Source organism: Salvelinus sp. IW2-2015, linkage group LG9, assembly GCF_002910315.2.
Source record: "Salvelinus sp. IW2-2015 linkage group LG9, ASM291031v2, whole genome shotgun sequence".
Lineage (NCBI taxonomy): Eukaryota > Metazoa > Chordata > Actinopteri > Salmoniformes > Salmonidae > Salvelinus > Salvelinus sp. IW2-2015.
The window spans coordinates 12,754,064-12,898,242 of NC_036849.1; the positions used below are offsets into that span (position 1 = coordinate 12,754,064).

Consider the following 144,179-nt stretch of genomic DNA (forward strand, 5'->3'; position numbering starts at 1 on the left):
TTTTCTCTCACTCCTTTTCCCATCTCTCTCACTCGCTCTCTCTGCTCTCTCTTTCTCTCCCTGCTCTCCCTCCGTTCTGCAGTATCCGGACTGAGACAGGAGGTGAGCAAAGCATTTCTCTAAGCTGTCAGAAGAAGCCCAGTGTTCAGCGTTCTGCTCTCTGGCCTCATCTCACTCATGACAACAGAGAAACACTTTCAACTCTTAAACAGCCAGGCCTGCCTGACAAGACAAGACCTATAGTAAGTAGCAACCCTTTCAACTATATATCAAACTTGTTTAGCTGTTCATTGTTTTAGCTGCATTGCAGTCGTCCCGTGCAGTAGCCATATCACTGAGGAAATTAAGATCGAAGAAGAGGAAACTGAGGACGGCGTCAGGGCCAAGAAGAACACTAAAAAGAAAGATCAATTAGACCACATTACCAATCAGCCCTGGACACAATGAAACACCTCAGGACTTCTTAGATCTCATTCTAAGTCCAACTGCATTTCAAGGAAAGGTATAGTTACTTCTCTGATTGCCTCAGGACGTCATTCTACAGCTGGACATGGGGAGGCAATTTAGATCAGATTAACCCGTCGATGTCTGGGGGTTGAACTATACATCTACAAGTGGGCTGCGGGTGGGCAAGGGAGTAAGAAGAGAAACTAGCGGGAGCCAGGCAGGAAAAGAGAAAGACACAGACAGAGACAGGGAGAGAGTGATCGACAAAACAAAAGAAAGCTAGAAATATATAGGGATCAATAGGAGAAAAGAGAAAGACTGATAAAATACAGGAGATTAAACACAAGATATGAGATATATCGTTGTGCCCGTCTCTCCAGCTGTCAGGCAGGGCAAACTCTATCAAGCGGTGAGGTCTGACAACAGGTTGTCCCCCTGGCCCATTTTTTTTTAGCCAGGATCCCCTGAGAGAGGCCAATGTGACAGGCAGTCGGGTGTATTGCCCTAATCCGCTTACTGACACCATTCCTGTTCCTGCCCTGCCACACGCAAATTAGATTTTCCTTTCAATACATGACAGGTTAAAGGGGAACTGCGATCAGAGATTATCTCTCATGCCATGGTATTCCACGCTTTCCATTGTTTTGCCCCAGCACAGAGCTTTTAAGTGAAGTGTTAGAGAAAGAGAGAGAGACAGAGAGAGACAGACAGAGAGAGTGTCACGAGAATTTTCAATCCCAATGATAATAACTATCAATCAATAGCTTTGACCAATCCCCGAGGTTTGTAAGACCATTGGGTATAATAATAATTAGGCAAAGACTCAGTTTATGCAAAAGCCTAGTACAGTTTATTCAGAGAACGTTCTAAAGTCAAGAATACAAAGACATCCATTTTATACCATGCACCTTAATTACGCACATACTTTCACACAAACAGTAGATATCCTACGCACATACATACACACAAACAGTAGGTGAGTTGTATCCTTCTCCATAGTTCTCACCACTGTGTATCACTACCCAGCCGACAGTTCCATTCCCCCGAGATTAGAGAAACCGTGAGAAGTACTCCCTGTCCTCATAAGTTTCTCAGAGTCCTAGCCAGGTCGGTTCAAACACAGTTTAATTGTTCTCGGTATTTTCTTAGGCACACACACATTTCTCTCTCTCCCAGTCCAACCTAATTGGACTTATGTTTAATACTTTAATTATTCCTTATACATGCTACATAAACTATACTCCCTAATGGTTACGTTTCAGGGTAGAATTATTTAATCATTATCTTTAAACATATAAATTATTTTATCAGAGAGACAGAAAGAGAGAGAGAGAGACAGAGAGAGCGACAGAGAGAGAGAGAGAGAGAGACAGACAGAGAGAGAGAGAGACAGAGAGAGAGCGAGAGACAGAGAGAGTGAATAACAAAAGAAAAAACTGAATTTGTGACGCTGTAAAATCATTGTTGAAAATGTACCATAAGAAAGAAGTGAGGAATACACAGGGCTATGCTGCGTTTAGACGCTGTCATACCAGTCGGCATAGCGGGACAAGAAAGAGGGTGATGGCAAAAGCAAGCCAGGACGACGGTATATGTTGCTATGGTGACTTTAGTAAACAATCAGTGCAAATCAACATCCGGTAGAAAACAACGCTACGCCAAAAGCTGAATTACTTGAACTTTAGAGCCAAGTCCCGTCTACCGTGGCGGCTGACGGCATTCACCGACAGCCTCAACGGCATTACCGTCGCTCTCTCATCGAAAACAATGACTTCCGGTATGCCGTCTACCTCGTACCATCTAAACTTGACATTATCTGTGAATGTGATTACAGCAACAGTGGCAAATGTGATGTTTAACCTACATAGTGTATCTTTACCAATCCCTCTGATCTGTATAATAGAGCTCAATAACCCCACAAGATGCATGTAACTGGATGGCTTCAGCTGAATACAGAATGATTTGTTAGAAACCTTCCCTCAGCTTTACTCAGACTAGCCCCCACACTGTTACTCACGGGTTGAACATAGGTTTTTGATTAGTTTTTCCAAAGGTTCAAAATTGGTTTAAACAAAGCATCAATTCATAAACTCAACACCTACACCTGTCAATGACCTTCTCCTCCACCCACACGCTGTTGCTGTTAATCAATGTAGGAGATTGACAGACTCAAAAGGTGCTATCTTGAACCTAAAAGGGTTCTTCGGCTGTCCCCGTAGGAGAACCCTTTGAAGAACACTTTTTGATTCCAGGTAGATCTGTTTTGGTTTCAGATATAACTTTGTGGGGTTCCATGTAGAACCCTTTCTACAGAGGGTTCTACATGGAACTAAGAAGGGTTCTACCTGGAATCAAAAAGGGTTCTCCTCTGGAAGTGGTTCCCAAACTTTTTATAGTCCCGTACCCTTTCAAAACATTCAACCTCCAGCTGCGTACCCCCTCTAGCACCAGGGTCAGCACACTCTCAAATGTTGTTTTTTTACCATCATTGTAAGACTGCCACACACACACTATACGATACATTAATTAAACATAAGAATGAGTGTGCGTTTTTGTCACAACCTGGCTCGTGGGAAGAGACAAAGAGCTCTTATAGGACCAGGGCACAAATAATAATAATCAATCATTTTGCTCTTTATTTAACCATCTTACATATAAAACCTTATTTGTTCATCAAAAATTGTGAATAACTCACCACAGGTTAATGAGAAGGGTGTGCTAGAAAGGATGCACATAACTCTGCAATGTTGGGTTGTATTGGAGAGAGTCTCAGTCTTAAATCATTTTCCAAACAGTCTGTGCCTGTATTTAGTTTTCATGTTAGTGAGGGCCGAGAATCCGCTCTCACATAGGTACGTGGTTGCAAAGGGCATCAGTGTCTTAACAGCGCGATTTGCCAAGGCAGGATACTCTGAGCGCAGCCCAATCGAGAAATCTGGCAGTGGCTTCTCATTAAATTCAACTTTCACAGAACCGCTTGTTGCAATTTTGATGAGGCTCTCTTGTTCAGATATCAGTAAGTGGACTGGAGGCAGGTCATGAAAGGGATAAGATCCGTGGGGCGACGCACAATTGGCATAGCGTCGTCCGGGTTAGGGAGGGTTTGGCCGGTAGGGAGGGTTTAGCCGGTAGGGATATCCTTGTCTCAGTATGTAAAAATGTAATAAAATGTATGCACTCTACTGTAAGTCGCTCTGGATAAGAGCGTCTGCTAAATGACTAAAATGTAAAATGTAAAATGGATAACAAATCCAGTTGTTTATGTCATCCGTTGCGGGGAAGTACCTGCGTAATTGCGCACCCAAATCACTCCGGTGCTTCGCTATATCACATTTTACATTGTCCGGTAGGTTGAATTCATTTGCACACAAAAAAATCCTACAATGATGGAAAGACCTGTGTGTTGTCCTTGTTAATGCAGACAGAGTAGAGCCCCAACTTCTTAATCATAGCCTCAATTTTGTCCCGCACATTGAATATAGTTGCGGAGAGTCCCTGTAATCCGAGATTCAGATAATTCAGGTGAGAAAAACCATCACCCAGATAGGCCAGTCTTGTGAGAAACTCATCATCATGCAAGCAGTCAGACAAGTGAAAATTATGGTCAGTAAAGAAAACTATAAGCTCATCTCTCAATTAATAAAAACGTGTCAATACTTTGCCCCTTGCTAATCAGCACACTTCTGTATGTTGTAAAAGCATTACATGGTCGCTGCCCATATCATTGCATAGTGCAGAAAATATATGAGAGTTCAGGGGCCTTGCTTTAACAAAGTTAACCATTTTCACTGTAGTGTCCAAAACGTCTTTCAAGCTGTCAGGCATTCCCTTGGCAGCAAGAGCCTCTCGGTGGATGCTGCAGTGTACCCAAGTGGCGTCGGGAGCAACTGATGCATGCGCATTACCACTCCACTATGTCTCCCTGTCATGGCTTTTGCTCCCTCAGTACAGATACCAACATGAGCAGTAGCTACGTTTGGCTCCATACGGACAGTTAGTGGAATTCCCGCGAGAGAGTAACGGTTAATGTGATACTACTCTGGCGAGAAAAAAACCTCACCCAAATGTATAGCCCTGTTGGAAAATATAAATGTGAATGACATTTTTATTTGGCGTACCGCCGGCGGCATTGTGTGTACCCCAGTTTGGGAATACCTGTCTTATGGGGACAGCCGAAATACCCTTTTGGAACCCTTAGAGAGAGAGAGATATGTTGAGAGGGGGTTTGGGTGGAAAAGTCAAACTGCAGTGGATTGAAGAAGAGACAGCTGAGCAGATCTGGCTACTTTTACATGCTGGAACCGAAGTGAGCAGCTGACGCTGTCGCCTGTCCGATAGTTCAAGTGCCAGGGGTTGAGCGGCAGCGCCTCCCGGTGGCGGCTGGTGGAAGTGCTACCTCTTCCACACGGCCACTGTCGTACTAGTAGTCCCTATGTGGAGGGGTAAAGGAGGAGAGGAGGAGGGATGGAGTCCTGCTGCAGCAAAAGGCACGTGTATAAGGGTATACAGAAGCAGGCTTGTTAGTTCCTTATTGCAGGTTGTTCAAGTAGTGTTGAAGCTGGAACAAAAGCTACAGTCTGAAGACTCAGAAGACCACGCTGGTCATTCATGAATACAGGACATCTTCACCATGGCCTGTAGGACAGAGAGGTGAGAGGAGGCAATTAACACCCTATTAATGAGATTTAGCCCAAGATCAATCGATGTATCACAGGTAGAGAGGCAGAGAGCAAGAAAGAGAAGAAGAACCGAGGAACAGAGCACTAGCTAGGAGAGAGAGATGGGTCTAAATCAATGTGATTCATCCGTGTTAATTGTTGCCTATGAGCAGCAGTGACACAGCTACCATTAGTTGCTGAAACACTGGGTTTGTCCAAAACCGCTCTGCCCCACAGATACATCTCCATTGTCATTACGAAGACAAACCCTGCTACTGCAGACCCGGGTTCAGCCCTCTCTCCCATTTCTCAATCCTCCAGTGATATTTGGGAATAGTAAAAAGGCTGTGGTTGAAGTATCAAAGACAAATGGCAAGTGACCGATTTTGTCATGAATTCTCCCTCTGCATATTCCAGCTCAATTTAGTCTGTTCACGCTGCCTGCACTGCAAAACTGTGGGGTGTGTACTGAATACCAAATATCCAGGCAGCTCATACTCAGCATCGATAGTTTGAATATCCTTCACAAAGTAACAAGGGTATCAAAGACACTGTCTGAGCACACTGTCAGGAACACACACTTGCATGAACACACACATTGCACTTTGAAAGCTACAAGGTTGATGAGGCACACGCACACAACCGACACACGGCTGGGCGGCCGGCCGAATTCAATCAGTGCTCTCACCCTGTGGATCAATGTAAACAGAGGCTGACTGAGACAGGCTGATCTATGTAAGGACGACTAATGACCAGCCATCCGTCACACACCACTATTGAGAAGTGTGTGTGTGTGTGTGTGTGTGTGTGTGTGTGTGTGTGTGTGTGTGTGTGTGTGTGTGTGTGTGTGTGTATAGGCAGGGCGCTAAGCAGTATTTGTTTGTCCATATTGCAGGTATCAGTTATAGGGTTATCGGGACTGTAATTTCAACTGATTTCTTATGGCCAAGTGACTATGGACACACAGTACATGACCTAGTGATTTTGTATGGACAACTACTATATAGCCAATGCAGCAGAGCTCATCATTTATTACAGTACTACAGCTACAGTGGAACAGGTCAGGGAGGTGTGTTACGGTGTGTGAACCACTTCACATGCATCCAGGGACCACAGGCCACAGCTCAATCTACACCAGCACTAACGGTCTGCAGTAACGTCCTATCTGACATGTGGCAATGGAAAAGTCCACTGGTTCATGTAATGAGGTCGTGACTGGGACCTGGATTGTAGGTTCCACTGCTCTGCGATGAGGGATTGGCCGTCTTAGCTTGTTTGGAGGCAATCTGTATCTTTCCCTGCAAGTTAATAAAGAGCGCTGGCACCAACTGCATTCCCTGGAACAAAGTGCAGGGAATATGATATTAAATCATAGCTAGAGTGTGTTGGAAAGGGGGAGCTGGGATGGGATATGGTGATCTTAGTGAGGGAAATGTGAAGCATACAGGAGCATGCTTACACACACACACACACACACACACACACACACACACACCACACACACACACACACACCACACCCACACACACACACACACACACACACACACACACACCACACACACACCACACAACACACCACACACACACACACAGGAAGACAAATGCTCCCACTCCAAAACACTTCCTCATACACACACTATACACACCCCCAAGGGTCTGTAAGGAGTAGAAGTGGGTCAGTGCAGCTCTTATCCCCCCCCCCCCCGTCTTCATCCCCTCTCTCTCTGCTTAAAGCACTCTGATCTCCACCAGGGACCTCAAGCTGGGGATTTACACTCAGTCAAATGAGTGACTTACCACCCCACACATTTACCCACCGGCTCCTAAATTACCCACACCACTTATTTATAAACACAGAACCGCCTACTTTGTGTTGCTACTCCCCGTCCTGTCTGGTTGTGTACAGTATAACACCACACGCATTGGCCACTCCCACACACAGGTGCAGACATACATGTGCACAGATGCAAACACAGACCATTCTGTTCTTTTCGACCTTCTGTAGGTGCAATGGGAAGACGGGAATAGGTAGAGAGAGGGATGGATGGGGAACTATAGAAAGAGAGCGAAAGAGAGAGAGCGAGGTAGAGGGATGCTGGATGAGGCTGTGGATAATGAATGATTACTCCAGCGTGGCTGACATTGCACTCCACGGGAACGCAAAGGCAGAGAGGGGAGGATGGGAGAAGGATGGGCGGCCCAATTTAGAGTTGAGCAGCTGTTCCACACCTCACATCTGCCAAGTCACTATGGGCAGGTCGCCGAGGTGATTTCTAAACTACACCTCCTCAATCACACATATACTGTAAGCACACACATAGTACGCACACTTACGCATTCACGTACGCACACACTGGTGACACCCACCAATAATTCATCAGAAAAGTCATGGCGTTTAAGCCTAACAGTTAAAGTTCTTCTTAGCTTGTGTTTTTAGGCATCACAAAACTACTACATTACCATGAAACTTGACTGTAAAATACTACATTTAGTTATAGCATAGGTTGTACAGCCTGTTCACCACTGAGTAATGATGTTAATGTTATACAGAGTGCACAGACAGACAAATAAAAAAGGGGGCAAAAGTGGTTCCCAGACAAGATGCATTAGGGAAATTATTTTCTGAAACACCTGTGAGGCAGATGCAGGTAATATCCTGTTGAAGTTATGAACAAATCTGTATTTGGGACTCCCAGTCCCTGCCGCTGATAAACATCCCCACATCATGATGCTGCCACCACCATGCCCCACCGTAGGAATGGTGCCAGGTTTTCTCTAGACGTGACGCTTGGCATTCAGGCCAAAGAGTTCAATCTTGGTTTCATCAGACCAGAGAATCTTGTTTCTTATGGTCTGACAGTCCTTTAGGGGCTTCGACACAATCCTGTTTCGGAAATCTACGGACAATTCCTTCGATCTCATGGATGGGTTTTTGCTCTGACATGCACTGTCAACTGTGGGACCTTACATAGACAGGTGTGTGCCTTTCCAAATCATGTCCAATCAATTGAATTTACCACAGGTGGACTCCAATCAAGTTGTAGAAACATCTCAAGGATGATCAATGAAAACAGGATGCACCTGAGCTCAATTGCGAGTCTCACAGCAAAGTGTCTGAATACTTACACTAAAAGTTTGGGGTCACTTAGAAATGTCCTTGTTTTTTAAAGAAAAGCACATTATTTTGTCTATTAAAATAACATCAAATTGATCAGAAATACAGTGTAGACATTAGTCATTTACAACATTAGCATTGTAGCTGGAAACAGCAGATTTTTTATGGAATATCTACATCGGCGTACAGAAGCCCATTATCAGCAACCATTACTCTTGTGTTCCAATGGCACGTTGTGTTAGCTAATCCAAGTTTATCATTTTAAAAGGCTAATTGATCATTAGAAAACCCTTTTGCAATTATGTTAGGACAGCTGAAAACTGTGGTGCTGATTAAAGAAGCAATAAAACTGGCCTTCTTTAGACTAGTTGAGTATCTGGAGCATCAGCATTTGTGGGTTCGATTACGGGCTCAAAACGGACAGAAATAAAGACTTTTCTGAAACTCGTCAGTCTATTCTTGTTCTGGAGTGCTGCAGAGATGGTTGTCCTTCTGGAAGGGTCTCCCATCTCCACAGAGGAACTCTGGAGCTCTGTCAGAGAGACAATTGGGTTCTTGGTCACCTCACTGACCAAGGCCCTTCTCCTCCGATTGCTCAGTTTGACCGGGCGGCCAGCTCTTGGAAGTCTTGGTGGTTCCAAACTTCTTCCATTTAAGAATGATGGAGGCCACTGTGTTATTGGGGACCTTCAATGCTGCAGAAATGTTTTGGTACCCTTCCCCAGATCTGTGCCTCGACACAATCCTGTCTCGGAGCTCTACGGAGAATTCCTTCGACCTCACGGCTTGGTTTTTGCTCTGACAACTGTGGGACCGTATACAGTTGAAGTCGGAAGTTTACATACACTTATGTTGGAGTCATTAAATCTCGTTTTTCAACCACTCCACAAATGTCTTGTTAACAAACTATAGTTTTGGCAATTCGGTTAGGGCATCTACTTTGTGCATGACACAAGTAATTTTTCCAACAGTTGTTTACAGATTATTTCACTTCTAATTCACTGTCTCACAATTCCAGTGGGTCAGATGTTTACATACGCTAAGTTGACTGTGCCTTTAAACAGCTTGGAAAATTCCAGAAAATGATGTCATGGCTTTAGAAGCTTCTCATAGATTAATTGACATCATTTGAGTCAATTGGAGGTGTACCTGTGGATGTATTTCAAGGCCTACCATCAAACTCAGTACCTCTTTGCTTGACATCATGGGAAAATCAAAAGAAATCAGCCAAGACCTCAGAAAATAAATTGTAGACCTCCACAAGTCTGGTTCATCCTTGGGAGCAATTTCCAAACGCCTGAAGGTACCACGTTCATCTGTACAAACAATAGAACGCAAGTAAAAACAACATGGGACCACGCAGCCATCATACCACTCAGGAAGGAGACGCGTTCTGTCTCCTAGAGTTGAACGTACTTTGGTGCGAAAAGTGCATATCAATCCCAGAAGAACAGTAAAGGACCTTGTGAAGATGCTGGAGGAAACAGGCGCAAAAGTATCTATATCCACAGTAAAACAAGTCCTATATCGACATAACCTGAAAGGCCGCACAGCATGGAAGAAGCCACTTCTCCAAAACCGCCATAAAAAAGCCAGGCTACGGTTTGCAACTGCACATGGGGACAAAGATCGTACTTTTTGGAGAAATGTCCTCTGGTCTGATGAAACAAAAATAGAACTGTTTGGCCATAATGACCATCATTATGTTTGGAGGAGGGGGAGGCTTGCAAGCCGAAGAACACCATCCCAACCGTGAAGCATGGGGATGGCAGCATCATGTTGTGGGGGTGCTTTGCTGCAGGAGGGACTGGTGCACTTCACAAAATAGATGGCATCATGAGGGAGGGAAATTATGTGGATATATTGAAGCAACATCTCAAGACATCAGTCAGGAAGTTAAAGCTTGGTCGCAAATGGATCTTCCAAATGGACAATGACCCCAAGCAAACTTCCAAAGTTGTGGCAAAATGGCTTAAGGACAACAAAGTCAAGGTATTGGAGTGGCCATCACAAAGCCCTGAACTCAATCCTATAGAACATTTGTGGGCAGAACTGAAAAAGTGTGTGCGAGCAAGGAGGCCTACAAACCTGACTCAGTTACACCAGTTCTGTCAGGAGGAATGGGGCACAATTCACCCATCTTATTGTGGGAAGCTTGTGGAAGGCTACCCGAAACGTTTGAACCAAGTTAAACAATTTAAAGGCAATGCTACCAAATAGTAATTTAATGTATGTAAACTTCTGACCCACTGGGAATGTGATTAAAGAAATAAAAGCTGAAATAAATAATTCTCTCTACTATTATTCTGACATTTCACATTCTTAAAATAAAGTGGTGATCCTAACTGACCTAAAACAGGGAATTTTTACTAGGATTAAATGTCAGGAATTGTGAAAAACTGAGTTTAAATGTATTTGGCTAAGGTGTATGTAAACTTCCGACTTCAACTGTATAGACAGGTATGTGCCATTCCAAATCATGTCCAATCAGTTGAATTTACCACAGGTGGACTATAATCAAGTTGTAGAAACAGATCAGCTCAATTTCGAGTCTCATAGCAAAAGGTCTGAATACCTATCAAAATAAGTGATCTGTTTTTGATTTTTAATACATGTGCAAACATTTCTAAAACCCTGTTTTCGCTTCGTCATTATGGGGTATTGTGTGTAGATTGATGATGATGATGATTATTTTTAGTCAATTTTAGGATAAGGCTGTAATGTAACAAAATGTGGAAAAAGTCACGGGGTCTGAATACTTTCCAAATGCACTGTATATTTCCCTAATCTAGTCCAAATAGAACAATAGGTTTTTCTCTGGGTCTAAATGGGACAATGCCAGTCTACATACATCCTCTCAGGACAGACCTACTGCTACACCTGCAGCTCAGTAGATTCACTGGAGTATGCTAGTTTTCCAGACGCTGGGAGACTTTTCTCCTCAATGTCTTCACTGACACAATTATTAAGTTATCGAACTTCCCTCAATCAGCCAGTGGTTCACGCCTCTCCACTACAGTCAATGTATCCACCAAGACCAAATCACACACAAATAAGTACACTTGGTGATCAATTGGCAATAAAATAAAGAGCTACAGCGTACTACAGGGTTCCTCAACTGGAGGCCCGCGGAGGATTTTATTTGGCCCCCCAAGTTTTCTGAGCAATTTTTTGATTAATTTTGGAAATCTGTTCCAAAGTATTCTCACGCATAATATAGATATACGCTTAGTGTACAAAACATTAGGAACACCTGCTCTTTCCATGAAATAGACTGACCAGGTGAATCCAGGTGAAAGCTATGATCCCTTATTGATGTCACTTGTTAAATCTACTTCAATCAGTGTAGATGAAGAGGAGGAGACAGGTTAAAGAAGGATTTTTAAGCTTTGAGACAATTTAGACATGAATTGGGTATATGTGCCATTCAGAGGGTGAATGTGCAAGACAAAAGATTTAAGTGCCTTTGAACAGGGTATGGTAGTAGGTGACAGACGGAACGGTTTGTGTGTGTCAGGAACTGCAAGGCTGCTGTGTTTGTCACCTTCAACAGATTCAGTTTGTGTGTATCAAGAATGGTCCACCACCCAAAGGACATCCAGCCAACTTGACACGGGAAACTATGGGAAGCATTGGAGTCAACATTGGCCAGCATCCCTGTGGAACGCATTCGACACCTTGTAAATGCCACGCCCCGACGAATTGAGGCTGTTCTGTAGGTGGGGGGAGCAACTCAATATTAGGAAGGTGTTCCTAATGTTTTTTACACTCAGTATATGTGGTTGTATGCAAATGTAAGCAAGGTAAAAAATGATTGTGTTTACTAAAATATATCTGTTTGGGCTTCTTGCGGTCAATTTGCAATCTCCAAATGTTTTATAATTATGTTCCGGTCCCCTGACCAGCCGCTCAAGGAAAAAAAATCTGGGGAAAATCTACATAGTTGATGATCCCTGGCATACTGTATGGCTGGGTAGTGGAACATTTCTGACAGGGCTTTACTACCCCTAGTGGTAAAACATGAAAGTTCAGTACCACCACTCCTCCAGCCCTGCTGCATTATAACAAATAATCCCCCAAGGACCTGTCTCACTGAACTGATTTTTCTAGAGTTGCTTTTTATTGGAGATGAATTTAGATCTGGGGAAACCAGGTACAGATGGGTGGCCAATTCCAAATAGATGCCAAGTTAGGCTTAGCTAAAGCAGAACACTGACACCAGTTAGGACAGGGTCAGGTTTAGCTTGAGCATCGCTGTGAACTACCTGTAGCTAACTTTCTGTCTTCTGACCATTAACAGCTGTGCTGGTGTGCATTGGGACAGGAGAGGCTGCAGCAGTCCTATTAGCCTTGGAACAGGCCCAGGCCCCTTTATGACAGGGCAGGTGGGCTATTGGGAGGTTTTTAGGAGGAAGGGAGGAGAGGATGATTCAGTGCCTGTTTGGGGAGCGAGTCATGACAGCAAAGCCCGGCTCCAGAGCATTTTTATGGGGTACTTAGTTACCCTCCCGGGCAGTAAAGATAGATCATGTATTTCTACATCATTACTGTACCCCACTCCCCTGCTTGTCAAAGTGACAGGATCATTAATTATGCTATTAAAACACTATTAGTGGGTGGGTGAGAACAGGAGCATAATATAGATGCTTTGACAAGATTCAATTCTGCTCGCTTGTGCCTGCCATCCAAATGTAAGTCTTCATCTGGGAGTGGATTTGAGTCCCGCCTGCTGTGCTATTGTTGAAGGATATAATTACCGTATACTTCTCCAGATCTGGTCTGTGGAATAACATGGATAATTGAATAAAATTGAATAGCGTCATTAGCAACTTCCTAAAAAATCTGAGTATTATTGTAAGAAAGTAACACAAATCACATTGCTGATAGGGCTTCCTACACTGAAACGTGCAACCGACTATTTGATTATATCAACAGACATTCTACAAACCGGTGGTCATGAATGTCAGTTCACTCCATTCCTAGTCCACCAGAATGAAGTCATCCAATTAATACCAGTACAAAGAGCTCCACACAATCAATAATGTTTAATAAGGACCTACTACTGGCAGATGGAAGTCCCACTCTAGACAAGTCTCACAGCAGAAAAGACACACAGTACTGTACACGGAATGTCTGGCTAAACAGTGCCACTGTCATAGTGTGTCTAAGGTATGGAGGGACTTTAGGGTATAGGTAGCTGGGTTTCTCAATTCCACGATACGTACAGTGCCTAGAGAAAGTATTCACACCCTTTTACTTTTTCATATTTGGTTGTGTTAGAGCATACATCTAAAATGGATTAATTGAGATTTTGTGTCGGTGGAATTATGTATTTAGAAATACTTACAAATTACACTGAACAAAAATATAAATGCAACATGTAAAGTGTAAAGTCCCATGTTCCATGAGCTGAAATAAAAAGATCCCAGAAATGCTCCATATGCATGAAAAGCTTATTTCTCTCAAATTATATGCTTTTCTCTTTTCCCAAGATAATCCATCTACCTGACAGGTATGGCATATGAAGAAGCTGATGAAACAGCATGATCATTACACAGGTGCATGTTGTGCTGGGGACAATAAAAGGCCAAATGTGCAGTTCTCTCACACAACACAATGCCACAGATGTCTCAACTTTTTAGGGAGTGTGCAATTAGCATGCTGACTGCAAGAATGTCAACCAAAGCTGTAGCTACAGGATTGAATGTTCATTTCTCTACCATAAGCCTCCTCCAACGTTGTTTTAGAGAATTTGGCAGTACGTCCAACCGACCTCACAAACGCAGACCATTTCTAACGCGCCTGCCCAGGACCTCCACCCCCGGCTTCTTCACCTGCGACCAGCCACCCGGACAGCTGATGAAACTGTGGGTTGCACAATCAAACATTTCTGCACAAACTGTCAGAAACAGTCTCAGGGAAGCTCATCTGCATGCTCATCGTTCTCACCAGGGTCTTAACCTGACTGCAGTTCGGCATCATAACCAACTTCAGTGGGCAAATGCTCACCTTCGATGGCCACTGGCACGTTGGAGAATTCTGCTCTTCACGGATTAATCCCGGTTTCAACTGTCCCGGGTAGATGGCAGATAGCGTGTATGGCGGCGTGTGGGCGAGCAGTTTGCTGAAGTCAACGTTGTGAACAGAGTGCCCCATGTTGGCGGTGGGGTTATAGTATGAGCAGGCATAAGCTACAGACAACAGACATAATTGCATTTTATCGATGGCAATTAGGATGCACAGAGATACTGTGACAAGATCCTGAGACCCATTGTAGTGCAATTCATCCGCCGCCATCACCTCATGCTTCAGCATGATAATTCATGGCCCCATGTCACAAGGATCTGTACACTATTCCATGAAGCTGAAAATGTTCTTCATTGGCCTGCATACTCACCAGACATGTCACCCATTGAGCATGTTTGGGATGCTCTGGATTTACGTTTACAACAGCGTGTTCCAGTTTCAGGCAATATCCAGCAATTTCGCACAGCCATTGAAGAGGAGTGGGACAACATTTCACAGGCCGCAATCAAAGTCCTAATCAACTCTGTGCGAAGAAGATGTGTCACGCTGCATGAGGCAAATGGTGGTCACGCCAGATACTGACTGGTTTTCTGATCCACTTTTTTTTAGGTATCTGTGACCAACAGATGCATATCTGTATTACCAGTCATGTGAAATCCATAGATTACGACCTAATGCATTTATTTCAATTCCTTATATAAACTGTAACTCAGCAAAACCTTTGAAATTGTTGCATGTTGAGTTTATATTTTTGTTCAGTGTAATAAAACATTTAAAAGCTGAAATGTCTTAAGTCAATAAGTATTCAACCCGTTTGTTATGGCAAGCTCACAACTTGCATGGACTCACTCTGTGTGCAATACTAGTGTTTTAACATTGCTTTTTGAATGACTCCCTAATTTCTGTACCTCACACATACAATTATCTGTAAGGTCCCTCAGTCGAGCAGTGAATTTCAAACACAGATTTCACCACAAAGACCAGGGAGGTTTTCCAATGCCCTGCAAAGAAAGGCACCATTGGTAGATGGGTAAAAATAAAAAAGCAGACACTGAATATCCATTTGAGCACAGTGACGTTATTAATAACACTTTGGATGGTGTATTAACACACCCAGTCACTACAACGATACAGGCGTCCTTACTAACTCAGTTGCCGGAGAGGAAGGAAACAACTCAGGGATATCAACATGAAGCCAACGGTGACTTTAAAACAGTTACAGAGTTTAATGGCAGTGATAGGAGAACACTGAGGATGGATCAACAACATTGTCATTTAGGTTAGTTTTGTGGAGTACCTACAGAGTGGAAAGAATGAAGTCTGTACAGAATCAAAAATATTCCAAAACATGCACCATGTTTGCAATGAGGCACTAAAGTAAAACTGCATAACATGTGGCAAAGAAGTTAACTTTATGTCCTGAATACAAAGCATTATGTTTGTGGCAAATCGAACACATCACGGAGTACCACTCTTCATATTGCCAAGCATGATGGTGGCTGCATCATGTTCTGGGTATGCTTGTCATCTGCAAGGACTGGGGAGTTTTTTTAGGATAAAAAGAAACAGAATAGAGCTCAGCACAGGCAAAATCCTAGATGAAAACCTGGTTCAGTCTGCGTTCCAACAGACGCTGGGAGACAAATCCCCTTTCAGCAGGACTATAACCTAAAACACAAGGCCAGATATACATTGGAGTTGCTTAGCAAGAAGATTTTGAATGTTCCCGAGTGGCCTTGTTCCAGTTTTGGAAGAAATTTGCTTGAAAATGTATGGCAAGACTTGAAAATGGCAGGCTAGCAATAATTAACAGCCAACTTGACAGAGCTTGAAGAATTCTTTAAAGACTAATGCAAATATTGTACAATCCATGTGTACATAGCTCTTAAGAGATTTACCAAGAAAGATACACAGCTGTAATTGCAGCCAAAGATAATTATAACATGCAGGGGCGCAACTTTCACTGGAGTCATGACCGCCCTTAGTCCCTTCCAGTTTTATTATTGCACTGTCTTACAAAATATGGCACCGGTGTTTTAGGACCATGCTGACGATTGGGTAGGCTGTTTTCCAGTTTCAGCCAGCTGGATTTAGGACCGCACAGACACCACAGAGCATGCGGACAAGCTGTGTGAAGGCAATGCTTATGAAAGGCTGGCATATAGGACCAACACAGGAAAGATGAACAGAGGCAGCTGCTGTCCGGGTTGCAATTTCTCTCAGAGTTGTAAAAACAAGCAGAGCAGAAACGGGCTACTCTTTAGTTTAATTCCCTACTTTTCCTACTAACATGGTATAAACAGCTCTACAGGCTTCACTGTCATGGTGCAGTCAGTACACAACACTATGCTGATCATCTTAGCAGGATCAGATGGTGACAGGGGTCCGTGCAGGGTCAGACAGCCAGAGAAGACCACTCCACAGAGCTCATATGACATTCGCAGTATATTATAACAATCAGTGAACAGATACAAAGTTCCATCTTGAGTTGATGGGTAGGCTACAGTCTGGGATCTGGGAATTATGGTCATTTCAACGGATTCTATTCATGGGTAAATCAAATCAAAGTTTATTTGTCACGTGTGCCGAATACAACAGGTGTAGACCTTACAGTGAAATGCTTACTTACAGGCTCTAACCAATAGTGCAAAAAAGGTGTTAGGTGAACAATAGGTAGGTAAAAAAATAAAACAACAGTAAAAAGACAGGCTATATACAGTAGCGAGGCTATAAAAGTAGCGAGGCTACATACAGACACCGGTTAGTTCAGCTGATTGAGGTAGTATGTACATGTAGATATGGTTAAAGTGACTATGCATATACACTGCTCAAAAAAATAAAGGGAACACTTAAACAACACAATGTAACTCCAAGTCAATCACACTTCTGTGAAATCAAACTGTTCACTTAGGAAGCAACACTGATTGACAATAAATTTCACATGCTGTTGTGCAAATGGAATAGACAAAAGATGGAAATTATAGGCAATTAGCAAGACACCCCCAATAAAGGAGTGGTTCTGCAGGTGGTGACCACAGACCACTTCTCAGTTCCTATGCTTCCTGGCTGATGTTTTGGTCACTTTTGAATGCTGGCGGTGCTTTCACTCTAGTGGTTGCATGAGACGGAGTCTACAACCCACACAAGTGGCTCAGGTAGTGCAGCTCATCCAGGATGGCACATCAATGCGAGCTGTGGCAAGAAGGTTTGCTMTGTCTGTCAGCGTAGTGTCCAGAGCATGGAGGCGCTACCAGGAGACAGGCCAGTACATCAGGAGACGTGGAGGAGGCCGTAGGAGGGCAACAACCCAGCAGCAGGACCGCTACCTCCGCCTTTGTGCAAGGAGGAGCACTGCCAGAGCCCTGCAAAATGACCTCCAGCAGGCCACAAATGTGCATGTGTCTGCTCAAACGGTCAGAAACAGACTCCATGAGGGTGGTATGAGGGCCCGACGTCCACAGGTGGGGGTTGTACTTACAGCCCAACACCGTGCAGGAGAACACCGACATTGGCAAATTTGCCACTGGCGCCCTGTGCTCTTCACAGATGAAAGCAGGTTCACACTGAGCACACAGCATGATGCTGCCACCACCATGCTTCACCCTAGAGATGGTGCCAGGTTTACTCCAGACGTGACACTTGGCATTCAGGCCAGAGTTCATTCTTCATTTCATCAGACCAGGGAATTGCCTTTTGGCAAACTCCAATCGGGCTGTCATGTACCTTTTACTGAGGAGTGGCTTCCATCTGGCCACTCTATTATAAACACCTGATTGATGGGAGTGCTGCAGAGATGGTTGTCCTTCTGGAATGTTCTCCAATCTCCACAGAAGAACTCCGGAGCTCTGTCAGAGTGACTATCGTGTTCTTGGTCACCTCCCTGACCAAGGCCCTTCTCCCCCGATTGCTCAGTTTTCTCTAGGAAGAGACTTGGTGGTTCCAAACTTCTTCCATATAAGAATGATGGAGGCCACTGTGTTCTTGAGGACCTTCAATCATGCAGACATTTTTTGGTACCCTTCCCCAGATCTGTGCCTCAACACAATCCTGTCTCGGAGCTCTAGGGACAATTCCTTCAACCTCATGGCTTGGTTTTTGCTCTGACGTGCACTGTCAACTGTGGGACCTTAAATAGACATGTGCCTTTCCAAATCATGTCCAATCAATATAATCAATTTTGAATTCCGGCTGTAACACAAAATGATGAATAAGTCAAATCGTTATGAATACCTTCTGAAGGCACTGTACATCTTGGTTAAGTTGGGTTATGATGACTGGGCGGCGTGTACCTCCGACTACCTCCGAGTCGCCGTCAGTCGATATGAGGAAACAGTTTGTGGTTGTATTTGACAAAAGTTTTATTAAAAAGTATGGATTTCAGCAAACAAAGAAAGGCACGCAGCTACAGAGGACAAACATAGGTGAAGGGTTAAGAATTGACATTCTTAAAAGTATCAACTGACAGCGACTCAATGGAGTCGGAGGTTCAGTCCGCCCACCATCATCTCCCCTCAACTCCATTGAAAAAACTTTGGAGAACTTTGATATAGGGATAAGGGCTAGACAAGAAAACATCTGTTGGCCTAGTGGTGCAGCTTTAAAGAACCGGACACCTATTTGACAGTATTTTGCAAAAAAAGATCTGCAAGTTGTAGCAACAGAAAGAATAGTTTGGCATGTTATGGTTCACTGTACACACCTGCAGTCCCTACAGTACGCCTATAACTGGTGAACTTGAAATGGCACAAATACAATACAAACATTAAGATAACTTAAAACTTGAACTTCACAAGAACATCCATATATGTATTTGGGATGAATATATGATGAACTCAAATGTATTGAGGGTTCACAAAAGACATACTTGTTTGCAGTTGCGTCACCATCTGTTGGGGAATTTGAGAAAAGCAGTACCTGTGATATGTCAAATATATACTGAACAAAAATATAAAACATGCAACAATCTCAAAGATTTTTCTGAGTTACCGTTCATATAAGGAAATCAGCCAATTGAAATAACTTAATTAGGCCTTTATCTATGGATTTCACATGACTGGGCAGGAGCGCAGCCAGGGGTGTGCCTGGGAGGGAGGGCATAGGCAAGCCCACCCACTTGGGAGCCAGGTTGACCCACTGGGGAGCCAGGCCCAGCCAATTAGAATGAGTTTTTCCTCACAAACGGCTTTATTATAGACTGAAATATTTCCGACGTTGGAGGCGGCTTATGGTAGAGAAATTAACATAAAATTATCTGGCAACAGCTCTTGTGGATATTCCCGCAGTCAGCATGCCAACACTTGAGACATCTGTGGCATTGTGTCAAAACTGCATATTCTAGTGGCCTTTTATTGTCCCCAGCACAAGGTGCACCTGTGTAATGACCATGCTGTTTAATCAGCTTCTTGATATGCCACATCTGTCAGGTGGATGGATTATCTTGACAAAGGAGAAATGATCACTAACAGGGATGTAAATGAATTTGTGCACAACATTGAGAAATAAGCTTTGGAATTTCTGGAATCTTTTATTTCAATTCATGAAACATGGGACCAACACTTTACATGTTGCGTTTATATTTTTGTTCAGTGTAATGTTTAGACATAAGCCTGCACACATGCTGTGTCATTTTGATAATGTTAGCTCTTACAAAAAGGGACCCCAGTAAAGCAGTGGATTACAGGGTATGACCTACAGTATATAGCATTGGAGAAGTAATTATACCAAGCACTTCACACTGGGAGAAGCTAAGGTACACTAAAGCTACCCTTAATACAAATATAGTTTAGTTAACTAAAGAAAGTGACTTTGACAAAGTAGTTCAATACATTCAAACTACTTTGTGATAAATTGACTATCTAAATCTGAAATTTCAGACTATAAAATGCAAGTTCACTCTGCAGTCAGGTGTTCACTGAATGTGTCATTTAGCCTATTAAACACAAAAAGCATGTTTCCAGTGAATTTGGGCAGGTCTGATGACGAAAAAGAAACAAAATGTTTTAACTATATTTTATTTTTTGCAAAAAAAAGTTTTGTCTAGTTCCATTAGTTAATTAACTACATCACTATATGGCAAACAAGTAATGAAAACACTACCAAGATTTGAATTTAGTTCAACTACCACCAAGCTACTGCAAAATGTAGTTAAATTACTAGTTGAACTACATGTAATTCACTACTCCTTACCACTACCTAAACACATCTTGCCTCTTCCATGACTTTTTCTAGTTCCCTACAAAATCTATTGGCCTTATTGTCAAATTCACCCCCCACACAAAAAAACATTGTCAACAATTTAAAGAGAGACTTGAGACAATTTCTGTTTATTTAGATGGTATGCAATCTGATATAGACAACGAGACAGATGTTTTGAAATAACTCAATATGTTACATTCAAACTAAAACGATTTGGTCTGTTTATGTTGGTCGATTTGGTCTGTTCATGTTTAAATGAAAATAATGGTGTTTGTCTGTATTAGATTTGACTAGTATTGAGACCTTCTGTAACAACCCCCTAGTCATTCTGTAACAACCCCCTAGTCATTCTGTAATAACCCCCTAGTCATTCTGTAATAACCCCCTAGTCATTCTTAATAACCCCCTAGCATCCTGTAATAACCCCCTATCATTCGTAACAACCCCTAGTCATTTCTGTAAAACCCCCTAAGTTCATTCTGTAAACAACCCACCTGAGTCATCTGTAACAACCCCCTAGTCATTCTTGTAACAACCCCCTAGTCATTCAGTAATCAACCCCTACATTCTGTAACAACCCCTAGTCATTCGGTAACAACCCCCTAGTCATTCTTAATAACCCCCTAGTCACTTCTGTAACACCCCCTAGTCATTTCATATGAATCAGCCCCTAGTCTTCTTATACCCTATCATGTTAACAACCCCTATCATTCAAAACTCTGGTCACAACCTCTAGTACACTCAACGGCCCTAGATCATCGTCTGTAATAATCCCCTAATCATTTGTAACAACCCCTAGGTCATTCTGTACAACCCCCTAAGTCATTTCGACAACCCCCTAGCAATTCTGCAAATACACCCCCTAGTTCATCCTGTAATTAACCCCCTATCATTCTGTAACAAACCCACCTATCATCTGCAATACCCCTATCATCTTGCAATAACCCCCTATCATCTGTAAACAAACCTTCTCTATCTATCTTATATAAACCCCCTAGTCATTCTATATCTAATACCTCTAGTCATTTCTATATCATATCCCCTCTATTCATCTAATCTATATCCGTCTCCTATTGTCTGCTAAGTCATAGCCCCCTGTATTTCGATTCTGTAACAAGTCCCCCTATCCATTCTGTAACAACCCCCCAGTCATTCTTGTAACAACCCCCCTATCATTCTGCGATCAACCCCCTAGTCATTCTGCAAATAACCCCCTAGTCATCTGTAAATAACCCCTACATTTCTGTAATAACCCCCTAGTCTTTCTGTAATAACCCCCTAGTCTTTCTGTAATAACCCCCTAGTCTTTCTGTAATAACCCCCTAGTCTTTCTGTAATAACCCCCTAGTCATTCTGTAATAACCCCCTAGACATTCTGTAATAACCCCCTAGTCATTCTGTTATAACTACCTACTCAGCCTTTTCTACATACTATGGCCTTCTGTATTCCTCACACAATTCAATTCCAACAAGCACCATACATCTTAAGCAACACCCTCTTTCAAACCTGGTACAAAACATACTTTACTTTCTCCCTTCAGTTATCAATATAGCAAGGCACTGTTCGCCTGGGTTACCATGAGTGTTGTCATAACACAATCGGACTGCTCAAGTAAAACCACATGCTGTTGAAGTACTAATGAAAGACTATGTTTAAAAAGGCACCAATATAGAACCATTGCACTTTGTTTAGAGACCTCATCTGGTCCTATGAAAAGTGAAGGATAATAACTTATTCAGAGACCAACTAAGGGGCTTCCACTACCAAAAAAATAAATAAATAACTTTCATAACCATAATACATATTAGTTTCAATATTTTTATTAAAAACAATGAATATCCAAAATGTTAGGACTAAAGCAGACTAGAAGTTGAGGCAACGAGAATTGAATTAAGAACTTAAGTGCTCTGCAAGGTAAGGTTGTCAGTGCACTGTAACAGCAAGACATATAGAATCTAAAATCTAAAAGTAATAAACATACCCACACTGTGGGTGGTTACTTGTTTGTGATGAAGCCACGGTTACACAGTCAGTGAATGGACACCAATACTGTACAATGCCGCTAGTGAAGACGTGTCAGTCAGCTGTTTTACAGAAAACATTTAATAAACCCCAATTAACCAATAATTACAAGATGTGACCAAGTTTGGAATCGAAAGGGTTAGAATGAAAATATTATTTTCAGAGATTGTGGTAGAATGAATTTACAGGTTTATAAGCTTGTTAACAACAGTTGAAGCTAATTTACAATGGTACTGTAGTCTTTCACCTTACAATAAACAGTCGGATCTTGTCCTTACAACCAAGTGCTTCAATAACCCTTTGAAATGTTGCCAAAAGTAAAGCCTAAATGCTCGTTTTTACTCTGTAGGTTTCATTCAACCTTTTGACAGACCATGCACCTGAACACTTGGTCACTCAGACCTTTTTTTGTTGCAAAACAGCACATTTCATACCGTCTTAGTTGAAATATAGTCTTCCAGCAGGAGTTTTTTGAAGCAACATGTCCTTCACACATTTGGCTAATATTATGTCTGCAATGAATGAATGCACCAATGAGCCTTTACAACAGTATGATGCCAAATAGTCAAATGGCAAAAGAGATCTAATATTTTTTAACAAGTTAATGTTCACATACAGGGATGTACATTGTTGTCGCCAAGTACAGGAAATAGCCATCATGTGATACGAATGTGTCACGTCATCCAATCTCTTAAATTCTCCTCTTCCAGCACTGTATATATAAAGTTACTTCTTTGAGAGAGACAGCGGAGTCGAAGAGTTGCTCCTTTTGGGGGGAGATCTGGACAGTGTGTGTGTGTGTGTGTGTGTCTAGGTTGGGGATGGCAGTGACCATTTCCATGGTTTGCCAGGGTAAAGTCATGGAGTACTTTGGGGGCAATGGAGGCAGTGAAAGAGGAGTTAGCTGTGAAACTTTTGCTCTTAACTGTCTGAGCTCTCCCCCCTCCACGTCATCATATATTCTTCATTAGAAACAAGGTAGCTACACAATAACACAAAATGTAAATGTTATCGTTGTTAACAAGAGTAATCATGTTAAAAGTTGTAAGAATAAAATCAGAAATCCGTCCTTAATGGCATCTGGCGCTCTTGGCGGACCCCTACTCCCGAAGGCGTAGCAATGGTTTAACACTTGTGCTTCATGGCCAGCTGTGGAGAGGGGAGGGAGAGAGAGAGGGGACAAAAAGTAGGCTACATGTCAACAATAGTAAGCTGTGGGGATATATAAAACATACAGTGACTAAACCAAACGAGAAAGCTATTTAACTAAACATTTCTTCAACAGTCCCTCTGAATAGATGTCTTGGGGTTGCCACAAATCATTCAAAAATCTGCCTAAAAAAGTATCAAAACAAAGTGAGACGCAAAATCTATTAATCCGTCAATTAACCAGTCAATTCTTAAGTTAGCTAGCACATTAAAAACCAACCACCAACTAAGTAAAATAATCTAATTGATGCTGCTTTGTTTTCCCAACTGGCGGAAGCTAACATGGTTGGCATGGTGAGTAATAGAACAGGGAGAGAAGCAGGGTCTATTCTCTAGGCAGAGAGGAATGATAGCTATTAGAGTGATGCCAATCCTCAGGCTTGGTAAGAGGCCCAGGCCCCAGTGTTTTCATCACCCTGGCTCATTAACAAGGGTTCTAATAGGCCTGGCTGGAGGTTCATTAGAGAAAAGGCCAGGGCCACCAATCTAATTCACACACAGAGACGTGCGCACACACACTTTACTTGCCTACAGTTAAAAATAGAGGCGGGTTGAAATCTCCAGAGCTAACAAGTGGGGGCAGCAGAGCTGCAGCACAGACCAGACAGTCGTGCTGAGGGGATGGTGAGAGCACAACAGTGCTGCTATTGGGACTGTCACAGAGCCTAAGCAGGTGGCAGACACTGCAGAGACGGACTAACAGAACCTGCAGTGCGGTTTCTTGCTCCAGGTCACCTTGACACAGAACTTCTTCCTTGTTACGAAGTCCAGCACAAGATACCGTATGCTCCCAGCTTCAACCAATAAATACTGGATCACAGGTAGAAATGATATCTTGTTCAATGGCATGACAAGGGGGAAAGTTTACAAGATTCTAACCACAAACCTGCCTTCTTACTGTACAATAGTTGGCAGATATACAATGTTCCCAACTAACATCAAGACTCAAGAGGGGGAAAGATGATTTACTTCATGTTTTGAACGATTTTAGTTTAATGTTATCCCCAGGCAGAAAAGACATTGCAGAATGCATTTAGTGTAGCTAGCTAAAACCAAATGACACAGTGGTTATCCACATATAGGGCTGCAGCTTTTAACAAAGTCACATACTGTACATGCTTAAGTGAGTCTTAACTTTTCAAAAAGTGGAAGACACCCAACTATTTAAATAGCCCGTACAATGAAGCATCTAATAGCTGGAGCCCAATAGGGAAGTGGATGACTGGGCCTGTATGGCATGGGGAGTTAAAGGGTCATTCTCTGAGTTAAAGAGTTTTCCCATGAGCTTGATTAATTTCACACCACAGGGTCTTTATCTGTTAACAGTGAGGGGCCGACCATGTCCCATCAAATGGCTTTCAATTAGACCGCAATTGCAGTAATGCATTATTCATTTGTGTGTTCAAAATTAATGCAATGTGAACCGTTTTATAAACGAATGAATTGGCGTTCCGGTCCAGAGTGGATGGAAAGTGGGTCAACCGAAGTGGGGAGATCCCGTTTTTACAGGAGATGACAGAAGCAGGCTCGGAAAAAATGCTAGCTACTTAAAAAGTTATTGGAATTGATCACAGTCGTGGGCGCGGGCTAGAAGCGGAGAACGATTCATTTATCATTATATTTCTTCCTCCCGTTTTTGCAGCAAAACCATATTATGCTAATGACATCGTTAAGCAGCAGGTGATTCGTTTTACTTGTGTGAGGGATACAGTTGGATGGAGAGGATGAGAGCAGCCCATGGAGAAGAGCTGGGATGGACAGAATAAAGGAACGCACTGTGGAGAGGGGGACTCCTAACAAGAACATCTAGCTAGTGAACCAGAAGCAACAAACTAACCACTTCAACTGAATCACCTGAAGAAGTAGAACACTGGGATCTTTCTCCTACTGAGTTGACATTTTCACGATAGATGGGATGAATTGTTAGTCAAATACAATTGGGAAATGGGGGTTACATGGTATCACTATGCGGTAGTGTGATTATGTTTTAGCAATGTTATAGCCTATACCTACCGTAGGGCCTACATTTGATCTGTTCAGTTCATGTGGTGAGGAACAACTCCCCAAGCCCTTGTAATGATCTGATATGTGACACGTGCCTATGTGTGTGTGTGTGTGTGTGTGTGTGTGTGTCTCACCTTGTGTGCGGTGACTGAGAACTGCTCAGCACTGTTCTTCATCTCCCCTGTTTTCTCCTCAGCCCTGCCTAAGCGCTCCCCTCGCTCGTTCAGCGCCTGGCTGGCCTTCTGTACAGCGCTGGTCACACTGTCTGCTGCCGAGTGGAGTATACTGTTACCTGGAGAGGAGAGAGAAATGGGGAGCAGGGGGGAGAAGGGGGGGTAGACAGAGGGGAAAAGAGATGGGATAAATATAATAAATTATACAGTGCCTTGGTGGAGAAGAGGGTGAGGTGCTGCAGTTGCAAGAGTATGAATCACTATCAACAAAATAACTCAATGCAGCAGTGACATGAGCCTTACAGAAATGCTCTGCTTTAGAAGTTAATGTTGATGTTTCATTCAGCATCCCTGGCCGGACTTTGATTATTGATAAGGAACAGGTGAAAAAACAGGGCTACTCCAATCAGGGACGTCCTAGGAAGCCAGCTAATGAGTTTTTCTACAGAGGTTGGTTTCTAGTAAGAAATGAGCCATTGAAATAAACATGTCACACTCCTCGTTTACAAAGCTTAGATCTGTCTATCACGCCATTTCTCTCAAATGAAATGAAACAACCAACTCGCGAACTAAAAGCCTTCCAAATAGCTCCAGGTGTTTCTAAGGGTTATTATTCTTCTTCTTATTCTTTGTGGCAGCTCCTTCTCTTTTCCTCCTCTCAGACAGTGTGATAATAGCAGAGCGGGAACGAGTGTGTTCGACTTTGAACCCCCTGCGCTGGTGGCACAGCTGTGTGGATGAGAGGAAATAACAGAACATGGTCTTCCTCCGATAGCACCGACCCTGCGGATGTTTCAAACGGCCAAGCTATTAATCTACGGCTTTGGGGAGCGCTGCCTGCCGTCGACTAGCACTACACTAACAATCCTTGCTTTTGGTTGGGGACCGCCGTGTGCTCAAAACTTTCACTTCAGAGCCATTACCCTGGCGCAGTGCCAGTACTTTATAATCATCTCTTTATGTGGCGATATATCCAAGGGCAGCGCGCCCCTTTGAATAGTTTTGATCATTGCTTTTCCTTTGAAGTGTCTTCTATTGTTGACCTGGCTGTGGTTCTTTGGTTGCCTGGGAAAGAAGACAATGGGGATGTTTTTTGATCGGTTGTTCCAAAGTTGTGAACAAGCCGTTCTTTCAACGAAACTGGGGACTGGTACTGCAATTTTCTGTCTGAACAATGGACAAAAAGAAACGCCACCAGAAAAAGAGGCCAGAGTTGATAATGTGCTCCTCTCAACTGGCTAGTTGTGGAAGGAATAGGAAATACAGCGGAACTCAATGTAAATGAGGCCTTCAGTGTTAGATGACCTTAGGAGAAATATGGGGTTAGAGTTCAGTTCTAAACAGCCCATGAGATCAAAACCAAATCATAAACAATCACAGAGCCAATTCTATAACGGGGCTTTGACAATATAACAAATCATCCAATATGTCATCCCCATTTCTCTGAAAGGTCTGTAGTTAGAAGATAAGACAATATTGCTTCCATTTCTGCGTTTAAAAAATAATTGAATAGGAAGATCAAGGACATCCAGGTTCTGCTGCAGGAGAGGGAAGCCACTAAAGATATTGAACACAGCCAGTCATTTTAGCATGTCCTCCCAAAGGGAACCCATACTGTAGAGTGTAGGCTATGCAGTGCTGTCCTGTGGCGCCCAGGCAGGTATGCTGACTGATACATAATTGGAGTTGTGGCGCAGCGGGTTAAATGACAGCCCAAAGCAGACGGGATGCCAGCTGGTGTTCCTCTTCTCTCCTCTGCTTTCCTTCAAAGGAAGTTAACTTGATAAAGTAAAATCCGTTTCATGCAAAGCTAGCTAATGCTAAAGCAACCCATTGGATTCCACAACACTTCCGGTAGACACTCACCCCAAAGCTAGATGTCACATTTTCATGGATAATGGAATAAATTAGGAGTACAGAGACACTACACATTTTCGAGCCAAACCCAGCACCATCACCGCGGTTCCAACATTTTTCCATGGCAGCGTTTTGACTTGTAGAAGATCTCCAAGTCGAAAGGTTTTGGCTAGGCTCTGTGTTTAATTATAGTGTAGGGAAGGAGACGTGTGTTTATCTAGCTTTGCTGTGGCCTCCATCTTCTTCACAGTATTGAAATAAGGACTTGTCACTTGTGTCCCAATACATGTCTCCCTCTACGTCACCCTTCCCATCCTTTAATAAATAAAACCCTCTCCTTCCCCTGAGAGCAGAGACGGGATGAGACCTCTTCACCTCCATCCACATCCCTTTAATCCACTCTCTCCGCTGAGAGAGGGCCCAGAGATTAACACTCCCCTCATCCCTCCATCCCACACACTCTTCCCACTTTCCCGACTCTCACTCCATTCCCTGGGCTGGGCAATTCCAGCCAGCTGCTGGTTGAGTCCCCTCCTATGGTGAATGTAATTTAAAAGAGTAGCAGGGAGGCAGGTTGTGTGGTGACTAATGCCCTGGGTCTTTACTCTGTAGAGTTGATTAAGGTGCAGTCATTCTGTAAGGGGGATTTGGAAGGAGGAACAGAGCGCATGGTGATTCAACTCTCTGTCCTCTGATTCTATTGAGGTTTCTCTTTACAAGAACATGGGGGAGTGATGTCTTGCTTTTAAACAAGCACCTCTGGGTTGGTTTTTTGGGAAACAAAAGTAATCTCTGCTCAGAGAATTTTTTTTTAAAAAGGGTTGAGAGCTGGCACATTTTTGGGGGGAGAAATTTGTTACGATAACGTATTTGTGTTTGTCTGGTGTGTTTTTCCTGAAATGGCTCGCTGACTATCCCTGTAAAGGAATCTAACCTTCCTGAAGCTGTGTCCTATGACCAGGGAACTCCTGCTTCAACAATGGAGGGGGAATGCGTTTCTACATCCCCATGATATCAATATAATCAGGGCGCGCCTGTAAAACAAAAAGGCAAAACCTTTTTTCTGCAACAAAAGTTCAAGAAAAGTGAAATGCCCCACAATGAACCCAGTAGAAGAGAGAAAGATGATCCAAAAACACGATTCCAGGGCGATTCCATTCCTTGAGCCTTTGACCTCTATAATCAAGTGACCACAAGTCTGGCCGACACAATGTAATGTTGTGGTTGTGAAAATGTTTAATGTGCAGAAACATGATGACTGTCAATCGCCACTTTCTCTCAAAGCCTGCTTGATTGGTTATGCCATTCAGAGTTTCCCAAACTCGGTCCTAGCCCCCATCGTCTCACCTCAGGCGCACGTTTTGGTTTTTGCTTTAACACTACACAGCTGATTCAAATAATCAAAGCTTGAGGAGTTAGTTATTTGAATCAGCTGTGTAGTGCTAGGGCAAAAAACTAAACGTGCACCCAGGTGGGGGGGCAGGACAGAGTTTGGGAAAACCGGACTGTAAATCACCCAGTTAATACATCTACACTCAGACCAATGCAAGCATACACTCAGGCATACATTCTTAGAGGCACACACATGCTTGCTAGCACAAACACACCCTTGCATAGGCCAACTATCTTAAAGAGGTAAGCTCAAGCAGAGTCAATTACCATCCAGTATGAATAGTGTACCAGTATGCTGCCCTGAGACAGTCTCTGTGTGGGTGTGGTAGGACAGGGGGTACAGACCAGAGATGGGTTCTATATCTATGGTAGAGACTCTCCTGTAGAGTACAGCCCCATCTACTAATCTGTACATTACACATGTCATCAAAAGCTTTCCATATTAGTTATATTGCCGTTGTTCCCCTTAAAGCAGAGCTACTGGAAAATGGAACAGCTGTAACATTGTGTAGCTACAGTAACTCACTCCCCTGTCATCCTTAGTTTGTCAGTAAGAATTTCACACCCTGCAGCTCAACATGGTGCTGCACATGCTGTGCACAGCGACAGGGACGGGGAGAGGAGGAGAGACGAGAGTGATGTAGAGCTGAAGAGAAGGCAAAACAGATAGTGAGAAAGGGAGAGTGAGAAGGATACACAGTCGTCAATAGAGACTGACGTAGCCAACACAGGATGAACTCAACATGTCACCCACCCTGTAAAGCAGAGCTCCCCAACAGGATGGCATCACACTGGCACACTGCTGTACCCACCGAACCCCCCCCCCGCGGAGAAACCAAGGAGACAAATCCATTGAACGTTCCCTAACTCCCCCCTCCACTTTTCTGCTGTCTAATTCATGCAAATCTTGACATTAACTTCTAACCTAAGCCGCCCGTTTTCTTCTTAATACAGTGTTAATCCACTTTTTTTAAAAGTCATTAGGAGAAAGGGGAAGATTCTTCTGACATTCTCAGCATGGTTACAGTAGAGTTGCCCATTCATTTTGGCACTGCTCTGCTAATAGGGTTGCAGCAGTCAGGGAGTGGGGATGCTAATGGAAACAAACATGGAACATTCTGTCCCTGAACCGAAGAGACACTGTCGGTCTAATGGAGCAAATTGCTACTAGGTATTCAAGTACCGTAACCCTCATGAAAGTTTAAAGAGATAAACGTCAGGGTTGCATATTATACTGAAAAACCATAACCCTGTTCATAATTGCCTTGTTTATATCAGTTCAAGGAGAGTTTGAGGATGAATTGGTATTGAGGTGACTATCGTAGGTAATGCTCATTTTGTCATTTACTGTCCTTGTGCTTGAGGTGGAGAGAACATAAGACTTAAGTTGATGACATGGTTCCTCGGAGTGAATTAGCTTGTTTAATCTGAAAGGCTGTCAGTGAGGTGATCGTCGATCTACATAACTCACATAAGCTGTGCATCTAAAAGGGGAGCCCTTTCTGTACACCCGTCCCGCAAAATGACAGTATCACACTTGGAAGTCGTATACTCTGTGTGCATACAGATATTCTAGAACACACACTGTACATTCTGTAAGCCATCAAATGTTATATAATTAATTGAAGATCGAAGATTGAGGCGCTTAACTGCCTTGTTAGTAAAATGATGAATTATTTTAGTTGAATGTAAGATTTGTTTCCTGCTTACCTTCTAAGAGTAGCCGCCGACCTTGGCGTCGACTGTTTAAAACAACTTCTTTCCTCATTCTGTTCAAAAAGACCTTGCAACGGAAAACGACTGAATCTACAGTTTCCTCGTCTGTGACAAGAAAATGGAAAAGGAATGTCTTCATTTGGGTTTGTTTTTGTTATTTTATCTGTTAGACCGAAGAAGTTACTGTATGTTGGATAATACTTATTACAACACAGTACAGTTTGTTCTAATATGGTCATTTTTGTTAACTTTGGTTAAATAATGTAACAGACTTACTGTATTACGTCATTAAAAGGGTTTCGTTCAAACAGTGAAGTAGGAAAGAAATCAAATATGTTAATTTGAGGTAACTGGAATAGATGAGGGAAGTTAGGGGATCGTTTAAGTAGAAATGAAGCATGGTTTGTTATTAACTTGATGAAAGGTAGCCTATATTCTAACACGTTTTCACTTGAGCTGTATTTGACTGCATAATCTATCAGCACGGTTTCCCATAAGAAATCTCACAACAGTTTAAAATGGTGTAAAGAAGTCTGCTTGAAGTGCCCTCCTGACAGTAAGCATTTGCATGATAGTTTCCATAATGATCCAATAGCTAATAAAAGGTGTATATTAGCATTTAGCATCCTAGAATTCAAAAACGGATGAAAGCAGCAGCCAATATTTTAAACTCCCTCTCACTATTCTAAGACACGCTCTGCCACTTAAGCAGAGGTCCATGAGAGTCTGTGGGGAAGAGCGCGTGCAGCAGCCTCAGTCGATCCTGATAACGTGGTTTTAACAAAATGAGTCCAGCAACGCTGCTTTAATTCAGGCCCTATTACACGGCCCATCAGGTATCACTACACAAGTCCCTGGCTGCACATCTCCTCCACACGGCTCTAAAGGGAGTTTACAGCGGTCTCTGGATGAGGGAGGCTTTTCGTGCATCACCTACACATAACTAGTGAGGTGACAACCAAAAGACGTGACCAAGATGGAAGTCTTTGATGAGAAAATAATGCTTGTCATTATTTAACCACATGCATTAAAAAAACAGGTGTCCTATTTATGAGTATTGCACAACCTTTTGGTCTAAACCTCCATTATGTGGAATTCATACTGTTACCACAAGGGGAAGTACAGCAATGGAGAGTGCCTTCACCCTCACCTTAAAGCCCACCTCTGTATTATAATTCTAGACCTTTCTTCAGATGAAGTAGATCTGCCAGAGTGAACCAGCAGGCCATTTCAATAAAGGATGAATAAAGTTTGTCATAAGCTAACAGAATCCACAGTAAGGCTGACGACCTTGTCCTGTCAAACCTTTACAATCTCTCAACGCATAAGAGCAACCGTCCCTGAGTCCGGCCTGCCAATTAATATCATGTTCACTAACACATAACTCTGCCTCACTAAAACGGTGGCAAAGTGACAAGCCATTTCTTTGTGTTTGCCCAGCTAACAAAGACGAGCTCTTGTGTAGAATAGATAATTGCCTGTCAGAGTGACCCAGTGTAGAGTAAGCGCCTCTGTTCTGTGTTAAAGGCAAATCTAACCAGCAAGAAAGGGCAATATCCCAGAATCCTCCAGTGGCTCATTAGGCCCTGTGTGTTCTAGCAGTGTAATAATAAGTATGTTATCGAAGGCCCCTCAGTTACGACAACAACTAGTCTATTAAAGCCTTCAACACACACACAACCACCATTATAGTGATCGTGTCAACCCCAACAAGGTAGTGTGTAAACAACATGTTCCTGACCATTTGACTCAATGTGTTCTTCGTGACAGTTCAACGGGACGAACCTTGTTTATTGTTACATTGACAGCAGGATGTTATTTTTTATCTGGGAAGTTAACGAGTCCAGTAAAGCAATACAATACATTGTGGTTACACTAAAGACGTTCAAGCTATATCTATACCAAACTATCTAATCTAGTAGTGTATGTGAATTTTGAATAGGGTCCTATACTCCAGAGGTAGTTGCTTTGTCATCCCTATTCCCCATGCTGGTCAGTCAGAAGAGGGGCGTCCCACACAGTTATTGTCCCACACCGGAGCAGCGTCATGATATTTGTTTTGCACTGGTGTGAGACTTAAACTGGAGGGGACAGTGGTGGCAGCACTCTGACATCCTCTTCTTTCTACTGTCACTAGGTCTCTGGCTGTGCGGTCACCTCCGTTGGCAGTCACGCTACTCATTGTGCTTCCTGGGAGCTGAGAGTTGGCTTTGATGTGATTGAACAGGCATGGCGTTGCCAGGTCAATGTCTTTCTATGGTCTATATCCAATCTAAGTCTATTAGATTGAAAGCATTAGCAGATTTGGGGATTGGATATTGATAGTAAAACTAATATTTTGAGTCAATTACTGGTTGAGCTGGTGGTTACATAAATAAACTAAAAACCGTTGCCAAAATACTGGCATAAAGTGTGCTTTGTGTTAGTGTTTTAAGTATGTATGTGTGTTGTTGCATAAGTGAGACACTACACGACATCCCATTACACCCAGTATGCAGATGACCATTTAACTGGAGATGTCTGACAGAGTGAATGAGAGTTAGGCCACAGATGTTATCTCTATGTTTTGTCATATTCTTCAGCCCCCCGGAGGACAATACAATAACCTCTACCCACAGTATAACTACAGCCCAGCCAGCTATACACTACTGTACTTGTCAGGGGTTACACTGTACAAGCTAAATAAGGAAGAAAAACATACAAGCTGTGGTTTATGATGTAGGAGGGAGAAGATCAGGGCAGAGGCATAATACAGCTTTTTCTATAGTGGGAATGATCTATTTTTAAATGCATTGTTACAATAATGATCAAGCAGTACTACGTCTATAAAGAATAAATGATCAGAGTGCAATATTCCTCTCAAAATAACTGTTTATTAATGTTAATACAAATAGCTTTTCTGGAGTACGCCCATTGAATCACATTTCATTACATTTGATCAAACACATCATATCTCTCTACTATAGCTCCCCTCTCAGGTCTCAAGAACAGGTTTACAGCTGATTAAGAACAGGGTCTTCCACAACCCCCCCTCTGGCTCAGGAACACCGAAGAAGCCTTCCCTCTCTACCAGTAGGCTACCTTCTACCTCCCCTGTAAGGATAACATGCTACAACATGGAAATTACTTCATATTGCTTAGCTAGGTGGCCAATTCATATAGGAATTGGTTGTGTTGTGAACGTATGTTATTTTTTTTTATAAGCTTGTGTATATTTTTTAGTTATTAGAGTGTGGGAGTGAGTTAATATTCCTTGTGACTAAAGGTTAGTTCTCAGTGGACTGGTTTTTCCATCATCTCAGGAGTAACTGGATTTAATCATGATAATGTATCATAGTACAGTTAAAGATCATTAGGTAGATTTAATGATGATGTATCATTGTACAGTTAAATATCATTAGGTAGATTTAATAATGATGTATCATTGTACAGTTAAATATCATTAGGTAGATGTAATGATGATGATGATGATGTATCATAGTACAGTTAAATATCATTAGGTAGATTTAATGATGTATTTAGGAAAAGGCAATCCTCAAAGTAAATGGGAATAATAACTCAGTGTCATTATACAACAAATCAGATCTGAACATGTAAGTGGCATGAAGGACTTTTCAGTTGAAAGACAAAACAGACCTTGGAGTGAGAACACTAGATCTGACTAAGAGCTTTTTCTGGATCAAAATGGGGCTTAGGTGGTGGGCTTGGCGTCACTGGCTAATTTCCTGCAATTCTATACATTTTGCCATGTGGCAGAGATGCAATTTTGCAGTTTTAATGCAAATATCCTGAAATTCTACACATTATCTTTCCTATTTTCACCCCTTTTTCGTGGTAACCAATTGGTAGTTAGAGTCTTGTCTCATCGCCGCAAGTCCCGTACGGACTCGGGAGAGGCGAAGGTCGAGAGCCATGCGTCCTCCGAAACACAACCCAACCAAGCCACACTGCTTCTTAACACAATGCCCGCTTAACCCAGAAGCCAGATGCACCAACCAACGCGTCGGAGGAAACGCCGTACACCTGGCAACCGTGTCAGCGTGCATTGTGCCTGGCCCGCCACAGGAGTTGCTAGTGCGTGATGGGACAACATCCCTGCCGGCCAAACCCTCCCCCAATTGGGCCAATTGTGCGCCGCCCCATGGGTCTCGCGGCCGGCAGAGCCTGTACTCGAACCAGGATCTCTAGTGGCACAGCTAGCACTGTGATGCAGAGTCTTAGACCACTGCACCACTCGGGAGGCCCCCACATTATCTTTTCTACATACTTAATATCTGGTTTTAGTCGTATTGTTTGGACATAGGCGGCCTGAAAAAACTGAAAAGGCAGAAAAAACACTGACTTTCATACAGTTAGTGAGAGCGAGAGAGAGAGAGAGATGGTGTGTCTTGTCACTGTGTCTCTTACCTCCCAGCAGTTTGGACTGACAGTTGACAAATTCTGGCTTGCTCTGAGAGCTGTAGCGCTGGCAGGTGTGGTGGAGGATCTGGATAAAGGTGCACTTTTCGCCGGCCGAGCCAGCCACCCACTGGTCAAAGGCATTGTCAAATGCCAAGTCAAACTCTGGACAGTCCTTATAGAGATACAGAAACAGAGCAAGAGAGATAGAGAACAAGCATGACCCAGGCAGTAGGTGTTGATATGAGATTTGCCCTAATGAAATGGGTCAGGTCATGTAGTCAGGAAAAACTCAGCCCTCGGCAGGGAGGTTCAGTGAACTGTAAACTCACTTTGTTGGGGTCACAGCCGTTGACCTGTCTCAGCTGGTCGATGGTCCACATTGACCTCTTGGCGAAGGACGATGAGCCTGGGAACTGCTTCACCTTGGTGATGGACACATGGGAAGGCTTCTTATTCGTCACTGGGGAGAAGAAATTAAGTAACAATTAGTTCAAACTAAACAAATGATCTGTTAACAATAGTAAGGGATTCAACTTAAATTGAACAAAGTTAGATGCCAAATGTTCATATAACGAAGGTGCTGTTTTGAACAGAGTGAATGTGAGAACACACTACGGTCACCACAAGCAATGAGAGTGACAAGCTTCCTCCATAGCAACTGTGTTCAGGAATAGAGGGGTCATTGGTGCCAAAAACAACATAAGCTTATCAGCAAAAGCAACAGAAAATAAAAAGCTATTTTTTCCTGAGGGACAGCCTGGCCTAATGTTGACCGGACCTCCCCGTGGCCGGGCCTTGGACATAATAGTTATCGAGTCAAAATATTCCTACTAATCTTTCATTTACTTCCAATGGGAGCTATCGTCTTTAACCCAACCACACAGTGTCTGACAGTTTGATAAGGCGCAGTGTGACAAAGAAAATAAAGTTGACTTTGTTGGTCTTGTCAGAGTCTGCGGTTATAGCACCTTTTACACTTCACCAGATGCAACTCGCACAAAAGAAAAACACCCGTTTGTATTGATAAAAATGATGTATTGCTTCTAGTCCTCTGTCGACTAAATCTAAGTGGATATCAAGAACGGCTAAAGCCTTGTGGTAGATAATCTACTCTCAGTATCTGGAGAAAGAGGGAAAGTATAAATCAACACGTGTGGTTGAGCCAAAGAGGAGCACTCATATTAGTGAGTATGGCCTGAGGCCTACTGTAGTATCTAGTATCCACATCCTGCCCTGTGACATCACCAGAATATCACCACACCTCCCTGCAGCCCAGACTCTTTCCATGGATCAAAGCTCTGTGTTTACAGATCATCCTGTTCAATGTTCCGTCATGTGTCAGAACCACTGCATGCCTGCACAGATGGATCCAGGCACGCCAATATCTGTTTGGAAGGGCCAACATGCTCCTGTGTTGTTTTTGCTGGCCCAAATACCAGGCCACTGTTTCCGCTTTCCCCTTCTGCCATTGTGTCTTTCTGGATAGACAGATAGGCCTAGTGTAGGTCACTCCTCTTCTGTTCCGAGTTCGGTTTCCAAAACACAGTCCCATCTGGGCAGGTTGTTATCAGTTACAGACATGTTTTTGAGGCCTAGTGTCAGACCAAGCCCTTCTCCTGTTTTTCACATTGTCTTTTTAATAACATAGGTAGGGCTAGATCCCTGTCTTTTTTTGCATCATCCTGTTTGTTGTGATAGTATCTCCTTGGTGAGATGTTTGGATATATTGTACATGTCCATTTATACAGCTGTATCTAACAGCGGAAGTTGTGGACTTTGATCTCAGGGTTCGACAGTCAGGGGCTTGGTGTGAAGAGTCCCGTTTTCTACCTGAGCTGCGTGGTGCTTCTGGTAAGATCTACTCTGTTCATTTTGATATTACAGGCTTCCAGGGAGCACTGGAAGCACCTTCTGTTTAACCAGTAAAAGTATGCTTCTACAAAGTGGAACTGGTTTCTTTAAATGGTTCTTCTCGACTAGCACGCCTACAGAGCACAGCGAGAACTAGTAAGTCAGCCATGACAGGAGAGGCATGAAGGGATCCGATCCTATATTACACTGGTCAATTCCGAAAAGGGAAGCAATGAATCAAGTCAGAAAGGTCAGAGGGTAAAGAGAGGTTATCATATACCAGCAAGGATCTTATATTTCTATTGAGCTCAAACAATTTTTTATTTTATTTCACCTTTGTTTAACGAGGTAGGCCAGTTGAGAACAAGTTCTCATTTACAACTGCGACCTGACCAAGATAAAGCAAAGCAGTGCGACAAACAACAGTTACACATGGGATACACAAATGTACAGTCAATAACACAATAGAAAAGTATATATACAGTGTGTGCAAATGTGGTAGGATTAGGGAGGTAAGGCAATACATAGGCCATAGTGGCGAAATAATTACAATTTAGCAATTAAACACTGGAGTGATAGATGGGCAGAAGATGAATGTGCAAGTAGAGATACTGGAGTGCAAAGAAGCAAAACATTTAAAATAACATGGGGATGTGGTAGTTGGATGGGCTATTTACAGATGGGTTATGTACAGGTGCAATGATCGGTAAGCTGCTATGACAGCTGATGCTTAAAGTTAGAGAGGGAGATATGTCTCCAGCTTCAGTGATTTTTGCAATTCGTTCCAGTCATTGGCAGCAGAGAACTGGAAGGAAATGCGGCCAAAGGAGGAGTTGGCTTTGGGGATGACTAGTGAAATATACCTGCTGGAGCGCGTGCTGCGGGTGGGTGCTGCTATGGTGACCAGTGAACTGAGATAAGGCGGGGCTTTACCTAGCCAAGACTTATAGATGACCTGGAGCCAGTGGGTTTGGCGACGAATATGAAGCGAGGGCCAGCCAACAAGAGCATGCAGGTCGCAGTGGTGGGTAGTATATGTGGCTTTGGTGACAAAACGGATGGCACTGTGATAGACTGCATCCAATTTACTGAGTAGTGTTAGAGGCTATTTTGTAAATGACATTGCCGAAGTCAAGGATCTGTAGGACAGTCAGTTTTATGGAGGGTATGTTTGGCAGTATAAGTGAAGGATTCTGTGTTGCGAAATAGGAAGCCGATTCTAGATTGAATTTTGGATTGGAGATGCTTAATGTAAGTCTGGAAGGAGAGTTTACAGTGTAAGCAGACACCCTCTCACAGAAACAGAAACGTCCGCTCACTGTCAACTGCGTTTATTTTGAGCAAACTAAACATGTGTAATTATTTGTATGAACATAACATGATTCAACAACTGAAACAAACTGAACAAGTTCCACAGACATGTGACTAACAGAAATGGAATAATGTGTCCGTGAACAAATGGGGGGTCAAAATCTAAAGTAACAGTCAGTATCTGGTGTGGCCACCAGCTGCATTAAGTACTGCAATGCATCTCCTCCTCATGGACTGCACCAGATTTGCCAGTTATTGCTGTGAGATGTTACCCCACTCTTCCACCAAGGCACCTGCAAGTTCCCGGACATTTCTGGGGGGAATGGCCCTAGCCCTGACCCACCAATCCAACAGGTCCCAGACGTGCTCAATGGGATTGAGATCCGTGCTCTTTGCTGGCCATGGCAGAACATTGACATTCCTGGCTTGCAGGAAATCACGCACAGAAAGGGCAGTATGGCTGGTGGTATTGTCATGCCTGAGCCTGCATGAAGGGTACCACATGAGGGAGGAGGATGTCTTCCCTGTAACGCACAGCGTTCAGATTGCCTGCAATGACAACAAGCTCAATCCGATGATGCTGTGACACACCGCCCCAGACCATCACGGACCCTCCACCTCCAAATCAATCCCGCTCCAGAGTACAGGCCTCGGTGTAACGCTCATTCCGTCAACGACAAACGCGAATCCGACCATCACCCCCAGTGAGACAAAACCGCGACTCGTCAGTGAAGAGCACTTTTTGCCAGTCCTGTCTGGTCCAGTGACAGTGGATTTGTGCCCATAGGCGACGTTGTTGCCGGTGATGTCTGGTGAGGACCTGCCTTATGACAGGCCTACAAGCCCTCAGTCCAGCCTCTCTCAGCCTATTGCGGACAGTCTGAGCACTGATGGAGGGATTGTGCATTCCTGGTGTAACTCGGGCAGTTGTTGCCATCCTGTACCTGTCCCGCAGGTGTGATGTTCAGATGTACCGATCCTGTGCAGGTGTTGTTACACGTGGTCTGCAACTGCGAGGACGATCAGCTGTCCGTCCTGTCTCCCCATAGCGCTGTCTTAGGCGTCTCACAGTACGGAGATTGCAATTTATTGCCCTGGACACATCTGCAGTCCTCATACCTCCTTGCAGCATGCCTAAGGCACGTTCACGCAGATGAGCAGGGACCTTGGGCATCTTTATTTTTGAGTTTTTCAGAGTCAGTAGAAAGGCCTCATTAGCGTCCTAAGTTTTCATAACTGTGACCTTAATTGCCTACAGTCTGTAAGGTGTTAGTGTCTTTACGACCATTCCACAGGTGCATGTTCATTAATTGTTTATGGTTCATTGAACAAGCATGGGAAACAGTGTTAAAACCCTTTGCAATGAAGATCTGTGAAGTTATTAGGATTTTAACAAATTATCTTTGAAAGACAGGGTCCTGAAAAAGGGCCGTTTCTTTTTCCCCCTGAGTTTAGGTATTTGTAGTTGTCCACATATTCTAAATCATAACCGTCCAGAGTAGTGATGCTAGACGGGCGGGCGGGCAGCGATCGGTTGAAGAGCATGCATTTAGCTTTGCTTGCATTTAAGAACAGTTGGAGGCCACGGAAGGAGTGTTGTATGGCATTGAAGCTCGTCTGGAGGTTTGTTAACACAGTGTCCAAAGATGGCCAGAAGTATACAGAATGGTGTCGTCTGCGTAGATGTGAATCAGAGAATAACCAGCAGCAAGAGCGACATCATTGATGTATACAGAGAAAAGAGTTGGTCCGAGAATTTAATCCTGTGGCACCCCCATAGAGACTGCCAGAGATCCACACAACAGGCCCTCCGATTTGACACGCTGAACTCTGTCTGAGAAATAGTTGGTGAACCAGGCGGGGCAGTCATTTGAGAAACCAAGGCTGTTTAGTCTGCTGATAAGAATGCAGTGATTGACAGTCGAAAGCCTTGGCCAGGTCGATGAATACGGCTGCACAGTATTGTCTTTTATCAATGGCGGTTATAATATCGTTTAGGACATTGAGTGTGGCTGAGGTGCACCGATGACCAGCTCGGAAACCAGATTGCATAGCGGAGAAGGTACAGTGGGATTCTAAAATGGTAGGTGATCTGTTTATTTAACTTGGCTTTCGAAGACTTTAGAAAGGCAGGGCAGAATAGATATGTCTAACATACAGTATCGACCGCAAAGCAATTCTCCCAAAATGGATTAAACAGCCAAATGGTTCTACTGTACAGTGGTTCTACTGCAAGTTGGGAGAGGCGGTGGAGGGGGAGTGTCGTCTACAAAATATCCGAGAGCGAGAGAGCAGACTACTCTGCTGAGACCATAATATTGAATTGCCATCATCCCAACCCTATCCTCCCCATCCCTTTGACACCGATGCCAAATGAAAAGTGTGAGCTGCCTGCTGATCAGAAGACAATACCAAACTGTATACAGAAATTAAGAGGCAGAAATAAATGGACCTGAAAGTAAAGTAAGAGCTCTATAGAATGAAGTACTGTAGACCTGGTTTTAAAGAATCACTTAGGAAGAGAGGCTGCGGTAAGACGAAAAGTCAGACTTATGTCATCGCTCAAAATAACGGTGCGTGAAAATCAATAAAGTCATGGAGATTGACAACAAGAAGTGTTATGATTCTTCCCCTTTGGGACCGAACAGCCTTGACTAACAGATCCATCATTAGCATATTCCTCTGCTCAATGGCAAGGCAGCAAATTACAGGCTTCGTGGCGAGCTCGCTTTCAAAACAATCTGCTTGATGCCAGGATGGTGAATAGCGGTTATGTAACGCTTGGGAAACCAACATCATGAAACAACGGGAGAAATGCATCTGAAATGATCCGTTACAGAAGTGAAGTAAAAATATATTTTTTACAAAGACTGTTGTTTGGGGAAGACATGTTTGTTTTGCTCTTCTTTGGAGAGATATGAGTGGCATTGTCTCAAGAAATAGGATGGGTTTCTCTGTTAAAGGACAAGGCTCATCAGTTAATGAGTGCTGAAATCTCAGGGCCACTCGGCTGTACTGTCAACACTCTGAATTAAACAAGCAGACACCTCTGAGCCGATCCAATCAGTTTCTTGTGCTGCTGTTGACTCCTACCTTGTCTGAGTTTGTCTCCATGTTATCAGACAATTACTACATCCCATCAGAGACCTTGGCTCCAATATCAGAGAAAGGATTGTAAGAAAACAAAAGGTGTCCCTCAAAGGAAGTTCACACTGTAAATCATGATGCTGTTTTCACTCGAGACTAGGGTGTTCCAGTAGATAATGAACATTTGAGATAATGTTTTTTATAAAACCATTCAGGATAACATTATATGCAGTAAATGCCCGTTTCAGAGTAGAATTAAGAAGAAGCAACTCAGACATTCGTGTAAATCATTACTTGAAGTTAATGGCAGACTCTCAAAGACCTGTCTGTACCATGAAGGAATGTGCACAAGTACGCATGCACACAGCCACGCCAGGAGGTTCTGAAACATGATTACCCCTATGATTACCCCCAGAACTTAATAGCACTTCACATTATAGGTGTGGACACACTTCTGTAGCTCCGCATTTGTCCACCCTCTTTCCATAAAGCACTAAGGTGGATGGGAAAATAAAGCACTCATCAAGCTTGGAAGACGTAAGAGCTTTTTGACGTGCACCGTTTGACTCTCTCTCTCTCTTCCTCTATATGATCAATTTCAAAGCTTTCTCCAGACCAGGTGGGTGAAACCCTGTTGAGAATTAAAATCCTTCAGTCAGATCTGTTCGGCCAGAGTGGCACCGTGGAGAGAGGGAGGGTTTCCATGGCAATCTAATCTGCATGGTACAAAAACAACTGATTTCACAGGAGGGGTGCCATCTGTAGCTGGTTAATTTAGGGCAGCGGTGTCACTCATTAGGCCCTGGGGGCCGCATTGGGTCCGGAGGGCCGGCCTTAAAATGTGTTATATTGCCTCCTGAGTGGCGCAGCGGTCTAAGGCACTGCATCGCAGTGCTAAAGGTGTCACTACAGAGTGAGCCAAGGTCCTCCGACAATAGACACTGATATCAATGCCATCCCTGTAGAGATTGCATGTTAAGGTAAATTCTGCAGAGTTTGGACTCATTCACTTGGCACGGACCCACGTTCTTGTAGGCTAGTTAACATGGTCCACTGTGATGTTTAAACAGAATGAAAAAGTGAAAGTTCAGAAACAGTGTGGTGAGTGTGGTCAAATGATTTTCAAAAAGCTCTATGGCCAATCACAGCTTAAAAAGTAGGCTAATGTTTCAAGACTCAAACAGCTCTCTTGCTTCCCTGGAAACCATGTATACAGACGGATAAACAAACAAGCGAGCTGACTGGATTCTGAGTCCGTGAAGAGGAGATGCCTTCACCATGCTCTAACTTGTTATTATAGTGCTGGAACGACCCATCTAACGCGGCTCTCTGTCTGGGCCTACTGCATCATTACTGGTCTATTTAAACCTGCCCCACTCAAGCTGAACTGGAACACATTGTTACACTCCAACAGAGCCTGTCACTGTGACACGCGCTAGGCTAATACTGGCTAGACAGACCACAGCAGCCCACAACAATCCCGTCCACAGTCAATTCATGGGCTCAGGGACAAGGACCTGCTGTGTGGCCCATGTTAGTGCAGGGTGGAGGCCATGCCATGGCCAGACACCGTGGTAGTGTGGAGAGGACACACCATGGTACCTAACAACTGAGCAATGGAGCGCTGCTTGGTTCAATGCTATGTGAGACTCAGTTAATCAATCACCCAGCAGATGCAGAAGACATCATTTATTCACACGTGGGAGAAACAGTAGAGAAGTGTTTGTCTGTGTTCGAGAGGAATCATGTGCATTCTCTTAAACAGTGAAATCTTTATCATACCAAAGACAATGTTGAAGTGGTTATTGTGCAAGCTCTGTCGGCTCAAATCAAATAAAGTTGTGTGTCATATGCTTTGTACACAGGTGTAGACTAACAGTGAAATGCTTACTTAAAGGCCCTTCCCAACAATGAAGAGAAAAAATGAGAAGTAATAGAAAAATAATAACAAGGAACAAACACACATTGAGTAACGATAACATGGGTATATACACGGGGTACCAGTACCGAGTCGATGTGCAGTGGTACGAGGTAATTGAGGTAGATATGTACATATAGGTAGGGATAAAGTAACTAGGCAACAGGGTAGATAATATACAGTAGCAGCAGCATATGTGATGACTCAAAAGAATTTGTGCAAAAAACGGTCCATGCAGATAGTTAAAGGGATAATCCACCCCAAACCACTAATTCCTATTATTAACAATGTTAAGTAACACTAAAAGTGAAAACATTTTGTTGTAATAACAAGATTGGTATAAACATGGGAAAACCATTTCGGGAAATCCATTGTATCTCAAGTCTACTACAAAACCCACAATGCAATGTTCTCCATCTCCCTGGGCGGGCTGGTTAGCTAAGTAGCTAGCTACAAAACATAGCTACACACAATCATACCAAACTCAATATCAGCATGTGAAGTAGCTAGCTGTAAAATCGCCTAAACATACTGCGCTGTCAATTTAGGAGTCTCTCACAGAGTTCAACGTGCAGCTTGTCTCTGCCACTGAGCTATAAATGGCGTCCCTGCCCAGAGCAGCATTATGTTGCTTTCCCACAGAGCTAATTTTGAGATGGGAAACGTCATTAGAATCGGATTGTGTGACGATTAGCTTAGCAACCGCGTGACGCAGCATGACACGTGAATGCGATTGGTCGACAGTCAGTTGGGTGGGGCGTTTTTCCATTAATTGCCCAATGGGATTCCCATCTCTTTCTTTCTGTAATATATCTGTTTCCTACAGACACGGTGCATTACAACATGGTACTTGAAGGAGAAACGGTCGTTAATAATTTGGTAGACTGTTTAGACTGAGCACATCTATGCGAAATCTGTACTTTGTCATGACGATATAAACAGATGGATGTGTTATAGACAAGTATGGCCATACCATCTATTGGCTGATTTTGGTGATCTAGTGTATGTCATTGTTTTAAAAGCGTTATGAAATGTGATAGGGGCTTACACTAATCTCCAGTAACAGGAATTGTATACCAATGACGCGTTCCTACACAATTTCCTATTTTACCCACTGATAGAACATTGGCTTTCACCAAATTGACAGGTTCATGATTTTTTATTTCTGGGGGTGGATTATACCTTTAAATCAAATAGCTACCTGGACTAACTATTTAGCACTTTTATGGTTTGGGGATAGAAGCTGTTCAAAGTCCTGTTAGTTCCAGAGTTGGTGCATCGGTACCGCTTGCCGTGTGGTAACAGAGAGAACCGCCTATGACTTGCGTGGCTGGAGTCTTTGAAAATGTTTATGGCCTTCCTCTGACACCGCCTGGTATAGAGGTCCTGGATGGCAGGGAGCTCGGCCCCAGTGATGAACTGGGCCGTACTCACTATCCTCTGTAGCATCTTGCAGTCGGATAGTACGCGGTGATGCAGCCAGTCAAGATGTTGTCAATGGTCCAGCTGTATAACTTTGAGGATCCAAGGGCCATATCTGTTCAGCCTCCTGAGGGGGAAGAGGCATTGTTGTGCCTCCTCACAACTGTGTGGTGTGTGGGGACCATAATTCCTTAGTGATGTGGACACCGAGGAACTTGTTCACGACCCGCTCCACTACAGCCCCCTCAGTTCCCTGTAGTTCATCAGCTTCTTTGTCTTGCTGACGTTGAGGGAGAGGTTGTTGTCCTGTCACACAGTTTATGGACAGAGTTTGAATACATGAAACTCCTGTTCTTTGAGAGTTTACACCCTTCCATTTTTATATCTCAATGACTGGGACAAATCCCAGGCAGGGTTATTTTAAATGGATTTTAGATATTTTTAATCTCCCTTTAATCCCATATTCAGAGAGTATTTTCATAATATGAAAGGGTCTTTGCTGTGGAGGGGAAAAGAACAGTCTGATCCATGAAAAATGGAGATTAACTGACAGAAGCCGACCAAAATGATTTACTCATCTGCCGACAGTAACACTTCCCTTTGTAATTTAAATCAGGGGCACATCACTACCCAGAACACGGTATCTGTGCATTCTGAAAAGAGATACAATTATTCTCTGTTTCAATATTTGAACAGCTCCAACTATCTGGGTGGACAAGGATGAAATAAAACCCTTTGAAACAGGACACTGGAGAGAGAGAAAGTTATTCATGTCAGTTTGACAGTTGGATGGAGAAATAGGGATAAAATTTTCTTTCCAGTCAGTTTTTCCAGGTGTTTTTAGCTATGTTTGAATATATTTTGAATTTAACGTCTCATTACCTTCAAGCACAACATCAATTCCGCTGTGATGCAAATGGTTCTGAGTGTGTAGCATATGCATGGGGTAACCTAATGATCATTACTATGACAACACCACAAAATTAGGATGGATTGTCAGGGCATGTTTACTAGAACTGTGTGAGAAGTTACAGATACGTTGAATTACTAACATCAGCCTATTTTAAAGACTACTTACTACACAAGAGACTTGCATTTTTTTATGAGCATTAAATGGTCAGAGAGGTTTTTGGATAATGAAAACATGATATGTTCTACCTAGTGCTGGGGGGGGGGCACTAGGTAGAATTACTTCAATTATTTTTAGTTCTTTTTTTTGTGAGCCCAATGAGGCATTTCTTTAGCTCCGCAACATCCTTATGCAGACTAGCCTAGCTAAATAGGATGACTAAAGTCATAAAATAAAAAAGTAGTAATACACAACTGAAATATTTTATTCTTTCATAGTAATTTCCTATTGATGTCTACCCAATGTGGACCTAACAGAGACAACGGAATATTGGCAGTTGAATGTTCACTATTTTTGGCTTTGGAATTTGCATAAAAAATAATTTAATGTCGTTATTTCCTAATGCATTTCATATAAAAAATAATTGAAACCGAAATCACAAAAAAAATCATGATTATTTTTTAAATAATCAAACCGAAGCGACCTCAAAAGCACTCATCGCTCAGCCCTAGTTCTACCTTATCAATGGGAGGACTATCTCCTAGCCAAATTATTGCCAAACTTCAAGCTAGCCTTTAGTTTATATATTTTTTATTTAACCTTTATGTAACTAGGCTAATCAGTCAATAACAAATTCTACTAACAATGACGACCTACCCCGGTCAAACCCAGACGACGCTGGGCCAATTGTGCGCCGCCCTATGGGACTCCCAATCACGGCCGGATGTGATACTGCCTGGATTCGAACCAGAGACTGTAGTGACACCTCTTGCGCTGAGATGCAGTGCCTTAGACCGCTGCGCCACTCGGGAGCCAGCCCATTACTCTTCCATGTTCTGAAGGTAATTTATTCAATTCTTCTGTCCTTGTGATGCTGAATGTTTTACACCCTAATGAGCTGTTTAAAATAAAGCTCCTCTTGCCTTCAGTCACTTCTGTAATACATTCCATCTAAAACACTCCGCAATAGACCGCACATTAAAGCGATTTAGAGGGCTTGGAAAATCATGAGTGTCAACCATGAAAAACCAATGGGGGAGCCGCTAAATCGGGCGGTAGAATGTAGGATGCCTTATTAAAACAGGAATGTCCCTACATGCATTACTGGGAGTACAGCAATTTATTGAAAGATGTGGAAGTTAATTTGTCTGGATTCTGCTGACAGGTTGTAATAGTGCCAGGGAGATGTTGCTGATTAGTGGTTAAATGAGAGATGAAGAGGATGGGAGTCAGTACGCTGTTCCCCACAGACACATGAGTGATGAGAAGATTTAACAACAGACATAACGGCTATAATGAGGGTCGTTTGGAAGATCAAAGTTATTGTGAGAGAGAGAGTGAGAGACAGTGAGAGAGAGAGAGTGAGTGAATGAGTGAAAGTAAGAGTGAGTAAGAGAGAGAGTGAGAGATCTTTTCTTATGACGACATATCAGGTCAAAGATATGTCGAACACTATTCTGAATGGTAAACCTGCGTAGAGTACAAGAAGAGTTTCAGAGTTGGAGCCGGTTAGAGAGGAAAGGGACATTCAGAAGAAGTGGGACAAAGTCACAATCTCTCTGGTAGAGAGCGAGTCATGTTTCTGAAAATAAAGACGAAACAATGACAAGCCATAAAATGTTTTGATGCAAATACACACACACAGCTCAGGATTTATGACCGACGTGTGGCCAGACAACAGGTCATACAGCAATAATGGAGATGTTTGGAAAAGGAAACCAGGAACACATTCATCACCAAATACAGGGGAAATAAAATACTTCCAGCCTCCATATAGTGGCAGCTCATTCCTTCCCTTCTCATTTCTCCTACCGGTTAAGGGGAAATGGAGAGGGTGTGCTGTGAGGCCCTGACTACACACTCTGAGCCCCACCGCTCGTTTACCACACTGGGCTCTGTTAATAACACAGGGCATTCTCCAGACCATTCAGCCTGGGCCCTGCTGTGCACATACTAAGAATTCCTCAGGAGCCGGGGCTGGAGGAGTAAAATAACCCTTTAAATTACACAGGGGCAGAGACCTGGTACCTGCCAAGGGGCTTCTCTCCTATTGACTCTGTGGTGGAGTGGGCCTGGCCTGCTATCTGATGTCCTCAATGGGGTTTTCTACAGTTGAAGTCGGAAGTTTACATACACCTTAGCCAAATACATTTGAACTCAGTTTTTCACAATTCCTGACATTTAATCCTCGTAAAAACTCCCTGTCTTAGGTCAGTTAGGATCACCACTTGATTTTAATGTGAAATGTAATAAAAAAAAAGGAGAGAGATTGATTTATTTCAGCTTTTATTTCTTTCATCACATTCGCAGTGGGTCAGGAGTTTACATACACTCAATTAGTATTTGGTAGCATTGCCTTTAAATTGATTAACTTGGGTCAAACGTTTTAGATAGCCTTCCACAAGCTTCCCACAATAAGTTGGGTGAATTTTGGCCCATTTCCCCTGACAGAGCTGGTGTAACTGAGTCAGGTTTGTAGGCCTCCTTGCTCACACGCTTTTTCAGTTCTGCCCACAAATTTTCTATAGGATTGAGGTTAAGGCTTTGTGATGGCCACTCCAATACCTTGACTTTGTTGTCCTTAAGCCATTTTGCCACAACTTTGGAAGTATGCTTGGAGTCAATGTCCATTTGGAAGACCCATTCGCGACCAAGCTTCAACTTCCTGACTGATGTCTTGAGATGTTGCGTCAATATATCCATATAATTTTCCTCCCTCATGATGCCATCTATTTTGTAAAGTGCACCAGTTCCTCCTGCAGCAAAGCACCCCCACAACATGATGCTGCCACCCCCGTGCTTCACGGTTGGGATGGTGTTCTTCGGCTTGCAAGCATCCCCCTTTTTCCTCCAAACATAACGATGGTCATATTGGCCAAACAGTTCTATTTTTGTTTCATCAGACCGGAGGACATTTCTCCAAAAAGTATGATTTTTGTCCCCATGTGCAGTTGCAAACCGTAGTCTGGCTTTTTTATGGCGGCTTTGGAGCAGTGGATTCTTCCTTGCTGAGCGGCCTTTCAGGTTATGTCGATATAGGACTCGTTTTATTGTGTAAATAGATACTTCTGTACCTGTTTCCTCCAGCATCTTCACAAGGTCCTTTGCTGTTGTTCTGGGATTGATTTGCACTTTTCGCACCAAACTACGTTCATCTCTAGGAGACAGAACGCGTCTTCTTCCTGAGCGGTATGACGGCTGCGTGGTCCCATGGTGTTTATACTTGCGTACTATTGTTTGTGCAGAAGAACGTGGTACCTTCAGGCATTTGGAAATTGCTTTCAACGATGAACCAGACTTGCAGAGGTCTACATTTTTTTCTGAGGTCTTGGGTGATTTCTTTTGATTTTCCCATGATGTCAAGCAAAGAGGAACTGAGTTTGAAGGTAGGCCTTGAAATACATCCACAGGTACACTTCCAATTGACTCAAATAATGTCAATTAGCCTAACAGAAGCTTCTAAAGCCATGACATCATTTTCCTGAATTTTCCAAGCTGTTTAAAGGCAGTCAACTTAGTGTATGTAAACTTCTGACCCACTGGAATTGTGATACAGTGAATTACAAGTGAAATAATCTGTCTGTAAACAATTGTTGGAAAAATGACTTGTGTCATGCACAAAGTAGATGTCTTAACCGACTTGCCAAAACTATAGTTTGTTAACAAGAAATTTGTGGAGTGGTTGAAAAACGAGTTTTAATGACTCCAACCTAAGTGTATGTAAACTTCCGACTTCAACTGTATGTGAGCACAGCTGAAAACTGTTGTACTGATTAAAGTTCTGACTTCAACTGTAATTGCAGAAGGGTTTTCTAATGATTAATTAGCCTTTTAAAATGATAAACTTGCCATTGGAACACAGGAGTGATAACATGCCATTGGAACACAACATGCCATTGGAACACAGGAGTGATGGTTGCTGATTATGGGCCTCTGTACGCCGATGTAGGTATTCCATTTATATATAAAAAAAATTATCAGCCGTTTCCAGCTACAATAGTCATTTACAACATTAACAATGTCTACACTGTATTTCTGATCAATTGAATGTTATTTTAATAGCCCAAAAATGTATTTTTCTTTAAAAAACAAGGACATTTCTAAAGTGACCCCAAACTTTTGAAGGGTGGTGTACATTTAGGAAAATTGCACATTAATAAATTGGCAACAGCCTCTATACCCTCCCACCTATCCATTTCCTGTCTCAGGTAGCCCACAAAAGCCAGCATGGATAGAATGCAAGAATTGACTAATAATTAACATATTTAATATTTAATATTCTAATAAATTTAATGTGCCAACACATGGCCACAGTCCGTGCCAGGGTGAAATCATTTACTCCTGTAGATCTGGGAATGGATTACTACCACTACCTCATTCCAACCAAGGTGCATGAATTGAGGAGGAAACAGATTCAGAAACACTTGAAGGACAAATGGAATTAAATAAAAAAAGCTTCTTTATTGCAAAGCGTAGAAACGCCGCGTTTTGGCATTTGGCCTTCAGGGTCTTCTAAAATAATTGGATGGAGAGTAATTGGATCTGAAATAATTGGATGGTGAAGCTTGCATCCAGCCAAGGTGGCCAACCAGAAAAGCAAGGAGAAGAAAACATTATTTAGCTGAAAAATAGATGTAGCGAGAAGTAGGCATTTAGAATTAAATGTGGAGTCGAGCTTTATGGTTACGTGATGACATCACATGCCGCATACAGTACCTTCAAATGTATTCTGCAATTATCATTTATTTGAAAAACACAATTTCCATAATTTGGTCGCAATAAAGTTCGACAAGATAAAATGTTAATCTTCAGAACATTTCTCCTATAGCTGCTATTTCCATTACACATGTTGTATTGTTTTTTTCCCTGCATTGCTTTGTCAAATAATCCTGGGTCAATGGAAACCTGCCTACTATAGCCAGTTAAACTCAGATACTGCCTGTCTAAGAAAAATCTGATAAATCTCACCAATTCAATCTTTGGCAAAGTTCTCAGTATGAAAACATCTCTGTGATCACCCTGTTTCATTAGTATTCTGTCAGGGACTCCATTCCACTCAGTCTGGAGACATTATCTACACTTTCCCTAAAATATAGAACGAGTACTTTGTCATTAGCAGTCTTGTGTCATTGTTGTTTTCTCTATGATGGGGACAAGGATAACTTGACTTTTGTCTTGGAGGATAACGTTTGTTTTCTGTTGTCGTCACATCTACTTTTGAGAATGCGGGGCATGACAAGTGTGATCCTCCCTCATGCTAAGGCATTGTTTTCCATGTCCAGACAGGATAAGAGCCCAATCTGAAATAACGTCAGCATTTCAAGGAGGAAGGTAGACATTTCAGGTGAGGATAATACAACTCAGACAACAGAAAAACAACAACTGCATGGGGAATTGAGTGCATGGTTAGGTAACTTGATAAGGTTGAATTTTAACATACTCCTCCAATATTCCACATCTAACAGGTCTAGTAAACAGAGTGTGTTGAGATTTTCAACTTAAACATTTAGGTACCAATCACTCAATCATTCAGGCGTCACTGTATCTTGCATCACACAACATAATCACTCATTCAAGTCAGGTTGACTCGCATGTTTGTAAACTAACGTCAACTTTCGTCCATGAAGAATTCATCACATTTCAGGTGCATGGCATCTTAAACTCATCAACCTTTGACCATTCCTCCCTTCCTACAGAGTAAATGATGGATGGTCTCTCTGTTAAATAGCAGCAATGCATCTCCCCTCCTCACATCTAGTCAATAAGAAAGGTACCGGGGTTGGTCGGTGGCATTGTGTGGAATCCGTCTTTAGAAAGGACAGATAGAGCATTTTTTTAAACAATATCTCAGATGGTTCTCCTACACCAGGGACAAAGCGAACTATAATTAGAACCCAATGGGAAGTCATTTCAGAGGATATCCTGCATGAAATCCATCTATCAGAATCAAAGCCCGTTTCACAGTTTGGATCAGTGTTCACGAGGAGAGCTTATACAAAATCGTTACTAGTTAATACATTAAATTATGTGAGCGAAGTGATGATACAAACCAATCAAACAATGCTACAAAAGTGTAATCCATTTTGTTATGATAGCTTTATAATTTATTTTCGTCATTAAAAGAATGGGTCTGGGATCACTCAATGACACAGACTCATAAACAGGGATCTATAAATATTGAACACATTTGTAAAGTGATATATACACACACTGAACAAAAATATAAACGCAACATGCAACAATTAAAAATATTTTACTAAATTACAGTTCATAAGGAAATCAATCAATTGAAATACATTCATTATGCCCTAATCTATGAATTTCACACAACAGAAATATAGATATGCATCTGCTGGCCACAGAAGGTCAGTATCTGGTGTGACCTCCATTTGCCTCATGCATCGTGACAAAACTCCTTAGCATAGAGTTGATCAGGCTGTTGATTGTGGAATGTTGTCCCACTCCTCTTCAATGGCTGTGCAAAGTTGCTGGATATTGGCGGGAACTGGAACACGCTGTCGAACACGTCGACCCAGAACATCCCAAATGTGCTCAATGGGTGACATGTCTGGTGAGTATGCAGGACATGGAAGAACTTGGACATTTTCAGCTTCCAGGAATTGTGTACAGATCCTTGCGACATGGGGCCGTGCATTATCATTTTTGATTTAACCACTGTTTTACCAGGTAAGTTGACTGAGAACACATTCTCATTTAAAGCAATGACCTGGAGAATAGTTATAGGGGAGAAGTGTGGGGATGAATGAGCCAATGAGAAGCTGGGGATGATTAGGTGGCCATGATGGTATGAAGCCAGATTGGGAATTTAGCCAGGACATTGGGATTAAAACCCCTACTCTTACAATAAGTGCCATGGGATCTTAAGTGACCATAGAGAATCAGGTCAACCATTTAACATCCCATGCTGAAACATGAGATGATGGCGCGGAGGAATGGCAGGGCAATGGGCCTCAGGATCTCGTCATGGTATCTCTGTGGATTCAAATAGCAAATCAATGAAATGCAAGTGTGTACGTTGTCCGTAGCTTATGCCTGCCCATACCATAACCCCACCGCCACAATGGTGCACTCTGTTCACAACGTTGACATCAGCAAACCGGTCGCCCACACAACACCATACATGCTGTCTGTCATCTGCCCGGTATAGTTGAAACAGGGATTCACCTGTGAAGAGCACACTTCTCCAGCGTACCAGTGGCCAGCGAAGGTGAGCATTTGCACACTGAAGTCGGTTACGACGTCAAACTGCAGTCAGGTCAAGATCCTGGTGAGGACGACTAGAAAGCAGATTATCTTCCCTGAGACAGTTTCTGACAGAAATTCTTTGTTTGTGCAAACACACAGTTTCAGCTGTCTCAGACAATCCCGCAAATGAAGACGCCAAATGTGGAGGTCCTAGGCTGGCATGGTTACAAGCATGGTTACAAATAAAGTACATTACAATTATATATTTGACTTTATGGGGACTGAATGCTGAGTTAACTTCTCTGGGATATGTGGGACGCTAATGTCCCACTTGGCCAAAAGCCAGTAAAAATGCAGAGCGCCAAATTCAAATAAATTACTATAAAAATCTAACTTTCATGAAATCACACATGAAAGATACCAAATTAAAGCTACACTCGTTGTGAATCCAGCCAACATGTCAGAATTCAAATAGCACACCAAACGATTATGTTAGGTCAGAGCCAAGTCACAGAAGAACACAGCCATTTTTCCAGCCTTTGATGATCTTCATCAGATGACACTCATAGGACTTCATGTTACACAATACATGTATGTTTTGTTCGGTAAAGTTCATATTTATATCCAAAAATCTGAGTTTAGGCGGGACGCTACTGTCTCACTTGGCCAAAAGCCAGAGAAAATGCAGCACGCCAAATTCAAATTAATTACTATAAAAATCAAACTTTCATTAAATTACACATGAAAGATACCACATTAAAGCTACACTTGTTGTGAATCCAGCCAACATATCAGAAATCAAATAGGCTTTTCGGCGAAAGCAAACGATGCTATTATCTGAGGATAGCAACAGAGTAAACAAAGAGAGAAAAATATTTCAACCCTGCAGCGCGACACAACACACAGAAATAAAAATATAATTCATGCCTTACCTTTGACGAGCTTCTGTTGTTGGCACTCCAATATGTCCCATAAACATCACAAATGGTCCTTTTGTTCGATTAATTCCGTCAATATATATCCAAAATGTCCATTTATTTGGCGCGTTTGATCCAGAAAAAAAACGGTTCCAACTTGTGAAACGTGACTACAAAATATCTCAAAAGTTATCTGTAAACTTTGCCAAAACATTTCAAACTACTTTTGTAATACAACTTTAGGTAATTTTAAACGTAAATAATCGATAAAATTTAAGGGATGATCTGTGTTCAATACAGGATTAAACCAAACTGTAGCTAGCTTTCTGGTCATGCGCCTCTAACTAACAGTACATCTCAAGTGACCCTCGTTCAAGATGGCCGTACTTCTTAATTACACAAAGGAAAAAACCTCAACCAATTTCTGACTGTTGACATCCAGTGGAAGCGGTAGGAACTGCAAGAAGGTCAATTAGAAATATGTATTCCCAATGAAAACCCATTGAAAAGAGAGTGACCTCAAAAAAAATCTGAATGGTTTGTCCTCGGGGTTTTGCCTGCAAAATAAAGTTCTGTTATACTCACAGACATGATTCAAACTGTTTTAGAAACTTCAGAGTGTTTTCTATCCAAGCCTACTAATAATAATATGCATATCTTATCTTCTGGGGATGAGTAGCTGGCAGTTGAATTTGGGTATGCTTTTCATCCAAATGTGAAAATGCTGCCCCCTATCCTAGAGAAGTTAAGGCTCCCAGGCTTGCAAGGACAGACCAGAAACAAATTCAATTCGCACTAATGTGAGAAGTAAAAGCTGTCGAGGCGTTTGGGCCAAACAAGTTGCAGGAGTCTTTGAAGTGTCCTCTGAAGCCCCCTCCTGCTGTTCACTGGCATTTTCTACAAGAAATCTGCTTCCAGAAATAAAAGCACACACGCACTGTTGGGGCGAGTGACTCCGAACTTACAATGGCCAGCCACAAGTTGTTATATATATATATATTTTTTTTTATAAATCTTGTGCATTTTGCCTCATGACTCCTGCATACTTTGTTGACTACAAACATTCTTTACCCAAACGTGGGACAAACTGTTTGTTCCCACACTCGGGACTCTGACTATATTGGTTACACAGACTTTGGCCTCCCATCCTATTCCAACTACCTCGTCGGCTTTGTATTCATGTTACCTGATGAAATTGCTGTACAATATGATCTTGTTGCCATCTGATGAGCACATTCCGATGTCATAAATCAGCACTGCAGAGCTCTCCCTGTCCTCTGCTGTGCCTTGATTGTATTACTGCTGATGATATCTGGAAATGTGCCTGTACACCCTGGCCCATCTACTATTGCTAGCCCAAATTCTGACTTGTGCTCTGATATCTCCTACACTGATTTCTGCTCACGTAAAAGCCTGGGTTTTCTGCACGTTAACACTAGAAGCTTATTACCTAAAATGGATCAATTGAAAGTGTGGGTTCACAGCTCCAATCGAGATGTGTTGGTCATTCCTGAGACGTGGTTAAGGAAGAGTGTTTTGAATACTGATGTTAACCTTTCTGGTTATAACCTTTTTTGGCAAGACAGATCTTCCAAAGGTGGTGGAACAGCAATCTTTAGCAAGGAACACCTTCAGTGCTCGGTTGTCTCCACCAAGTCTGTCCCCAAACAATTTGACTTGCTGGTTTTAAGCATTAAACTTTCAAATAGCTCTTTGTTGAATGTTGGTGGGTGCTATCGTCCTCCATCAGCACCAGCCTGTATCCTACCTGCCTTAAGCTCTGTCCTGGCCGCTTACACTAAGTCTGAATTTGTACTGCTAGGTGACCTAAACTGGGACATGCTTAAACCATCTGACCAAGTCCTAAAGCAATGGGACTCCCTAAATCTTACTCAGATTATTACCAATCCCACAAGGTATCACTCCAAATACCCAGAAAAGGCTACTCTCCTTGATGTTATCCTCACAAATAATCCTGATAGGTAACAGTCTGACATTTTCTGTAATGACCTTAAGCTGTAAAACAGTGATCACTATGTTTGTATTGGCTAGTCAGTGAAACAACCTGTCCTGATTTGTCATAGATGCTTGCTAAAAAAAAACTTTCATGAGCAAGCCTTCCTTCATGAACTGGCCTCTGTAGAATGGTATAGAATCAGCTTCTTCTTCTTGGACCTACTTTTTTAAATATTTTCAGTGGTATTCTTAACACACCCCCATAAACAAAATGAGAATTATAAAACAGGTTCAGCCCCTGGTTCGACCGTGATCTTGCAGAGTTACTCCACCTCAAGAATTGCATTTGGCGAAAGGCTCGGCACACGCATACTAAGGCTGACTGGCTATCGTTCAGGCAAATGAGAAATAAGTGCACTCAGGCTATCCGGAAGGCCAAAGTAGGTTACTTTAAGGAGCAGTTCTCTCTGTGGGTCTAACGCCAAGAAGTTCTGGAAAAAAGTTAAAGACCTGGAGAATAAACCCTCCTGCTAACAGCTGCCCATGTCCCTTAATGTTGATGATGTGGTTGTTACTGTAAAGGAGCACATGGCTGACCTCTTTAAATCACCACTTCATTAAGTCAGGATTCCTATTTGACTCAGCCATGCCTCAATGCCCGTCCAACATTTCCTCATCTCCCACCCCTTCTAATGCGACTATGCCCTTCTAATGCTTCTCCCTCTTTTTCCCTGCCCCGCTACAAATTTTCTCCCTGCAGGCAGTCACTGAGTCCGAGGTGCTAAAGGAGCTCCTTAAACTTGTCCCCAAAAAACATCTGGGTCAGATGGTTTATACCCTTTCTTCTTTAAGGTTTCTGCCCCTATCATCGCCAAGACTCTCTCTCCTTTCTGGAGAGGTTCCCATTGCTTGGAAGGCAGCCACAGTTGGTCCTTTATTTAAAGGGTGAGATCAAGCTGATCCTAACTGTTACAGGTCTTTTTCTATTTTACCCTGCTTAGAAAAACTTGTCAATAATCAACTGACTGGCTTTCTTGATGTCTATAGTAATCTCTCAGGTATGCAACCTGGTTTCCACTCAGGTTATGGATGTGTCACTGCAACCTTAAAAGTCCTAAATTATGTCACCATTGCCTTTGATTCTAAGCAATATTGTGCTGCTATTTTTATTGACTTGGCCAAAGCTTTTGATACGGTAGACCATTCCATTATTGTGGGCCGGCTAAGGAGAATTGGTGTCTGAGGGGTCTTTGGCCTGGTTTGCTAACTACCTCACTCAAAGAGTGCAGTGTATAAAGAAAATCTGCTGTCTCAGCCACTGCCTGTCACCAAGGGAGTACCGCAAGGTGCGATCCAAGGCCCCACGCTCTTCTCAATTTACATCAACAACATAGCTCAGGCAGTAGGAAGCTCTCTCATCCATTTATATGCAGATGATACAGTCTTATACTCAGCTGGCCCCTCCACGGATTATGTGTTAAATGCTCTACAGCAAAGCTTTCTTAGTGTCCAACAAGCTTTCTCTACCCTTAACCTTGTTCTGAACACCTCCAAAACAAAGGTCATGTGGTTTGGTAAGAAGAATGCCCCTCATCCCACAGGTGTAATTACTACCTCTGAGGGTTTAGAGCTTGAGGTAGTCACCTCATACAAGTACTCGGGAATATGGCTAGACGGTGCACTGTCCTTCTCTCAGCACATATCAAAGCTGCAGGCTAAAATTAAATCTAGACTTGGTTTCAATCATCGTAATCGCTCCTCTTTTTAGTTCGCTGCAGCTAGCGACTGGAACGAGCTGAAACAAACACTCAAACTGGACAGTTTTATCTCAATCTCTTCATTCAAAGACTCAATCATGGACAGTCTAACTGACAGTTGTGGCTGCTTTGTGTGATGTATTGTTGTCTCTACCTTCTTGCCTTTTGTGCTGTTGTCTGTGCCCAAAAATGTTTGTACCATGTTGTTGTTATGTTGTCTTGCTGCCATGCTATGTTGTCATGTGTTGCTGCCATGCTATGTTGTCGTCTTAGGTCTCTATGTAGTGTTGTGGCGTCTCTCTTGTTGTGATGTGTGTTTTGTCCTATATTTATATTTTATTTATTTATATATTTTTTAATCCCAGGCCCCTGTCCCCACAGGAGGCCTTTTGGTAGGCCATCATTGTGAATAAGAATTTGTTCTTAACTGACTTTCCTAGTTAAATAAAGGTTAAATAAAAAATAATTCAACATGTGGTCTGCGATTGTGAGGTCAGTTGGAAAGTATTCAGACCCTTTTCCCCCCACGTTGTTACATTACAGCCTTATTCTCAAAATGGATTGATTCATTTTTTCCCCCTCGATCTACACATAGTACTCCATAATGACCAAGCTAAAACATGTTTTTAGAAATGTTTGCAAATGTATTAAAACTAAATATCAAATTTACATAAGTATTCAGACATTTAATCAGTACTTTGTTGAAGTACCTTGGCAGCGATTACAGCCTCGAGTCTTCTTGGGTATTACACTACAAGCTTGGCACACCTGTGGGAGAAACTACCCAAAACATTCTCTGCAGATCCTCTCAAGCTCTGCCAGCATGGATGAGGAGCATTGCAGCACAGCTATTTTCAGGTCTCTCCAGCGATGTTCTGTCGGGTTCAAGTTCGGGTTCTTTCTGGGCCACTCAAGGAAATTCAGAGACTTGTCCCGAAGTCACTCCTGCACTGTCTTGGCTGTGTGCTTAGGGATGTTGTCCTGTTGGAAGGTGAACCTTCGCCCCAGTCTGGAGCAGTTTTCATCAAGGATCTCTCTGTACTTTGCTCCGTTCACCTTTCCCTCGATCCTGACTAGTCTCCCAGTCCCTGCCACTGAAAAACATTCTTACAGCATGATGCTGCCACCACCATGCTTCACCGTATGGTGATTCCTCCAGATGTGACGCTTGGCATTCAGGCCAATGAGCTCAATCTTGGATTCATCAGACCAGAGAATCTTGTTTCTCATTGTCAAAGTCCTTTAAGTGCCTTTTGGCAAACTTCAAGCGGGCTGTCATGTGCCTTTAACTGAGGAGTGGCTTCCGTCTGGCCAGTTTACAATAAAGGCCTGATTGGTGGTGTGCTGCAGAGATGGTTGTCCTTCTGGAAGGTTCTCCCATCTCCACAGAGGAACTCTGGAGCTCTGTCAGTGACCATCGGGTTCTTGGTCACCTCCCTGACCAAGGCCCTTCTCCTCCGATTGCTCAGTTTTAACAGGCGGCCAGCTCTAGGAAGAGTCTTGGTGGTTCCAAACTTCTTCCATTTAAGATGGAGGCCACTGTGTTCTTGGGGACCTTCAATGCTGCAGAAATATTTTGGCACCCTTCCAGGGATCTGTGCCTCGACACATTCTTGTCGTCTTGGAGCTCTACGGACAATTCCTTCGACCTCATGGCTTGGTTTTTGCTCTCACAACTGTGGGACCTTATATAGACAGGTGTATGCCATTCCAAATCATATCAAATCAGTTGAATTTACCACAGGTGAACTATAATCAAGTTGTAGAAACAGGAAACAGGATGTAGATCAGCTCAATTTCGAGTCGCATAGCAAAAGGTCTGAATACCTATCAAAAAGTACTGTTTTTGATTTTTAATAAATGTGCAAACATTTCTAAAAACCTGTTTTTGCTTTGTCATTATGGGGTATTGCATGTAGATTGATGATTACTATTTTTTAATCAATTTTAGAATAAGGCTGTAACGTAACAAAATTTGGAAAAAGTCAAGGAGTCTGAATAATTTCCGAATGCACTGTACCGCCAAATTCTCCAAAACGAAGTTGGAGGCGGCTTATGGTAGAGAATTAACATTCAATTATTTGGCAACAGCTCTGGTGGACATTCCTGCAGTCAGCATGTCAATTGCACGCTCCCTCAAAACATTAGACATCTGTGGCATTGTGTTGTGGGACAAAAATGCACATTACAGTTGCCTTTTACGATCCCCAGCACATGGTGCACCTGTGTAATGATCATGCAAGTCAGTTAAGAAAAAATTCTTATTTACAATGACAGCCTAGGAACAAAGGGTTAATAACTGCCTTGTTCAGGGGCAGAACGACAGACTTTTACCTTGTCAGCTCGGGGATTCGTTCTAGCAACCTTTCGGTTACTGGCCCAACGCTCTAACCACTAGGCTACCTGCCGCCCCATGTAAACATATTTGTGCACAAAATTTTTGAAAAATAAGCTTTTTGTGCATATAGAACATTTCTGGGAGCTTTAATTTCAGCTCATGGAACACGGGACTAACTTTATGTTGCGTTTATATTTGTGTTAGGTATAAAAACCATGGCGTGGTGACGTGTGGCTCTCTATACCACCCCAGGCCTGCATCAGGGACTTTATGACTAGTGTCACAGCACACCCAGTCTGATGAATGAAAGCATGCGGTGCATCAGCGGCTAGCTACAGTACCACTAAAACAAATAAAACTTGTAAATAAGGTGTCCCGTCGGATTTGGCCAATATTTCATACCAGTTTTTTTTGTTATTTGACGTTTAATATTGAAATGCTATTTCAGCTTCGTTGGATTGGGGTGTTTTTTTTAAACCATGAAGAGAGTGACAATTCAAGAAAAGTCACTTAGATAGGAGGAGTAGAGGGGAAGGAGGGAGAGTAATCATCCTAGAGTGCTGAAATATCGGCAAAACTCACTCATCCAAAATGCTGATAAAACCCAGAACCTGTCAAGTCTCCAATTAGGGCGCCTGGCTCACTCACTTGGTATTTATCCTAGGGCTGTGTGATTTTGAGTTATTTTGATTAATTCGAAATCATGTTTTTGCGTGATATTCCAAAATGTATGTATCGTAGAATCAAGTTTTTTTTTTTTGTGTGTTTTTGAGCGTTAGTGTCCGATTGGTCTCATGTTGTCTTTTTGGTCTCGTCCGCAACAAGCTTAGGTTCAAAGTAAGTGCATAGAAACGCATTGGGCTTATTTTGGACAAATTTTGGAGAGTGAAACCTCTCGCTTTGACTCTCTCATTGCCCCTCCCCCTACAAACAAAGATGAGAGATCACTTCTTCCTCTCTGACAAACAGTTTCAATTCGCTATCTTCATTTGAGGTTTTGTTTAACAGAATCGGTCATATGAACACCGAAACACGGAGACATTATTTTACTGTAACTTTTCAAACCGTACCATTTGTTTCTAGTCCTAAAATTCCGAGCAGAGCAGACACTACTAAAATGGTAAATACCAATAAACATTCATTCTGGAAAATGAATGCTCAGTTTGTTGCGCGCGCATTACGGTACCACGTATCGCTAGCAACATTTTAGTCAAAGACTGTTATACTGGCTGTTTGGATGACTGTTTTACAGTTGAAGTTTGAAGTTTACATACACTTAGGTTGGAGTCATTTAACTTCTCTAGGATAGGGGGCAGCATTTTCACGTTTGGATGAAAAGCGTGCCCAGAGTAAACTGCCTCCTACTCAGTCCCAGATTGTTATTAGTATTGGATAGAAAACACTCTGAAGTTTCTAAAACTGTTTGAATCATGTCTGTGACTATAACATAACTTATTTGGCAGGCAAAACCCCGAGGACAAACCATTCAGATTCTTTTTGTTGTTGTTGTGGTCACTCTTTTCAATGGGTTTTCATTGGGAATACAGATTTCTAAGGGACCTTCCTGCAGTTTCTATCGCTTCCACTGGATGTCAACAGTCTTTAGAAATTGGTTGAGGTTTTTCCTTTTAGAAATGAAGAAGTAGCCATGTTCAGAATGAGGCTCCAGTGAAGTGTACTGTTTGTTAGAGGCGCGTGACCAGAAAGCATGCTACACATTGTTTTCCTCCGGTATTGAACACAGATCATCCCGTCTTCAATTTAATCGATTATTTACATAAAAAAAATACCTAAAGTTGTATTACAAAAGTAGTTTGAAATGTTTGGACAAAGCTTACAGGTAACTTTTGAGATAATTTGTAGTCACGTTGTGCAAGTTGGAACCGGTGTTTTTCTGGATCAAACGCGCCAAATAAATGGAAATTTTGGATATATATAGACGGAATTAATCGAACAAAAGGACCATTTGTGATGTTTATGGGACATATTGGAGTGCCAACAACAGAAGCTCGTCAAAGGTAAGGCATGAATTATATCTTTATTTCTGCGTTTTGTGTCGTAACGGGAGGGTTGAAATATGATGGTCTGATTTTTAGCTGGGGTGCTATCCTCAGATAGCATTGTTTGCTTTCGTCATAAACATTTGTGAAATCTGACACGTTGGCTGGATTCACAACAAGTGTAGCTTTCATTTGGTGTATTGAATGCGTGATTTCATGAAAGTTTAATTTTTATAGTAATTTATTTGAATTTGGCGCTCTGCATTTTCACTGGATGTTGGCCAGGTGGGATGCTACCGTCCCACATATCCCAGAGAGGTTAAACAAGTTTTTCAACCACTCCAAACATTTCTTGTTAACATAATATAGTTTTGGGAAGTCGGTTAGGATATCTACTTTGTGCATGACACAAGTAATTTTTCCGACAATTGTTAATGCAACCGCTGTGTTAGATTTAAAAAATAACTTTAGTAAAAAGCACAGCATGCAATAATCTGAGACAGCGCTCAGCCATTCTCCGCCATGTTGGAGTCAACAGAAATACGAAATTACATCATAAATATTCCCTTACCTTTGATGATCTTTCATCAGAATGCAGTGCCAGGAATCCTAGTTCCACAATAAATTGTTTTTTTGTATTATAATGTCCATTACTTCTGTCGAATTAGCAAGTTTGGCTAGCATGTGTAGTTCACGTGTCCATAGAACTTTACGCTAATGAACGAAAACTTCAAAAAGTGATATTACAAATCGAATAAACTGGTCAAACTCAGTTGAGAATCAATCTTCAGGATGTTTTCTTATATATATCCAATAACGTCCCAGACGGTGCATTTCTTCATATCTATATAACCGATAGCAAGGAAGGACATCACATGCGTAGTGTGCGTGGCCAAGAACTGGCAATATGCCTGACCAGTCACTCTAATGGCTCTCATCCGGTCCCACATCAAGCTATACGCTTCATTCCACGTTCTACTGCCTGTTGACATCTAGTGGAAGGCGTATGAAGTGCATACCGATCCATAAATATAGGAGAATTGAATAGGCGATGCCTTTCACAGGGACCCATTTCAGAATTTTCACTTCCTGTTTGGAAGTTTGCCTGCCATATGAGTTCTGTTTTACTCACAGATATAATTCAAACCGTTTTAGAAACGTCAGTGTGTTTTCTATCCAATAGTAATAATAATATGCATATCATATGATCTAGGACAGAGTACGAGGCCGTTTAATATGGGCACCAATTCATCCAAAAGTGAAAATGTCGCCCCCTATCACTAAGAAGTTAACAGACAGATTATTTAACTTATAATTCACTGTATCACAATTCCAGTGGATTAGACGTTTACATACAATAAATTGACTGTGCTTTTAAACAGCTTGGAAAATTCCAGAAAATGATGTCATGGCTTTAGAAGCTTCTGATAGATTAATTGACATCATTTGAGTCAATTGGAGGTGTACCTGTGGATGTATTTCAAGGCCTACCTTCAAACTCAGTGCCTCTTTGCTTGACATGAGAAAATCAAAAGAAATCAGCCAAGGCCTCAGAAAGAAAATGTAGACCTCCACAAGTCTGGTTCACCCTTGGGAGCAATTTTCAAATGCCTGAAGGTACCACGTTCATCTGTACAAACAATAGTACGCAAGTATAAACACCATGGGACCGCGCAACAGTCATACCGCTCAGGAAGGAGACGCGTTCTGTCTCCTAGAGATGAACGTACATTGGTGCGAAAAGTGCAAATCAATCCCAGAACAACAGCAAAGGACCTTGTGAAGATGCTGGAGGAAACAGGTACAAAAGTATCTATACCCACAGTAAAACAAGTCCTTTTTGGAGAAATGTCCTCTGGTCTGACGAAACAAAAATAGAACTGTTTGGCCATAATGACCATCGTTATGTTTGGAGGAAAAACAGGGATGCTTGCAAGCCGAAGAACACCATCCCAACTATAGAAAACGGGCAGAACTGAAAAAGCATGTGCGAGCAAGGAGGCCTACAAACCTGACTCTGTTACACCAGCTCTGTCAGGATGAATGGGCCAAAATTCACCCAACTTATTGTGGGAAGCTTGTGGAAGGCTACCCAAAACATTTGACACAAGTTAAACAATTTAAAAGCAATGCTACCAAATACTAATTGAGTGTATGTAAACGTCTGACCCACAGGGAATGTGATGAAAGAAATAAAAGCTGAAAGATTTTTTTATTTTTTTTTCACCTTTATTTAACCAGGTAGGCTAGTTGAGAACAAGTTCTCATTTGCAACTGTGACCTGGCCAAGATAAAGCATAGCAATTCAAAACATGGAATAAACAAAACATACAGTCAATAATACAGTAAAAAAAAAATACAAAAAGTCTATATACAGTGTGTGCAAATGAGGTATGATAAGGGAGTTAAGTCAATAAATATAGCAATTAAACACTGGAATGGTAGATGTGCAGAAGATGAATGTGCAAGTAGAGCTACTGGGGTGCAAAGGAGCATGAACCAGACTTGGAATTGGAGCCAGACCAGAATTTCTTTTGAGGTCTTGGCTGATTTCTTTTGATTTTCCCATGATGTCAAGCAAAGAGGCACTGACTTTGAAGATAGGCCTTGAAATACATCCCCAGGTACACCTCCAATTGACTCAAATGATGTCAATTAGCCTATCAGAAGCTTCTAAAGCCATGACATCATTTCTGGAATTTTCCAAGCTGTTTAAAGGCACAGTCAACTTAGTGTATTTAAACTTCTGACCCACTGGAATTGTGATAGTGATTTATAAATGAAATAATCTGTCTGTAAACAAATGGTTAGAAAAAATGACTTGTGTCATGCACAAAGTAGATGTCCTAACCGACTTCCCAAAACTATAGTTTGTTAACAAGATATTTGTGGAGCGGTTGAAAAACTAGTTTTATTGACTCCAACCTAAGTGTATGTAAACCACCGACTTCAATTAAAGCACACCCGACTACCTCATCCCCATATTATTACTTACCCTCTTGCTCTTTTGCACCCCAGTATCTCTACTTGCACATCATCATCTGCACATCTATCCCTCCAGTATTAATGCTAAATTGTCATCAAAATATTCTTATTAAACACTTTTTTCTTTACATAGTTGAATGTGCTGACAACAAAATCACACAAATATTATCAATGGAAATCAAATTTATCAACCCATGGAGGTCTGGATTTGGAGTCACACTAAAAATTTAAGTGGAAAACCACACTACAGGCTGATCCAACTTTGATGTAAATTCCTTAAAACAAGTCAAAATGAGGCTCAGTAGTGTGTGTGGCCTCCACGTGCCTGTATGACCTCCCTACAACGCCTGTGCATGCTCCTGATGAGGTGGCGGATGGTCTCCTGAGGGATCTCCTCCCAGACCTGGACTAAAGCATCCGCCAACTCCTGGACAGTCTGTAGTGCAACGTGGCGTTGGTGGATGGAGCGAGACATGATGTCCCAGATGTGCTCAATTGGATTCAGGTCTGGGGAACGGGCGGGCCCATCCATAGCATCAATGCCTTCCTCTTGCAGGAACTGCTGACACACTCCAGCCACATGAGGTCTAGCACTTTGTCTTGCATTTGGAGACCCAGGGCAACCGCACCCAGCATATGGTCTCACAAGGGGTCTAGGATCTCATCTCGGTACCTAATGGCAGTCAGGCTACCTCTGGCGAGCACATGGAGGCTGTGCGGCCCCCCAAAGAAATGCCACCCCACACTATGACTGACCCCGCCAAACCGGTCATGCTGGAGGATGTTGTCAGGCAGCAAAACATTTCTAACCACGGACCGTCTCCCAGACTGTCACGTCTGTCACACGTGCTCAGTGTGAACCTGCTTTCATCTGTGAAGAGCACAGGGCGCCAGTGGCGAATTTGCCAATCTTGGTGTTCTCTGGCAAATGCCAAACGTCCTGCACGGTGTTGGGCTGTAAGCACAACCCCCACCTGTGGACGTRGGGCCCTCATACCACCCTCATGGAGTCTGGTAGCGCCTCCATGCTCTGGACACTACGCTGACAGACACAGCAAACCTTCTTGCCACAACTCGCATTGATGTGCCATCCTGGATGAGCTGCACTACCTGAGCCACTTGTGTGGGTTGTAGACTCCGTCTCATGCTACCACTAGAGTGAAAGCACCACCAGCATTCAAAAGTGACCAAAACATCAGCCAGGAAGCATAGGAACTGAGAAGTGGTCTGTGGTCACCACAGAACCACTCCTTTATTGGGGGTGTCTTGCTAATTGCCTATAATTTCCACCTGTTGTCTATTCCATTTGCACAACAGCATGTGAAATGTATTGTCAATCAGTGTTGCTTCCTAAGTGGACAGTTTGATTTTCACAGAAGTGTGATTGACTTGGAGTTACATTGTGTTGTTTAAGTGTTCCCTTTATTTTTTGTGTAGATTTTTCTATTTTTCTTTTCTGTTATTGACTGTATGTTTGTGTGTAACTCTGTTGTTTTTGTCGCAATGCTTTGCTTTATCTTGACCAGGTCGCAGTTGTAAATGAGAACTTGTTTCTCAACTGGCCTACCTGGTTAAATAAAGGTTAAATAAAAAAATTACATATATATTTTTTAACTCTAGTGCAAATAATGATCCACCGTGTATGGTTGACTTTCGCTGTAAACTGAGCATCACTCTAAGATTAGTAAATGCTATAGTGCACACGCTATAGGCCTAGGTTCTCCTGTATTCAGCGTTAGGTTCAGGGTTGCTGTAATGCAGTGTGGGTGGCGTAATGGTGCGGGTGATTGAGGGGTGGGGTCATTCCATCTGCATTCCATTCTGCCCCACCACTGACTTCAACCTTTCCTTCACCCAAAATGAAGGCTGTGTGCCCTGCAGTTTCATAACAAACCCATGTGCTTTGTGTGAAAGGTCTTTGTTCTCATATCAATGTATCATAATAGAATGCTTGTTTGAATCTCAATGATTCAGGCAGTGGAAAAAAAACAACAAGAGTATCTATTTAGAGGTGAATAATGTTGTTTTCAAGAGTTCTAAATACTTGCAGAGCTATGGTAATGAGTATGCAGTAGAAACAAACTAATCCTTGTAGTTTTGTGTTGGAGTGTTTTCTATGAGCACGGGGTGTACCACAGGACGGGGTGTTCACTCCTCTCACTCCTAGAGCCTCAGAGCCTGGATGGCTTTTCAAAGTAGCGGTATTGTGAAAGGAGTTAGGTGATGGGTGGGGAGCATTTGGTGGTTTGCAGGGTCCTGGTGTGACCCATACAGCAGGTCCGTACTCCTGCAGTGTGTGTTGTGGGAACAGAGGGAGGGACTCCAGCTGCTCCTCGGGGTGACCTTCATCAGCATGTGTGTCACTCAGACTGACTGTGCTGGGTATGATACTGTACTGCAGCCTTGCAGGGGAAGATCCGTGCTGGGTAATGGGTATGACACAGCAGCGCCATAGTAGAGAATAAACCCCTGTCATGAATGACGATTTTGATATAGGCTGAATGTGCTGGCCTTTGGAATTTCCCTGACCATATAAGTGTGTATAGACAATTGACTGTCGTATTGCCCTGCTGCAGAGGCAGTGCAGGTGAGACCACTCTTCAGGTTATAAATGCATACCAACTACTCTGAAGGACAAATGGTTATTTAGTTGACCTGGCTGACTGGTATGATTAAAGAGATTACAGAGAAATCACTCTACCACCCAGAAAAGTGTGAATAAGCATAACACAGCACTAACACAGCAGATTCAGCTAATCAAAGTCATGATAATTAGTTGATTAAATTGGAATTCTGCATAGAAAATGGGCAATTTCCCATTTGTGAATTAAATCCAATCCCACCTCTTAAAATACTGAGCTGAGACAGAATGGACACCAACCCAATGTCTGAATAGAGCAGTCCTCAATCTTCTTCCAGTAACCTCCTCCCACACCAGTAACCCCTGATAGGAAAACTATCCCACTCTGGATCACATTACAGCTAATGAGCACTTTATTCAGTCCCTTTGGTTGGAGATTAGTCTGGGGGCTAATCGATTCCTCTCCATGCTTAGAAAGAAAAACCAAGAGGCCAGGCAAGGTGAGCAAGGCTGAGACCATCGTCTCCCTGCTCTAATCTGGTCTAGTAGAACACAATCTGTGTCTTCTGCATCTAAAACAGGTCACTGGGGAGGGAGCAGGAACACACAAAAACAGGGCAGCCTAACTGGGCAGTGAAAGGGTCCGGATCTGTAACGCCAGAACAGAGCAGAGAGGTATTGGCCGTAGTGTTGTCACGATATCAACACTTTTACTTCAATACCAATACCAGGTTTAGTATCACGATACTCTATAGCAAAACGATACCACAACAAAAAAGGCGTATTAGCCAGTCACAGAATGGCACTTAATTCAGACAGATCTTTTGAGGTCAATAGTATTACATTTTAAATGTACACTTTTTGAATGTATTCATTCATTAATCAATACAATAATTTAAATCAATTTGACTAAGTTTTTACCAACCTAACTACACAACAAAATAATGGTAATCATTTAAATATCTATTGATAAACTGGGTAAATCAAGATGTAGTCTAGGCCTATTCACAATACATGTGAATGCATATTCAATAGGAGTGCATCGAGTAATGAAGCTTGTTTAGGCTGATTTCATAAGACTATAGACGAAAAACAATCCTTCACTTTGATTTGAGACTAATTTCATTGTACTGATCAACAAGATTAACAGAAGAAGCAATCTCTTTTATAAAAGTAAGCGCTGTCTAAGACTCATAACATCATTCACACAGTCAGTTCGAGACTCGAGCAAAGATGATCTCGACTGGGAGAGACATGAGGCAGCGGAGACGAAGTAAATTAATAACGTTTTTGGTGACAATCAGCTTTGAAATAAGCAATAGTTACCATTGTGATTTGCAAATTATCACAAACAAGGTACTAGGGTAGTGAATTGATGTTGGCTTCGCCTTCAGCCGTAAGCTAGCGAGGAAAGTTAGCATTCCAAGCTGAAAGCTACCAGTATCTTCTTGCATTGTAAAGTGTTTTAGTCTTTAATAATGGACATTGTTTTGTTAACAGTAATTAACAGTTTCAACCTTTCTACATGCCGTGTTGCATTATTGATGTGTGTTAACTTCTGTGCAGCTTAAGTGGTGAAGCAGCCCAGACTCCCAGTGAGGGCAGTGGCTCCTCAGGACAGCCCAGACTCCCAGTGAGGGCAGTGGCTCCTCAGGACAGCCCAGACTCCCAGTGAGGGCAGTGGCTCCTCAGGACAGCCCAGACTCCAGTGAGGGCAGTGGCTCCTCAGGACAGCCCAGACTCCCAGTGAGGGCAGTGGCTCCTCAGGACAGCCCAGACTCCCAGTGAGGGCAGTGGCTCTCAGGACAGCCCAGACTCCAGTGAGGGCAGTGGCTCCTCAGGACAGCCCAGACTCCCAGTGAGGGCAGTGGCTCCTCAGGACAGCCCAGACTCCCAGTGAGGGCAGTGGCTCCTCAGGACAGCCCAGACTCCCAGTGAGGGCAGTGGCTCCTCAGGACAGCCAGACTCCCAGTGAGGGCAGTGGCTCCTCAGGACAGCCCAGACTCCCAGTGAGGGCAGTGGCTCCTCAGGACAGCCCAGACTCCCAGTGAGGGCAGTGGCTCCTCAGGACAGCCCAGACTCCCAGTGAGGGCAGTGGCTCCTCAGGACAGCCAGACTCCCAGTGAGGGCAGTGGTCCTCAGGACAGCCCAGACTCCCAGTGAGGCAGTGGCTCCTCAGGACAGGCCCAGACTCCAGTGTGGGAGTGGCCTCTTCAGGAGCAGCCAGACTCCCAGTGAGGGCAGTGGCTCCTCAGGACAGCCCAGACTCCCAGTGAGGGCAGTGGCTCCTCAGGACAGGCCAGAGCTGGCAATGAGTAAGTGGAGCAGACACTGAGACACGGAGGAGACTTGGGCTGCACTGATAGATGATCCTCTATCGACCAGTAGATGATGTGACTCATTTGACAGAAGTACCGGAAGTTTAAAAAAAAAAAAAAAAATATATTAAACCGTTTTTCATGTTCTAGTATCAAAACAAATACCGGAGTTTTGGTTTACTGTGGAACACTAATTGGCCAAGGGTTGTTTAGCCAACAGAAGGAAGGCATTATATGCAAAGACATCGTGCATTTAAGATAAGGCCATTGCAAATAACTGCAAGCATCAGGTCTTTGGTCTCCTGTGTTTGTATTTTATGCAAATGACAATAGACTTCTCAGTGGAGTAAATTATCCAAATGGTTTGCCACAAGGTCAGACAATACACTGTTTCCACATAGCGTACAGTGTTCGTATTCCACAAATTCTTGACCTGCACTGAGCTCTATTGACATGCACTTGGCTGCGGAGCCAGAGCACTGCAGAACTGTTTGTTACTGTAGAGAGTAGCTTGACATCCTGACAAGCAGAGCACTTAAAAGCATTTTGTGGAAGGCTTAATTCTGCCTGGCTTTCAGAGAGCTAAGGAAAATGCACTGATGGCTCAGGTTGAATATTCATAGAAAGTGAATTCCATAATCAGTAGGTATGCAATTATAAAATGACAAAGTGAGTAATATGAAGAGTACTGAAGCAGTAACACTGTAGCATGGCGAGGTGAAAAAGCAGATTGTGTCATTTCTAATCATTCTCGCTTTCCAAAATATTTGGCAAGTATATTTGATAAATAATTGAGAGATGTTTCAATGTGCATTGCAACCTGTAGTGTAGAATTCCTTTCCCCAAAGTCATAGAAAAGAAGCCATGATCAGAGAGATCGGAAGCATTTCATAACTTCTACTCAGCCTATGTCAGCTTGATAATCTTCACACCCACATCAATACACAGACACCACTAGATTCCCACAAACCCACTTTCACTCCCCCATAAATTCACACAGAGTCCTTCACTGCACCCCTTATCCAGGGCTGCACTTCCTGTAATGGAAGTAGCATTTATCTTCCTCACCCCTGCTACTCATCATTCTAGAGCAGCCTGGCACTGAGGAGGAAGAGTGAAGAAAATAGTTTTTTCCTCGTCTGTTTCCTCATGTGTCCCACTTATAGCAGAGGACCATTCACATTGAGTCTTTTGAAAATCAGTTCATATCAGTGCAATGGCAAAATACATGATTAGAACATGTTCTTCACATCATCTCTCTCTCAATCCAATGCACAGGACATTGTTTTCATATAACAGTGTGATGAGAGAATGTCCTGTACAGGAAAACAACACATACATCCAGGCCACTATTTTTGATACAGCCCTGCTGAACAATATTGCCAATGTATGTCAATTATTTTGAGAGGTTATATTGTTTTCTACTGTATCAAACGCCTCAAGAGGACATGACTCAAGGGAGATTGTTGTTTGAGTCTGAATCATGCCTGAATATTACTCCTTTTAGCAATAACCAGATCGTCCAGGTACCAGGGGGAGTAGTGATGGACGGTTTGACTGTATATTCTCAGAATCGCCTTTCACTGATCTGCAGTCAGCTAATAATCACATTCTCTACAGTGGAGACGCTAGGGGCAAGAGAGGTCACTGTCAGGTAAACATATTACAAAGATGGCCTATGTCTGCACCAGGGTTTCCATTAGCTGGTAATAGCTGGCTTTAAGCCAATATATATATATATATATATATTTTTAAAGCCAATGAATAAAATTGCCAGTTGTCCGGGAGAAGAAGAAAAAGTTCCATTGCGAAATAATGCTTTTTAGCCTAGCCATTGATGGAAATACCAGTCCATGTAAATACATTTGACTGGTCATGCTTATCGGTCTATGGGTTAATTTGCATATGTGTGTACAGTATATTCGTTATGTAGGCTCTTATTTATCACATCGTACAGCATACAGATACAGGAGCCTTTGAGTGGGAAATCTATCAAACAGCGCGAGAGCTGCTGCTGCTACAGCATCTCAAACAGCAAATGCACAGCCAACTGAAGGCAGGCTTAATCAGCGCGTCACACACCACTTTGCAATGAGCTGGAGGAAGTATGCATTTTGAAAACATACACTTCATTGTTTGAGCGCTGAATGTTTTACTACATATTATGAGGGATGTCTTACCTTGCCAAAATCCGACCATATCAGTGCAGGCAATTATTTTATTATATAAATTATATCGCCCCTTTTTCAAAATTTCTAACGGATATTTTCATCTGTTAAATAAAACCGCTGGCATGTGCGGACAGTGTTTTTCCGCTAATTGCATTATGGAACAAACATCCCCGCGTAGCCTACTACCTTGCACGCATTGCTGCGCTTATAATGTGAATAGTTTGCTTTTTAACGTATTTAAAAATATATATATATAATTAAGTAGCCTAGGCCTACTGGTTGTATGAATTGTGGATCTATCGTGCCACAACTGTCCCAGAGTCTATTTGGAACAGGCCATTTCTTTCTCGACAAGCTGACCAATAGAATAGGTCAACTTCTCTACTATGGGGGATAGTAGATTGACAGGCTAGTGATGTTGCTGTTCGTTACTCGTCTTGTTGGATGAGGAATAGTACATTTGGACAGTTATTCTAACATCTTCAAAGTACGCATCAGAATTAGGTAAGAAGCACCGCACATCATTGCATCCTCGTTCTGTTAATATGAATAACCATAATCTATAGTGAACAAAAATATAAACGCAACAATTTCAACGATTTTACTGAGTCAATTTAAATAAATGTATTAGGCCCTAACCTATGGATTTCACATGACTGGGCAGGGGCGCAGCCATGGGAGGGCATAGGCCCACCCACTGGGGAGTCAGGCCCAGTCAATCAGAATGAGTTTTTCCACACAAAGGGGCTTTATTACAGGCAGAAATACTCCTCAGTTTCATCAGCTGTCCGGGTGGCTGGTCTCAGACGATCCTGCAGGTGAAGAAGCTGGATATGGAGGTCCTGGGCTAGCATAGTTACACGTGGTCTGTGGTTGAGGCCGGTTAGACATACTGCCAAAATATCTGAAACGACGTTGAGGCGGCTGGCTTATGGTAGAGAATTAACATTCAATTATTTGGCAACAGCTCTGGTGGACATTCCTGCAGTCAGCAGGCGAATTGCACGCTCCCTCAACTTGAGACATCAGTGTCATTGTGTTGACAAAACTGCACAATTTAGACTGGCCTTTTATTGTCCCCAGCACAAAGTGCACCTGTGTAATGATCATGCTGTTTAATCAGCTTCTTGATATGCCACACCTGTCAGGTGGATGGGTTATCTTGGCAAAGGAGAAATACTCACTAACAGGGATGTAAACAAATTGTGCACAACATTTGAGAGAAATATGCTTTTTGTGCATGTGGAAAAACTCAGGGAACTTTATTTCAGCTCATGAAACATGAGACAACACTTTACAGTGAAGTTAATATTTTTGTTCAGTATAAATGCGATTTCTGTCATTCTGAGCACCGTGGGTGGACGCCCTAATCAGGTTACGCACCAATTAATGGGTCTGATACATTTCTCAAATGTTTGGAAAATTAAAATGCTGCCAGTCAAATGTCAGGCGCTATATTTTCCTAAAGGGAACCCTGATCTGGTAGACAGACATGCGCACGCACACATACGCAGAACATATTCTCTAAATAGTAGGGTCAAAAAATTATGATACGATGGAGTCAGTCAACAGAGGAGGCCTTCTCTAAACACACACACACATACTGTAGTAGCCTAAAAGTCCACAAGACATTGAGAGTGACATACAGCCATAACACTTACTGTATGTGTCATTCTCTTGACTTCAGGTGCTCTGATCCATGTTACAATTGATGTGATCATGAATAAGAAACTTCTGTTCTAATTAGGTATTCTCAAACGCTTACTCATCACTTGGGCTTTGTTCTCTCTTTATGTGATCAGCTGCTAGAAAATGGCACAGAGGTTCAGAAAGGAAACCACGTAGAAATATGTTTAACCATTTATAATCTTTAAGAGTCCAAGCAGTTGGCGGGATCATTAGCTATTTGATTTGGAATTTTAGGACACCTTAAGTGTGTATGTGTACACACACACTATCAGTCCAAATTGACCACTCAGTCAAGGGTTTTTTCTTTACTTACAATTTTAGTAAAAATATACTCTTAGATTCTTCAAAGTAAGAACCACACAAGCACGAGATCATCCGTTCACGTACTCTGCGTCTCACAAAGACACGCCGGTGGAACCAAAAATCGCAAATTTGGACTCAGCAGACACAAGGACAGATTTCACCCAGTCTTAATGTCCAGTGCTTGTGTTTCTTGGCCCAAGCAAGTTCTCTTCTTATTGGTGTCCTTTATTAGTGGTTTCTTTGCAGCAAATCGACTAAGAGAGCTGATTCACGCAGCCTTCTCCTGAACAGTTGATATGTGTCTGTACTTTGAACTCTGAGCATTTATTTGGCTGACCAAATTTTTCGAGTGTTGTAACTAATGAACTTTCTTCTGCAGAGAGGCTAATGCAGGGCTCTTCTTTTCCTGTGGCAGTCCTCGCGTCCCGAGTCCAGATTTTTCATCATACACTTCTGATTGGTTTTGCAAGAAAGAAATTGCCAATGAAACTGACGGAATCTCGTACAGACGCTGCGTTACTCATCCCTTCACAAACAGGCCACAAACTGTTCTAACCAGATAATAGAAAGTATGGAGTTGGCGAGGCCTCCGGTGCCACAAACTGGAGGCAAGAGGCACAAGTACATTAGCAGTGTCTAGTTAGAAACAGACCGCCTACCAAGTCCTCAACTGGCAGCTTCATTAAATAGTACGCTTGGCGAAACACTCAGTCTCAAGCGTTCAACAGTGAAGAGACGACTCCGCGGATGCTGGCCTTCTGAGGCATTTGCAAAAGAAAGCCATATCTCAGACTGGCCATATAAAAAAAAACAGGATTAAGGATGGGCAAAAGAACACGGACACTGGACAGGAGGAACTCTGCCTAGAAGGCCAGCATCCCGGAGTCGCCTCTTCACTGTTGACGTTGAGACTGGTGTTTTGCGGGTACTATTTAATGAAGCTGCCATTCACTCCATATTTCCAGCTACAATAGTCATTTACAATATTAACAATGTGTACACTTTATTTCTGATCTATTTTATTTTATTTGGACAAAAAACAAAAGGGCTTTTCTTTCAAAATCAAGGACATTTCTAAGTGACTAACTTTTGAATGGTAGTGTGTGTGTGTGTGTATATATTTAATGATTTGATTGAATACTGAATTTGGCCTTTACTACAATAGCCCATAGAAACACATTGAATAACATTCATAAACGGTAAAAAATTGTCAAAAACAAAATCATAAGGAATAAGGTTTTGAACTGTCTGTCCTATCTCTAGGAGATATAATTATTTGCCTCCCCCCTGACACACTTGTGGGGGTTGTAGAGCAAAACAGACCACCATCATGTTTGTGACAGTTTCATCTTTCCATAGAGCGGTCATAATAGCCAAACTGTTTAGATTCTACAGAAGACCAATTTTTGGGATGTCTCATGGTCTGACAAACACCGCTCTCGCTCTACCACCTTTCACCACAGATGCCGAAGTGCAACATCTGTGGATGCAGTGGATTGAGACGCATTCAATACAACAAAAACATCTCTAGCTTGAACTGATGGGGATTTTTTATTATGTTACTTGGACTAACACACCGGTGAATCAATCGACTCTAGGGGTTAAAGAATGAATAATGCAAGTCTTGGCAATACCGGCTCTGCAAACACACACTAGCAGTAGTAGCAAGAGGCAGCAGGATGAGTGAGCAGAACAGGTCATCTTAAATAGGCCGCCAAATATGATGGGTCAGCTGAGGCGGGCAGTTGGGGTTCCCTTTCTGAACTGGCTTCACTTTATTAAAAGAGAACAATTGCGAGAAACAAGCAAGACAAACAGGGTTAACTAAGGTAAAACTAGAATAACTACAAAATAGGAAAACATGTCGCAAAAACAACAGGTTATAGACACTTAGAAACAAAATAAGGGCAGGAGCTTAAGTGGGTTTTAACGTTTTCCTGTCAAATATCACATTTGACAAAAGAAATCCATGAAAACATTTTGGCCAGACAAAGTGTCCACCTGTGACATCACAGCGCTCTCTGGCAAGAGAGCTCATACTCTCATACTGTAAGGCCCTTAATCTGACTTTACCTTGACGCTGCTCAATATTTCCAAATAATAATTTTTCATAAAAACCTCACCCAAAAGGCTGTTCACTCCAGCCTCAATATGAGCATTTGAGGGGCTTTTTATCTTATAACCATAAGAATGAGTAATGTGATGCAATTATTATATTTTCCAACGGGGCTATACATTTGGGTGAGTTTTTTTTCAACCCCCCACCCGAGTAGCCTCGTTTCACTGCCAAAAACTTTTTTTCAAAAAATTAAACCATCTAGTGTTCAGCAAATTAACAACACAATGTCAAATACAGGTAACCTACTCAAATAATTAACATCCTATCACATTAACCGTTACTCTTTCGCGGGAAATCCACTAGTATGTAGCCAAAACGTAGCTGCTGCTCATGTTGGTATCTGTACTGATGGCGCAAAAGCCATGACAGGGAGACATAGTGGAGTGGTAACGCGCATGCAAGCAGTTGGGTACACTGCAGCATCCACCGAGCAAGTCTTCCTGCCAAGGGAACGCCTGACAGATGGAAAGACGTTTTGAACACTACAGTGAAAATGGTTAACTTTGTTAAAGCAAGGCCCCTGAACTCTCGTGTATTTTCTGCACTATGCAATGATATGGGCAACGACCATGTAACTATTTTACAACATACAGAAGTTCGCTGGTTATCATGGGGCAAAGTATTGACACATTTTCTTTACTGACCATACTTTTCACTTGTCTGACTGCTTGCATGATGAGTTTCCCTATCTGGGTGATGTTTTTTCTAGTCTGAATGATCTGAATCTTGGATTAGGGGACTCCAAGTATATTCAATGTGCAGGACAAAATTGAGGTTATGATTAAGAAGTTGGAGCTCTTCTCTGTCTGCATTAACAAGGACAACACACAGGTCTTTCCATCATTGTATGATTTGTGTGCAAATGAACTCAAGCTACAATGTCAAATGTGATATAGCGAAACACCTGAGTGAGTTGGGTGCTCAACTACGCAGGTACTTTCCCAAAACGGACGACAAACTGGATTCGTTATCCCTTTCATGCCCTGCCTCCAGTCCACTTACCGATATCTGAACAAGAGAGCCTTATTAAAATTGCAACAAGTGGTTCTGTGAAAATGTAATTTAATTAGAAGCCACTGCCAGATTCCTGGATTGGGCTGCGCTCAGAGTACCCTGCCTTGGCAAATTGCGCTGTTAAGACATTGATGCCCTTTGCAACCACGTACCTATGTGAGAGTGGATTCTTGGCCCTCACTAGTATGAAAACTAAATACAGGCACAGACTGTGTGTGGAAAATGATTTAAGACAGACTCTCTCCAATACAACATTTGCAGAGTTATGTGAATTATGTGCATGCATTTCAAGCACAACCTTCTCATTAACCTGTGGTGAGTTCTTCACCATTTTTGATGAGCAAATAAGGTTTTATATGTAAGCTGGTTAAATAAAGAGCAAAATTATTATTATATTATTATTTGTGCCCTAATCCTATAAGAGCTCTTTGCCACTTCCCACGAGCCAGGTTGTGACAAACTCACACTCAATCTTATGTTTAATAAATGTATCGTATAGTGTGTGTGTGTGTGGGGGGGGGGCTTAGAATGATGGCAAAAAACAACATTTGAGAGTACGCTGACCCTGGTGCTAGAGGGGGTACGCAGCTGGAGGTTGAATGTTTGAAGGGGTACGGGACTATAAAAAGTTTGGGAACCACTGCTCTACATATGCTTAGGGTCTGGAGGGGGGGTTATAAACTGAGAGTCTAAGACAGGGATCTATAGAGGCTTGTTTGGTACCCTGCCCAGCTCCAAATGTAAGCACTAAAGTTTTAGGGGGGGGGGGGGAATATAAGGCTCCTGTAGGTTTATCCAAGAGTGCAGGAATCTATGGGAACAGAAATACTTCCACTCTTTACGTCCCCAAACAGATGCAGCCTACTGCAAGTGCTGTATTAATGAAATCGGCTTAATAAAACCTCTTAGCTTTCCATAGGGGTAACTTTTTTTTTAAAGAAGCTGAACCAGTCTTTATCCGAGGCTGTGAAAATCTTAATGAATTCACTCTCTTACAAGTGATAGTTAACTCCAGAAGCACTAGACTCTGCCATATCTGTGCACCTTCAAAATCAATACGGCTTTAAAATGATATGAGAATCATCTGCTAGCGGGCTGGCACATCAGGCTGGAATCAGATACGCTTCTGAATTCATTAAGTCTGTAGATATCAATTGTGGTGCGGCTTGTTAGAACATTCCCTCTGAAGCCGCTCCCTCAGTCCTCCTAAATATCTGTCATCTCAAACAGCTGCAGTCTGGCAGGTCGTTGACAGGGAAGGTGAGGGAATGACATTAAAAAGTAAATTGAAATTGCTAGGGATATATCAATGCTAGAGGAGTAATCTTAGTGATGAAGCGATAGGCCTAAGCACAGGAAACACAGGTGCTGGACTCTAGAGTGGGGCCACCAGGTTAGGCATGTTTTATGGACAATTGCACAATTTTATATGCGTAATGTAGCCCATTTGGTGTGTGTAACTTCAGTGTTTTCAAGCTAAGTAAGGTTCCTGGTCAACATAACAAAATGATACGGTAAGTAAATAGACTCAGAGAGAAACAAATATACTTTGTCAAACTTGAGTCATCACAACATTAATGATTCATGAACATTTACATTTACCCCACTGAGTGTAAAGGACTTACTCAACATCCTCACATTGTTTGCCTTTTTTATTCAACAGTACAATCCAAACATTGACCTAAATACATTGTAATTTTAATTATCGACCGAAAGGTAACTTCGAGATGACCTTTTCAATGTTTAATCACAGCTAGATTCCATTGCAAAGACAACCTTTCAAATGACATGTAAGTATTCCTCCTACAGTGATCAGCTTTGTGAATATGGAAATTGCATAAGAGCCTGTTGTCACAGCTAGCAGTCTCTACCCACCCTTAGGGAAACTAATTGTTGACTGTGTGTGCATGCATGTTAATGCATGTCAATGTGTGCACAAGTGTTTGTATGTGCATGTGCATACAGTGCCTTCAGAAAGTATTCATACCCCTTGAGTTATTCCACATTTTGTTGTGTTACAGACTGAATTCAAAATGAATTAAATAGATTGTTTTACCTCACCCATCTACACACAATACCCCTTAATGACAGTGAAAACATGTTAAGAAAATGTTTATTGAAAATGTGACCGACAGCCTTTTTTGCATTTTCAGGAACAATGGGAAAGTAATTCTACTTTGAAAGTTGATAAACTTGTAACCTCACTTAAGAGAAAATGGCCTTTGAATGTTTTAGTACCTACTGTCAACACCCATTCAGCATCGTTCACACTCTCTTAAGCTTTAGCCCACCCATCTCTTTAAGGGTTGATCCGCGCTTTCTGTCCTAACAACAGTAGTTAAGCACCCAAGCTAACTGGCTAACGTTGGCTAGCTTGCTAGCTACTTCCAGACACAAATGAGAGAACAGCTCACTGACCATTCTACTCGCCCTAGCAGAGTTGGTTAGGCTGTTTTTATTTTATTCAGAGCGTTGGTGACTGCAACTGTGCTGCTGGCAACAATGAAATCTAAGTAGATAGCAAGAGCGAATTTACCAGCTACGTCTATCAACAGTTGTCGCAGTGACATTCTATTGAAATGGGTACCTGCATATTGCAGTCTTTGTTAAGACATGTAGCTAGCTAGCTAGGTAAACAATAAACCATAATCCCAACTCGTGATGTTACTACTCTGCATGAATCTACAGGTAGCTAACCAACCAGGTTTAATGTTAGTTACAGCCTAATGTTAGCTAGCTATCAAAGCAAATGGCTCTGATACAAATAATATCATACGCATAACGTTAGGTAACGAGTCAGCTAACGTCAGCTAGCTAGCTAACAGTACACTAACTTGAAAGGAAGAGGGCTTTGTCAAAATTAGAAGTGTGACATATTTGAAAATGTAACTAGCTAGACTATCTTACCCGTGCTCTGAAATTGAAGTAGATAGCCAGAAAGAATTTACCAGCTACGTCAATTAGCAGTTGTCGCATTGACATTCTATTGAAATGTATACTTGCATAGTGGAGTCTTTTGTGAAGACATGTAGCTAGCTAGCTAAACAATGAAGCATAATCCCAACTCATGACGTTACTACCCTGCATGAATCTGCAGGTAGCTAACCAACTAGGTACAATGTTAGCTAGCTAACATTATGCTATAATGAAGTCACTGAAACCCTTAACAAAGGTGTTGCAGTCTGTTTTAGAATCGGTGGCCAGTAATAAACTGGTCCTGAACATCTCTAAAACTAAGAGCATTGTATTTGGTACAAATCATTCCTTAAGTTTAAGACCTCAGCTGAATCTGGTAATGAATGGTGTAGCTGTTGAACAAGTTGAGGAAACTAAATTACTTGGCATTACCTTAGATTGTAAACTGTCATGGTCAAAACATATAGATTCAATGGTTGTAAAGATGGAGAGAGGTCTGGCCGTAATAAAGACATGCTCTGCTTTTTTGACACCACACTCTAAAAAGCAAGTTCTGCAGGCTCTGGTTTTGTCTAATCTTGATTATTGTCCAGTTGTGTGGTCCAGTGCTGCAAGGAAAGACCTATTTAACCTGCAGCTGGCCCAGAACAGAGCGGCACATTCTGCTCTTCATTGTAATCAGAGGGCTGATATAAATACTATGCATGCCTGTCTCTCTTGGCTAAGAGTTGAGGAGAGACTGACTGCGTCAGTTCTTTTTAGAAGAAACCTTGTGTTGAAAATACTAAATTGTTTGCATAGTCAACTTACACACAGCTCTGACATACACTTGTCCCACTAGACATGCCACCAGGGGTCTTTTCACAGTCCCTAAATCCAGAACAAATTCAAGAAAGCGTAAAGTATTATATAAAGCCCCTTATTGCATGGAACCTCCTTCTCATATTGCTCAAATAAACAGCAAACCTGGTTTAAAAAAACAGATAAAGCAACACCTCATGTCACAATGCCTCTCCCCTATTTGACCTAGATAGTTTGTGTGTATGCATTGATATGCAGGCTAAGTGTGCCTTTTATTTAAATGTATGTAGTTCTGTCCTTGAGCTGTTCTTGTCTATTGATGTTCTGTATTATGTTTAGGGTTTTATGTAGGACCCCAGGAAGAGTAGCTGCTGCTTTTGCAACAGCTAATGGGGATCCTAATAAAATACCAATTCCAAACTAGCAAAGCAAATGGCTCTGAGATAGGAATAATAAGACCATACACGTAACATTAGCTGGCTAGCTAACAGTACACTAACTTGAAATGAAAACGACTGTCAAAATTAGAAACGTGTAATATCTGAAAATGTAGTTAACTAGATCATCTTACCCGTATACATCATGGATGTATGCCTCTCCCTGTCACAGATGCCATGGTTGCCCTTAGTTTGAAGATGTAATCCGGATACAGGTGTTTTCTCCATCTCCTTAGCTATTATACTCTAACTCCACTGATTTCAAACCTCGGTCCTCCAGAAAGTGGAGAGCAACAGGTCGCGATACATTTTTAAAAAAAGCAGTGTTAGACAGGATTACCTCGTTACTGACCAGCTCAAATAGAAGTGTGCAATATGGCAGACCAATCCAAACTCATCTCTTGGCATGCCCAGCCCACTCATCTCAGCCAATCATGGAAGGTTGCTGTTTTTGCTGTGGGTAAACCAACTAGGCTCGTAATTTAACAATTGTATTTGTATTTACAGATGGCATACAAGTCTGTTATTAAGGCACATGAAAGTTCACATGTTCCAGAAGGCATTTCTGCCCCCAAAAAAGTTTACGTTCAAATGGCTCTCCTATGAAGCAGTGAACCACGACATATGCCTAGTTTCCTGAAACGAGTCACAAATGATATACAGAAATATAATCTACATAAGTATTCACACCCCGGAGTCATGTTAGAATCCCCTTTAGCACCGATTACAGTTGAGTATTTCTAGTTAGGTCTCTAATAGCTTTGCACACCTGGATTGTACACTATTTGCACATGATCATTTTTTTATTATTCAAGCTCAGTCTAGTTGGTTGTTGATCATTGCTAGACAGCCATGTTCAAGTCTTGCCATACATTTAAGCCGATTTAAGTGAACTGTAACTACGCCACTCCAGAACATTCAACGTCGTCTTGGTAAACAACTCCAGTGTATATTTGGTCATGTGTTTTAGGTTATTGTCCTGCTGAAAGGTGAATTCATCTCCCAGTGTCTGTTGGAAAGCAGACTGAACCAGGTTTTTCTCTAAGATTTTGCCTGTGCTTAGCTCTATTCCGTTTATTTTTATCCTAAAAAACTCTAGTGCTTACCGATGACAAGCATACACATAGTATGATACAGCCACCACCATGCTTAAAAATATAAAGAGTGGTACACAGTGATGTGTTGTGTTTGCCCCAAACATAATGCTTTGTATTCAGGACAAGTTAATTTGCCAAAAATGTTTGCAGTTTTACTCTAGTGCCTTATTGCAAACATGATGCATGTTTTGGAATATTTGTATTCTGTACCGGCTTCCTTTTTTTCACTCTGTAATTTAAGTTTGTATTGTGGAGTAACTACAATGTTGTTGATCCATCCTCAGCTTTCTCCTGTCACTGCCATTAAACTTTGTAACTATTTTAAAGGTCACCATTTGCCTCATGGTGAAATCCCTGAGCGGTTTCCTTACTCTCCGGCAACTGAGCTAGGAAGGACGCCTTTATCTTTAGTGACTGGGTCTATTGATACACCATCCAAAGCGTAATTAATAACGTCACCATTCTCAAAGGGATATTCGATGTCTGCTTTTTTTTTTTTACCCATCTACCAATAGGTACCCTTCTTTGCGAGGCCTTGGAAAACCTCCCTGGTCTTTGTGGTTGAGTCTGTTTAAAATACACTGCTTGACTGAGGGACCTTACCGATCATTGTATGTGTGGGGTACAGAGGTGAGGTAGTCCTTCAAAAATCATGTTAAAACACTTGTTAAACAAAGGGGTTGCACACTTACTAACTCAAGACATTTCAGCATTTCATTTTCAATACATTTGTAAAAATGTATAAAAAAATATAATTCCACTTTGACATTATAGGGTATTGGCATGTAGGCCAGTGGCACAAAATCTCAATTGAATCTATTTTAATTTCGGTCTGTAACAACAAAATGTGAAAAAAATTGAGGGGTGTGAATACTCTGAAGGCACTGTATATGTAAGTGTGTGTGTGTGCTACATTTACACAGGCCCTTGGGCTAGAAGCTATGTGCATTCCTCATTGAGCATGTCACCCGTGTGAAAGTGTGGATCATTCATGGTATACCGCACTCAACGCAGATGACAAATGAAAGCAATAAACGTGCAGCATTCACTTAAAATCGCCCCCCTTTCAGAAATAATCTTCAATGAATATGCAGTGAAGGGGACTCCTGAAGACCATTCTCCCTCCATGCAATAAGATAAATGTGTATAGGCAGCCTGAGCATACTGCAAGACTACGCTGAGGGATTGCGGCTGAGAAACACTCCTGGCAGTTTAGGGTAATAAAATGGACAGGAACCTACGACCTGAGTTTGGGGAATGTCATTAATCCAAAATTGCTTTAGGGGCAAATTCTGCTCCTGCTGCTGCAGTAGAGTGGGATCAAATGGATCAAGTGCCAAAGATAAAATGTGACAGGCAAGAGGAATACGCCTTGATGTGTGAAAATGGAAATGAGTAACGAGACAACCCCACCAATCTGAAGTCTCCAAAAAGTGTATCTTTATTTATGTGCCAGGGTAAAGGAGCCTTGTATTTGTTATTACCCGTTACCAACCCACAAGGCCGGTGAGAGAGCAGAACAAATATTTGCTTTTGAGAAAGAGAAAAGTGCAGACTGTTCTGCAAAAAGCTGATCGATAATTCTCTGACACTGACACAATAAGTTACAACCAGCCAATGAGCCAATTCATTGTCCTGAGGAATTGGCTTGGGTTGACAACGACCCTAAGCAACATTTTGTTAAGACAGATAGGGTAGTTTTTTTCTCAGTGTAATCTATATTCACAGAGGCACTAGGAGACCATACTCGTGGGACTGGTTCAGCAGACTTTGGTTGCAGTGCAAAAGGCAGAGAGTGTAAAGGGGCAAAACCCTCACTGAAAGAAAGGAAAGCATTAGGCTGAATTACATGTAGTCATTCGTAGTGTATCATGAAGAAACGTAATTAATTTGTTCAATCATTCTAGTTTCCAATGACATTATTCCCTCATGGGGAAACCAGTGGGGTGAAGATGCTGATACTGAGAGGAGTACTGCATCTGAACTGCTTCAGAAAACACCCGTTGCCTAGTAAGACAAGAGCACAATATCACTACAAAAGGGCATCTCTGTGGGTAAGTGAAATGTATATATTCCTGAGGCCTTTGTACCAGATAGACACAGATTTTTGTAGGGAGATAGTAGCCTCCTGCCTACTGCCTCTGTAGTGTGACAGACAGCTCAATCTGAGATCTCAATGCGTGGCGGAAACTAGATCTGCCTCAACTGGGAGCATCCGAAAGCAACAGAGGCTTCTCTATAACAGGCAGGAGGCACTGAGAAACATGAGCCCTGGAGGGATCCCAAAGAGAGGGAAAGACAGTGACAGCACCGGGAGCCATAATCATCCAGAGGTTGTGACTAATTCATGATGGCGTCTCTCTCAATGTTTTATTTATGCAGCACTGGGGGTCTCGGACGACACCTCTCTGTTGGACGGGGGGGGGGGCTGTATATCAGTCCACGGCACAAATTACACTCCCACCGCCGCTTGGGAAGATTGAGCGCCACGTATGAGTGTGTGTGGAATTAAGAGTTGTGGAATAAGCATTTGGCTCATGTAACATCCTGAGATAAGGCAAACTTTGTGATTTACTGCGAGCTGGATCCACCGTCTTTGTTTTGCATTGTTCCTAGCATGGCGTATTCATGCACAGCATGGCTTAAAATGATAAACATATTTGAAAACAACAGGGGGAACTTGAGCTGCTGCCTCAATGACATTTCTGCTCCTACTGGAAATAAATTGAAAATGTGTTAATGCTTACACTATGTAGTACAGTCAAACTGGGAATATACTGTCAGTTGGTTTAGTTTGGAACGGTAGAAGACATGGCGTTGTCCTTTACCATATTTAAAAAAAACTTACTCTGAAGGCTACAGAATACCGAAATTTGGATCAATATTTGATATGTTACATTATATATTCTCTCCTCAATTGGTCAGGATTTTGTAAAACCAAAGACCTATTAAAAGCGTTTGGGTAAACCACACCACTCATATTTTCCACATCTTCATGCCTCTTTTCCCAGTAAGGCCTATCAGAAGCTAAGTCCCTGGAGAACTCCCTCTCTCTTCCCCCTCTATTTCTCCTCTCTCTCTCTCTCCACAGACATCCTCCTATCCTGCAGGAGCATGGAATTATCACTAAACACACCAGACAAATGAATGAATCGGACCCAAACCATTCAGACCTCATTCAGACTACATGGCTGTGGTCTCCTGTTGTGTTTTTTTTAGAAAGACCAAATCAAGGGCAGGGAAACTTTAATAAGATCGGTGTCCCTACACTGGGACGGTTAAGCTAACGTGCGCTAATGTGATTAGCATGATGTTGTAAGGAACAGCAAACTTCCTAGGACATAGACATGTCTTACGTGGGCAGAAAGTTTACATTCTTGTTAATCTAACTGCACTGTCCAATTTACAGTAGCTATTACAGTGAAAGAATACCATGCTATTGTTTGAGGAGAGTGCACAACAACTAAAACGATGCATGACGGCAACTGGTTTGATACATTCACCTCTGAAGGTAAATAATGTACTTACATTCAGTAATCGTGCTCTGATTTGTCACCCTGAGGGTGCCAGAGATAAAAATGTAGCATAGTTTGATGAAATCCATTTTTATATACAAATGTACAGTTTAAACCGCTGCCGTCTCTGGCTCTACACCCACCCCGCTCAGCCATTTAGATGTGTGAAAGTTAGAGTATAAGCGAATGATCCATCATGTATGACATTCCTGGGAGTGTGCAAACTTACAAAAATGATATATGGTAATACAAAATGTATGTTCTCTATAGTTATGTACTTGAAAATGTATCAATTGACCAATTCGGCACATTTGGGCAGACTTGATACAAAATGTTGTCCAGTATTGCAATGCTTCACTGGATCAATCTGAAACTTTTCACACACCCACTGCTGCCACCCACTAAACTGCAATATTATATTAAGGCCTTTCTCTAGCATTTCAAAGATGTAAAAACATTTAATAATAGAAAATGCATGTTGTCTTTTTGTATCATCTTTTACCAGATCTAATGTGTTACATTCTCCTACATTAATTTCACATTTCCACAAACTTCAAAGTGTTTCCTTTCAAATGGTATCAAGAATATCCATATCCTTGCTTCAGGTCCTGAGCTACAGGCAGTTAGATTTGGGTATGTCATTTTAGGAGAAAATGGGTCATGATTGCTACATTCTACAACAGTCTCACGTAGCATTGGATACTTTGCTCTAAAATATTAATATGAACTAATCAAAGTATGAATTAATAAAATATTAAATGTGGTCAAAAGCTGACATTAATATTTTTTCATCTTTGGCCAGCATTAATTCTCAAACCATTATTTTTCCAAACATCTGAGGCAGTTAATTACTGCTGAAGTAGAAAGTGGTTGGAAGTCACTGAGAAGCTGTAAATAAAGCAGGTTATTAAGTGTTAAGTCATGAAGGCCTTCCGTTTGACAAGTACAGGGCACTGGCCAATAATATGCATGGCTGCCTTTTACAACAGCCACTACAGAGACTTTGTATATTACTTTATTTTTATTTTCATCCTCCCTACATTTTCAATGCTGTCAATTTATTTTAACACATTGCACACCTCACAGATGATGCTCTGGTACAACCAAACAGCCGAAAACATCCTGAGGACGGCTAGGTCAGTTTCAATTGCAAAGAGGAAATGTACCTTTGGTTCAACTCTGGTCATGATACAGTACGTTGGCTGAGCGGTTGCCCTTGTGTATCTAACTATCCAATCACCTCATTGTTATCCTCTGCACCGTTGTCCTCTACGAGCATCAGCTCAACACAAGCTGTGAAACATTAACCACCATGACTTTCAATCATTTAGAAAGTAACTACATCTCTCAGCAGAGAAGAGACATCCAAACTCGAGTTTGTCTGGTTACAAACGCCTCTGTAAGATGCATCCTCTGCTACGTGTTAAGAGTTTGTCTGGTTACAAACGCCTCTAAGATGCATCCTCTGCTACGTGTTAAGAGTTTGTCTGGTTACAAACGCCTGTAAGATGCATCCTCTGCTACGTGTTAAGAGTTTGGAACCAGCCGACCCCACTTGTTGTTACTGTAAGTCAGACATGGGCATTGGTGAGCACTCCAAAGCTACAGGACATGAGGGAAAGGGGGATACCTAGTCAGTTGTGCAACAATGTATTCAACTGAAATGTGTCTTCCGCATTTAACCCAACCCCTCTAAATCAGAGAGGTGCGGCAGGCTCCCTTAATTCGACACCCACGTCTTCGGCGCCCGGGGAACAGTTGCTGCCTTGCTCAGGGGCAGAACGACAGTTTTCCCTTGTCAGCTCTGGGATTCGGCCCAACGCTCTAACCACTAGGCCATCTGCCGCCCCAGGAGCTTGTTTACTGGTCTCATGGAGAAGATTGTGAACATATTCTTCTTTGGCCTTGAGCCAAGCTGTTAAAAGCCTCACTCAGACTTGGGTGCAATAAAACTTATACAATTAATTTTTGTGGCATCTACAAGAAAACATGCTGAGTTTTCCACTGCAGTGAAGACTAGCAACAAACATCTTCACGGCATCAAGAATTCCACATTTTGTAAACATAAGCTTATTAGCTCTGATCCATTACACCACACAAGTACACAAAATTGGCACACTAACTCAAATACATAGCAGTATGCCATCTCCAGATAATTTGTCTGATGCATAGATATTCAATACAAGTCTGTCCATTATAGGTTTAAAATCTTGGAGGGGACTCAAAGCACTAACTCCTTGTCCAAATATCCCCCTTCCACCTCTCCCCTCTCCTCTGTTCCCCTCCAGTGTGAGAAGAGACCCTCACAGGCTCTGTGCAGCCTTAAATCAGGAGCTGAGGAGAGGTAGCAGCCAAAGGGCAAGGTGGGGAGGAGAGAGCGATCGAGAGGAATGTATAAAAAAAATCTAAATAACACACCGCCTCCTCTTCCCCTCAACTATCAGAGTTCCAGTCATAAAGAGATGGGGATCCCTACTGCTAAACAAAAATATGTTACTTCTACACAGCCAAAGAAATGACCAGAGTAAAGTCACTGGGCTGCCAAGTGGCAAGAGCTGTAATGGAGGAGTTTATACATGCCAAACTAACCCTGATTCAGATGACCATTCTACCCATGCTAGATTACGGAGACATCATTTATAGATCGGCAGGTAAGGGTGCTCTCGAGCGGCTAGATGTTCTTTACCATCCGGCCATCAGATTTGCCACCAATGTTCCATATAGGACACATTACTGCACTCTATACTCCTCTGTAAACTGGTCATCTCTGTATACTCGTCACAAGACCCACTGGTTGATGCTTATTTATAAAACCCTCTTAGGTCACACTCCCCCCTATCTGAGATATCTACTGCAGCCATCATCCTCCACATACAACACCCGTTCTGCCAGTCATATTCTGTTAAAGGTCCCCAAAGCACACACATCCCTGGGACGCTCCTCTTTTCAGTTTGCTGCAGCTAGCGACTGGAAACAAACTGCAACAAACACTCAAACTGGACCGTTTTATCTCAATCTCTTCATTCAAAGACTCAATCATGGACAGTCTTATTGAGAGTTGTGGCTGCTTTGTGTGATGTATTGTTGTCTCTACCTTCTTGCCCTCTGTGCTGTTGTCTGTGCACCAATAATGTTTGTACCATGTTTTATGCTGCTACCATGTTGTGTTGCTACCATGCTGTGTTGTCATGTGTTGCTGCCTTAGGTCTCTCTTTATGTAGTGTTGTCATGTGTGTTTTGTCCTGTATTTATATTGTATTTAATTTTTAATCCCAGGCCCCCCATCCTCGCAGGAGGCCTTTTGCCTTTTGGTAGGCCGTCATTGTAAATAAGAATTTGTTCTTAACTGACTTGCCTAGTTAAATAAAGGTGAAATAAAACGCAAATAAATATATATCTATGGCAATAAAAGCCAGAGGAATAGAATTAGACAGAGAAGGAGAAGAACTTCTTATGGCTGCAGGGGCAGTATTGAGTAGCTTGGATGAAAGGTGCACAGAGTAAACGGCCTGCTCCTCAGTCATAGTTGCTAATATATGCATATTATTATTAGTATTGGATAGAAAACACTCTGAAGTTTCTAAAACTGTTTGAATTACGTCTGTGAGTATAACAGAACTCATATGGCAGGCAAAAACCTGAGAAAGAATCCAAACAGGAAGTGGAAATTCTGAGGCTGGTGGATTTTCAACCAAGATCCCATTGAAATCACAGCGAGATATGAATTTGTTTGCACTTCCTACGGCTTCCACTAGATGTCAACAGTCTGTAGAACTTTGTCTGATGACTACTGTGAAGGGGGGCCGAATGAGAGAAGTATTAGTCACCACTGCCATGAGGTGACCATTCTTTGACCATGCGCGTTCACATGCGTGAGCTCCGTTCCATCGCACATCTGAAGTCAATGTAATTCTCCGGTTGGAACGTTATTCAAGATGTATGTTAACAACATTCTAAAGATTGATTCAATACATCGTTTGACATGTTTCTACTGACTGTTACGGAACTTTTGGACATTTCGTCACGTTATAGTGAATGCGCTTCGTGCCTTTGGAATTGTTTACCAAACGCGCTAACCAAAGTAGCTAATTGTACATAAATAACGGACATTATCGAACAAATCAAGCATTTATTGGGGAACTAGGATTCCTGGGAGTGCATTCTGATGAAGATCATCAAAGGGAATATTTATCATGTAATTTCTGGTTTCTGTTGACTCCAACATTGCGGCTAATTTGACTATAGTTCTGAGCTCCATCTCATATTATTGCATGGTTTGCTTTTTCCGCAAAGTTTTTTTGAAATCTGACACAGTTGCATTAAGGAGAGGTATATCTATAATTCCATGTGTATAACTTGTATTATCATCTATATTTATGATGAGTATTTCTGTTGAATAGATGTGGCTATGCAAAATCACTGGATGTTTTTGGAACTAGTGAACGTAACACGCCAATGTAAACTCAGATTTTTTATATAAATATGAACTTTATCAAACAAAACATACATGTATTGTGTAACATGAAGTCCTACGAGTGTCATCTGATGAAGATCAAAGGTTAGTGATTACTTTCATCTCTATTTGTGCTTTTTGTGACTGCTATCTTTGGCTGCAAAAATGTCTGTGCTTATTCTGTGGCTTGGTGGTGACCTAAAATAATTGTTTGTGGTGCTTTCGCTGAAAAGCATATTTGAAATCGGACACTTTGGTGGGATTAACAACAAGATTACATTTAAAATCGTATAAGACACATGTATGTCTGAGGAATTTTAATTATGAGATTTCTGTTGGTTTGAATTTGGCGCCCTGCACTTTCACTGGCTGTTGTCATATCATCCCGTTAACTTCTTATGGTTGCAATCCCGTTAAGTGAAAAGGAGCTGTGGCGGAACCGGTCAGACTTTACCGAGGTTAGTTTGATGGCTTGGATAGAACATCCTCTATTACACACACATAACAAGCTGGCTCTCTCTAGAGACTGTCTTATGCATGCACACCAGCACACACACACACACACACAAGTATGTGGACACGTCATCAAATTAGTGGATTCGGCTATTTCAGCCACACCCGTTACTGACAGGTGTATAAAATCGAGCAAATCTCCGGTAACAAACTTTGGCAGTAGAATGGCCTTACTGAAGAGTTCAGTGACTTTCAAAGTGGTACCGTCATAGGATGCCACCTTTTCAACAAGTCAGTTCGGCAAATTGTTCTGGTCTGGAAGCAACATCAGCACAAGAACTGGTCTACGGGAGTTTCATGAAATATATTTCCATGCTCGAGCAGCTGCACACAAGCCTATCACCATGCGCAATGCCAAGCGTCGGCTGGAGTGGTGTTAAACTCGCCGCCATTGGACTCTAGGGCAGTGTAAACGCATTCTCTGGACTGATGAATCACGCTTCGTGATTCGCAAAGAATCACGCACGATTCTTTGCTTCCAACTTTGTGTCAACAGTTTGGGGAAGGCCCTTTCCTGTTTTAGCATGACAATGCCCAGGTGTGCAAAGCAAGATCCATACAGAAATGGTTTGTCGAGATCAGTGTGGAAGAACTTGACTGGCCTGCACAGAGACCTGACCTCAACTTCAATGAACACTTTTGGGATGCATTGGAAGGCCGATTGTGAGCCAGGCCTAATCGCCCAACATCAGTGCCGACCTCACTAAGGCGCTCGTGGCTGAATGGAAGCCCCCTCAGAAATGGTCCAGCATCTAGTAGAAAGCCTTCCCAGAAGAGTGGAGGCTGTTATAGCTGCAAAGGGGAGGGACCAACTCAATATTAATGGCCATGATTTTGGAATGAGATGTTCGAAGAGCAGGTGTCCACATACTCTTGGTCATGTAGTGTATAAACGTGACATGGAATTTTGTCACAGAAAATAGTAGGTTTGCAGTATGGACCAGATGAAATGGAGGTAATTACCACTAAATAAATTCATAGGGAAGTTTTAGGTGTGCCACAGAATTTTATATCCCTTCAAGTTGTGCAACTGTTCAAAAAAGGTTGGCAACCACTGGTGCATACAAATCTAACTACAGACCCAGTTACTGGCATTGGCACACACTAAGCTTGGGCAGTATCCAGATTTTCATATCATACTGTCCTTCGCTCATCCCAGGATGTACGGTATTACCGGTATGGCACACAAGGGGGTACTAAAAACGCAAGAAAAGGCCTTTATTACCAGAACGCTAACAGAATTAGCATAAAATAGTGAAATCACATCGACGAAATTCGAAAAAAATTATAAGCTACAACAAACTAATTGCAGACAGGCATATCCAGCTCATAAAGTCATACAAGCATAGCTAGTAGCAACCGAATGTCATTTTCAGTGAGTGTGGACATTTACAAGCGAAAGTGAATGAGATTTTTTTTTTAAGGAACAAAGTTGTGATGAATGTTTTTCCAAAGGAAGAGCAGCATGTGTACACTGAGCAGAGGGGAGAAGAATGGAGGAGGAAAAAAACGCTAATAGGAAGCACAGGAAAAAATAACTCATCCAGAGCTCTTTGACTTCTAGCAGAAAGCCATTATAAGATATCTGATGTTAGTAGTGAATTGCATACAAGTGTAACTTCATCACCTCTTGTGCGCCGCACAACGTAGACTCTCCAATAGTTATAGAACACGATAGACTCACCGGCTCCCGCTTCCTCCTGTTGTGCTATTTACCAACACGTGACTGTTCTGGGGAACTACGCTAAACTTCATAATGTGACAGGTGAAATGAAGAACGCAATATGCTTAATCTAACATATTGCACAAGTTGACTGCAGGTATTAACTTAAAAAAGTAGCTACAAATATTCAAATGTATTGAAAAAATTCAAAGAAAGATATTGACAGTAGAGGTCGAACGATTATGATTTTTCAACGCCAACGCCAATACCGATACCGATTATTGGAGGACCAAAAAAAGCTGATACCGATTAATTGGCCGATTTTTAAAATGTATTTGTAATATTGACAATTACAACAATACTGAATGAACACTTATTTTAACTTAATATAATACATCAATAAAATCAATTTAGCCTCAAATAATGAAACATGTTCAATTTGGTTTAAATAATGCAAAAACAAAGTGTTGGAGAAGAAAGTAAAAGTGCAATACGTGCCATGTAAGAAAGCTAACGTTTAAGTTCCTTGCTCAGAACATGAGAACATATGAAAGCTGGTGGTTCCTTTTAACATGAGTCTTTAATATTCCCAGGTAAGAAGTTTTAGGATGTAGTTATTATAGGAATTATAGGACTATTTCTCTCTATACCATTTGTATTTCATTAACCTTTGACTATTGGATGTTCTTATAGGCACTTTAGTATTGCCAGTGTAACAGTATAGCTTCCATCCCTCTCCTTGCTCCTACCTGGGCTCGAACCAGGAACACAACGACAACAGCCACCCTCGAAGCAGCGTTACCCATGCAGAGCAAGGGGAATAACTACTCCAAGTCTCAGAGTGAGTGATGTTTGAAACGCTGTTAGCGCGCACCCCGCTAACTAGCTAGCCATTTCACGTCGGTTACACCAGCCTAATCTCGGGAGTTGATAGGTTTGAAGCACAGCGAAGAGCTTCTGGCAAAACGCAGGAAAGTGATGTTTGAATGAATGCTTACGAGCCTGCTGCTGCCTACCACCGCTCAGTCAGACTGCTCTCATAGACTTAGTTATAACATAATAACACACAGAAATACGAGCCTTAGGTCATTAATATGGTCGAATCCGGAAACTATCATCTCGAAAACAAGACGTTTATTCTTTCAGTGAAATACGGAACCGTTCTGTATTTTATCTAACGGGTGGCATCCATAGGTCTAAATATTCCAGTTACATTACACAACCTTCAATGTTATGTCATAATTACATAAAATTCTGGCAAATTAGGCATCCCAAACTGTTGCATATACACTGACTCTGCGTGCAATGAATGCAAGAGAAGTGACACAATTTCACCTGGTTAATATTGCCTGCTAACCTGGATTTCTTTTAGCTAAATATGCAGGTTTAAAAATTATATACTTCTGTGTATTGATTTTAAGAAAGGCATTGATGTTTATGGTTAGGTACACATTGGAGCAACGATACACACCGCATCGATTATATGCAATGCAGGACACGCTAGATAAACTAGTAATATCATCAACCATGTGTAGTTAACTAGTGATTATGATTGATTGATTGTTTTTTATAAGATTAATGCTAGCTAGCAACTTACCTTGGCTTCTACTGCATTCGCGTAACAGGCAGGCTCCTCGTGGAGTGCAATGTAAAACAGGTGGTTAGAGCGTTGGACTAGTTAACTGTAAGGTTGCAAGATTGAATCCCCCGAGCTGACAAGGTAAAAATCTGTCGTTCTGCCCCTGAACGAGGCAGTTAACCCACCGTTCCTAGGCCGTCATTGAAAATAAGAATGTGTTCTTAACTGACTTGCCTAGTTAAATAAAGATTAAATAAAGGTGTAAAAAATAAAATAAAAATTGGCCAAATCGGTGCGCAAAAATACCGATTTCCGATTGTTATGAAAACTTGAAACCGGCCCTAATTAAATCGGCCATTCCGATTAATCGGTCGACCTCTAATTGACAGTATTGAGAAACCATCCTATGGCTTTTTCCAAATACCCCGGTATGCGATATACCACCCAAGCCTAGCTTGCACACACACGCAGACAGGCACATACAGTCCTACACACAGATACCATCCTGCTGATGTGGCTGAGGGAGTCCTGCACTATTTCTCTCTACTCTGTAAATACTGAAAGCAAAGTCCCGCATCAATCTGCAGTGGCTTGCTGCATCATCAGCCTTGAGAGAAGAATACAGAACATTCCTCAAAACCAACACCAGACCAACCAAGTCTGACCTCCACAAACACTTATTTGTCAAGACGTTGAGAACATTGACTTCATTTCAAGCTAAACACTCAGGAACTTTTCTCAAATCCTGGCAAAGAAATGTAAATCCAAATCTTTGACTTTCTCGTCACGACTACTTTCACGAGGTAAGATGACTGAAAACACTTTTTCATACAGCAACGACCTAGGGGAGAGTTGCAGAGGAGAAGTACAATGATCCAATATTTCTTAAGTTAACTACATGAGACTTTGAAGTGCTGAGAGATTCAGTGTAACCTTTCCCTGATGGATACCTGCCTTTAAAAGCACTGTCATCCATCTTGTAGCGCAGATGGTGTCAAAGCCTTCCATCTATCTCTCTAAATAAATATGCATCCATCCTCGTTCCATCTGGACCGTGTGGGTTACACTGACCTCTCTGCAAAACCACATGTGAATACATAATCATGGTGGGGAGGATTTCTGCTGTGATTCAGACTTGATAACTAAGTTCAGACAGCTTTCTTGACTTACCTATTCACTACAGCTAAGAAGCTTAGTCTACAAATATGCCTGTGGGGCTACACACCAATCCATCTCCCTACATAATCAATCATCTATGAAGGTGATGAATAGTTGTATTCGTCATGTGAATGCAATGTATTGTGATTACCATAAAATCGACATTCTAAAACTATTCAATATTCCAAATGGATATATTGCCATTTGGCTTTTGTTGCGGAGTCTGATCTGTTTAGTAGAATAGGGTGAGAGAAGGAGCCAAATCTGTTCTGACTGCTTACTGGTGGGGACCTGGAAGGGGGAGGCGGCTAATGTTCATAAAATCAGTGACGGATTGGTCCCAATTCAAGTTGGAGATCAATGCGTTCATGTTTGTCAGGCCTTCTGTGCTTGGTGGAGTATGTCTCAGGTTCACATTTACCTACAGGGGGTTGGGGCTGCTGGAATGTCGACACACACAGAGAGAGACCCTTTACACATGCAACCATGGTCATCCACACCGGTGTGAACACACAAGCACATCATGCATACAAAAGCATGTGCTCCCACACACAAACGTACGCCTGCATAAGCACTTACAATACAAACACACACACCAAAACACAACACCTGCACATAAACACACAGATTTGTTAGTGACATGGCAGGGTCTTGCTGTGTATTATAAGACAGGAACGGCCCCATATCACTGCCTGCTCCTCATTTCCTGCCCTAAACTCCCTTAAGCCCTGACCAGCCTCCAACGCACAGACAGACAAACGGGAAAATGATACAAGAACATCCAAAACTGCAAAGGTGCTCGTTTGCCCTTTGTTTATACTGTACTTCATGTCAATATAGTCTTCAACACTTGTTTAGCTGTCCTGCCCAGTGTAAAAGCCCTGAGATTCAGTACTGGAGAGAGACAAACATGGGAACACAGTGATCAAAGTCTGATCCCACTGACTTGGCCCTGCCTGGGTTCCTGGCACTACGCCAGCACTTTCCTTTTCTCTCATACGGAGTACGAAGCCCTGATGCACTATCCTTTAGGTGTGTGTGAGAGAGAGAGACTGAGATCAATGTCCTTTTATACAAGCGTATTAAGCGCGCGCACACACACACAGCAACAACAGCATCCACTGTACCACTGTTTTTTATGTCCCAACTTCCTTCCAATGTCTGACTACATTTCCACCAATTCAAGTCCATTTTATAAAAAGCAGTGCAAGAGTTTCCAGCCATTATTCCAACAGTGTATACATCACACCCTGTTTAATACATTCCTATAACACTGACAGTGCAGCGATAGTAAATCTTAATAGCCAGCTCATTGATTTTAGGCAAATAATGCTACAGGAAATGCCCTGTAGTAGAGTCATTTAAGTAACACTATTCTACTTGATGATCCCAGAGTACACTGACTCACTTGCTAGTTCTGGCCCTCCTGGCCAAACAGTCAAGTCAGCGAGCGTTCGTGTGGTTCCTGCCGAGACAGAAGTGAAAGAAAACAAGGAAAAGTGCAGTCGCAGCATCTTGTCCAGGCCTATAGGGGTCAGTGAAGAATGCACCGGCCGCACAGCTCCCTGAGAACAACAGAACATCCATCCAATTCACACCCACTAAACTCACACTCAGTGAACAAACACACACCTTTAAACTTTTAGCTTTCTTGTTGCTAGAAGGTCAATTGAATAAAATCATGGCCTTGAGCGTGAATTGATTTAAGATCAATGCTGTACGCTGTAAAGAACACCTTGTCAAGACCAACATCGGCAGTAATTTATTTTCACTGTGCATTGAGTACCAATAAATTAAAATCAGGCTACTTGGTAACATTTTGTGCCAAACTATTCAATAATGGTTATGTCATGATAAAGTGCATTGTATGCAAACGTAACGAGACCATTCATGACAATGTTCTTTGAGAGACCTCTCGCATAGTCTGAATGAAAGGATGCTCTACTCTCTGCTTGAGTAAAGACATGCGGTAGGGCACTAGACCAGTCATGGCCTGACTGGACCGATCTGAACGGCATCCATCTTGCCTGGGGTCACTGGCTGTAGCGGTACACTACGTTCAGTGGCCAGAGAAAGTGAAGTACAGTAGAGCACTCTGGGCACACTGATCCTAGGTCAGTATGGTGGCCATGTCAACACAGCAGCCTTACTGTACCAAAGGCGTGTCAATAGCTTCTTACATAATAAAAGTGCCTCTGTATTTCCCTGAGCCTCACTGCCTACTGTTCTGTACCACTGGAGCAGCAGTCATGGGATTGTCAAAGCATCCTTGAGGTTTTCCCACACACACAAGCACACACAGAAGTATGGCTGTCCCTGACAAAAAATGTCATAAATGGTGGTCGACAAAGAGTCAGCTGTTCTTTCGATTGGTCGTCATATTCAACAACAAAAAAATCCGGACGTTGAAATCAGGTTAATTTTCGGTTCTGAATGAAAGTTGAAAATAAGTAATTTATAGAGGTCTATGTTTGGACCAAATCAAGGCTGGTCCAGACCGGACAAAATCTGAACCAAACATAAACATCTATCATTGGTTTAGATTGTCTGGACCAATGTCCGTGGAAGTGACAGCCAAAAGGCATCGGTCCGTGCTTACTGATGTATAGCCTACAGTGTTTCCTGAAATATAATTTTATGAATGGCTATCTATGTGGTAAGCCTACCGTCTGTCAAGCACCAAAAAACGACATCCGGGCTGGACCAGGGTGTGGCCTACCACGTCAGCGCACAACGTAATTTTATGAATGCCCATCCACATGGCCCATTGCACTGGCTTAATTAGTCCTGATTCCTATGACTAATAAAGTTGGCTATTTAAGCACTGAATATCAGCTACCCAACCTTATCAGGAGTTATCGCGAGCCTATTTGCAATGTGTTTACACAGCCGGAAATGCAGAAGTATTTTCTTTTTCGCCATGATCAGCTTGTCAAAAAGAATTACGGATTCAAACTTGAAACCACTGATCATGACAATGGGGTGAAACTCCTCCATTCCATAATGTCCATTTAGGTTCGGCCATTTGATCGGAGAAACCTGCATTATGTAAAAAGTGTTCGTCTTATTACATCATATATTTTACCTCCAGCCTGTCGACTACAGAAAAGGCCACATACTCTTTCTACCATATCCTATATCTGCTACTTGAGTTATGTTAGTTTATTTTATTGACTGAACGTTGGTGGAGTGCCAATCTGAAGTCAGAGATTGCTGAGTATCAACTGCAAGATAAAGAATGGTTGGTTGATTTTGCCTTCACCGTGGACATCATGGCCCTCATGAATGAAATTAATTCCAAACTACAAGGGAAGTAGTTTGCACATCACATGTACAGCCTTGTCAAAGCCTTCAAGGGAAAATTACTCCTCCTGACCCGCCAAGTAGAAGCCAACAATCTCACCCACCTTCCGACACTACTAGTCTGTTCTCTATCAGATGACCAGCGGGAGAAGTATACATCCACCTTCCAACACTACTAGTCTGTTCTCTATCAGATGACCAGTGGGAGAAGTATACATCCACCTTCCAACACTACTAGTCTGTTCTCTATCAGATGACCAGTGTGGAAGAAGTATACATCCACCTTCCAACACTACTAGTCTGTTCTCTATCAATGACCAGCGGTAGAAGTATACATCCACCTTCCAACACTACTAGTCTGTTCTCTATCAGATGACCAGCGGGAGAAGTATACATCGCTGCTGCGTGCTTTGAACGGTGAGTTCTCATTGTTTTGAGGATTTCAAAGTGTTGGAAAATGACATGCTGTTGGTTTCCTCTCCTTTCACCTTCAATGTGGATAACGCTCCCACTGACCTGCAACTTGAGCTTATCAATCTTCAGTCTGATGCAGTGATTGGAGAACTATTCAAAACAATGTCACTGATGAGGTTCTATGCATCTCTCGATGAACAAAACTTTCCAAAGATTAAGAGTCATGCCCAGAAGATGTTTGTACTGTTTGGGTCAACCTACGTATGTGAACAGACATGATCAGTGATGAAATAAAAAGGCACAGATCATCTCTTACTGACTCTCACCTCTTAGCAATCCTGCGCATAACGACGTCAGAAACTATACCTGACTTCACCGCTCTAGTCAGTGCACATCATTTACTCACACATCATCTACTCACACTGAGTAGTTTAAATGTAATGTAGAGCTCTCTCTCTGTGTTTTTGTTAATACCCAATAACAAGAGTTCTGTCCGTGGTGCTGAATGCACAGTGTACTTTTCCCTCCGTGTAGTTCATTGCATGTTTAATAATGAAATTACCTACCAAAATGAGAACATGGATGTGGTTGATTTCTGTGCATGTTAAAAAAGTGAAATATGTAGCATATCTGGATGTGATTTACAGTAGATATATCTGCCAACACAGTCATACACATGATGTATAGTCCTGTAATATGATCCTGGCCCACGATGGCAAAAATATATTCTTATGTGGCCCTCCATGGAAAATAATTGCCCAGGCCTGGCCTAGTCGGTAGTGAATGTGTACAGCTCCTACAAGCTGATGAGCCATATAGAGGGACAGGATCTGTGATGCTCCACAAAGCACAACCCTTACAAGAAGTAGTAGTAGACCTAGCTACATGTACAAGGAACCCAGAATGGAATTGTGAATGTGCATCCATTCACATTATAGCAGTCAGTGGGACAAACGGAGGATTCATCTTCTTCCCCCTCCAACAAATCCCACCAACACAGTTTTTGCATCACATATTTACAGTGATATTTAAAGTGACGCTATAGGAGGTTTTGAATAATTTCAGCCAGTAGTTTAGAAAGTAGTGTTCACAAGCCAAAATGGGCCCTGACAATTTTGCACAACTTCATTCATTTCTTATTTCTTCCACTAAATGTTGGAACATTGCTGCAGGGATTTACTTCCATTTAGTCACAATAGCATTAGTGAAGTCGGGCACTGATGTTGGGCGATTAAGCCTGGCCCGCAGTCAGCGTTCCAATTCATTCCAAAGGTGTTCGATGGGGTTGAGGTCAGGGCTCTGTACAGGCCAGTCAAGTTCTTACACACCGATCTCGACAAACCATTTCTGTATGGACCTCGCTTTGTGCACGGGGGCATAGTCATGCTAAAACGGGAAAGGGCTTTACCCAAACTCCAGCCCCAACCCATTATTCCTCCTCCACCAAACTTTACAGTTGGCACTATGAAAGTTTGGAACGCAGTAGTGAGTGTTGCAACTGAGGACAGACGATTTTCAGCAATCAGCGGTCCCGTTCTGTGAGCTTGTGTGGCATTTCGCGGCTCAGCCATTGTTGCTCCTAGACATTTCCACTTCACAATAACAGCACTTACAGTTGACCGGGTCATCTCTAGCAGGGCAGAAATGTGACTGACTTGTAAAGGTGGCATCTTATGGCGGTGCCACGTTGAAAGTCACTGAGCTCTTCAGTAAGTCCATTCTACTGCCAATGTTTACCTAAGGAGATTGCATGGCTGCATATATCAATATTTATTTTTCTCCTTGCAATTCGTATATGTTACAAATCCACTTCGTACAACACGTTACGAATTTGTAGGTGCTTAAGGTCTAAGAAAGGTGCCTAAGATCTAAAAAGAATAATTATAATAATAATATATTAAAATATTTTGGTGAAGAGGAGTGCAGTACAGTACTAGAGACATCAGGGTAAAAAGAGTGTCAACTGTCATATTGCACCATGTTGTAATTACTTACTGGGAGACTACATTGAGTCTTGACACGGTAGTTCTGGCCTTCAAGGTTGCGTGTAACTGATAGATCAATTCCCCACACTATCCATATTAAATGAGTTGAGACCTTGAGATGATGACATGATTTGCTGCCAAAGAATGGTTTAATAGGACTGCAGAATGGGTTAAAGAAATGTAATTTAGCCTAGTGAAAATGCTCTGTACCCGTTCCTCTCGATCTCTCATATATTAATGAGCATGACTGATTAAGAGTGCAATATTTCAGAGGATAGAACATCTTTCAGAAACTATTTTAAACCCAATTTCAGTTTTTTTTTTAAGTATATATTTCAAAGTAAATGTCATCCATTTAAACCCTAAATTGGTTAAGGGTCTTGCTATATTGGCTCAGCAACAGTAAACAGGCTCTTCGGAGAGCGTATTAGAAGGTGAATTGAAGGGGACGTGTGTTGCAATGTGACTGTGGTCTCTCTAGCATGTTACCTCAATTCCAGGCTGATAACACTGACAGTGAGGATAATCACTCTGGGCACACGTTCGATCAGATGCAGCACAGCACCCTCTAGTCGGGCCACCAACACACACACACATCCATACAAATAAACACACACACACTCATACCACTGCCATCAAAAAACCTGTCAATAGCAGGGACATTATAGCCACATGCCACAGACAATGCTACAGGGAAACCTGTCAGTCTGGAGTAGTCATCATCAGCACAGGAGCCCCAGGAGCCCCAGCACTCACAGATGTGAAGAGAGGAAAGGAACACAAGACTGTAAAGAGGGGAATGGCAGAACAACGAGAGAAAAAGAGGTACAACTAGGAAAGGATAGGAGGTAAAAAGAGGAAAGACAAATAAATGAAAAAGGTGAAAAATGAGGGTTGTAGTACCTGAGAGGCAGATGAAGGTCATGTAGTCTCCCTGTCCTCCAGTAGCCAGGAAGGGGATCTTCTTCTTGGTCCTCCTCTTCACCTGCACGGCTGCAAGCATCTTCTCATCGTGGGGTGTGAACACCGCCTTGTTGATGGCTGACTTGGCACTCATCTTGAGGGAGGGGGGAGAGTCGCAGAGAGAGAGGGTAGATGGAGAGGAGGTCGTCAGCGCTCCTCTGTGGATGGAAAGAGAGAAGATCATTGGTGAGTGTTACTGTTTGACTTTGGTGGAAGGGGTAAGGTTATAGGGTTTAATATTTTCCCAGTATTTTACAAATGTTGCATCCTGAGAATGAATCTCTTTTCTCCCGGGTAGCCCAGTATTTCCTGCCAAAACCGGAAGTGTAATTCAAAAAGATATGAAGCATATAAATATATATTTTTTTAAATCAAGCCTGATGCTTCCTGAGCCTGATAAGCTATACATTAAATACATTTTATGAAACCAAAACCCCAAAATATCCTACATGATTGTCCAATACATATGATTTATAGGCTTTACGCATGTCATAAAAACATAAAAGCCCATAGATGTAGCTAGCTATATGCTCTCTTGGGTAAATAAATGAAACAAGCTCCAGTAGGCTAATCTTATTGAGTGTAAACTGTATTACATGAAGGAGGTGCATAATTCCAGTCCAACTCATGATAAAGTTGGGACAGAACTTTCTGGTGCGGCACATGCGGATTCTGGTGCATTACATACGGCCTACACAGTTATAAGTATAGGCTAGAGAATTTGATTTTAAAATATAATAGGGCCTATTTGTATTAGGAGGCTGACTCATATATACATTTTATAATATTTCCCCTAATGTTATAGCCTACCTCTTCTATTGTTGCTTCATTCTTTCCTCACAACAGTTAAATAAGTTTTGTTGTCCTCATCTTCATTATTCTAATGACATGCTTGTATAATAGGACTATAATTAGATTGATGGCTTTCACTTCTCTTCATGAAGATTGAATGGTTATGTGTCTGAATAAATGAATGCTATAGCCTACCGCCATCGCGCGTTCGCTCTTCTTTCAAACTACCCATGAGTTCTATTGGCTGCTGTATTTAACATTCAGCAAACAAGAGCTTGCATCCCTCTTTGAATAGTCTATTGCTATGAGAAATACACAAAAAAAATGTCCGACAAGCTATTCTAGTCTAGCTTTTCTTGCATGGGACTCCAAGAGCTAAGGAGCTTTTTTTAAGGAGAGAGGCCAGAGGAGCACAGGTGTGTGTGTATTGCGCAAGAGACAGAGGCTATAAGTTAGAAGCTTATTATGCATAACCCATCATTAATTAGCTAAATATAAAGCAAATACTGCTTTGAATGTATTACCTGAAAGAGGTAAGCGAGGACATCTATATATATATATGCATATATCAATCTTGAACAGGATGATCTACTTTGGATGTAATTTGAATCTAATTGAGGAAGACTGCGAGAGTGCTTGCGCATGCATTGATTTAATACAACAACATTCGAGTGATAGGCTGTTTTAAAACTCTGCAGCTGCAAAAAAATCTATCTTCACAATGAAAAAAATAAGGTGACCCCGAAAACGCTGTCTCAGGTGCCGCTCCAGAATCTCCCATAAGTGTTCAATTGGGTTGAGATCTGGTGACTGAGTCAGTCATGGCATATGGTTGACATTATGTTCATGCTCATCAAACCATTCAGTGACCACTCGTACCCTGTGGATGGGGGCATTGTCATCTTGTTGGGGCATAGCCATTGTAGCCAAAACAATGATCAAAATAATTACCTGCCCAGCATTTTTACAATTGACCCTAAGCACGATAGGATGCTAATTGCTTGATTAACTCAGGAACTACACCTGTCTGGAAGCACCTGCTTTCAATATACTTTGTATCCCTCATTTACTTAAGTGTTTCCATTATTTTGGCAGTTACCTGTAGCTCTCACATAAATCATGTATTGTCAATGCAAACTTTCTCCAGAACATTCTAGCCTAAATCAATCAGTCCAGCCCATATCACTGAATTATTCTTATTATGAAGGGAGGAAAAGACACACTGGTAGAAACAATGTCTTTGTTACATGTCAGAAGAAATCACATTGCGAAAGCAGTGAGAGATCAGTCCCGGAAGAAATAAAAGAAAAATGGCCATTACATCGGACTGCTTTGTGCTTTTCCAGTCCCCAGCATCAGAAAGACCACTCCAATCTCATTTCAGAAACATTCTGCTCCCCAAAATAAATGGCCCTATAAAAAAATGTAATGACAGAATGAGTGACCGCCTCCAATATGGAAGACAGGCCATCGTTTCAGTGGAGTGGTGCAAATATCGACATCTCTCTTAATATTACACAGGCAATGTTCCCTCCAACATCTGCTGCAAAATTTTAATGACTTCAGTTAGGAAACTTTTCAGAAACATCTCATTGCCATTGAACAGTCATCACATTTGACATTACTTGAAATATATCTTTTAAATGTAACTTTGTTCACATTATAAACTGGCAGCTCGTCATCGAATGAGACGGAACACCCAGGTCCTCAAACACAATGTGCTTTGCTGATCGTGTCAGAGAAAGCAGTGCTGAGGCAGTGCAATTGTGGTTACATTAATGGAGGACGCAGTCATAAACAACAGTGTTTAATTGTGTCCAAATGCTCTCCAGAGAACTATGGCGTTTAATCATTGTCTCAGCCAGACACACACACGGAGGTGGTGCACTGGTGATACAAAAATATAACTGTCCGTCACAACAAATGCTACATGAATTAGGCGACTCAGGAGGCATAGCAACACTGCCATCGTCAATTTGGATTTCTAATAAGCAGGCCCAAAATAACAGTTTTTCACACTGCATTGAGCTTCAAATAAGTGTTTGGCAGTTGAGGAGGAGAAGCAAGGAAACAAAATAGTTCCACAGAAACATAATCCGCAGCGTTAGAAGCGTTGCCAAGACTAATTAATTGTAGGGAAAACACTAACAGCTTTTTGTAGTTTTGATGGAGGAAGAACAGTTGACTTATTAAACCAGATAAGCAAACGACTGTACATCAAGGTTAAGCTTCCAACGCTGCGGATTATGTTTCTGTGGAACTATTTTGTTTCCTTGCTTCTCCTCCTCAACTGCCAAACACTTATCTGAAGCTCTGAGATAGAGGAAACACTGAGCACCCATCTCTTCATCTTCAACAGTCCAGCTAGAAAAACATTCTGGTCTTTCTTTGAGAACAATAAATACAACAGGTAATATGAAACGTCAAGAGACATCGAGATTCCATCCAGAAAAGCCAGGATTGTTTACTTTCAGACATTTTGATTTCTGAATCATGAATGGTGCTGCATCTGGCGAGATTTAGTTCTAAGCATTGGCACAGTAACTGTTTCTACTGCTAGGTACACCTATCCACAGGGCACAATTTAACTGGCCTAAAAACCAAACAGTAAAACAATCCAGCTCAGCAAATGGCATTTCAAAACATCAGCAGATGAGGCTCTAAACAAATTGTCTATCTCAGAGTAAACACCATACAAGTCAAGAGTTCTTTAAGAGCAATTAGCCAACAAAAGTGTCTTTCCTTGTAATGTTTAAAACATCCAACACCTAAATCTACAGACATGTGCATACACCAGTGGAGGCTCCCCAGAGGAGGAAAGGGAAGACCATCCTCCTCAGTGAATTTCAAAAAAAATGTGAATAGTTAAATGTAAAAGTAAAATATAAAAAATGATAAAACTATTCTACATATTCACGTCAACAAATTGATATAAACACACTTGATGCCTCAACAGCACTCCCTGGGGTAGCACCATGGGGTAGCCGGAGGACAGCTAGCTTCTGTCCTCCTCTGAGTACATTGACTTCAATACAAAATCTAGGAGGCTCATGGTTCTCACCCCCTTCCATACTTACACAGTAATTATGACAACTTCTGAGGGTGCCCTCCAACCTATGAGAGCTCTTGCAACATGAACTGACATGTCTACTAGCTATGTTGACTATGACTAGCTAATATGGTGACAACGATGTAAGCTGTGTGTAGCGGTTATTGGTTATAGTATGAAGGTTTGGCTTGGAAAGGTTTTTCGCCTGGTCACAGACAGCTGTTGTGTTGGGCACTGAAGTCCACAAGCGAAGAGAAAAGGTGAGAGGAGGAGTGCGTGTAGATGCGAGAAGGAAATATACAACAAGCAAAGTGATCATGCGGTTCATATGTGGTTGCTATTAAAGTGAAGTGTGTGTGCGGGTGATCAGGGGTGTATTCATATCGGCGATTCTGTTGAAAAATGTTTAACGTAAGCAGACAGAACAGGGATAAACATATCTGAATTTGTCCAATAGAAACTCTTGTTTCCAATTGTTGGACTAATGATTAAACCCTAGATCAGCTAGATGCAGGCAATAATAATAATAACAATAATACTACATTCCCAAAAATTATGCCATGCTCATAAAAGTGCATTCTTTTATCACATGTGCAGTGCACTCTTCCATCATGCACAGCTGATTCTCAAGATCTTGCACACTAATGAGAAGCTCTTGAGGCCACACTACTACACTGTCTGAGCCAAGGACTACATGCTTTCTGGTAAGTTTTGATTACAATACTGGGTGGGGTGAATATATTGTATATAACATACATGATTTTTTGTCAACTAGTAAATAGTAGCCTACAGCAAAGTGTGTTAAATAATTTCTAACTTGTTAACAATTTCTGCTAGTTAGTTTTTGCTACCATGTGGGTTTTAGCTTGCTTGAGCCTGCTAACTGAGGAGCGTTAATTCACCGGTTTCCATACACGTTTCATTTTAAAACATCTTACAAAATTAGTTGTTTAATCTAACTGCTTAACTAATCTTTACAAGAAAATGCCACGGGCACAATCTGATATGTGGAGACATTTCACTGCAGCTAATGTAGAAGAAAAAGCAACATTGCAGATGAGCTGAAGGCAGTCATCAATGACCTTGGACCACAAGGTACTTGCACTGGTGACAGACAATGCTGCAAACATGGTGGCTGCTTAGTCTAAAGTGGAGGAGTCCTACCCTCACATCACACCCATTGGCTGTGCTGCTCGTGCATTGAATCTGCTCCTCAAGGACACCATGGCACTGAAAACAATGGATACACTCTACAAGAGAGCCAAGGATATGGTTAGGTATGTGAAGGGTCATCAAGTTATACCACAATCTACCTCACCAAGCAGAGTGAGAAGAATAAGAGCACCACATTGAAGCTGCCCAGCAACACCAGTTGGGGTGGTGTTGTCATCATGTTTGACAGTCTCCTGGAGGGAAGGAGTCTCTCCAAAAAATGGCCATATCACAGTCTGCCGTTATGGACAGCCCCATCAACAGGATCCTCCTGGATGATCTATTTTGGGAGAGAGTGATAAGCAGCCTGAAACTCCTGAAACCTATAGCAGTAGCCATTGCACAGATTGAGGGAGACAATGCCATCCTGTCTGAAGTTCAGACTGCTTGCAGGTGTAAGAGAAGAAATCCATACTGCCCTGTTCACTTCACTGTTGCTCCAAGCAGAGGAAACTGCAGTTCTGAAATACATCAAAAAGCATGAAGACTTCTGCCTGAAGCCCATACACACCGCAGCGTACATGTTGGACCCCAAGTATGCTGGCAAGAGCATCCTGTCTGGTGCAGAGATCGACAAGGCCTATGGTGTCATCACTACCGTGTCTCGCCACCTTGGCCTGGATGAGGGCAAGGTTCTTGGCAGTCTGGCGAAGTACACTTCCAGTCAAGGGCTTTAGGATGGATGCAATATGGCAGTCGTGCCAACATATCTCATCAGCAACCTGGTGGAAGGGACTTTGTGGATCTGAGGCTCTTTCCCCTGTTGCCTCCATCATCCTCCAAATCCCACCAACATCAGCCGCCTCAGAGCGCAACTGGCCCTTGTTTGGGAACACACCAAAGCACGCAACAGGCTGACCAATACAAGGGTTGAAAAATTGGTGGCCACCCGGGCAAATTTGAGGCTTTTTGAGCATGACAACGAGCCATCCTCAACAAGGTTGGTAAGTGACAGTGAAGATGAGGCCTCAGACTGATGTTCAAGAGGTGGACATTGAGGTCCAGGGAGAAGACATGGAAGCCTGAGGGGAAGACAACCAAAGCTTTTGTTTCTAGACTATCATTTTACAGACATATGTTGAAAACGTTTTTGGGAGATGGGATGGATCATTGGGGATCATTCAATATTCCCTTTTGTTGTTCAGTGAAATAATCCCATGTGAATTTAATTAATGTTCAATTCATAACTAAAATAGTTTTTTCATTTCTAGTGGAAGGATTTAATCATTTGCAATTATGTCTACTTATGATAAGGTAAAAGGTTTATGTCTCCATATGATATGGTAAATATATCCAATGCAAAAAACATCTACATTTAAATGGTATTAATATTTATTCCCATGTATTCCCGTTAATTCCCACGGAAAGTTTCCACCTCTGAATATTCCCCAAAATGTGCAACCCTAGTCCTACCTAATCTTAAATGACACAGGCGTACACACAGACAGATAGGGCCTTGTTCCGTTTCCTATAAAAAACAGAAACACTTTGTTCTTCCACCATTTCAGCCCAGTGGTGCCCACCAATCTCTGTACAAATGATTCTCTAGTAATTCAGAACTTAAATGAAATTAATAATAGTGGGAATAATACGCTTCATTATGCACCTACGCGTATGAATAAAACATATGAAAACTTCGATTTTCTTTTGAGAGATGGCCTCAAACACAAATCATATGAAGACACAAGTAAACCTGAACGTCAAATGTCAATGGTCCTACTGTCACCTTAAGAAGGGGGTATAGAGGCATAGAGAGAGCGAGAGAGGGATACAGATAGTAGCCCTAATCCTGGGTGTCCCTACCGATCCACTACCATCCTCCAGCTGAGAGAGAAGGCTCCCTGTGTCTCCCAAAGCTGTCGGCAGACAGTGGGGAGTCTATATCGTGCCTCAGGTGGGCAACTGAAGCGTGAGGGATGGAAGGGAGGACCTTGGAGATTGAGGGTGGATTTCACTTTTCAGTGATGGTTTGAATTACATCAGCCTTACATTCCGACACTGCCTGGCAATGGTGAAAACCAGCTGTGGAAAAAGTACCCAATTGTCATACTATAGAAAAAAGTAAATACATGTTAACAGAAAATGACTAAAGTAAAAGTGAAAGACACTCAGTTAAATACTAATTGAGTAAAAGTCTAAAAGTATTTGGTTTTAAATATACCTAAGTAAACATAATTGCTATAATATAATTATCATTTTTAAGTCCTATATTAAGCAAACCAGAAGGCACCATTTTATATATATATATATAAATAACATACATACATGAATAGCGAGGGGCACACTCCAACACTAATTTACAAACAAAACATTTGTGTTTAGTGAGTCCGCCAGATCAAATCAAATTGTATTGGTCACATACACATGGTTAGCAGATGTTAATGTGAGTGTAGCGAAATGCTTGTGCTTCTAGTTCCGACTATGCAGTAAAATCTAACAAGTAATCTAACAAATTCACAACAACGACCTTATACACACAAATGTAAAGGGATGAATGAGAATATGTACATATAAATATATGGATGAGCGATGGCATGCGGGCGGCATAGGCAAGATGCAGTAGATGGTGTAGAATAAAGTATATACATATGAGATGAGTTATGTAGGATATGTAAACATTAAAGTGCCGTTATTTAAAGTGACTAGTGATACCTTTATTAAGTCTGTTTATTTAAGTGGCCAGAGATTTGAGTCCATATGTTGGCAGCAGACTCTCTATGTTAGTGATGGCTGTTTAGAGGCAGTAGGGATGACCAGGGATGTTATCTTGATAAGTGTGTGTGAATTGGACCATTTTCCTGTCCTGCTAAGCATTCAAAATATGAGTACTTCTGGAAATGTATTCTTTTCTTAAGGAATGTAGTGAAGTAAAAGTTGTAAAAAATAAATAGTAAAGTACAGATACCCCCCAAAAATACTTTAAAGTATTTTTACTTAAGTACTTTACGACACTGAAAACGAGACTTGCGTTGTAACCATGTCTGTCACCCCATTTTCCAGTGACAATCACTCCCTTCCCAGAAACACTTAATTCACTGTACCTCGCCAAGCGGTGAAAGGAGGGGTCGGTGCCGGATGCAGTCTCTCCTTTTGTTTAGTGTGTTAACGTGAAATCTGTTCAGCCAGAGCTCACGGCTCTCCAGAGGCCTCTTGAGTAAGGGTGCTTCGCTTTAGCCCACAGCCAAAACTTTCAGCACTCCCCACCACTCCTTTCCCTGCTTACTTCTTTACACAGGCCAATAGAATTCTGGCACAACAGCCAGGCTGAGAGAGCTTCACAACAATAGGACAGGTGCAGGATTTGCAAAAGCGGAGGCTACCACAAAGCCAGTTCAATTAGTTTGACATCTTCCAGAATTGCCAAACAATGATTTAAAAAACGACCAGAAAAATCAGGAAACAACTGATTCCTGATTGTTTATGATTAATCTTTGGTATAGTGAGAAATTTGGAATGCTGTTGTTACAGCTACTTTCCTCTGACATTTACAGTTAATGGAGAAAGGTTAGGGTTTAACAACCCTTTGAAGAATCCTTCAGAAAAGGGAGGATTTGAAATAGGCTTGGGCGATATACCATTTATACTGGGGTATTTTGAAATACAGACGGTATGATATTGCAATGCTTATGACTATAAATGAAGTATAACTACAAGAAATGTAAGATGTGTCAAATAAAGTATATACACACAGCTCAGGGCTCCAGTTATGCATTTGTTTTGCTAACTTGCTAGCTAAGTGGCTAGATCAAGCTTTTTGGTTACAGCAGAGACATTCTAGCCTAAGTACGAGTCTCTTTAGCTAACATTCCACTCCTTACCACTCATTGTCATTGCCAAAGAAACTGGCCTTTCTGTCATCTTCAAATATGAATCATTAATGATCAAGGAGAACTGATGAGTTGATAACCCTCACAGGTTATCAACATACTCATGTTATTTCCAACAACCAACGAGCAACTCCGCCTTAAATCCAGCTGCATATTGAACATTGAGACTGCTGAAAGGCCAGTCTCTTTGGCAATGAGATAGAGTGGCAAAGACTGGTACCAGACTACAGACATTCAATCTTCAATCCCCTTCTGGATCAAGATCCCTGTTGCCTGAATTGTTTTGTGCGGTATGGTACAAAAACGGTATGAAAATCCACCCAAATACCGCCCAACTCTAATCTGTGCACTAACCAACCCACAGTTGGAGCACCGTGCCTGGTGTGATGCCAAGGTGTTATGTTTAACTTTCTTTGTGCCACATCCAGTGTTGTTTTCAGATGGCAGTTTGCAGATCGAGCCAGTGAGACGGCGATAAGCAGGGGAAATCACATTCCTGGGGCTTATCTTCCATTCACATTCCTTAGAGAACGCTCCACTATCAACAGGAATAACAGCTACTCTTCAGCTCTGCTCGAGTGTGAGTTTGTAGAGGGTGGGCCTCTAACAGAGTAGAATGCAGGAAGGATGATGAGAGGGAGCCCGCTCTAAAACAGCTGTCTTTCAGGGGAGGAATGAGAATATTCATATCGGGAAAATACTATTTATTTCTAAAGGAATACAGTTGCATAGCGTTTGGCAGGTAAAACACTGTGCTTGAAATGGATGCAGTATGTAGAAGATAGACCTACATTAACTTGAAATGTTCCACAACAGGTGCGTGAAAATTGTTCCAGAGTATTACTTACAGCAGAGAGATTTCACAATGGTGTCACTGTCTGCACAATGTTTTAAAAAACAAGGTGACAACATTCTTTATGCTATATTTATTGAAGGATCTAGGCCTAAGGTGAGAAATACATTGCAGAAGAACACATTCACTGAAAACATTAGTGGCATAGTTCCACATAAAACTATCACGTGAGGTGAGAAACAGTACAAATCTTAAATTGGTTTGGGTCAGGGCATTTTTTAGTAAGCCTACTCCTCTTAACATGAGCAGTAAGGAAATACTGGCAGTGTAGTAGGACTGGCACAATTACCGTATAATCGTGTAACCGACGGTTATGGATGAAGAGCGTCATGAAAATAACAGTCATAACCGTTTGGAACGAACAGCTAACGAAGACCGCATTTGTGCGGTTGACTCCGTTTCTGCAATAATATGGACTAATTTTTTACCCCCTTTTTCGTGATATCCAATAACAATCTTTTCTCATTGCTGCAGCTCCCCAACGAGCTCGGGGGAGATGAAGGTCGCTTCTTTACACCTGGAAGCCAGCTGCACCAATGTGTCGGAGAAAACACCATTCAACTGACGACCGGAAGTCGCTAGAGCACAATAAGCCAAGTAATGGTACTCCCCGGCCAAACCCTACCCTAACCTGGACGATGCTGGGCCAATTGTGCACCGCCCTATGGGACTCACAGTCACGGCCGGTTGTGACACAGCCTGGGATCGAACCCGGGTGTGTAGTGACGCCTCAAGCACTACGATGCAATGCCTTAGACCACTGCGCCACTCGGGAGGCAATAATATGGACTCTTAACAACGTGCTAAAAATGTTTGCCCCTTGCTGAAACAAGCAAGGTATTGTAGCAAACAATGAATATAATGGACTTTGAACCTCTATCCCTGGCAATTTGACTCGTTATCTTACGGGTACACTCGCAATAGCTGCTTGATATTATGATGCAATCTTCTGCATGCCAATGTAGAATGTTAATTCAAATGATGTTAACTGATATGGCTCATGCAATGGATTTTTCGTAATGTCAATGGAGTTGAATCAACAAAATCATAGCACATATTGATGGGTACACTTCCTGCTTTGCTCTAATGGGTACACTCGCAATGGCTGCCAGTCCACCCATTATGCCATCATTGACTTGAATGCGTTCTATTCATTCTATTGAAGTACCTTCAGAAAGTCCTTGACTTATTCCACATTATGTTGTGTTACAGCTTGAATAGGTTCTCTCTCACACATACACACACAATGACAAAGTGAAAACATGTTTTTAAAAATGTGTAATATTTTGTAGAATCACCTTTGGCAACTATTACAGTTGAGTCGTGTTTTGTATGTCTGTATCAGCTTTGCAAATCTGGATTTTTTCTCATTCTTCCTTGCAGATTTTCAAGCTTTGTTAAGTTAGATGGGAAGTGATGGTGAACAGCAATCTTCAAGTCTTTCCACAGAATTTCAATGGGATTGAAGTCTGGGCCACTCAAGGACTTTCACATTCTTGTTCTGAAGCCATTCCAGCGTTGCTTTGGCTGTATGCTTGGGGTCATTGTCTTGTTGGAATGTAAACCGCACCCCCAGTCAAAGGTTGTTTACACTCTTTAGCAGGTTCTCATTAAGCATTTGCCTGTATTTGGCGCCATGTTCCCTCTATCCTTACCAGTCTCCCAGTCCCTGCTGCTGAAAAGCATCCCCATAGCATGATGCTGTGGGGATGCACCACCGTGCGTCACGGTAGGGATGGTGTTAGATGGGAGATGAGCTGTTTCTGGTTTCCTCCAGACATTACACTTTGCATTCAGGCCAAATAGTTACATTTGTCTCATCAGACCACAGAATCTATCACGTGCATTTTTGCAAATTCCAGGCATGCTTTCATGAGCCTTTTTCTCAGGAATGGCTTCCATCTGGCCCCTCTCCCATAAAGAACAGATTGGTGAAGTGCTGTAGAGACTGTTGTCCTTTTGGCAGGTTCTACCATCTTAGCCAATGAACTCTTTAGTTCTGTCAGCGTGGTCATTGGGTTGATGGTCACCTCCCTGACACAGGGCATTCTTGCCTAGTTGCTCAGTTTAGTTGGTCAGCCAAGCTCTAGGCAGAGTCTGGTTAGTTCCATATTTTCTCCATTTCCCGCTGTGTTCTTGGAAACTTTCAACACTAAAAATGTTTTATACATTTCCCCAGATATATGCCTCATGACAATTATATCTCTGAGATCTACGGACAGTTCCTTGGACTTCACGGTATAGTTTCTGCTCTGACATGCACTGTCAACTGTGGGACCTTATATTGATAGGTGTGTTTATTTCTAAATCATGTCAAAACATTTGAATGTGGTTTCCATCTGGCCACTCTACCATAAAGGCCTGATTGGTGGAGCGCTGCAGAGATGGGAGAACCTTCAAGAAAGACACCCATCTCAGTAGAGGAACTCTGGAGATCTGTCAGAATAACCATCAGGTTTTTGGTCACCCCACTGATCAAGGCCCTTCAACCTCAATTGCTCAGTTTGGCCGGGCGGCCAGCTCTAGGAAGAGTCTTGGTGGTTCCAAACTTCTTCCATTTCAGAATGGAGGCCACTGTCTTCTTGGGGACCTTTGATGCTGCAGAAATGTTTTGGTACCCCGTCCATAGATCGGTGCCTCAACACAATCTTGTCTCGGAGCTCCATGGACAATTCCTTCCACCTCATGGCTTGTTTTTTGCTCTGACATGCACAATCAACTGTGGGACCTTATATTGACAAGTGTGTGTGCCTTTGCAAATCATGTCCAATCAATTGAATTTACCACAGGTGGACTACAATCAAGTTGTAAAAACATCTCAAGGATGAAAAATGGAAACAGGATGCACCTGAGCCCAATTTCGAGTCTCATAGCAAAGGGTCTGAATACTTATGTAAATAAGATATGTTTTCAATTTGCTAAAATTTCTAAAAACCTGTTTTCGCTTTGTCATTATGGGGTACTGTGAGTAGGTTGATGAGGAAAGAAATGCATTTAATCGATTTTAGAATAAGGCTGTAACGTAACAATGTGGGAAAAGGGAAGGGGTCTGAATACTTTCCAAATGCACTGCAAGTATTACAAGCAAAGTTACATAGTGTCAATAGATCCTCCTTACCTGTAAAACAAACAAAGATCCAAACTAGCTGAAGTATGACAAATTGGAAACCTGTTATTTAAGTTTCACTGAACATTCCCTTAGCTGTGTTGGTTTTGCATGAATATGCTTTGTAATTTGTATAAAGTGTGTTAAGGCTGTTTGCCCATACACACTTGCCTAGTGATGTCATTTCATGTGTGCATCCTCCAGCCAAGTGGTGGGATGGGACAGTGTGTTCCCATGTTGAAGCTTCATCGGAAACTAGCAAGGATTGGTTTTGTTCCACTCTCCATTATATGAGCCACTGAAGACAGGAAACTGGCCTCGTTAGTTCGGCTATCTTCTCATTGCACAAAAAAGGAGTGTCTCCACTTTCCCTTCCAGCAAGCATGGCAGTGGATATTCAGAGAAAAACCAGTCAAAATCATCACACCATGTGTAATAGGTTAGATAGTCTAATCATTTCCAATAGCCTATCTTTCATGGTGTACTCGAGCAGCCTAAATGTTGCAATTAAATACTTCATGGGAGTGTGGTGTGCATTTGGAGTTAATTGGGTTGGTCAACAGCTAGGAGATAAGAAGTAGTATTAAGGAGAGCAAGAGATGAGGTGAATAAGGTGGAAGCAGCAGCCCTGCATGGCCCCAACCTGTCAGAGACTTGGCAATACAGACATAGGATTTATCTGCAATGAGCAATTACCACCCAGCTTAAATGTATTGCATTTTCCAAATGGCTTTTTCCACACTTTGGCTCCAATACAAACTCAAGCTCAGCATTGTAGTTTGCCTAAACACTATGGAACTGGGAAAAATAACAATGTTCAGAGGAAAATGATTAGTAACAGCCTGATTTTAGTGGGTTCACACCTTACATTACCTTCCACTCATGCCATTTGAGTAACCCTGAAGGCTACTGTAATTACCCTAGTAACAAAACGGACATGTTGTTAGACTTGTTACATAATACATTTGGGGCTAGCCTAATTGCTTTGCAATGACATCAAATTAAGAGGTTTTTGATATTACTCAAGTCCAATATGATAGCCACTAAGTTATGACAGAGTAATATTGTAGGTTAGCAAGGTTACAGCAACATGCACATCTGCATGAACTAATAACTAATGAATTGCTTTGATATGGTTTTGGAGTAGGGCCAATAGCCCTGCAAAATGATACGGTTTCCACAAGTGCTTCAAAACACAGCACTTCAGAACATATGTTCCATAGATTCAGCAAGCCATGTTTTTGGCTGTGTTTTACATTCTCCTTCTTGTAATGTTCCATAGGATCACGTGGTACACGATTGTATTTATTAAAGTGAACATGTGGAAAATGTTCTCTCTCGCTCTCTCTCTCTCTGTGTGCAGGTGTGTGAGAGAACTGAAGTCAAGTACTACCCCCATTTCAAATCAGCTGTCTGAGCATTGCATTGTTACACATACACAATAGTATCTGGCCATTAGGCTGGTAAATATTTATTTTTTTCTCATGGAAAACTGCCTTCCATTAGGTTACTGCTTTCAACAATAGCTTCATATGAACAGGACATCCTGGGTTTTTATAAACCATAAAAGTCAAACAAACTTATGATCAATGATACTCATGTGACTTTTCCTTATTGCTGGGTGTGGTATTCAAACAAATCAAATCCCACGTATATTAATGACTTTCTCAATAGCCTGACCAATGACTATTTATGAATGGAAAAAGCTATCGATCACGTGATACAATTCGTTCCTATGAGAACACTAAATAGTGCATTTGAAGCCAAGGAAGTCTTAAAATGTCGTTTCATGTGGGAGATTTATTGACGTTGCAGGCTAGCTCAGTACTGCCCCCTCTCATTGAGTATGTCAAGCAGAATGCCGACCGGGGTACTGCAGGCTGCCAATAGCTACTAAATGATCCTTATAACTTATTCTGTGTGCGATTTAAGAATAATCGGTTCAAGGACATACATCAGGTGTAATATAAAATGGCCATTTCCCCATTCCCTATAAAATGGGAGATCCGGTTTTCTGCAAAGAATGCCTGCAGTACCGTGGTTGGCCTTGAACGTCGTGGCTTCAATGAGAGGGGTCAGTCGTTCTCCCCTGAGCCTGACTGACATTTTATATTAAGTTCAACCCACAGTTAATGTCTTAATATACAGATGAGCACATAATAATGAGCTTCAGGTTATGAAAATATAGCTCTTGCAATAAAGCATCCTTATATGAAACTAGCAGGATGCATTATTATTAGGAGCATAAATGAAATATTTGCCATTCTATGAAGCTTGTGACAAAAGCCTCCCTGAAATCAGATCGGGGGCTATTTGAAGTTTGAACAATGTCTGGCTAGTGTTCAAAACACCATAGTCTCAGTTTGAAAATTATGAGCATGGGAAAATAAGACTTCAAAATTAGGCGGCGTGGTTGCGGTGTACTGTGAGTGGCATGCCTTTGAAAGCCAGATTTTGCAATAGTCGAATGTTCTGTACAATTTGAACAAACTTTACTTAGACAGTGTAGCATTGAAATTAACTTGGTGTCAGACTTCAGCCCCAAATACTTAAATTATTTGTTTTGCATGCATTTTACAAGATGTAAGTCTTCAAATCCTGAATAATCCATTGAATGAATGTTTTGACGTGTGCAATAGGTCGTAAACTAATGAAGTGCCTTTAACAGTAACAACTTCTAGGAGATATTTAGCTGAATCTTGCTACAGGCACCGTGAAGACAGAGTGACACAAACAGGACTCTGCGCTCTAATGTTAATAGTTGAACGAAAGTCCAGTACAAACGTAGATAACTAACTCATCACACAATTTGAACTTGCTATTATGTGTATATAACATTTTCATAATATGAAAAACCGAGAGTAAACAGAACAGTAAATATAAAAGTAACTCACTTCTTGTTAGGCGACTGTTTCACGTGTGGTTCAAGCGTCAAAGCCTCAAAGGATATCACCGTGAGTCCATGAACTTTCACTTGCAAAGTCGTTCCTGTTATCTAATCAAAGTTAAAGGTAGCATGTCGTTTTTGACATAGAAGTAGCCTAATTTCGTTCAACAGTCGTATTTCAAAGAAAGACAGAGCGCCTCAAACTCTCGCAGAGCTAGACTACTAGCGCGCCACAACTGCTGTCTCGATGGAAAAGCAGTAGCAGGTTCTCACAGCAAGGTTTCCAAACCGCCAGTCACGTGGAGTAGGCGCTACGTAAATGCAATCTGGATTTGATTTGACTCTCAAAAGCACTCCTCCAAAATAACAAGTATGTTTGCCATGATTTATAGTTGTTTTCCTTCGAATGAGAAGGATTTATAGTGGTTGTCCTTCTATATTTTCTTACTTTGCTTGATATCAAATCTGAAATATTGGCCTTGAATAGGCCTATGCATCCATGATAATGCATTCAATCTCTCTTTTGGTAGGCCAACCAAAGTTGTTTTTCAATTGTTGGCTATAAACTTTCATGAAACCAATATTTGCAACACTTCATTTAATTGCCTGGAATTATTGCTTGGAAACGTACAGTATGTATATTTCCTTGATTAACTGCACAAAGTTCTGCACTAATTGACTGGTAGCCTATTAGGCTAAATAAATGTTGTCAATGTACACACCACATGCCTGCTCTCCCCAAATGCCAGCTGTTGCCACCCTGCCTGCTAGTGTGTTCATTCCCATAGCCATGCCAACAGTGTGGTGTTCCATAGGAATTCCCACAGAGTGTGCCCAGGGCCGGTTTAAGAAATCATAGGCCCCAGGGCTTTTTTTTTTTGCGCCTCCCAGACCATAATTTTCTGCAAACAACTCCATGCACCAAGATGCAATTCGATGAGTGGTAAATTAACTGATGAAGAAAAAGCCTCTTTATAATAAACCCATAATAACATTTGCGATGTGGAATAGGCTACAGTTGAGCAGAGGCGTTTAAAGGATTTCCACCCATGGGATTTTTTGGGGGGCAGGGTCTGAAAATAAATCTGCCTTTTAAAAATGCATTTCATGCAATTCCACCTCATTTACATGATGGAAGACATTAGTTGAATGTTTTTTAATACCACACAAATGACTGAAATGAGTGGCTACTCTGACACTGACAAACTGAGATTAAACTGGTCTTGACTTCAAACCAACAATAGCCCAGGCCAATGAAATGACACATAGATTGTACAATATTAGGAGGAAATATATATATTATAGGCTACAGTAAGCTACTAATGATGAAGATGAAGCCATAGGCTACTCATGGTGATGGCCGATGTGCTTGTTGTGGCAATAGCTTATCTCAAGATGAGCTACTTTGAAGAACACTGCTGCTGTTCACAAAAATGTGCAAGTTGTTGAGAAAAAATCGTTTCTCCTTTTTTGTGTATTTTACCCCCTTTTTCTCCCCAATTACGATCTTGTCTCATTGCTGCAACTCCACAACGGGCTCAGGAGAGGCAAAGGTCAAGTCATGCGTTCTCCGAAATATGACCTACCAAATCTACACCAATGTGCCGGAGGAAACACTGTTCAACTGATGACTGAAGTTAGCCTGCAGGTGCCCGGCCCGCCACAAGGAGTCGCTAGAGCGCGATGAGCCAAGTAAAGCCACCCCCAGCCAAACCCTCCCCTAACTCAGACGACACTGGAACAATTGTGCGCCGCCCTATGCGACTCCCAGTCACGGCTGGTTGTGACACAGCCTGAGATTGAACCCAGGTCTGCAGTGACGCCTCAAGCACAGCGATGCAGTGCCTTAGACCGCTGTGACACTCGGGAGGCCCTGAAAAAACGTTATATTTGTTCTACAGACAAGAGTGGGCATTTGCTTTCCAAACCAATTTTTTTTTCAGCGATTGTGTTTTGAAATCTGCAAAAAGCCAACCTACAACCGCAACCAACCATAGAAATATAATCCATAGATGGCAGTTCCCATTCAAGTCAGGACTGGCACCCACTGCTAGTTTACCCATGAGTTTAACAGTCAAATTGCAAGGGTAAGAGGCTCCAAAACCCTTCTATGGATTATATGTCTATGGCCACAAGCTGTATATTTTGCACACATGCTGCCCAAACTGCGGACTCACGACTGTAGGTACAGTTGAATTTGGAAGTTTACATACACCTTAGCCAATACATTTAAACTCAGTTTTTCACAATTACTGATATTTAATCCTCGTAAAAAATCCCTGTTTTAGGTCAGTTAGGATCCCCACTTTGTTTTAAGAATGTGAAATGTCAGAATAATAGTAGAGAGAATGATTTATTTCAGCTTGTATTTCTTTCATCACATTCACAGTGGGTCAGAAGTTTACATCCACTCAATTAGCATTTGGTAGCATTGCCTTCAAATTGTTTAACTTGGGTCAAACGTTTCAGGTAGCCTTCCACAAGCTTCCCACAATAAGTTGGGTGAATGTTGGCCCATTCCTCCTGACAGAGCTGGTGTAACAGAGTCAGGTTTGTAGGCCTCCTTGCTCGCACACGCTTTTTCAGTTCTGCCCACAAATTTTCTATGGGATTGAGGTCAGGGCTTTGTGATGGCCACTCCAATACCTTGACTTTGTTGTCCTTAAGCCATTTTGCCACAACTTTGGAAGTATGCTTGGGGTCATTGTCCATTTGGAAGACCCATTTGCGACCAAGCTTTAACTTCCTGACTGATGTCTTGAGATGTTGCTTCAATATATCCACATAATTGTCCTTCCACATAATTTTCCTCCCTCATGATGCCATCTATTTTGTGAGGTGCACCAGTCCCTCCCGCAGTAAAGCACCCCCACAACATGATGCTGCCACCCCCATGCTTCACAGTTGGGATGGTGTTCTTCGGCTTGCAAGCCTACCCCTTTTCCTCCAAACATAACGATGGTCATTATGGCCAAACAGTTCTATTTTTGTTTCATCAGACCAGAGGACATTTCTCCAAAAAGTGAGGTCTTTGTCCCCATGTGCAGTTGCAAACCGTAGTTTGGCTTCTTCCTTGCTGAGCGGTCTTTCAGATTATGTCGATATAGGACTCTTTTTACTGTAGATATAGATACTTTTGTACCTGTTTCCTCCAGCATCTTCACAAGGTCCTTTGCTGTTGTTCTGGGATTGATTTGCACTTTTCGCACCAAAGTACGTTCATCTCTAGGAGACAGAATGCTTCTCCTTCCTGAGCGTTATGACGGCTGCGTGGTCCCATGGTGTTTATACTTGCGTACTATTGTTTGTACAAATGAACGTGGTACCTTCAGGCGTTTGGAAATTGCTCCCAGGGATGAACCAAACTTGTGGAGGTCTACAATTTTTTTCTGAGGTCTTGCCTGATGTCTTTTGATTTTCCCATGATGTCAAGCAAAGAGGCACTGAGTTTGAAGGTAGGCCTTGAAATACATCCACATGTACACCTCCAATTGACTCAAAATATGTCAATTAGCCTATCAGAAGCTTCTAAAGCCAAAACATAATTTTCTAGAATTTTCCAAGCTGTTTAAAGGCACAGTGAATTTAGTGTATGTAAACTTCTGACCCACTGGAACTGTGATACAGTGAATTATAAGTGAAATAATCGGTCTGTAAACAATTGTTGGAAAACTGACTTGTGTCACGCACAAAGTAGATGTCCTAACCGACTTGCCAAAACTATAGTTTGTTAACAAGAAATTTGTGGAGTGGTTGAAAAACGAGTTTTAATGACTCCAACCTAAGTGTATGTAAACTTCCGACTTCAACTGTATACCATTAACTGCCAAAATAAAGGAAACACTTGAATAAATGAGGGATACAAAGTATATGTTATGGTGTGAGGTGCATTTTCCTGGTATTGTTTAGGTCCACTTGTAGAATCTATGCCGAGGCGCATTGAAGCTGTTCTAGCAGCTTGTGGTGGCCTAACACTCTTTTAAGACACTTTATGTTGGTGTTTCCTTTATTTTGGTAATTACCTGTATGTGCTTGTGATAAAACTTCATCCACTGCTCATAATAATGTCTGGAACGGAGCAAATGGAATGGCATCAAACACCTGGAAACCATGTGTTTGAGGTATTTGATACCATTCCACTGGTTCCACTCCAGTCATTACCATCAGCCCATTCTTCCCAATTAAGGTGCCACCAACCTCCTGTGATCCACAGTAATTATTTTTATAAACTATTGATTCTCTGTGGGTAAATTATGCTCTCTGGTGTATTTTGAACATTGAGAACATTCCTGTGGTTGGCAAAAAAAGTATGTTATTTGTATATGTATTTTTGGGGGGCCCAGCCCCTGAATGACACAATTGACCAGTCACATTTATTTGTTATGCAGTTTATCTTCATTTTTTTATGAATCAGTTACCCAATCAAGGCAGGGCCACCCACTTATCCATGTGGACCCCTACCTCCTCTCCTCCCCATCTGACAATTAGCATAGCAGCAGGCAGCAGCAGGCTATCCACACTCATTGTGGTTGGCAGTTGCAGTAAATATATACATATATATATACATATATATATAATCTATACTGTATATTTAATATATACTGTATTTATTTCCTTATTTATTTTTTTGAGACTTTTTCGATTATTTTTTTCTGTGCTGCTGCCTCTTGGGCCCCCCATGGGCCTGGGCCCAGGGGCTTCAGCCCGGTAAGCCCCTGCATTAATCAGACCCTGAGTGTGCTGTGTGTGTGTGTCCAGTTTTCTGCTTGGTTGAGTGCGAGTCATCCAGTTTCTTTAGAGACCTCTAACTCTTGTCCTGGCAGAGTTTCTCTTTTATACACCAAAGACAGGGAGAACAGGTTTAATATGTGTCTCAGTAGTTTTAAAAAGGTTCTCCTCATTTTCTCCTTTCATGACTGGTCACGAGGAAAATAAACTAGCAAAAGGAAATCATTGAAGACTATTTGGACATTATTGGGACACTTGGATGTGGCTATGACAATGGTGATCCATGATTTTTGAATAAGAGATTATAAATCCTCTCGCTATCTATCACCTATTTTCTTGTTGCAGAAAGTACTGCACCAGCCATTGCTTCCCTGCTTTTCAGCAAACACTACACTCTTTGTAGTCCTGTTAACTTGATCATAACATCAACCACTGGCATGAATCCACCATTCTGGAGAATTAGGGGTAAGGTCAGGTTAATTGCCCCATGAATATGAGTCATTTGGAGATCAGTATAAAATTCCCTAAGCACAAGCACTGATAGTCCTAGATATACAGTAGATTATGTTGGCAGTCATAGAACTAGAACTGTTTCTCTGGCCGTCAAAGCTTCCTCTGGACCAATTTCCAATAGTTTGTGAAGTTCTGTGTTGTGTTTTCAGTATCTCGAACCATGCAAGCATCTAGTTCAACATGTGGAGAGCGTTCGTTGAAAGAATTGACAATTTGACTGTGATTCTTGGGACTCTTCTGGGACATACTTTTTTTCCGTACCTCTGCAATGTGATTTACTGGGGCTTTATTATAGCTAGTAAATTTGAACCTGTATGTTGTATGGTAGCAGTTTGCTGCTCTTACCCTGAGCCAACTGGGACAGGACAAGTTGGAGGCAGGGATATAGTAGCATTACCGTCTCTACGGTAACCCACTCTGACAAACAGACTCAAACTAATGAGTCATATTTCCTCTTCAGTAGTTCCATGTGGAATGTGTGTGTGTGCGTGTTTGTGTGTGAGAGAGAGAGAGAGAAACAGAGAGGGAGAGAATCCAGGGGGTTAGAGAGGGCCATCAGGTATTTCCTGCCGGCTTGTCTGGGAATTTGGGCAGCTGTGTGTCTCTGAGGAGAGACTGGGAATTTGAGAAGCGGAGACGATGAAAGAAACAAAACATTCAGCATGAAACTGAGTCAAGGTTACAAAGGCTCAACTCACCTCTCAAACTGCAGGAAAGGATTGCTCAATAAGTGGAAAAACAGAGAGTAGTTATTGCTCAATTCTGTAAGATCTTGTAAATAGGTGTTTCGTACACCACTCCCACACCACAGAGACCAGACAGATGCCACATCTTCAGTTGGGCAGAAGAGGCTATGTGGACGTGTCAGATGGGTGGAACACTTTTTTTATGGTTGTTATCTACCTATGTATCTATCTACAGTGCCTGTCAAAAGTTTGGTCACACCTACTCATTCAAGGGTTTTCTTTATTTTTACTATTTTCTACATTGTAGTATAATAGTGAAGACATCAACATTGTGAAATAACACATATGGAATCATGTAGCAACCAAAAAAGTGTTTAACAAAACAAAATATATTTGAGATTCTTCAAAGTAGCCACCCTTGATGAAAGCTTTGCACACTCTTGCCATCTCAGCTACATGAGGTAGTCACCTGGAATGCATTTCAATGAACAGGTATACCTTGTTAAAATTTAATTTGTGGAATTTCTTTCCTTCTTAATGTGTTTGAGCCAATCAGTTGTGTTGTGACAAGGTAGGGGTGGTATACAGAAGATAGCCCTATTTGGTAAAATATCAAGTCCATATTATGGCAAGAACAGCCAAATAAGCAAAGAGACACGACAGTCCATCATTACTTTAAGACATGAAGGTCAGTCAATCTTGAAAATTTCAAGAACTTTGAAAGTTTCTTCAAGTGCAGTCGCAAAAACCATCAAGCACTATGATGAAACTGGCTCTCATGAGGACCGCCACAGGAAAAGAAGACCCAGAGTTACCTCTGCTGCAGAGGATAAGTTCATTGGTGTTACCAGAAGTTGTATGCCAAATAAATGCTTCACAGAGTTCACAGCATTCTGAAAGCACACAGCATTCTGTAGCGATAAGACATCCTATCTGGTATGCGCTTAGTGGGACTAACTTGTTTTTCAACAGGACAATAACCCAACACACCTCCAGGTTGTGTAAGGGCTATTTGACCAAGAAGGAGAGAGAAGGAGTACTGCATCAGATGACCTGGCCTCCACAATCACTCGACCTCAATCCAATTGAGATGGTTTGGGATGAGTTGGACCGCAGAGTGAAGGGAAAGCAGCCAACAAGTGCTCAGCATATGTGGGAACTCCTTCAAGACTGTTGGAAAAGCATTCCAGGTGAAGCTGGTTGAGAGAATGCCAAGAGTGTGCAAAGCTGTCATCAAGGCAAAGGGTGGCTACTTTGAAGAATCTAAAATCTATTTTAATTTGTTTAACACTTTTTTGGTTACTACATGATTCCGTATGTTATTTCATAGTGTTGATGTCTTCACTATTACTCTACAACACAGGTGTCAAACTCATTCCACGGGGGGCAGAGTGTCTGCGGGTTTTCGCTCCTCCCTTGTACTTGATTGATGAATTAACATCACTAATTAGTTAGGAACTCCCCACACCTGGTTGTCTAGGGCTTTATTGAAAGGAAAAACCAAAAACCTGCAGACACTAGGCCCTCCGTGGAATGAGTTTGACACCCCTGCTCTACAATGTAGAAAATAATAAAAATTGAGAAAACCCTAGAATGAGTAGGTGTGTCCAAACATTTGACTCGTACTGTATCTATCTATCTAATATAACTTTGATTGGTTGAGGAGCAGTATTGCAGACCCTAGCACTCCCTCTCTTTGAGTTCCATCACCCTGAGGGCTGCTTTCACCCCTTCCAACCCTTGCAACACACACTCCTCACACACACACCTCACACACACTCCTCACATTGGAACACATAAACATCATTCCTGCCCATGACATCACTGTGGTGGAGCTGGGCTCCAGGAGAGGAGGGAGTGAGAACAAGGCGCCCCAGTCCCTGTGTAGAGAATAGTGTAAACAGGGGGACGAGAGGGGAGGGGAGCAGAACGGCAAGGCCGGACCCTCTGCTCTTCTCCTAGCGCGGGCCGCTTCTCCTCTCCCCATGCGGCCAGATGGCTGCCTCCTCTGATTCAGAGGGGTTGGGTTAAATGCGGAAGACACTTTTCGGTTGAATGCATTCAGTTGTGCAACTGACTAGGTATCCCCCTTCCCTTCCTCTGACTGATCAAACGCTCCACTCAAACGGGGCATTCATGTGGCTTGTTTATTCAAATCAGTATGTTGAAGAGTTCATACCCTGGTCATTACAGTGAAATAGGATTACGTGAGAAATGTAGGAGAGAATTGGTCTTTTATTATCTGATGGGTGGGAAAGCAGGGCATGAGATCTGCATGTAAGATGAATATACATGTGTATAGTTTATAGAGGAGGACAAGGCTTCATTTCTAGCGTGTGTTTGGTTGTGTATCTCCTTGAACCAAACAGTGGGAGTAAATCAAACAACAGAGAGCATGTCTTATATTCTTTCATCAGAGTGATTTACTGGCTCTTGATAAATCTTATCTTAGTTTTCAACATTTCAAATCAAACAAATGTTATTGGTCACATACACATATTTAGCAGATGCTATTGCGTGTGTGGCGAAATGCTTGTGTTCCTAGCTCCAACAGTGCAGTAATATCTTACAATTCACAACATAATACACAAATCTAAAGTAAAATAAATGAATTAAGAAAATGTATAAATATTAGGATGAGCAATGTCGAAGTAGCATTGACTAAAATACAGTAGAATAGAATACAGTATATACTGTACATATGAAATGAGTAAAGCAGTATGTAAACATTATTCAAGTGACTAGTGTTTCATTATTATAGTGACCATATGTATATGGGGCAGCAGCCTCTAAGATGCAGGGTTGAGTAACCGGGTTGTAGCCAGCAAATGATGGCTATTTAACAGATAGAAGCTGTTTTTCAGTCTCTCTGATGCACCTCTGCTGACCTCGCCTTCTGGATGGTAGCGGGGTGAACAGGCCGTGGCTCGGGTGGTAGATGTCCTAGATGATCTTTTTGGCCTTCCTGTGACATCGGGTTCTGTAGGTGTCCTGGAGGGCAGGCAGTGTGCCCCCGGTGATGCGTTGGGCAGACCGCACCAATAGTGGACATCTTGACGCAAGTGGGGACAGTGCATACCCAAATGATTTTGTTCCAATTCGAGTAGGTTTGTGTGAAGTCAAACACTAATCGTCGTTCAGCTCACAACCCTTTATTGACTTTAGACAGGAGAGGCAGGCTGAATTTCTGTGACACGTCACCCATAGCCAAACCACTTATTTTAGTCACACAGTTGGGTCGTGACCTGACTCGCATTATAAATAACCTAACTTTTCTTGTGTTCTGCTTTATGTCTCCCGATTTCCTTGTTCAATTAAGTTTCTCTGCTCGAGTGTATCTCAGTTTAATACCTAATCATACTTTATTCTAGCACAATGCTCCACACAAGCGGAAGTAATTAAGCTCTGTTGAGCATTCCGAATAGGATCAGATTCACTATGGTCATACGACTGTACATTTCTAAAGAAAACAATGAAACAATGTTTAGAGTGAAGGTGCAGTAAGCTTTATAATTACAACTACTACTTCCTTGATGCGGCTCGGTCAGGCATAACGGTTCGTCTTTAGAAAGACTTTCTCTGCTGTTGAACAATGTGTCACGTGACTAGGATTGTTCAATGACCTTTCAATCACAAAGTGAAAGCAGATCCACTCTACACTACAGCCTAGCCTGTGGTATACACCAGGAAGAAAAAGAGTAGACTGTACACAAACATACCCTTGTTTTGTGCAGGTGCTGGATATCCCAGTATGTTATATAATATTTATCAGCAAGAAGAAGAATCTGCGCTCCAATATAAACTCATAAATGAGTTTGAACATTATCACAATAAACACATAAGGGAGAATTGACATGTATTGCAGAGCAATTATATACTAAATAGTGGGCCGCCAACGATGCACTCTAGAACTGATGTTAAACTGGAAGGAAGCTTTACATGTTGCCAGTTCCTTTTTATATGGAGACTTCCCTGAGCAGCCATTTCAGCAGGAAAATATAATTGAAAAGACATTTACAGCATTTAAATTTCCTAAATAAACTCTACAAAATCACTTTGATTAGACTTTGACAATAAGTATGAATCAATTAAGGGCTTTCAAGCAGTCACAAGTAATGGATTTCTGGTCAAAACAAATAGTACTTGTAGTAGGGCGGTAGGTAGCCTAGCGGTTAGAGTACTAGGCCAGTAACCAAAACATCGCTGGTTCAAATACCCGAGCTGACTATGTGAAAATCTGTCAATATGCCCTTGAGCAAGGATCTTTTTTTTGTATTTTTTTTTTATATACCCCTTTTTCTCCCCAATTCCGTGGTATCCAATTGGTAGTAGTTAGTCTTGTCTCATCGCTGCAACTCCCGTACGGACTCGGGAGAGGCGAAGGTCGAGAGCCATGCGCCCCCCCATAACACAACCCAACCGCACTGCTTCTTGACACAATGCACATCCAACCCGAAGCCAGCCGCACCAATGTGTCGGACGAAACACCGTACACCTGGCGACCTGGTCAGCGTGCACTGCGCCCGGCCCTCCACAGGAGTCGCTAGTGCGCGACGAGACAAGGATATCCCTGCCTGCCAAACCCTCCCTAACCCGGATGACGCTGGGCCAATTGTGCGCCGCCCCATGGGCCTCCCGGTCGCGGTCGGCTGTGACAGAGCCTGAGCTCGAACCCAGAATCTCTGGTGGCACAGCTAGCACTGCGATTCAGTGCCTTAGACCACTGCGCCACCCGGGAGGCCCGAGCAAGGCTCTTAACCCTGATTTGCTCCAGTGGTGCTGTACTGCTATGACTGACCCGGTAAAACACCACATTGCACTTAACCTCTCCAGTGTATGTGACAATATGAAGTACATTGTGCTAACACTGAGAAAACATTTCATCTCACTCTTTGCCTAAAGGCAGCTTAACTTAGACGTGAAAGCAGGAATTTCAGAGGAATCCCTGTATCAGATCATATTCAGATCATATTCAGTAATACTCCATATTCATGCAGTGCTAGCTAAATGGGCTGTGATGCATCCACCATTAGTCATCACTAGGACCCTGACCAAGAAAAAAAAAACTGGGCATTAGTTATAGTTTATACAGCCAATATAGAACCTAGAGTATAGCTTGGGTCTTTCTTCATCAGAACATTTCACACCGCCTCACTTATCAGCACAAACGCACTCTGCTAACAAGAACCAATCCATTATCACGGTCTGGGACGAATGAGATCCTTAGAAGACTGCACTATCTTTACATATACACTGCAGTTCATATGATAGCTTCTCCTCTGCTGTCCCTGTATCAACTGCAGAGACCTCATCTTCAACACGTCCCACCCTTGTCTCCCCATGTCCCCAGCAGGCAGTAACCCAATCAGTGCTGACTCTTTATTGTTTTGCTGTCAGATAACCGTCAGCCGGCCAGCTAATTTAGTCAATCAATGGCCAGACAGCCCCTGGGTATGACAAGCAGCTGAGGATCCAATTCTATTTTCCAAAGTCCAATTTGGGCTTTATTACAGTCAGAGTGAGTGTGTCACATCGGGAAGTTCTCATATCTATACTGCAGAGGGCTAATGTGGAGACACGTAGGCTGCCGGATCCCGGGGATGAATGGTGGAGACGGAGCTTATTGCCTATTACGTTTCTATGGTGGGGGGTGTTAGAGATGTGAAGCAGCAGATAAGTAATCAATAGATACTTGGAAACGGATGAGCTGACTTAGAAGAGGGTAGATTTGGACCCAGGGTGGCTCCTGTCAGTGATCTGTCAAGGACAAGATCATTGATAATAATACATTTATAATTGATTGTGTTGAGGTGATGTCATTTGGCAACACACAATTAAGAGAGATCTCGCTGAGACGTCTCTGACAACATGGCTGTTTCTTCCAAACATAACGAAATAGGCTACTGTACGTAATTCATTTGCATACATTTTTATTCCTCCCTTGGCTACCGTTCTCAGTGGTTTAGTGTTGAGATTGATGTTGTTTTTTACAGCTCTTACACAACATGTAATGTAGGCCTATGTCAATGGAGCACAGCTCCAAACCCCACAAACCCCTTAGGGGTGCTGGGACCTGCATGGCCTGACTCTCATTGTTGATCGTCACACCCGTTTCCTATGTTCTGAAATAAGGTCAATGCTCCAGACTGCATTAGCTCGTGTGAGAAACAAGATTGTACTGAATTAAAGAGGCTTTCGGGGGCGACGGTAATGCAAATGAGCCAATTTTGAGTCAGAATGCCTGAAGCTGCAACCTGCCCTGGGAGAGAGGATTATACCTTGAGAGGTTCTGACTGTAAACACAACTAGAGAGATTATAAAATGTTTACCAAGATGCAGATTTGACTTGGGAAATGATATTTAAAATGTGATTATTTTGTGATATTTAGTTAGAATTTGATCCAAAGAAAAGTTTTTGCAATATCCTTTGGGAGTGTGTAGAGGGGTGTTCACCAGTGTGCATGTCTGTGTGAAAGTAACGACTTGCCGCAAATTATACAAACTTTGTTGGCTCCCATTACAGACACAGCTCATCTCTATAAACACCATCTTACCATGTGACCTCATCAGAGAGAACACCCTTTGGCACATGATCTAAGTCTTTATGACGTACAAGCTTCACACTTAAGGCGCATGCCCTGGCCCCAGCCAACAGGTCCATCACTGACATCTGTACATTGGTGCGTAACAATGGTCCTTTCTAATCAAACAAGGCTGAGGAAGTTCAGTACAAGTTAAGTGTTTAATGATTGACTTGACAGGATTTGATGTGCGTGCACTGATGTACTTTAATCATGTGCACCCCATAGCACCTCAGTGGAAATCAGTACCCTCTACAGGCAAGGAGAAATACTACAAGATGGACATAATACATCCATTCTCCAGAAAGCAATCACTCTATTTACTAAGGCAGCATCTGAACACAAAGACAAACATGTTTCCCCAGTATGGGAAGATGCATTAGTCCTGAAATAAATTAATATCCAGCTCCAGAGAATGTCTGTTTGTAATTTCCCATTGGTTTATTGCCTATTATGGTCTGCTTTCCTGGACGGCATTACACTATTCCAATGTGTAACATTCACTTTTCCGATAGACTGGGAGTATAGAGTCGCCTGCCAAATAGTTGGCCTTTTGATGCAGTCATGAGGAAATGTAAGCAGTGCACACATTTTAAACATCACTCTCGATGAGGATGAATGTGTGCGCACACACACACACACAGTATACCAAACATTAGGAACACCTTCCTAATATTGAGTTGCACCCCCCCTAACAAATAAAAATCCTCATTCAACCAATCAAGTTAAAATGAATCAACCCTCAGTTCCATTAACTAGGTATGAGGAAGACGAGGAAATATGCTTCTTAGAAATTAACTGTGGAAGACAGCTGGCACTTCAGTAGTTACAGGTGGTGTCAGATACCCTCCGTGTCTAATGTGTGTCATTTAATTAAATCAGTTGAAACTCAATGTAATTCTATTCAAACTCAACGGAGTGGATTTTCTTTGAAGAGTTCTACTCCTTCTGCTCCTATCTTGGTGGACGTCACCCTGTTGTACCATGAGGTCATAGGAATTATGTGACACTAGGTGGAGTGGCGACTGGTTGAGGACAGGCACTTCCCCACTTCCCATTCAGCATCACACACAATGGGAATATTCCCTCTGGAGAAGACCCAGGGAAGGGAACGTGGGGAAAGGATGCGGCTGGCTGTGAGATGAGGTACTGACACAAAAGCACACTGAGGATACACACACAGCTTTAGTTGGTTGAGTGACATCCTCCATGCAGATATACATGTCTGAACCACTACCCCTGATAAAAAATAAGGGTGCTTCGAATAGTACTTTACTGTGTAAATGCTACTGCAGAAGAATGCCTCGTTTTATCCCGATTCTGTCATTGACATCTTTTTGAAGGGCAGGATGTTCCTGTAGATTTCATTGTACCCAGAGCTACACCAGTAACACCTCATCTGACCTCAGGACAGGACTGAGGGTGGAGACGAGTAGACAAGCACTTAGTTCTATTCACACAGAGGGATACTGAATGTCACCATAAATAATCCTACATGCTCAGACGTCTCTGCGATTCCATGAACATGACTAGACTATGCTACCCATTTTGTTTTCGAAACTGCACTGTGATGTGTATGTTAACATTTTCTCTCAGATAATGTAGCTACGATCACATATGTATATCCAAAGAGACAGAATAAATCCAACCGTCTACACCTATGACACACCTCCTGAGCATCCCCCCACCACCCGCACCTCTGTCACCTGTCTGAATCACACCCCACCTCACCCTACAGGATGCCAAGACACTGCAGCCACCAGGTGGCCTGAGTGCCATCATCATGGCACCTCCACCTCCACACCATAGCTGCTCCACAGGTGACAGACGGACGGTTGCCGTGGCGGGACAGGGATCGGGCGCCAAAAGCCTGTAAACGAAGACGGTTGGTAACACTCTGAGCTCATTTTAACTCCCCATCAATCTGCCACTCTGTTTCTGACGGATGCCAGATAACATTGGAAGCCGCTTTAAGAACAGTGAGTGACCTTTAGAGAAGTTTGGATCCAGTCCTGGATATGACGTGACTGCAGCAGTGGGTGGAAGATGGGGTGGTTACGTACTGCCCTCTGGTGGAGACAGGGTAGAATCACCCAAATTTCGATTGTTGCAGATACAGAAAATTACATACTGTAGCTTTAAAGCGGTATCCTGAATGATTTCTGGTCCCCAGTAATCTGCGATCATCACTTCCTCGATGTTTGAATAAGTAGGAATATAATATTATAACTCAAACCTTAAATAAAAAGTATTTTTATTTTTTAAAATAAATGCATTTCTTTGCAGTCTGAAAACAGCAGGCCATGCACTGCTGCTCTGGACATTGGAGGCAAACAAAAAAACAACGTTATAGTAGGAAAAAAATAGGCTAAGCTTCCTTCTCTTCAGTTCATTTACGCTCGTTTGTCTCAAACACTAGGTTCTATCTCAACTAAAAGGGTCTCCTTCATACCAAAAACATTGTTCAAAGAAAAGCTACAATGGTGATCAACTCTGAAAATTAAGTGATATATATTTTTTAAAGGCACTGAACAGAGTAAGAGTTTGATAGCCTAGGGAGGTGTCATTGGTGAAATTTTACAGAGCTAGAGCGCATTCAGTGCCAAAAAAAGGCAAGAACAGAAATTAGCAATGTAATTCTGATTATAGGAGGCAACAAGAAAAAAGTACATTGAAAAGCCCTTTTATCAATGTTTCTGAGTAATAATAATAATATGTAGTGTGAGACAAGTCTTCATGAACTTTCTACCAACCTGGAGTTTGAGACTAGTGTTATCTTCATATATAGATCATGTTAAAAACTCAATAAGACCGTAACATTGGCAGGCACAAATCTTCATACTACACAATGTTGACCAATGGCTCCCCTCTTATCTGGAAACAAAAATACACTTCCAAAAAAAAACAAGAAAAAAAGCAGCAACAAAAGAACAACTGTACAATTCAATTCAACCTGTGTTTTTACATAAGTTACAAAAAACGAATACTTCATTTAATGTTCCTTCATACCGAGGAAAAAAGAAATCCGGACTTTGCATAATTCATTCTTCAAACTTGGTGACCTATTGCTGGTGCGTAACAATGAAAATGGTACTGAATAATAATAATACTATACGGTGTAAGATAATGAATGCCGATAACGTAAAGAGGAGGCTGCACTTGGGACCACTGTTATTATTGGTAATATCCCTCCAGCTGTACTATACATGCACAATGCAATGGCAAGGGTCTGAGTCTCAAGGCAGAGCTGAGGCCTTTCCTACATGCTGTGGGCATCTGACAACCCTATGTGGCTAGCAGCATGTACCTGAGCCACATCATTTGGCCAACAAGCCATGGCACCACATGTTCCATGACAATAACATACACATTCGCATTTTTAGTAATTACCTCAGAACTTGTCAACAAGATAACCATAAAAATAACTTCTCAAACAGAGTATCCTTCAGTGACCCCTTCTAGATGATCAAGCACCACACTGACATATTTTAGCTGTAAGAACTAGGCATGGTTATTCAGGTGTTTACAGAACACATTGTAGGACATTCACCCTGGTTGAGCTCTGTGTATATTCAGAACCTGTTTTGCTGTCACACTAACTAATGCAGACAACAGGAAAGCACTACTGTAGGTGTGCACCAAGGCTTGTTTCAACTCTTAAAGCACACTACTGAACACAGGGGAGAGGAAACTGCCACTGGAGGTATGCTCAGACAAAGAAAACACTGTAAAAAAAACAAAACAAATTAATTTAACTACTACAGCTTATTCAGGGATCATATGTACACTGGAGAAGTGCTTACACGTGACTTCATATGGACTAGTTAGATCAAGTGAAACTCCTTCATTGGGTGGAGAGGACACGGTGCCCAAGTATCTCCATGAGCTATGCGTTCTCCTCAGCCTTTCATTAATGACGGAAGGAAATTACCCCACTTCCACTTCCTGTCTCTGCCGAGGAAGTAAAAGTGTGTCGCCGTTTCGCCGATACTCTTACTTTGGTGATTGCTACTGCCTATATTTATACAATACGTGAGAGTGAAGTGGCACTCCGCAGCATAAATTAGACAGAGTATCATATCACAGGAGTAGCATGTGAGGCAAACCACAGGCCACTTCAAAAACTAAGTAGAGCACCACATCTTACTAAAATGCCAAATTAAAACAGGAAAACAAAACAGGGATAAATAAATAATGTGATTCTTCATTAACACTGATACGTGATTTTGTGGTCTGGTCGGATTACGATGACGACGTAGTGGAGTAGCTGACGGGCCAATTTGATCAGTTCCTTCAGGTGAGTCGGAGTGGGGGGGGGGGGAATTTAGAAAGAGTCTTTGTGAGGGAGAGGTCTCCTGACATGTGATACTTTCTCATGGACGTAGCTTTGTGATCGCTGCTTGAGGAAGTAGACGATGTCCCCTGTGCATTGGAGAGGGATGGGGGAGCCACAGGCAGGGTTTGGAGTTCAGAGATCATCTGGGCTGCAGCATTGCGCAAAATATTAGTGTTTACAAATACCTTTGTCAGCATTAACACAACAAAAAATAAAGGGTGTCAGCTTCTTAACAGCAATAACGATAGTGGGCGGCCGTGTGGGTCTCTTTAGCACAGTTCCAAAATAAAACCATCAAAAATATATAACAAATAAAATAAACTCATAAGATCTAGTCCCCACCCTCCCTCCCCTCTTGACCTCTGACCCCTGGCACAGGGTAGTCAGACTCAGACCCAGCCGCTGGTCAGCTTGTAGAACATCTCCTCATCCAGAGACTCGTTCTGGTCCTTGGCGCGCGTGGACAAGAAGATGTAGCCTCCGATGAACTCATGTACCACCTTACAGTCTACCTCCGCACAGATGAAGGCCAGGCTGGGCTCATCTGCAAACTCCACCGTCACCTAGGGCACAGGGTGATCATTTACATTTTTTTACATTTAAGTCATTTAGCAGACGCTCTTATCCAGAGCGACTTACAAATTGGAAAGTTCATACATATTCATCCTGGTCCCCCCGTGGGGAATGAACCCACAACCCTGGCGTTGCAAGCGCCATGCTCTACCAACTGAGCCACACGGGACCACACAGTCAAAACCATAGGACTTTACTGACAATTCATTTAGTAAAGATGTGAAAGATTTACATGTGAAATGCCATGTTAAGATGATAAAGCGAAAACAAACTGACGGTGACTCTGTTTAGAGTATTGAATACGTTGTCTCAAACTGTTTTTTTCCTGGTTTAAAAGCTGAAATTTGTACCATCTTGATCTCCCAGTTGACGTTCCACTGCTTCATGTTGGCGAACCTCCAAGTCTTGATGGCGTCTCCGGTGTTGGCGTCCATCCGGATCAAACGGTTGTAGGTGATGCCGATCAGCTCATCCCGCTTCCCGCCCTGGAATCTGGGAATGACAGAGAATTCCAAGTGAGCTCACTGCTTGGGATGTGGTTCTTGGAAGTAATATGCTTATTGGATTTCAACCATGCAACTTTGTATCTGACAAAAACATTTCTGTTAGCCATAAAACAACAAGTCCAAAAACACAAAGACACCGAGAGAGGCAGACAGAGAAACACAGACTTGGGAAAATGTCTGTTATTTTCTGTATGAGGAAGAAGAGAGAGGGACTCACTTGGCCAGGAAGTGAGTGATGCCAAACTCGGGCAGGGACTGCCACGCCTGGATGAAGCGCATCTTGGCCTCGATCAGACTCATCTGGGCCACGTTCTGGTGTGCCTCCAGGATCCGGGCCGAAATCTGATTAACACATATCGAAAGGCTGTTGAACACGTGACACACCAACACCACCTCCACTCTGAAACCAAACCCCAGACCAGGGCTGTTCAATGTTGGTCCTGGAGGGCTGAAACACTTCTGGTTTTCATCCTCCCTTTTTAATAAGGGACTAATTCAGACATGGGACACCAGGTAGGGTGCAATTGACTACCAGGTAGAAACAAAAAAAATATGTTTTTCAGCCCTCCAGGACCTGAATTGAACAGCCCTGCCCTGCCCTAGACACAGACATTGGCCTACTGTGCACACATGGCCCCACCCTCACCACACTAAAACCACGCTATAAACCCCCAAACCCAAAGACACCTCCCCGTAAATATAGGAAGGCACACAAGATCACCGAACTAAAGTATGAACCAACAGTTGAGATCCCCAGAGGTCAGTCTAAGTCTAATGGCCCATGAAGTGCCTCCCCGCCCCGGCGCAAGTGTGGTTCTTTACAGCCCTAAAGTTGAGTTCGAAGGAGAGCAGCCCAAACCCATGGCGTATGAGTCAGTGGGATGAGGAGTAGGACAGATGCTGACCTGGGTCTTCAGGACAGACTCACCACTTTACCATCTTACTATCCCATTCAGGGTGTGTTAGTAGTTGAAGGAGAAATGAGAGGAAATGAGGCTTGAACAAAACTCAATTAGCAATCACACTTGGACTGGGAAGTTTCAGGTTTCCTAAGACTAAAGGTGAAACAAACTAGCTATTGAGACTGTTAAACAACTACTACTATGGTAAATCAACCACGACCCCAAGACAAAGCCATTTCCACTTACCAGGTCCCTGATATAGCCTGGCTGAAGAGGGAGGGAGGCAGGGATGGAAGAAGAGTGCAAAAGGAGGGGAGGTAGTGGGAAAACAGAAAGAAAGAAAGGAAGATAGAAAGAAGAAAGAAAAACAAGCAGGTGAGAACAAGGCCATGGAGCAAAGAAAATAGCTCCAAAACAAAGCAGCAGAATCTGAATCAGAACAGGGTAAATGAACAGGAGAGTTGAGTCTGTAGGATCATGCAGCAGTCTCCATGTGGAGAGAAAGCAGCAGAATCTGAATCAGAACAGGGTAAATGAACAGCAGAGTTGAGGTCTGTAGGATCATGCAGCAGTCTCCATGTGGAGAGAAAGCAGCAGAATCTGAATCAGAACAGGGCAAGTGAACAGGAGAGTTGAGTCTGTAGGATCATGCAGCAGTCTCCATGTGGAGAGAAAGCAGCAGCAGTCACAGTACAGTATCTGTCAGGGCAAGCAGAGGGTTTAGTTATCTGGACACAAACGATTACAAACTGATTTAATTGATTTACAGGTTTGAAACATTTAATTGGAGTAATTATTTCTTGAAAGACCTGGGTGATAGTTGTTGAAGGTTTTATTTTACACTTAACTAGCTTGAGTACTGTAGGGCAGGCCAGCAGCCTTGTGTATGCAATTCCCATTATGTCCACCAGGTGGTAATACATACCAAGGCATCACACAGCTGTAGTATAGAGAGCTACAGCTCTCTGGATTTGGTTAACTAGCAATATCCTGGGGTTTGTTATTTGGCCTCCCCAGTTTGCTTTCTCTTATGTAAAATTGTATGTTTGGCTAGGAAGTTAAGAAACCATCTAGCCCAACACTCGGCAATCTATAAATTCCTGTGCGTATCTGCTGGGATTAGAGCACGAAGTCCCATGGGGAGGGGAGGGGAGGGGGGGGGGGGGGGGGGGGTGAGAAGAGGAAGTCCAGTTTGGGGGGGAGAGGCAGTACACTGAAAACATCTCTCCCACAGCACAACTAGCTGACTGACTGACAGTGGCTTTTCTCAGCCTAGCTTCCCATTCTGCATTCCCAGGCAGAACTCATGTCTTGAAACTCCCCTCCCAAACACACACAAAAACTACAGAACAAATTCTCAAAAAGCACACAATGCTCTTCAAAACTTCCCTTGCTAATCCCACCACCAGTAGCCCTGTCCAGCCAGAGATGAAAGGAGTGTTTCATGAGGTGCCTTTGGTCCATCCCTTGCTTGCCTAGCTAGGCTCGGTTGGGTTAGAGCTCAGAGCCTCACACTGAGACAGAGACTGGAGATGGGCCAGAACCACAGCCCCATACAGACAGACTGCCCCGCAGGCCTGGGTAAAGAGGCTAGGAGGGGTGAGAATTTGAATGAGATCTGAGTAGAAGGCCCATCACACTACACACACTCACACACCTATCCTGTTTATAGGCAGCAATGCCAAATAAACAAGTTTGGCTCTTTCTCATTCCTTTTTTTAGAACAAAAATACAATTTCAATGTGATTCAGTGGACACAGTAATGACTGTTTTCAGGATGTCCACTCAGGATAGACATTTCCTGTTTGAAGAGCTCTCCCCCTCCTCCCTCACACATCAGGAGTGGTCTTTCCCCATGCTCTTTTCCTAGACGACCCAGTAACACGCCAGGCTGAAGCTATGGTTACAGTCCAAACCCAGACTAGTATGGAGTCATCACTTAACCACCGAAACACACACCCACACCAAAATAACTTCCCACTTTTCCTATACAGCTTAATCAGAACCTCATTGAGTGAGTAAGCGAGGGAAGGCCACTCCCCCACCCATCTGTGGAGGCATGTGCTCTGCATGTCTAATGTACAGTATATACATCAGCCTGTTATTTACATGGGAATTTGCTAAGTACAGAGCACAATTATACTGCCCCTTAAACAAGTTCATCTAATGCATAAATGTGACATCTCATCATTGTTTGGCTTTTGGTGGTTTGCCTCCGAGTTCTTAGTGAGACAACTCCTTTAGGTTGTCTGGATTTCTCTGGCTGCGTCTCTCAATAGTCTTCAGTATTATATTATTTTCCTCTTCTCCTTTCCTTCTTGAGCACAGATCTGGCAGGGCATGGATGTGTGAAATTAACATGGTGGACCTCTATCCAGTCAACTAGCTTCCTTGCTAGTCACCTTTCAGTTATAATGACAGAAAGGAGACGAGGGAAGGTAGCTAGTTTAGAGTAAGGAGATCGCCTTTGAGCTTCACTTGTGGTAATCCTCCCTTTTAGACTGCTGAGTGCATGGTCCGCTGTCCTGGGTTCCCCTTAGAGGGAAGGAGGGAGCGAAAGAGGGAGGGAGGTTGCATTCCTGTGCAGGACAACCCAGACGCCAGGAGGCGCCCAGCTGGGGTGCATCGGGGAGGGGATACACAACAAACTCCCCCTGGAACAATTATTTCCCCATTATCTCGCCAGGGTTGCTTTCTGCTGCCATAGCTTTGTCTGTTCACTCGCAGTGTATGTATCCACCTGCATGCATATTTGAATCCTTGGCCATTCAGCTGTAGGCTACATAAATGGGGTCTCCTCTCCACACAGACACTGGTTATTTCAGTTACCTGCTTGTTCTTGTACTTCTTCAGGTAGCGCGGAGACACCAGGCACTCAGAGTTGATGTCGTTGGTGACGGCTGGCTCCGCAATGAACTGGGGGTCAGGGTTCATGTGCTGCATCTTGAGGAAGGACAGAATGTTGTGGACCTCCAGATTGTAGGAGCTGTCTGCCATTGTCTTCCCCTTAGAGGCCAGGCGGCACGCTGCCATCCAGTGGGCATACTGCTTCTCCTGCATGGGGAGGGGAGGGAGTAGACAGAGAGAAGGATGGTGGTTATGATTATAAGATGACTATATGGACTGCATTTACAGTATCAGTGTTTCCCCTGGGGGGAGGTCTGCCTGCGGGGGGCCAAAGAGCCGTACTCACAGCGTCACACCGCAGCCAGATCTCGTTCATGCCGTCAGCTACCGGGATAAGCAACTTGATGTTAAATTTCTGAGCGGAGATGTTGACATCTGGTGTCACCTCGCAACCTACAAAAACACGAACAGTTCAGAGAGGAAGGGGGCGGTAGGTGGTCAAAACCATCCATCACACACCATTGGGGATCACACAGACTCAGGTTGTAAAGGAACTGTTGAATTCTTTAGTGTGTGTGTGTGTGTGTGTGTACTAGTACCTCTTAGATTCATTTGGAGAGAGGGTGTCCCATGAGCCTCCTCTTTGCTCTTGTAGCAGGAAATTGTGATGTCCTTGAACGTGCACCAGTACTGCTTGTAGCCTTTCAGTGTCAGTTTCTTTGGCCTGGAAAACACATAGGAGAGAAAAAGAGCGACAGGGGGGTAGTCAGTTCTGCTTGAATCACAAAACACATAGCTTAGCAACGCTAACCCAACCCCAGACACCAAGAGGAGCCGTCACGCCACATAAAAAAGGGGGTACTTTTTTCCACTTCAGAGGGGCCAAATCTAACAGAAAAAAAGACGAGAGAAAGAGACAGCGAGAGCCTTCTCAGCCTCCTTCTGTGGTCCATAACGGAGTCAGTAGCATGAATGGGAGAGGAGCCAACGTTGGACATGAGTTTTAATGGAGGACAATTACATTTACATTTACATTTAAGTCATTTAGCAGACGCTCTTATCCAGAGCGACTTACAAATTGGAAAGTTCATACATATTCATGTGGAAATACCTCTCAGTAATAGTCTACAGCTTATATTTTTACAACATTATTAAAGCTGCAAGAGCTACCTGCTTGTCAACACGGGCCTGTGGCCAAAAGGCTTTTATGACTAGGGCCAGGGGTTTTACTCACCACCTGACCAGGAAAAACTTTGGGCGCCTAGCTATGTAAAAGATATTGCTTTGTGCCCTAGTTAGAGCCTATAATATAATAACAATATAACATATGCCATTTAGCAGATGCTTTTGTCCAAAGCAACTAAGTCATGCGTGCATAGATTTTATTTATGGGTGGTCTCTTGAGTCGAACCCACTATCCCGGTGTTACAAGGGCCATGCTCTACCAACTGAAGAGGACCATTATAACTGGTCCTAGTCCTAACGTAAACCCGAATCACTGCAGTAATCAGTGTTTTTGATACATCCTGAGCCCCACCAATAAGCTGGTCCTGGGAACAAGCCAGCCCACAAACCCAATCCATACAGCCAAGTTTGATACTGAACAGACAACAGCTCTCCAATTTAGGCCCAAACCTTGTTTCCTGCTCCCATAGTATTAGATTTAACATCCCAGGGACAATGCCTTCTTTAAAGGCGCATGGCCAGTCATTAGCAAACATCAAGAAAGGGCTAAAATGAATCAACGGAGGCAGTCTGGAGAGTTAGGAGGAACTGGCTAGTTGGCTCTTTGCCACTGATCTAAGGTCAGTTTAGAATTTCCCCCTAATGGATTTCAGGATGATACACTGATCCTAGATCTGTGATTAAAGACAACTTCTACCACTGAAGCAGTTGTTGAACTTACTTGAAGACTTTGACGTAGTCAGCCAGTTCAGGAATGGATGTGATATCACCCTGAGAGGAAGAAACATGTTTAGTGCTGGTTGAATGGTTATTATTGAGAAAGGACAAGGACAGGATTATAAAGCACAACTTTAACAATGACCTCAAGTTTGACTTTCTATGTTTGCAATGTCATCGCTCAGAGTTGCATATAAAAGAAAACAGTTAGGTAATCAAGCTTCAACTTCCTCAGATAAGCTGTATAAACTTGTTGGTTGGGGCAGACAGTTTTAACGATGGCCAAATCATGCGATACCCACTACCCATACAGAATTTACCAATAATTTATATATATACACTAGATAACTGACAGGGGGTGCTGTTTTTAAGCCACTGTACCTCCATCTTCACACTTCCCCACCTTTGGAAGCTATAGAAATGTCTTAATGTTTAAAAGTGTTTTTACCACGTTTATTCTATTACAGACACCTAATGCATACTTTTAAAATATATTATGTGAGCTAAACATATAAATAATCAAATATATAACATTCTCCTTAAAGTATAATTGTTAGAAAGTGTTAATGTTACTGTCCCCACTACAAAAACAAAATACTTAAATACACGTAATTTTGTCCTTTAAATATTTATTTGAAATACTGTAGAATTCCATTCATTCTTGTGGAGGACCGCTATTACTGGGGAGTGCCAATATGGCCGACCGGTGGCTTTAAAGCCTCTCACTGACCAACACATAGCATCAGCATTCTAGTCTTTATATACATCATTAGAACATACACCTTCTGAAGTAGCTTTTTGCCTTGCAGTGAAGTTCTCACCCAGAGCCCAGTCAAACTAAAAAAATTTTTTTTAAGTGAGAGTAGGCATTGGTCTGAAGCCAAAAAAGGAAATGTGCACCACAATGCGTACTTCACCGATGCTCTAAGGTTTTCCAGCACACAGCTTTGACCTAATGTACTATAGTAGCTATGCTGGTCTATTGTACTACAAACAATGTGTAGGCAGGTTGCTTAGAATTCAAACCTTCTCAAACAGCCTGACTAATTGCCATGGTTTTTACACCAGAAGGTGCTTATATAACACTATTTTACAACATTATAATACAGCAAAACATAGCAATAAAAGTACACAATAATGACAAATGGCAACTGAAATAATGTAGTTATTAGTATTTATTTTATATTAACAGCTGATTTTCCAGAGGAAAGCGAAAAACCAGAAACCCATTTAAGCCAATATATGGTGTAAACTGAATAATTTTTCACTGATCTCTTGTAACAAGAAAAATGAGAAAGCTGCTGGAAAATACAAAATAATCAACATGTACCTATTAACATGAAAATGTACTTTAAAGTGTACTGAAGAAAGGCCTAGTAGGATACTACATTACCTGTAAACAATAGTGAGTTATTACAAAATATACAATGTACAATCGTATATTCATCAGATATAGTTCAGGGATGGCCATAATTGCTCTTTAAGAGCTACAGGGTTATGCAGGATTTATTGTTCAAGCCCAGTTCTACCACACCTGACTGTACTATTCAAGGTCTCGATGAACAGCTGAGGTCTTGATCAACAGCGGAGTAGTAAAATCAGGTGTGGTAGCACGGGGCTTGAACAAAAAAGCCTGCATAACCCTGTGGCTTGTCAATAGCAATCTTGGTAACTCCTGATACAAACACTGTGGCAAACTGCTGAGAAACACCTGTAAAATACAAAAGTCAATAGACAAGTACAAAACACTTTTAAGAACACATATTTACAAATCTGACATTGGATTGGGGCGCTAAATCCTTCAGCTACAAATGCTCTTAGTAATGCTGTACACAGCTGTCCAACAGCAGTAAAAGAGCACACATTCCCACATTTATAAATGGCAGTATAAATATGAAAACAGATGGGAGTACTCATTTGTAAGAGAACATAGACTGCTTTTAAATAAGTACTACTGGTCCTGGTCAGTCCCTGGATGGGAGACCAGGTGCTGCTGGAAGTGGTGTTGGAGGGCCAGTAGGAGGCACTCTTTCCTCTGGTCTAAACAAAGATCCCAATGCCCCAGGGCAGTGATTGGGGACACTGCTCTGTGTAGGGTGCCGTCTTTCGGATGGGACGTTAAACGGGTGTCCTGACTCTCTGAGGTCATTAAAGATCCCATGGCACTTATCGTAAGAGTAGGGGTGTTAACCCCGTTCCTGCCTAAATTCCCAATCTGGCCCTCAACCATCACGGTCACCATAATCCCCAGTTTACAATTGGCTCATTCATCCCCCTCCTCTCCGTTAACTATTCCCCAGGTCGTTGCTGCAAATGAGAACGTGTCTCAGTCAACTTACCTGGTAAAATAACGGTAAAATAAAAATAAAAAATAAACTACTGATAGTGTACAATAAGCTTAAGATGTGCGAGTCATTTTCAGCTCCACCCGGGCCAGCTTGACAAATTTCTTAGCTTCTCAAATGAAAGTGGCGCCAGAAAAGGAGAAACGTTTACAACCTGTGCAATTTATTGTGTTCATTTGTACTGTAGGGATGGAGTGCATCTGACGGTGTGTGTGTTTTGGAAAGGAGGGTGTCAAAATCTATTACACGAAAGAGAATGGTCAAAATATCCCCTCCGGTAGGCGAACCCGGGACCTTCAAATCCCAGGGCAGTGACGCCAACCGTTACGCTACGGACCCTGTTATAGATACAGTGGGGAGAACAATATTTGTTACACTGCCGATTTTGCAGGTCTTCCTACTTACAAAGCATGTCGAGGTCTGTAATTTTATCATAGGTACACTTCAACTGTGAGAGACGGAATCTAAAAAATCCAGAAAATCACATTGTGATATTTTTTAAGTAA

The 144,179-nt window shown here is 42.3% G+C and overlaps 2 protein-coding genes and 1 long non-coding RNA gene across 9 annotated transcripts in view; all 3 read right to left on the minus strand.

The window, feature by feature from the left end:
• Window positions 1-20,556: 20,556 nt before the first annotated feature.
• Window positions 20,557-20,972, minus strand: LOC139028230 (uncharacterized). The gene is made up of 2 exons (XR_011480414.1): window positions 20,939-20,972; window positions 20,557-20,829 (listed from the first exon to the last, which is right to left on the minus strand). It is a non-coding gene; the product is annotated as an uncharacterized lncRNA (long non-coding RNA).
• A 1,277-nt stretch (window positions 20,973-22,249) lies between these two features.
• On the minus strand, window positions 22,250-118,034 carry LOC111968585 (syntaxin-binding protein 6). Of its 2 annotated transcripts, XM_023994262.2 has the most exons (7): window positions 117,762-118,034; window positions 101,969-102,186; window positions 35,549-35,679; window positions 35,226-35,391; window positions 30,813-30,923; window positions 25,815-25,972; window positions 22,250-23,616 (listed from the first exon to the last, which is right to left on the minus strand). In XM_023994262.2, the coding sequence occupies exons 2-7, from the start codon at window positions 102,120-102,122 to the stop codon at window positions 23,593-23,595; spliced, it is 744 nt and encodes a 247-aa protein (XP_023850030.1). In that variant the 5' UTR covers window positions 102,123-102,186; window positions 117,762-118,034; the 3' UTR covers window positions 22,250-23,592. The 2 variants fall into 2 exon arrangements, with proteins under 2 accessions (XP_023850030.1, XP_023850031.1); XM_023994263.2 differs by lacking the exon at window positions 30,813-30,923 and having other exon boundaries at window positions 117,762-118,031.
• A 14,465-nt stretch (window positions 118,035-132,499) lies between these two features.
• The window catches only part of LOC111968586 (fermitin family homolog 2), a 98,671-nt gene continuing 86,991 nt past the window's right edge, over window positions 132,500-144,179 (minus strand). For 4 of the 6 annotated variants that reach the window (XM_023994269.2, XM_023994266.2, XM_023994268.2 and 1 more), the window contains 8 exons: window positions 141,333-141,382; window positions 140,026-140,150; window positions 139,773-139,879; window positions 139,409-139,633; window positions 136,826-136,846; window positions 135,895-136,019; window positions 135,522-135,663; window positions 132,500-135,161 (listed from right to left, as the gene is read on the minus strand). In XM_023994269.2, coding sequence (XP_023850037.1) covers window positions 134,988-135,161; window positions 135,522-135,663; window positions 135,895-136,019; window positions 136,826-136,846; window positions 139,409-139,633; window positions 139,773-139,879; window positions 140,026-140,150; window positions 141,333-141,382 — 969 coding nt within the window. In that variant the 3' untranslated portion in view covers window positions 132,500-134,987. The remainder of the gene's footprint in view (window positions 135,162-135,521; window positions 135,664-135,894; window positions 136,020-136,825; window positions 136,847-139,408; window positions 139,634-139,772; window positions 139,880-140,025; window positions 140,151-141,332; window positions 141,383-144,179) is intronic. The other 2 variants (XM_023994270.2, XM_023994267.2) reach the window with 1 other exon arrangement.

Coding starts and splice junctions, on each gene's coding strand:
- LOC111968585 (XM_023994262.2), bottom strand. CDS start 102,122: ATGAGTGCCAAGTCAGCCATCAACAAGGCGGTGTTCACACCCCACGAT. Junction 25,973..30,812: donor TCGGCGGCTACTCTTAGAAG/GTAAGCAGGAAA, acceptor TCTCCTCTCCAG/GTAACAGTATACTCCACTCG. Junction 23,617..25,814: donor TCTCAGTCACCGCACACAAG/GTGAGACACACA, acceptor CCCTCTCCACAG/CTGGCCATGAAGCACAAGTG.